At 40.6% G+C, this 144,179-nt stretch overlaps 3 protein-coding genes across 3 annotated transcripts; 1 reads left to right on the top strand and 2 right to left on the bottom strand.

Annotated features, from left to right (window-relative positions):
* Window positions 1–8,597: 8,597 nt before the first annotated feature.
* NAT8L (N-acetyltransferase 8 like) lies at window positions 8,598–31,555 on the top strand. Its single transcript, XM_065735878.1, is given in 4 exon segments — window positions 8,598–8,711; window positions 8,714–9,155; window positions 10,203–10,367; window positions 31,112–31,555. Coding segments are annotated over 4 exon segments (1,089 nt in total). The 3' UTR covers window positions 31,480–31,555.
* A 21,498-nt stretch (window positions 31,556–53,053) lies between these two features.
* On the bottom strand, window positions 53,054–131,480 carry POLN (DNA polymerase nu). The gene is made up of 24 exons (XM_065735857.1): window positions 131,351–131,480; window positions 128,859–128,920; window positions 126,577–127,047; window positions 125,909–126,099; window positions 124,356–124,468; window positions 122,524–122,678; window positions 121,147–121,215; window positions 119,961–120,021; window positions 119,700–119,764; window positions 119,376–119,459; window positions 118,899–118,988; window positions 117,823–117,879; window positions 116,626–116,679; window positions 116,306–116,371; window positions 103,502–103,559; window positions 101,882–101,959; window positions 101,374–101,488; window positions 81,389–81,471; window positions 79,517–79,648; window positions 76,993–77,103; window positions 72,968–73,046; window positions 62,873–62,940; window positions 55,813–55,874; window positions 53,054–53,440 (listed from the first exon to the last, which is right to left on the bottom strand). Exons 1-24 carry the CDS (start codon window positions 131,478–131,480, stop codon window positions 53,372–53,374), a joined length of 2,523 nt encoding a protein of 840 aa, XP_065591929.1. The 3' UTR covers window positions 53,054–53,371.
* A 1,850-nt stretch (window positions 131,481–133,330) lies between these two features.
* Window positions 133,331–140,233, bottom strand: HAUS3 (HAUS augmin like complex subunit 3). Its single transcript, XM_065735850.1, has 4 exons — window positions 139,243–140,233; window positions 137,745–138,181; window positions 135,871–136,096; window positions 133,331–134,656 (listed from the first exon to the last, which is right to left on the bottom strand). The coding sequence occupies exons 1-4, from the start codon at window positions 140,152–140,154 to the stop codon at window positions 134,390–134,392; spliced, it is 1,842 nt and encodes a 613-aa protein (XP_065591922.1). The 5' UTR covers window positions 140,155–140,233; the 3' UTR covers window positions 133,331–134,389.
* Between the last annotated feature and the right edge of the window lie 3,946 nt (window positions 140,234–144,179).

Here is a 144,179-nt window from a genome sequence, read left to right as displayed (position 1 = left end):
CTACAGAAAGGAAAGGAAACCCTTTGGGGAAAAGCCCACGAGAGCAGATTTCCATCCAGGTTGTGTCTCCTCCTGGGAATCCTCCTGGAAATGTTGAGCAGTGGCAATGGTTGTGGAAACCAAGGCAGAATGCAAACCACCATGGCTGCAACAAAGGGAGGAACCTCACAGTCTCTGCTCAAAAACTCTTGCAGAAGGGCTGTGCTGTCTCTTCTTCATGGGAAAGCACCAGCAAAACACTCTATCATGTACAGAGTGCATTTGCTTTGATCACTTTTCCAGCAAAACTGAAGCGAGGGAGCTTTCTGCCTGTGGTCTTAACTTGGGCACATTGGCCAAGACTTATGTTCTAAATTAAGCACAGGTGTCTGGAAAAAAATAGTTCTTGGCTAAAGTTGAAGGAATTAGACTTGCTTTGTCTACAAAAGGAGGTGAAAAAGCCATAAGATAATAGGTTTCCAATGTGCAAAAGGTTGCTGTAAATCAGGTGTTCAGTTGTGGTCCCTCATCTCCTGGCAGGAGGACAGGATGTAATTGGAGTAATGCACAACAAAAGTGACTTAGGTTACACATGAGAAGTAATGAGATTTAAATGCTAGGCAATAAAACTAGAGATTACATTACTGAAGGAAGCTGAAGAACTCCCCATATCTGTGGGGTTTTAAGGACAAATGACACTAACTTTAACTGGGAATTGTCTGTGAATACTCATTCCTTCCTCGCTGAAGGAAATCTGGATAACTTCAGAACTGCACCTCAATTTCAACTGCACCTCAATGGAGATTCAGCTTCAGGGTGTGAATGCTGAGAACTAGATGAGTAAAAATAAAGGAAATAAAGCTCATTTGAGAAATCATTGCCTACAAGAACACATTCCTCTAGATTTTATTCTTTCCTTACTTCCCACCTCCCGCATTTCATTTATGTGCATCGGTCAGACTCACGCCCTGCCTTCCTGTCCTCTCCCCTTCCCCAAGCCCCAGGCATGCTTTCCCTGTAAGCAGGGCTGCCAAATGGTATTTCAGAAGTATTTTTAGCACGTGCATCACCATGGCATCTCCTCCTGCCTTGGAAAGCTGAAGGCAGAACCAGGTCCTGCTGTGATTTGAACTTACGATTCCTACAAGCTGGGGCACGAGTGGCTGAGCTGCACGTTCCAGGTTACAGAGTTTACTGAAACTTTGGGGCCAGACTGATTTATTGATGCTGCAGACACAGTGGTGGCCTTATGTAAGGGCCAGCTGATCCTCCAAGGTGCTTCTGCTCAGAACAGGTGGGTGAAATGCCTCTTCACCCCAACAGGATGGACGTGAGCCTTGAACCTCTGTCAGCCTCACATCTGATGACCTCTGGTAGCCACGTGCTGAACAAGCTGAAAAGGTCAATCAGCATATCAGCCCGAACAGCTGGATCTAATAGAAAATGAGTCAACATGATACATAGTTGGCATTATAGGAATAACAGATGTAGCCAGAGTTGGCTGCAGCAGCGTGTTGATGTGCTGAAGCAACTGAAGAGACTCATATGACGGCAACCTATCAATCCCATCCTGTCCACTGAAATTGAGATGGCCAACAGATGTTAGGCACAGATTATCTGATGGCCAGCTTTCTGTATGTAGCTGATAGACAGCAGACTGCAAAGCAAAATGCCCTATGGGAAGGGCCACTTGCAATGGGTTGTGCAGACGCTGCAAGGTAACAAATACAACATACTTTTTCAATTGGAGCAAGGACTCCTCACCTTCCAGCAAATCAACCATCAGCTGTCACTATTCCTGGAGGCTTTTGAGAAATGTGCAAATGTGGCACTCAGGGTCATGGTCAGTGGGCATGGTGGGGATGGGTTAATGGCTGGACTAGGTGACCTTAGTGGTCTTTTCCAACCATAATGGTTTTGTGATCACTGCTGCCACCATGGACCAGGCATGCCTAAAAGTCCAGATTTACCTTTTTGCCTTCTCTGCTGTCACAAGTGAAATAAATAAGTAAATAAGCAAACAAACAAACAAATAAATAAATAAATCAGCTATTTTGCCCAAAGCATCTATTATTGCTCACTTAAAGGTAATAGCTGGGGTAAGGTGAGGCTTGTGTGGAGCAGTGTGACGTTGCACCTTTGTTCTCACTGTAGAAAAATGAATTAAAGTGAGAAATGTAAAAAGAAAAGGAAGGCTAAAATGGGAGTCTAAAATAAGAAGCAGAATCCCTCTGGTAAGTTGCTGAGTTTGCTCCCTGCCGTGAAGAGCCAGCCCTGTGGGGAGGAGGGGGGTGGTAAGCTATTTTCTGGAGATGTGCTGGAAATAGCACGGGGTAGCAACAGCGAGTGACCGTGTGGTCCCCCAGAAGCTCTGTACTGATTCAGGTTTCCCAGCTGTGTTCTCAGCAAAACCACCCCAGTATTTGGGGCAGGACAACTGTCCCAGCCCCGTCACTGTCAGTGGTGAGCAGCCAGTCCTCCAACAAAGCAATTACCTCCAGCCCCAACGTGCCACCGCCAGTGCAGAAATTGAATTTCGAAGCAGTAGGCAGCAATTCCCCAGAGAGAACTGCTGGGAGGATGGGGGATGGCAGCAAGGAGCTTTTCCTCGTCAGGTTTCAAGCCTCCCTTCGACAGGCTGAAATGAGATGCTAAGCCTGGAACTCAAATCCTCTGATCTTCCCTTTTGCATTCAGCACTGCTGCTGGCTTTCCCCTACAAAACCCATTAATCAGAGCCACACCAAGCACCTCCTTGGGAGCTGGGCTCCAATCGCTGCTTCCAGCCCAGTGCCAGCAACCCCCTTAGCTATGTTACATGCATGGATGTTTTGGGGGACCATGTTCTGAATGCTGTATTTCTAATAGCAGGGCAACGTGGAGGGATGAAATCCTGGCCCAGGCATAGCACAGAGCCCCCAACTGAACAAGCTGGTGCAACCGTCATGAGGATGGATGGCTGTGCAGATGTCCCAGGCAGCAAGCACGGGGCTGGGAGTTAGCACAACAAATGGTTTTTCATCATGCATTAGCCCGAGTGGTCCAGACCGAGGCAAATAGGACAATAGCTAGGAAGTCACTGGGAATAAAAATCACCCAAAATGCATTTTATTTTGCTAGGTTTTAGTAGTAATAGTAGTAGTAGTATGACAATTTTCCCCCAGGAGCAGCACATTTAGAGCACTACTTTGTGAGCAACTCGCCATTTCTAACAGAGGCACCTGTAGGACTGCTGGTTGTTGGAAGGCTTTCAGTTGGATGGTGTGAAGGTAGAAGATGGATTCACACTTTGTCTGTTTAGGGGAGGGCACCAGGAGGGACGGCCAGGCAGGAAAACCCCAAAGGGTCACAGAGAGGGTGGGAGGTGACAGGTTTTCCTTCCTGCTTGCTTTCCTGGGGGAAGCAGGTTGGAGAAGAAAGCCTGCACCAAACTTGTGCTCTTCTGCAGATCTCCTCGCTGTGCACCTGAGCGTTGGTAGTGGGGATAAGGTGCCCAACGCGGGGCAGCGCAGTGCAGTGCAGTACTGGGGAGCGCTGCTGGTGGTCTGTATGTTGCCTTTCTCCTGTTCTGCCCAGAGATGGGATGGCTCTTCCTGCTCACTTCTTCCAGGCTCGGCTGGCTGTGGTGATTGCCATGTGGCCTTTCTCCCACCAGGACTGAAGGATGGCATCTCCCTGTGCAGGGCACCAGGATGTGCCCATTATTGGGGTGGGATATTACCAGGCTTCTGTATTTTGTTTTTTAATTTGACCAGAGCCATGACTAAATCAACTTTACTGTTAACAAAAAGTGCCACTGGAGCTTTCTATCCTCACAAACTGCTACGACTTTGATTTTAAAGAAAATATGGCAGCCCAGAAATACACAGAATCACAGGGGTTGGAAGGGACCTCAAGAGATCATTGAGTTCAACTCCCTGCTAAAGAAGGTCTCCTACAATAGACTGCAGAGGTAGGCATCCAGATGGGTCTTGAATATCTCCATAGAAGGAGACTCCACAACCTCTCTGGGCAGCCTGTCCCAGTGCTCTGTCACCCTCAGCATAAAGAAGTTCTTCCACATGTTTTTATTGCACTTCCAGTGTTCAAGTTTTAGGCCACCACTCCTTGTCCCATAGCTACACATAACCAAGAAGATCCTGGCCTCATCCATTTGCCTCCCACCTCCCTTTAGACCTTTATAAACATTTACCACATGGCAGCCATTGCTGTGTTGTGACACTCATCAGAGGGGGAAATCACTGAGTCATAGAATTACAGAATCATTAAGGTTGGGAAAGACCTCTAACTAAGTCCTCTACTCAGAGAACCTTCTTTCCATTTGAAAACACTCCTATAAAAATCTCATGCCTCTGCCCAGCTGGTGCCCCCAATGGCAGCCCATTGCTTTACAGCTCTCACAATTTTTGGTGTCTTTCTCAAAGTTATGGTTTCTGGAACCAAGTGCCTACCACTAAATGCCACTTAAAAATAAAAATAACAGTTAAAACAAACAAACAAATAAGAAAAACAGAAACAACAAAAGGAGACTCTTCCCACAGTGTAGGTGTGGTGGGGATGGACTGATGGTTGGATCCTAGTGGTTATCCAATCTGATGATTCTCTCTGAGGAAAAGGGGAGCAAGCATAAGTCAGCTGTGGGGAGTGTGACTTAAGATCCTGATGCCCCTAGGGGATGGGCAGATGTGTCTCCATGCTATTGGTTTTGCTTCTGCACCTGGAGCAATTGCTGTCCCCATGTGCAGATGGAAAGGGACCCAGGCCATGAGCACAGAGCCCAGAGGCATCACTGAACAGCAAAACTGGAAATACTGGAAAATTTCCCTCTGCTTCTTGCTGCAAGGCAGCATGCAAAGGCAGGAAAACCCCAGCCCACTACAGCTGTGCTTCAGCCACCAGTTAAAATCACTGCTGTTAAAAATGCCAGCAAAATAGCTGTTGGCTGAAAGTACAATCATTAACCTTAGGTTCTTCTTTCCTTCCTTAGCAAAGACAGATACTCATTGACAGAGCTGTTCATGATACAGCACATTTCCTAGCGCTGTTACCTTGCTGACCCAGCAAATAACCAAAATCTGGGTGGCTGCGGGTTAATCATAGCAAGAGGAAAAACTGATTGCAGAGACAGGTACTTTTCCAGGAGAGGGAAAAAAAAAAAAAGAAATGAGCATTCCCTGGCCTGCACCACCTGTGGCATTCCTACATGCACCTGGCTTAAAGCCCCGGTGCTTCTCCAGCCATGTGTGGTCTTTGTTCCCACCTTTTCAGTGGTGTCTCCTTCACGCCCCATTCAAACACTTCCCAAGTTGTGAAGGAGACAGCAGATTCTAATTAATCACCCTTTAGGAAGCTATTTATTAGGCAAATGCTTCACATTCATATGCACATCTGCAGCCAACAGAGAGTCTTTCACTTCGTCCTGCAGCCCAGCAAAGTAGAGGCTGCTGTGGATGAAGCCGTGGTGCTGGGCTGCTCCTCGGGTTGAGCAGATTTCTGTCCCCAAGGCATGGCAAAGCTACTTGTAACGGAGGCAGATAAGAACAACAGCTTGAAATCTCAGCACCTGCCTTGGTCACTCACTGATGGAGATATTGCAGAGAACGGGGTCGGAGCCACCAGACTACACAGGGAAGAGCCCTTCTGGCACCACCACACCAACAGAACCTGGGCAGCTTTTGCCATCAACTTGTTAATTGCTGGGGTATATTGATAACTCCCAGTGAGGGAAGGATTGTGGCTGCTTGTGGCTGTTCCAGGAGAAAAGCAGAGCAAACACTACGGTGCACCCATGCATGGTCCCTTCCCGAGGCACACCTCCTTGCCCAGCACATCATGAGCTGGTGGAAGTTCAAGGATGCTGGTGGGGTCCTGCCTGGGTGCCCACCACCCCTTTAGAACAGATGCTCTTACAGATCATCCAAGTCGTTTGGTTGTTTGGAATCACCTCTAGGGATCATTGCTTCAAGAGTTACAGCAAAATTCACTTTGGCTTGGGGTGTTCAAACCCCAGGGATGGATACAAACCTCCAGTTCTAGAGTGAGAACAGAGCATGAGCTTCCTGTGAGGCAGTGGCTCTGTTCATGTGTAAAGGACCAATATGTGACATCACATCTGTTGGGTGCATCCTTCAACCATGCCATGGCTTACTGGCTTGTTGTGCTACTCAAAAGCAAAGCCAGTCCAGAGCAGACCTGCTGAAGGCAAAGCAATTTACAATTTCCAAAAAATAAATCAAATTTTAAAGCATGCAATATTTCCTGCCAAAGATTATTCCAAGTTCCTCAGCCCTCAGAGCCACACAGCTTGCCCCCATTCATTCTATGCAAACAGATTGAGCATCCATGCCCTTCTTTATGCTACAGAGAGAGCTGCCAGGAGCACTGGCATGAAATGCAGACTCTGAAACGTCAGTCTTCATTACATTATTTCTTTCCGTGAGGTTCAGCAGTGGGTCATGGCATGTGGGTGACTTCCCCCCAGGTCCTGGAGGAGTAAAATCCTTAGTGACTTGGGATGACAACTGCACTTTTACAGACTGAAAGCTCCGGGCAGTGCAGTTGCCTTGACAGGAAGCTTTGCTAACAATATTCTTTTTATTCCGGGGGCCCAAATCTGCTGTCTGGGAACCTGCCTGCCTTGTGCAATCGATTGCAGCAAGGCCCTTGATTTTCACTGACATTTGCTTCCATCCGTCACGGCTGCCTGCTCCGTCCCCATCCCTCCTTGCTTTTCTGCCAGAGCCCTGGAGAAACCTGAAAACCTGGCTTGGCAATGAGGAAAGGTGAAGTCTGGCATTCAGACAGGGCTCAGGAAAGCTGGTGCCGCGCCCGTGGCTCCTCTGAGTCGTTGCATGATGGTGCACAAAGCTCCTCCATGCCTCAGTTTCTCCACTGCAGCAGCATGCCCTCACCTCAGGCAAAGGGAGGATGTTCATTATTGCTTTCGAGATGCAGCATAAGTAGTAAACAAGTGTTTGGAGTCTTTCTAAAAATAATCCATCCGCCAACACTCTGGCCCATGGAGCGGGACTGGAATTGGGAGCTTTCCTGGCTGTTACATAACTGCAGCAGTATTTTTTTAAGGAATGAGTTGTTTTGATTACTCTCGTTATTTCATAAATAAGCAGCGTAGAAAGGACGGAATAAAAATAAATGCCTGCTTCACCCAGGCATATGGAGCTGAGTGCTACTTGAATTATATTTTTATAACAGCAGCCTCCTATCTTTGGCCTGAGGCTCTCACAAGCCTAAAATGAATGCTACCCTATTTGTGCATCTGTTTTCCCCATCCACTGCCTCTTTGCCTTCACCTTGGCAAATCCTGCTGAGGGCGAGATGTGCCAGGGACATGGGGACACAGGGACATCTTCCTCTCACAGGAGCCTCCTGGCTCGGGGACACTGCTCCTTGGCACCGTGACCGACGCGCCGAGCTGCCATCAGTGCCGCTTCTCATCACCACAGCTCTGCGAGCCGATGGGACGCTCTGGCTCTGATGCTTTGGAGAAAGGATCGCTCTGTGGCCGCCTCCCCCAGCTCCCCGCGACGCTGCGGCTGCAGGCGGCACTCAGCGGGTGGGAGGGCTTCCAAGCCCCGGCCTCATCTTTCCCCCTCCGCGGTATCACTTTGGAACGGTTTTTTATCATAAAGCGAAGAAACAAAATCATCACGGCGGCACCAAGCTTGGAGCAAAGCCCCAGCTGCCCGCACACCGTCCTGGGGACCTCACCCTGGACGCGAGCCCGCAGGGTGCCAGCGACCCCAAGGGGGGACGAACTGAAACCCGCAGAGGGATGCGGGATGCACCGGGAGGGAGGACGAGCAGGTGCACCCCGCGGGAGGATGGGACTTCCACGGGCACATCCCACGGGGGGGCTCACACGGAGCTCCGGGGGTGCGGCTGGCGGGAGGGGCACGGCCACCGCTGTGGGTATCCGCGTCCGCCGCTCCGCATCCCCGCACCTCCTCCCCGGCCCCGCACCGTCCGCGCACGGCGCATGCCTGGGGCAGATGCCGGCCGGTTCCAACCGGGAGAGAGCGAAGCTTTTCGGGTCCCGCGAAGAGGAGGAGCCCGCCTTCCTCCTCCTCTTCTTCCTCCTCGCTGCGCATCCCCCCACCTTCTTTCTCCCTCGGGAAAAGTTACAGAGCGGGGAACGGGGCACGGAGCCCGCGTGAGGGACGGACGTGTGGCCGCGCGGGCTCGATGCGTGGATGGGGCGAGGTGGGGGGGGACATGAGTCACCGCGGAGCGCCCACGCCGCGCCGCAGCCCGTCGGGACGCGCACCCCGTCGCACCCACCCGCGATCGCGTCCGCCCGTGGAGCTCCGCGCACCCGCAGCGACTATTCTAGAAGGGAAAGAAAGAATGAAAGAAAGAATGAAAGAAAGAATGAAAGAAAGCGGCGTCCCCGTGCGCGGACGCGGACGAGAGATGCGCGGCCCGCAGGAAGAACCCACCCCCCGCGCAGGGACGCGCCGTAGTAATTTGCAAAGGGGCGGTGCGGGTGAGGGGGGGGGGGGTAGGCAGGCGGCCCGCCCCCCCCGATCACATGGCGACCCCGCGCAGCCAATGCGGGGGGCTTTCGGACCCCGAGGACCCGCGGCCCCCCCCGCCCTATAAATGCCTCTCCAAAATGCAGCGCAGCTCCTTTCTCCCGTCCCGCCCGGCCGCGCTGCTCCGCGCCCCGCGCAGCTGCCCGCGGGTCTCCGGCCCTGCTCCGCGCTCCGCTCCTCCCCCCCTTCCCCCCCCCCTTTTTTTTTCTTTTTTTTTTTTCCTTTTCTTCCCCCCCTCCCCTTTCCCCTCTCCCCGTTTTTCTCCTCCTTCCCTCCTCGCGCCCCGTTTGCATGCATTGTCTGTCTCCCAAGATGGTTTGTGAGACCAAGATCGTGGCGGAAGACCATGACTCAATCCCGGGAGCCAAAAAAGACACCATCATTGTTTCTTCCTCCCAAATGTGGCCCACCCTTTCGGGCTCCCCCTCCTCACCCCCCGCTCCCCTCGGTACCCCCAAAGAAGAACCCAAACGCGACAACGTCTACATCCGCGAATTCCACCCCTCCGAGCAGGAGGTGGTGCGCCGCATTTTCTACGAAGGTATCATGGAGCGGATCCCCAACACGGCCTTCAGGGGGTTAAAGCAGCAGCCCCTCACCCAGCTGCTCTACGCGCTGCTGGCGGGTGAGTAGCGGCTCCGCTCGGTGTCCCTGCGGGGATGCGCGGAGCCGGGAGAGCCGCGGCCACGCGGAGCCGCAGCGATGCGGAGAGCGCAGCGCATCGCGGCGGAGGGAGAGGGGTGGTTTGTGATGCGGGGGTTTGGAGGGCGGTGAGGGGCTCCCCGCGGAGGTTACGCGTCCTTGCGGCTGTTCCGTGCCTGGGGTTGGGGTGGGGGGGTGGGATGGGAGCGGTGCGCGCATCGCAGCGCGCAGCCCTGCGTACCGCCGTTGCTTGGAGACGGCCGGGCCCCCCTCCATCTATGTGTGTGTGTGTGTGTTGGGGTTCGCCTCTTGTGTTTGCAATCCCAAAATAATCCCTTCAGGGTGCTCCCACCCCCCGCAAATAACACAACCTTCGCAACCCCCATCTAAAATAATAACGTGTGCCCAAGCCCCCTCTTCCTGGAAGTAATGATTTGAGCTCTGCTTCTGTGCGAGTAATAATGTAATAACGCGTGTTCCTCCCTCTGAAAATGCACCCTCCACCCCAAGGCTCGGTTCTCAAGCCCTTGGTGGTTGCAGCTGCCCCCTCAAGCTCTGAATAGGAGAGGGACCCCCGGCAGCAGCAGGGTGCTGGGGAGCAACTACAAAAGGGTCCCCCCAGAAGCCCCACAGGCTTTGCAAGGACCCCCGGCCCCAAGACTGAGCCCCTCCCCAGCAGCCGGTGCTTCCTAGGCTGGAAATAGTAATGCCGCAGTGCCAAACACATGGCTGCGGAGCGGCGTGCCCGCAGCACAGACCCCCCTCCATCCCCCCCTAGCTGACAGCGGGGTGCAAGGGGTGCTCCCAGTAGCCCCTCTCCCCCCGCTGGGCACTGCGGGAGCACTGAGATGCACTGTCACTTAGCAGCACTCAGTGAGAGCTGCACCATTCTCGTGTATGCGCTGCAAATGTCTGTTTTGCTCTGTGTTCTTTTTAAATTTTATTTTATTAAATGAGTTTGTATTCTGAAATCAACACTAAATTCTCTTTTCTGACAGGTGTCGTTTATTTCTCTTCCTTATCTCCATAGTAATGTGCTTTGTTGTGACCAAGTCCTTCCTGCTGACCTGCTGCTTGCCCATCTTTCTGATGGGCATGAGGTACTACTTCAGCAGAAAAGTTATCCTCCACTATCTTGATTATGCGCTGCATACGGACATGTCTGATATCGAGCAATATTACATGAAACCTCCAGGTGAGTGTGAGTGCCCGTGGGGGCCTTCCCCCAATGGGGACTGTGGCTGCCCTGTGCTGTTGGCACCTTGTCCTCTTTGCAGCAGCACTGAGCACAGCACTAAAGTTGCCAGAATGCAGCTTTTAGGGCACGCCAAGCACAAATACATTCTATTTTTTTTATCCCCCTCCCCCTAAGATGTTTAGTCATCCATGTCTGCAGCCAGGCTCTGGGGGCCTTGTTCTCCATGCTCAATGGTGGTGCAGGGAGCTGGGTGCACCTCATGTTCCCTGAGCTGGGGGTTTCTCTTCCTCCTGTGTGTATCAGGGAGTGGGAGTGGAATGGTGTAAGCCCTTGTAACCTTGGTGCCCAGAACAGTGTTAGTGGCTGTGAATGTTTTGTGGTATTCTAGAAGAACCTTCCTTAATGCAAGTGTTTTGGAAGAGGCATAGATCAGGTATGTAAAGGGATGTTGCTGGCGTTTGACATATGCCTTCATCTGCTTGCTATGTGAGTGCATGTAATTAAAAGCATAACATCATAATGTTTTACTGTTTAGCTGCAAATAGCTCCTACGTGATTAATAATGATAAAAAGAAGTCCCTTTGATGTTTGTTGAGGGGGGGGAAGCTGCCATTCCCGTTCAGTAGGCTTACATCCATGCTGAGAGCAATGGGGGCTCTCTGGGCTCCCAGAGGGCTGTCCGTGGGTTCAGAGGTTTGTGCTGTGGTCTTATCATGCTCGTGGAGAGCAGGCAGGGCAAGGTCTGCCATTAATCATCTGCTCTCTCAGGGTACCACTCATGGGTTTCTCTGTGTGATGGTTTTCGCTGCATCACTGCTGTTCCCATTGTGGCAGACCTGTTCCTAGGGCTCTCCTCATTGGTAGTAAGAGCCACAAGCTTTTGTTCTCCTCATTCCTAATGTTGTGTCCATCTAAAATGCTGCTCACCCTGTAATAAAAGTCTCAAAATGCCTTAACAGCGCTTCCTTTGGATGATGCATCCCATTGTTGTGTCCATCTACATGGTTATATTTAATTTCCAGTGCCCGTTCTTATGACAACAAAAGTGATGTGTAACTTGTACATGTCCTTAAAAAGCTCAATATTATTAAAGCTGTTGTCACAAAAATAAATGGGCTGTGACTTGACATTTCTGAACCTGTGCGGTGAGGTCCGACAGTGCTCAGTGCTGGGAAGGAGAGTTGCAGGAGAGCAGGAGCAGCGAGTGTGGGCTTGGTAGGTGCCCAAGCCTCGTCTGTCCCTGCAGCCTGAGATGTGCACAGCCACAGTTTGGGGTGTGCTTACACTGGTATTTGTAGGAAAGGCTCAAATGAAGAGTCAGGAGTGCCCCCACTTATGTAGGGTCAGCAGCATTGTGTTGACAGCATGCATTTGAGCCATCAGCATTGCTGCTACTTGATATCTAGCAGGGTTGATTTCAATTTCAGAGCAATGTGTGGGCTTTCATTTTTGACAGAGTCTAATTGTGTGTAATTAGGCTTCTGCCATGCTGTATAAAGCAGATTTATGGGGCTGCTGGTGCTTGTGAAGGGTGCCCAGTGATGGTAGCATGAAGCAGGTTGGAGTCGTAATTCAGTAAAGGCCAAGAGGAGGCAGCCAGGACTGCTTCATCCATGATGCCAGTGCCTGTCCACGTGCTCTGAAGCTGCATGGTGCTACCTGCGTGAGACACAAACCCAGCATTCTGCTCATTTCCCCCTAAAATGCAGCCATCAGATTTCTGCCCTAAAAGACAGCAGCATAAATGAACATGTCTCTGAAAGCTTTGGGTTTCCTGCCTTCCCAGGGCTGATTTCACTGTCTGTTGAAATACACTAAGAGCAGGTAGTATTGTGCCACATCAGCTCCCCACCCCTGCGCAGGGGACAGAAATGACAGTAGAACGGTTTCCAGCCCCAGGTTTTTCTATTATTGTGATTGCTGACAAAAACTGCAATGGGAACAAGAAGGGCTCTTTCTTGTAAGTAGTGCCTGTTGTTAAAACTCAGTGAAAGCTTTCTCCATCGAGTATTACAGAAGAATCATAGAATATCCCAAGTTGGAAAGGGACCCATAAGAATAATAGAGTCCAACTCCTAATGCTGGAACGAGAGCCCAGCAGGCTGTAGGTACTTGGCTGGATGAGCCACAGCAAGCTGCCTGGTGCAACTTGTGGCCAAACAGACAGACAGGTAGAGCTGGGATGTGGTCTTGAGGTCTTGGTTTGGGGTGTTGGTTTTGGCTTTATTTAGGTATTGCTCTTGGCATTTGTGGCACAAAGAGCTGGTTGTGGTACCCAGGTCAAGGCTGTGCTGTGCAGAGCATCAGCTGCAAACAGCCCTCTGCTTAGGGGCAGAAATATTTTTAACTCCTGAAACAAATTGTTCCTGGTGGTTCTGCCAAAGCATTCAGCTTAAGAGCAAAGACCAGGAGGACAGTTTATAGTGGGATACTGGAAGTGCCACACTTCATGATTGTCGTCATGAGTGTCATGAGTTTTACTTGCCTCAGAGTATCTTTATTTCTGCTGTCTGTTAGTTACTGTCTTGAATTTCTCCCACTGAGTTTTGTATGAACTGAAAAGCATGTGCTGACAGCAATTTCGAAGTACACAAGCCAAAATTTAAATCTTTGTTTGCTCTTGTCCTCCTACACTTGCACCAAGGATCTGAAAGAACATTTGGGCCAGAGTTTAGGGTGGTTGATTGACTTGAAATTGCTGTTGGCTTCAAAGGAATTGTTGGTGTTGAGTTCTGTGCTGGGTTGGGATCTTAAAACAGAAAGAGTGAATAGACCAACATTCCCCAGCTCTTTGTTAGCTTGCTTTTCTCATTTTGAAGTAGCACTTACTGGAATTTATCTTTTTTTCTGCATAAACTATGAAAAAAGGCATGGGAGTGGTAGAAAAGGAAGGAATTGGATAATGGGCTTAATTGTCAACCAGAGTGACTTGGGTTCTAGTAAACAAAAAAAAAAAGTTAATTTTAAATAGAGAAATGCAGGAGGCAGGGCTCTACACAAATAAAGGGAGCACAGCTGGAGCTTCTTTTATGGTCTGATGCTTTTGACAACTAATCAGTTTTACAGCATCTCTTCAAGCTTCTGTTGCTGTGATTTTGTGTATTTTTGCAGTGGTTTGTATGTTGCAAAGATTCTTGTGAGGTTGAGGTCTCCACCAGAGAGCTGATGGAAACCAGAGCTCCACGCTTCTGGTGCAAAACTGCTGCTCCCCTGAAGGAGCAGAGCTTGGCTTAGATGAACCAGCACATTTTTCTGGGGTGGTTTCAGCCCTTATTTCCTGGGGCTTTCTGTCTTGCCCTTCTCCTGGGTGTCTCTGCAGAGGGATGTGTATATGCATGCAGAGCCCAAGTAGGAGGAGCAGGCAGCATGAGCAGGTGACCTGGAGAGCTGTGGCTGCCACACCTGCTGGAGAGCTGAGGGCATCTGCCCTGCATAAGATAGCAGGTTAATCCTGCAGGATGGCTGCAGGAGATACCAGGTTGCATTAAACACGCCAGTCTGGTGACTGTGGTTTTTGTTGTGGTGTGAGCAGGACTGGAGGGAACAGTTTGGCTGTCTTCAGTGAATCCTCATCTTGGGCTTTCTCCTTGAAAACTGGGTACAGAGAACCAGCCAGCCCAATGGGCATGCCAGACAGAGTCTTGGGTGTGTTGAATGGGGAGGGGTGCCTCTGTTCACCTAGTCCAGGCTGGTGGTGAGCAGAGCATCTCTGTTTCCATTGTCCTCCAGGTACATGATGGATAGATTAATCTTGAGGGACAGTATTGGACTGTGCCCTGGAAGAAGGATGGCTTATGAGGATGGCAGTCCAGGCTGCTCTTGGGTGGTGCATTCAGGTTGGATATTAGGAAAAATTTCTTCTCTGAAAGAGTGGTGATGCATTGGAACAGGCTGCTCAGGGAGGTGGTGGAGTCACTGTCCCTGTGGGGGTTCACGAAAAGAGTAGAGGTGGCACTGAGGCACGTGGCTAGTGGGTGTGGTGGGATGGGTGATGGTTGGACTAGATGATCTTAGTGGTGTTTTCCAACCTTAATGGTTCTATGGTTTCTCAGCTGAACCCACACGGTGCGTGTCTTGTCCTTGGCAGAGACTTTGGCTTTGTGTCCTTAACCCAGGATTCTAGTTGGGGTGGGGGTAGGAGGTGTCAAGTCCTGCTTGTTTCTTTTTCATCCTCAGTGAGGTGTCCAGGTGAAGAGCAGCAGGTGTTTTAGTTGTGCTCTTGGACCGAGCTTGCTCATTGGGTTTCCATGCTGGAGAAACAGAACTGACACCAGATGGGTTGAACCCAGGAGCACATGAGGAGATGTGCACCTGGTTCTGAAATCATGCAATTTCAAATCTAGGGGGGTACTGTTAGGATGAGTCCCGTTCAGCTGGAGCTTCTTCCAGCCATGATAGCTTGTGCCTGGCCATTATTTGGCAGGCCACCATTGTGGGTTGCTGGGCTGGTGTGGGAATCATGAAGAGAATATAGGAACCACCTTGAGAAGAGCTGTTGCTCTGGGAGCTGTGGGTTGCTCGGCCTTACAAGGCAGAGGTTGCTCCCCATGGAAGGACAATGGCCTGGGCAGGGAGATGGAGGCAGGCCCCAGATGGCTGATCCCCATAGTGGGGATAGAGGCTGGGAACTGGATGTACATCCCCAGGCACAGGGTGGGTTGTGCTGCCCAGTTCTTCCACATTCTGGGTAAGGCAAGCAACTGAGCCACCAGATAAGCAGGAGGGACACTGCCCACTGATAACATTGTTTTGAAAGAATAGAGCAGCTCAAGCTTTGCAAAGCCAGGGCTTAGTTACCTGACCCCAGGATATGGCTCAGAGCTGCTGCTTCCCAGTGCAGGAATGTGTTTTCAGAGAGCCCTGCCCAAAAGGCAGCTGGATTCTAAGGCATCCCTATCTCCATCATTTCTTGCTGGATAGTACAGCACCCTGACCTCAGGCATCTGTCAACCCCCCTGCACTGATGTTTGCAGGTTGGGATTTGTAGGGATTTTCTCAGGCGTGCTTCTCCTCATGGAGAGCCGGGGAGTGCAGCCTGGGGCGTGGAGTGGGGGCAGGAAACCCAGGGGAGAGGCAGTGTCCTGAGACGTGGTGTTTCCCAGCTCTGCTCCCAGCAGTGCTGGAAACAGAGATCGGGTCTTGTATTTTGGAGAAGGACCTTGCTTTTCTGTATGTTGTGTGGCAGCACCTCTGCCTGCCAGTGGAGATAACTTCGAGGGTGAGATATGCATGTTGGATAGATCCTGCAAGATTAGGATGAGAGATCTTCAATGTATTTTAGAATGGAAAGCATTGTGTCTGAAGATATCTTGGACTGACCTGCTGTGAGAGGACTGCTGAGCAATTCTCAGTGGTGCTTTTTGGTTACTTATGCCTTAGCTGAGTGGAACTGCCTGCTTTGACATTTCTCACATTTAGTGCCTGTATTGAGCTGAACTTGTTGGAAAGCAATAAACAGCAACTGGTGCTCTCAAGTGTTAGAGATGTGTGTTGTCCCGAACTGGTAATTGACCAAAATATTTCATTATTAGAATTTTTTAAAATGTCATTAAACTTAGAATCATAGAATCACCAAGGCTGGGAAAGACCTCCAAGGTCATCCAGTTCAGCTGTCCACCTGCCACCAGTATTTCCTCACTAACCGTGTCCCTCAGTGCCACCTCTACCCTTTTTCCATCCCATGCTCTCATATCCATTCTCTGCTCCTGCAGACAGCAGGACTTGCCCTTCAGGATGGACTTAGCACCTCACCATGCCACTTTTCTGGGGCTAAGGGTCTCCAGGGTTTCCTCTAGCATGTGACCAAGCACGGACAAACCTAAGGCTGTCTCTGCTCAGCCCCAGCTGACATCACGGCCAGTCCCAGCCCAGCCCTGTGCTTGTACTGATAAGCACTTGGTGGGACTGAATGGGGGGGGGGGAGATGACACCTGAATGGAGTTTTTTCCAATTTTAGGGGTGCTCAGGCAATTTTCTTATCTTGAAGAGCAATGCTGTAAGCCAAAAGTTTACAGTGGAAAAGTTGTAATGGTGTGATCAATAGGGCAGCCTGAGGGTTCAGGCTTCTTCAGGGCTGTCATATGGACCCAAATGGGATAAGTACATTAATGGGGAAGCCACTGCAGCCTTGCTTCTTTTATTTATTTTATTACTGGAGCAGAAACATATGTACAAACCTGTTCCTCAACATGCAGATCCATGAGGAAAAAACACTTCACTTCAGGTCCAGCTTTAGCACATTCCCATGTCAAAATGAGATGGAATTACGTTTTCTAGTAAATTTTTCAGTGCTATAACCTGTGTATATATTTACCTTGCATTCAAAAACTCTCTCTTGAGGTATCTCTAATTGACATAGCTGTCAGTTCATGCAGCAGTGTTGAGCTGGTAGCCGTGCCACGTTGGGTATGGCCCTGCTGGAAACAAGCTCCACATACACAAGTTTAAAAACCCCAGTATGTGCAAGTGCTCTTAATTACTCTGTGATGTGAGGAGTAATAAGTTGTGCAAATTGCACATCAGCAGTTTATAGGCACAGCTAACTCCTCAAGAGCATTAAACGTGAGCTGCACAGGGACTTGTGAGGATGCATAGAGTAGCAACATCAGGTGCTCTGATTTTGTCTGGCTTAAAGTAATTTTTTTCTGTGTTCTCCCATGTTGGATGGTTGCATACAGCTTCTTGTGACCACCTCAGTGAATAAACATAAGGAGGAATACAGAGTTTTCAGTGTGAGTTCAGCTGCTAAGTAATGAGTCTCATACAGGGTGCTCTTCTTTTCCTTCTCTCACTTCCTTCAGAGTGGCTGAGATTTAAAACAATTACCTAAAGGTGTGTTTCAGCTTAAGGCTTTCAAAAAGGTTTAAACTTGAGCTCCACATTGGGTACCTAAGTAGCAGTGACATGGAAAAGTCCAGAGCTTTTGAGCCGCTCTGATGCTGAATTTTGGATATAGGAGCATGAACTGAAATCTTACTGTGGTTGTACTAGATGATCTTAAAGACCTTTTCCAACCTCATGAGCCTATTCCTAAGTGCCAGAGGCACTGTATAAAGAGGCTACTTAGGGTTTTTCAGGAGTATGATCCCCGTGTGCACAACCAGGTGCCCAGATAATTTAGGAATGATCAGTATGCATTGCTCTGTATCTTAAGGAGTCTATGCTTGTTTGTTTTTGAAAGAAGAAAATACCAAATAGGTTTCTGTGTGAAAGCCTAAATACACAGCTTGATTGTCTGAAAGACAGAACCCTCCACATTTCAGAGTAGGTTTCTGAAAATGGGGACATTTCTTCTTGCAGGCTTAAGTCTCCGAGTTGTGAGACTGGTTTTCCCTTTCCCAGCTCTTGCGAGGCTGGAGGCCTGGCTCCAGCTGGCCCAGCTGCTGCTACTGGAGTGGGGGGATCATGCCTTGGGGTGCTCACTGCTATGGATGGGCATTCAGAACCCACACCTCACCTTGGTGGCACGGTGCTGAAGATCTCTTACAAATACCAGCACATTTTCCTTCTAAAGGAGTGACTTCACCGAGCGCTTTGCCGGTGTGTGGTTCTGCAGTGCACTGAGGGATGCGTGGCCTTTGTTGTTTCTGCATCAGTGAAATGTGGAATTTCAAAGTGTTGTTTTAGATTGTTTATTATTATTGTTACTTTTTACTCCCTCTCCCCCCAATGAAGCTGGGGAATCATTTTTTTCTTTTCCCCCTGACAGCTGGCTAATGAAAGCAGCCTTCACGGGAATCCAGAGACAGCAGAGTGCCTTGCGTAGCTTCTGTTCACAAATCTATCATTTGTAACTGGTGCCAGTAAGAGGATTTATTCATTTCTTTTGACAAAGGCAAAGTGGAATCACCAAGAAATCTCTGCCGTGCCTTTTATTAAGGCATCACAGCTGGTTTGTGCTGGTCTGGTTGGAGACAGGTGTGAGCCACGGTGTCTGTTACGGATGGCTTTGAGCCCTGCATTTAAGTAGTCTATTGACCTGCTGGACCCCAGCAATCGATTAACTATTTATAAGAGCACGTACTGTATCATTTCTTGCCTTCGGTAATTGCTCGGAGGGTGTTTCTTTACACAGCTGAAGGTGTCGTTTCTTACAGGATAATACCAAAACGTTGACCTGGAACTGCCACCGCTTGATGCCAAGCGGGGGTTGTGTTTTAAGAAAGAGATTCTGAGAATCAAAGATGACTTTTCAAAACAGCTACTAAGGAACGTGTGTTGCAGGTGTATTTTTTAAATGGTGATGTGAGATAGTACTACTTAAAGCTGAATTTGAAACAGTGTAAAAGTAAATATACAAATGCAGCGTGTGTCTGGTGGTAGGGTGTGCTGCTTGAAATGATATCTTGCAAATAATACTTATGTCGCTTGGCATTTGCTTGCTGTTTGTAGGATTTATTTAAGTGATAAAGCTGAAAACGAGTTTTTATGAGGAAATGATTTTTGTAGTGAATGTTTTGAAGTGAATTTATTGCTTTCCTTATCAGTCAAAAGTGCTGGTTTTCATGAGTTGTGATGCGTTGTGAGCAGGATTAGTGCCAGTCTGGGTTGACAGTGCATTTGCTTTCTTGACCTTTGGTGAATTCAAAATTAAAACCTGTGTTTTTAAGGGTTTATTCTGCCAGGATTTGTTCTCCAGTGCTAGTAACTGCAATAAAGACTGCTCCTGTGCTCCCTTTCTAACATGCTTGAATCCCGACTTGGAAACCAATATCAGAGGTGTGGATTGATTTGTTATTCTTCTGGTTGGGTTGGGCTCTTGGGCCAGCTGGCCAGGCACAGCTCCTTGGTGTGCCCATCACCCAGCAGTCACATACAGTGCTACCAGATCATAATAGTGCTATGGGGAACTGACAGTGGCTCCTTGATTTATTTTTTTTTCTGTCCCCTGCCACTGCCATTCTGCATCCCACTTCTCCAGCTCTTGTGTCAAACTTCAGTGCTTGTGTTTTTTCTTCTTTGATTCCCACTCAGCTCTCTCATCCATCCCTGTGCTGAACTCTCCAGTCGCTTTGTGTAGGCCAGTTCTTGCTTCATTTGTCTCTTGTGGCAGTTCTCCAGAGCAGTGGTGTGCATCTTCCATCCTCTTCCCATTGTGTTTTTAAATGTTGTGCTTATGTCCCTTTGCTTAATTTCATTCCATGGATCCTCCCTATTCTTTCTTAACGTGCCATTCAGATATCTGCATGGTGAGCACAAGCATTTATTTTTGTTGGTAGAATGCTCAGAATAACAGAAATGAGAAAGCAAACACAAGTCAGCAGCACAAGGATATTGTGTCTGCTAAGCTGCAAACACGGTGCGTCAGTGCAGAAACCCACGTGGCAGTGGGGAGAGAACATTTTGCCTGAAGGCAAATCTACAGTCAACAGCAGGATTTCTTACACCTTCTTTAAATCCTCTGACCCACATCACCCTGATCCATATCTGGATATGTCCTATTGATCTTTTCCACTCTGACTCTTTCCTTAAAACCCATTCTGACTATTTCAATAGGATATATAAAATCATTATTGCAGGCAGAGTACAGAGAAAAGTTGTTTCGCCTGCTGAGATCAGGGCTTTTGGTTCTTTTTTTGGAGGTGCCAAATCTGTTCATCCTCCCTGGAACTAGCTAACAGCATCAGAACCCTGTGTAACACTTCCAGTGGGAATCCAGGGAAGACCTAAATATGCCATCTTTCAATTTAAAATAATGCAAGTAGTAGAACAGCAAAGAGAAGCTTTTGAAATGGGGCTCTTTTGGAGCACTTGCTGTTTCCAGCACTAAGCAACTGTAGATGGTGTTTAGTCAGAGGCAGAGCAATGAAAGCACGCTGGGTGCTCGGCTGCTGTCTGCCTGGCAGCAGTTTGGTGCCTCAGCCCTGGGAGTGCATTGCTAAAGTCACTGCTATTGTAACAGTGATGGTGGTGCTGCAATTGGTTTAAAAGAGAGAGGATACAAATAGGAGCAGTTGATGGTAGAAAGGGATGATTGTGAACGTTTGGGTGGATTTTTTTTATGAAGCAATCTGAACTTTCTGAAAGGAGTGCTCTCGAAACACCTTTTCAAACTAGTGCTGCCTGTAAAATATATTAGGTTCGCTTAGGAGCTGTGGAAATACATGTCTGATCTGATTTTAGAACCTGCAGATGTTCAGAAGATAACATCTAGCTGTGCAGAGATCTCCATTCAGGAATAAGCCATCACTGGGTTTTGCAGTGTTTTGGTTTTTGGGTTTTTTTTTTTTTGATCCCTTAGTTGTCTGAAAAGTGTCCAAGTACCTGCAAGGCTTCTTAAGAAGTGGGAGTGTTTTTCATGAATAACTCAAACAGCTAGGGGGATTTCAGTGAAATTATTAAATAAAGGGAGGTGGTAGAGTCGCTGACCCTTGTGGCATTCAAGGAACATTTAGACCTTGTGTTGAGAATGTGGTTTGGAGAGAACTATTGGTGATAAGTGGATGGTTGGACTGGATGATCTCACAGGTCTTTTCCAACCTTGGTGTCTCTGTGATTCTATGAAAGAAAAAATCACAACAAAGAAACCCCTAACACCCCACATTTACTGAGGCAGAATTCAGAGAGCTTATCTCAGAGATTCAGTGGGGGCATTTGCTTTGAGTCAGTCACATGCTGCTATCCCTGGTCTTTTGCTGGGAGTCAGGAGCACACTGAAGGGCATCCTTCACCACAGGTCCATGTGTTGTTTTGATCTTAAGGGGAAGCCTGTGTAGATGGAAAGTGTGGTGGCATGGCGTAAACCTGCCTCCAGCTTTGTGTGTGTGCCTATCAATTGGCTGAGGAATAGAGTGATACTTTTGGGGAAGTTTTTATATGTCATGGAATCATAGAATGTCTTGGATTGGAAGGGACCTCAGAGATCATGTATGTCAGTAGAGGAGATACTAGACTAGATATTAGGAAGAAATTGTTTACTGTGTGGATGGTGAGACACTGGAACAAGTTGCCTAGTGAGGTTGTGGATGCCCTCAAAATGGAAGCATTCAAGGTCAGGCTGGATGGGGCTGTGAGCAACTTGGTCTTGAAGGAGGAGTCCCTGTCTATAGAGGGGATGATCAAACCTAGATGAAGGCTGACCACTGTATGATTCTGTGAAGGAGTTCTTCCAGCCAGGATCCTGTTCTTAGTTCATTTGTTCTGCTCTGTCTTAGCACTGAGGTTTAATATATATTTTAACGTTGCCTTGATAGATGCAAAAATCTACCCGGATCCTCAAAATACATATTTCTTCCCTGATTGTATGGATTTGCACCTCTGCTGGCCATGGTTGCTGTGTGTGCCTCTCATGTGTAAAAGGGACTGGTCAGTGTGGTCATTGTCTGGAAATCTGAGCATGTGGCAAAGATGGCTTTTTTTTTTCATTTCATTTTTGAGATGCAGACATTCACGTGTGTAATTTTCATTTTATGTTAATGCATCACTCATAACACGTTCATTGTCTGTGCCCAACCTGACAGATGCTCATGTGTTTACGAATGCAAAATTTTCCTTTGGTGCCGCATTCAGCAAATGTTCTCATTTCAGTCTGGATGTAGTGGAGTTTGGTGTAATTAAACCCAAGCCATCCTGGCCTTGATGAGGCACAGAATGTTGTTTTTAACCAGTGCTTGATTTCTGCACCTTGACAGTGCTGTGACTTTACACAGTGAATGGTTTGTTAAGAGTTGAAAACACAAGCAGTGTGCGATGGTTGGGTGCTCATGGTGCTCCACTGTGGAGTCTGCAGCATGGTGGGATAAAAGGAGAATTGCTGAGGCTTTTTGTTTTCATTTCTCACATGCTGGAAAGAAATGTTGTCTACCCACGTTTTGGTGTCTGGCCTTGATGTGTAGTACTTCTAACAGGATGTAACAGAGGAAAGAAGAGCTCTTCACATTGGCATAAGCAGGTAGAATGCAACCGAGCAACCTTACCCCAGGGCTGTACTTGGTTGTGTTAAGTATAAATAAAACAGTCCTCCAGAGATTAAATATTTATGGTAAATCTAGAAAAATAGAAGATCCACAAGCAAGAAAGGTGTTAGCTGTCATAAATATTTGTTGCTTGCAATAGGCTTGAGGAGATCAAGCCATGTACTAGCTGCCATCAGCCTGTGGTTTGTACCAAATCTGTACCTTGAACATACTCTTTTTTTCTGTCTTCATCTACTCTCTACTTCAAGCATTAGATCCACATCTTCAGTGTGGTTTCAGAGAAAACATAACTGCTTATGATGGCCATTTCACTCCAGCAGATCATTAATGCAGTGGTTGGGGAGGTTTGGATCATTGTGTTAGCAACCTGACAGGATTCTTGTGAAACTAGAGTCATCTGCAGAAAGAAAGGCTTTTGGAGGAGTGGAGTTGTATATTTATTGTTAGGTTTTGGAGAACACAGTGTTTTGGGTTTTTTTTTTTTCATTTAATTTTTTTATTTATTTATTTTTGCCCATTTTGTTTTAAATATACATCTGCTTTTATTTTCATCTTCTTACATACAGCTAGGTGGTCTCCCTGTTGAGTAGAGGCCCCATTCAGCCTTGCACTCTGATTTAAAGAACTTGCCTGTGCAGGTAGGTTATTCTGCCCTAATACATCATTGTAACGTAGCCCACATTTGTATCTGTATCTGAGGGGTAGTTCACCCCACTGCCCTTGTGATTGTAGAATGATTTGGGTTGGAAAGGATCTTTAAGGTCATCTAGTTCCAACTCCCCTGCTATAGGCAGGGGCATGTCCCTCTGGACCAGGTTGCTCAAATTCCCATCCAGCTTGGCCTTGAATGCTTCCAGGGTGGCTTCCAGGGAACCTTACTAATACTTCCCTGGAAGCGTTTGAGTGTTTGCAGAATGCTTGGTAGGCTTTGCTACTGCTGTAGGAGGGCTTCTCCTGGAGGGTGAGTCACCATGAAGTTTGTTGACCTCTTCTGGAATGGCATAAAACTTCTCAGAAGTCCTTGTAGAGATCAGGATTGCTTTTATTGTTTAACCTTAAGTAAATGGAGTGTTGGTTTTTCCCTTTGCTTTGAAGCATTTGGTGCAATTCCTGTGTAGGTACATGCACTTCTATTCAACTGAAGGGAGGCTTGGCTAAATTTAGACCAGACGAGTAATGATAGATGGCTAAAATAAGATCAATTCCACCCATTTTCCCCTTATGATTTATGTCTAGGCCAACTGCTAAGCTAAAAAGAAGTCTTGATATTGCTCAGTGCCTTTTTACAGTAATGCACATGAGGTAGAAGCCAGCCAGCAAATAATGACTACTAAAACATCCAATAATTCTAGATTTTCCAGGGTTTTTTTCAACATTTGAAAGTGGAATGTGCTGCAGTGTAACTCCCAGTACCTTTCAGAAAGCAATAAAGCTGCACAGTGAAAGACTGATGAGAAGATGGAGAGTGAGTGTTAACGATGCCCTTTTAAGAAGCTGGCATAAAGTGCAATGAACAGCACGTTTTATTTTGTAAACTAATTTAACTAACAGGGAGCTCATTGTCACAGCTGTCATTTGAAGCAGTGATAGGGAGGATGCAGGCTAGCAAGGCTGGCCTTCTTACTTTTGATTTAAAATACCCTAAATATTGAAGCATTGGCTTACCTGAGATCTGACTCCACAATTTCTAGGCTTAGTGAGGATTTTGGATGCATAGGGAGCATCTGCTCTCAAATTGCTTTAAGTATTCTTTTCTTGCTGCTTAATGCAGACCAGTCTGTTCTGCTTAGCCAAGGTGTGTCATGCTCAGCAAAAAGAGCTGTGCAGAGGATTCAAATCCTGCTATTGCACTTGTTAATATAGCAGCCTCTGAGATGTGCTGGAAGTGCTACCTGTGTCCTGTAAGTGGTTTTGGGTTGATCAGAAATGCCTACTGGGTTTCATAGGTGGAGAGCCAAACCTGGCCACTTTCTGAAGTCTGTTTTCTGCAGAATGTTTGTTCTCTTCTTTTTAATTCTGCAGTCAAGAAAGTTGTGTGAAAGTGAAGTGTAGTTGCCACACTAGTTGCCAGCGTTTTAGGATTTTCTGAGGGACTTTGACACCTCAAAATATAATACCTATCACATAGCAGGAAGATGCTTTATGCTTTTGAGGTCAGGCCAGCTCCATCAGGAAACGTGGAACAGGCACTGGTCAAATTTGGTTTTCCTGTTCTTACTCAAAATTCCAACCTCACCATTTTTCCCATCCTCATCTGAAGGTATTAGTCTAGCATGACTGCTGTTCTGGATTTGGTGGTGGCATGTTATAACACAGACATTTGGGTCTGAACCCAAAAGTGCTTTTGAGTTTGCAGAGATACTTAGGTTGACTTGTAGTCTATAGAACCCCAAGCTGGAAGGGACCCACGAGGATCATTAGATCCAGCTCCTGAATCCAGAAAGTAAGGATGAAAAAGAAGGCGGACGGAGAAGCACTGGGTTGGTCGGTGGTGGCAGCTCATCCATCTCTCCTGGAGCTGTGTACACGTCGGTGATCTCATTACCTGCCCCTTGGATGCCCCGTGAATCAATGAGTATAACCCACTCTCAGCATGCGGCCACGTGACCTCCAGCAGGGAGCTATTTGTGATGGGGCAATGAATCCTGCTGTGGTAGGTTGTATGAAGTTATTTATGTGGAGGAAAGGGTCCCATAGCATTTCTAATTTCATGCATGGATAATCCTTCTGTGCCCCTGACATTTTTTGCTCCCCCACACCTGTGTCAGCTGTACAGGGATGCTCATGAGTGTCAGTAGTGTCAAGGCAGAGCTCTCACATCTCATCCAGTTTCCACCACCGTAAGCTACTCTGAAATGCCATTATTTTTAACTTTTAATGCCTTTTAACTGTAACATAGAGTTATCTGTAGAAGTTGCTGGAGCTGTTACTTGGCCCTGCTTGAAGTCAACAGGAACTGGAATGGTGAAAGGGAGAGGAAATAAAAGGCCTGGAAAGGATAGAGGTAAGAGAGGCGATGCACTGAGCTCTGGGGCTTTTTAGCCAGCTATCTGCAAATAAATCAGAGTAGCACAACTAGTGTTCAGTGCAGCACGGCCCTGCCAGGCTCCCCCTGCACTGCCCTGCTTGTGCTGCCCAAAGCCACCCTGGAGATCCCAGGGCAAGTGACTCCAAGGGCAAATACGTAATGCTTGCAATGCAGCAGTGTGCTGTGATCTATCTGCCCTGGTATTCCTGTGCAGTGGTATTGCATTGGGACACAGGATGTCAGTGGCTCATAGCAAGGAGTCTGGGGAATCCAGGTTTTGCAGCTGGCATTATCAAGCCTGTCAGTTTTGGCAAGTTTCTGTGTATGATATATGAGTGAGGGGCATGGGGAATTGCAAGACCTGTTCTGTGGGAAATGCTGGGCTGTTTTTTCTTTTGTTTTCTTCCTTTTTTCCCCAGTGTAATGATCTAAGGAAAGATGTAAGATGGAGGATGGCCCTGTACAGGATGCTGCAATGTGAGATGAGGCCCTCACTCCTCCCAGTGAGCCCTGAAAACACATGAACCTTCATCCCCTCCCACAGTGTTCACACCTGCACATCAGTTTTCTCCCAGCAATGCAGGTTTGCGATGTTTAATTCTGGGGAGGCTGGACAGAATTCTGTAGGTGTCGGCTTCCTTCTCTCAGTGGCCAGCCCTGGGATCACCTCCCTGGTTGGAGGATGCTCTGAGGACATTGCCCACAACAGCTCTGAGCCAGGAGGAAAACTGCTCACATATGTGTGACAGCAACGTGCTAAATCGGCACTGAAAACCACTGTCAGAAATGTGCTTGTAGAGATATTATGTCTGTCTAGAAGTGAGGTTCAGTGAGTAGTTGTGAACATCATTGCCTCTGAAAGAGGGTGAATTTCTCTCATTTTGATTGTGGTTTGAGCTAGTAGCATCACTTCTCTGGGCGTCATCTCCTTAATGGAGCTGCTGGAAAAAAAAGAAAGCTGGAAACCAGTGTGCCTACACCTAACTTGCACAGAGCAGCAGGAGTGAACCCACAAGGATCATTGAGTACAGCTCCTTGTGCTGCACGGGACCACCCAAATGCTGAGTCTAAGAATGCTGTCCAAATGCTCCTTGAGCTCCAGCAGCTCAGGGACGTGCCCACTGCTCTGGGCAGCCCATTCTGTGCCCGCTGCCCTCTGGTGCAGACCTTGTCCCTATGCCCCAGCTGCCCCTTCCCTGACACAGCTCCATGCCACTGTCCATGCCCCTGCCACTGTCACAGAGAGCAGAGCTCAGTGCTGCCTCTGCTCCCCGTGAGGAGCTGAAGCCACCATGAGGTCTCCCCTCAGCTCCTCTGCTCTGGGCTGAACAAACTGAGGGGTGTCAACTGCCATCATCAAATTCATCTTACCCTACAGAGCCTTCCCCATCTTCACAGTTCTCCTTTGGATGCTCTCTAGTAGTTTCTTGTCCTTCTCATGTTGTGGCCCTCAGAGCTGAGTTTAATTGCCCATCCTTGTGCCACCTGTATGTGAAAATGAGAGCTTGACCTTCTGGAAGCAGAAATGCCAGCAGTGAAAAAGAGGGAGAAGTCTGATCTGCTTCAGGAGTGGAGTTCTCAGAAGTGTCCAGTGTTGAGCTCCCAATGAAAATGCTGTCACAAGGTTGCAGAACCTACACAGACTGGCACCAGCAGTTGGCAGCAGCTGATCTCCAGCCCTGCGGCGCGATGGGATTGCTGATCTGGCTCTGAGCCCTGAGTATCAGCACAGAGGAGGCAGTTCTGGCGTTGATAGAGCTTTGCTCCTGTGGAAATCAGAACAATCTCTTTTGGTCCTCAGAAGCTGGGAATTTTCTTTAAATTTAGAGCTGTGCCTTCAGCCGAGGAGTCTAACTTTCCTAGGTGGATCTTGCCACCAGCTCATCGCTGTGCATTTTTTTAGAGCAATTTCAGTATTACCGTAGCTCTTTTTGGGTACTGTAAATAAAATGCATATTAAGTGGCCATCAGTTCACCATGGTGGTGTCCAAGTTGGCAGCCAGCTACATGGTTTAGGTTTCTTGCTGATAATTTGGTCCAGCTTGTTGCCAAGGCAAAGGAGAGATGCTGCTACTTGAAAGACAGACAGTGGGAGAGCATGGGAAGATGAAACAGAACTGCTGGCCTCTTGCCATCCCAGGTATTTCATGTAGTTTTATGGAGGTAGGGTGTATTTTGTAGATCTTCTACCGTGGCATCTCTCCTCTACAGGCTTGTAAAAGCAAAGCTTTTGGAAGAGGCTGCCCTGTGTGTCACTAGTGGGGACGTGAGGCAGAAAGGCCAAGCTTCAAGGGGGAATGCGGTAGGACTACCAAGATGGGAGACGAGGACATGGCTTGGAGATGGCTTGCAGTGAGACTGCATTCAGATGGGAAGCCTGGGTTTAATGGTGTGAGATGAAGTGTATTTGGAGATGCTTGAGGTGCTGACAGCATGGAGATAGAGCAGCTGAAGTCAAATGCAAGACATCTGTACAGAGTAGCCCTCGGAGTGAGTTCTCTTGCAGGATCAAAAATCAAGAGAGCAGTTTTGGGCAGCATGATTTGAAAAGACTTTGGATGTCTGCACCAATGGGCGATGAGGGGACCCCAGAAGGTGGAGGCAGGTGAGAGTAAAGGCAAATGCTGACTGAGATGAGCATCTGAAGGACAGGGTGAGCTGCACCATCAGGGTGTGTGTTTATCTTTGCAGCCATGATTATTTTCAGATCACAGTTCAAGAGAGTAAAACATCAGCGCCTGCTATTAATAGCATTGCTGGCAGTGAGGCTCTTGCTTATTGCTGACAGGTGAGAGGAAGATAATTGTTTCACCCTAGGTAAGAAAAAGTACAAAAATGAGACGGGCTCTGATTCAATCCTCTCAATCCTGAAGAGATTGAAAGGAGATCCCCCATAGACCTTAAAGGTGAGGATGTGTCTCATTTTCCCTGGGCACTTCCCTCCTGCTCCAGATGTGCTGTGCATGTATTGCTGGAGGTGGAATTGGGTGTGTAGTTGCAGCTGACTATAGGATCAGTGAGGAATGGTGAGTCCAGGCAAAGAGCAATCCAAAGAATTTCAGTTTCTTCTCACAAAGAGTGGTGATGCATTGGAACAGACTGCCCAGGGGGGTGGTGGAGTCACTGTCCCTGGAAAGGTTCAGGAAAAGGGTAGAGGCAGCACTGAGGCCCATGGTCAGTGGGTGTGGTGGGGATGGGTGATGGTTGGACTAGATTGATCTTAGTGATGTTTTCCAACCTTAATGATTCTATGATCTAATTTCTCTGAAACCTGAGGGGCTTGCTCAGAGGAGAGAAGCACCAACCTGAGATTGGCAGCAATGCATGGAGATCCCCAGAATGACTTCTGGTATCAAATCCCTGTTTGCAGGAAGCACAGCTCCCCGAGGAAGGGATTTAACCACCCCAAAGTGAACCAGGCAGTGGTGGGCTTGCAGCTTCAGGATCCAGGCATTTTCTGCAGTGCTGGGGGTTGATCACGGTGGTGCAAAAGGGAGCCAAATACAACTTGCATTGTTTGAGCAGATGTGTCCTGTCTGGCACTAATTACAAGCATTTCATGCAAAACACACACCGGGAGATGTGCCAGATAGTATTTCTTTTCATGTTGAACTTAAAATCATTATAATTAAGCTCTAAAGTTGTAAGTTAAAGCTAACAAGATGTGTGTGTTTGCCTTGGTTCTTCTTGTGGTGGAGCTGGTGTTTGGTGCGGGGCTGGGCACGTCAGAGGAGCACATAGAGTTTCTGTGCCCTGCTTTGGCAGTTATGTCCAGTTTTGTTTTTAAAATAGGCAGTAAACCTAAAAATATTGGGAAACGCGCGATTTTACAAACTTAGGGAAGTATTTTGTTGAATAAGCTTTGCTGGCTCATTGGGCACATGAGCTGTTCGTTAAGAAAGAAGCAGCATTAATAATATGCAGGTAGCAATGGAGAAGGAAGCACAGATGAGTGCCTGTTCTGGAGAAGATGAGCCAAGCATGCTGAAGAGCCATTCCCAGGAGCAGCTGCTGTGCACAGGGCTGGGTGGCAGAGACTTGCTGCTATATGGCACTTTTCTGGGGCTGTAGCAAGTGGGATGCGTCCCTGATAGTCGTTCTTGTCACCTCTGCTCCTCAAATGCAGGGAAAATCCCTAAACCCCATTTCTGGGCTATGCCACCAGAGTTGAAATTGGTGGCAGTGTACATAGGGATGATGAGCACCACATTACCCAGTTCAGTGGTCCAGCAAGTGTGCTAGAGAGGCACAGGATGAGTGATGGAGGGCTGGCAGGGTATTGTCAGGTCGTGCACATGTTGTACATTTGTAAAAATAAAGTTGAAGAGCAAAGAGCCATGAGCCAGCAGAGCCACTTGATTTGTGTGCAGAGGAAAAGCAGCTGCTGGTCCTCAGCACTCCTGAGTCTCGTCTGGGGTCTTGTCTGAATAAATTACAGTGAGCTATGGGCAAATTCAATGGGATGAGTGGCAATGTCGTGGCGGTGGCAGTGAGGAGATGCTTTAACTGCTTGCGATAAGTGGGTCAAGATGGGTCCCAGCGTGTTAAAAATTAGCTGTTGACCTAGATAGCAACAGTGCAATGATGGCTCGCAGCGGGAGCAAAAGAGAGTGTTGCTGCTGGTACTGTGCGTGCCTGAGTGCAGTGGCAGGGCTTGGAGCTGATTTATCCTGGGTGTTTTGTTTCTACCCCTCCACTCCTCGGCTGTTGAGCCGTGGATTGTAGCCATCTCCTTCTGATGGGCTACCTGAGTCCTAAAGTCACAGCACACCGAGGTGTGTCAGTCTTCTTCTGGTAAGGCCATATGCATCCTATGCAGCAGAAGTCCATGTTTTCCTTTAAGCAGGAGATTTGTCATAGTATCCCTCATTAGCTGATGTAATTGAGTAATGGCTTTCTTGGCTGTTAATTAAGCAGCATCCAAGCTGAAATCACTTTTGCCCTGCAATGAAAGCATTAATCTTCTCAGATCAATTCAAGGCACTTCTTTACATGTTATACATACATCACATGTTATGTTAAGACTTCAGATTTAAGACCCATTCATTTAACTACTTGTTCTTCCTAACCTGCCTGGGTGCCTACCTGTGTGACCTGGTGTAGAGAGCTGCTTTGGCAGGGGGGTTGGACTTGATCTCTAGAGGTCCCTTCCAACCGCTGTGATTCTGTGATTCCAAGTTGCCTTGCTAGTGGAGCCAGACGGTGCTGCAGTGCTCTGGAGTTGCAGTAGTTTCTAATTTCATTGGCTCCCGTGTTAATTGGCCGCCCTTAGCAGCTGGTGGGGATGGTGCTGGTGACTCTTGGTGAGGTCCATACCACACATGAGCTACTGAGTTGGACAGCCAAGCGAACACATGGCTTCCTGTGCTGTGGTTGGATCTAAGGGGGCGCAGCGAGGAACCAAGGGTCTGTCCTGCTGGGGGCCAGGACTCAGTGTGGTGAAGTTGCTGGTATGACAGGAGAACATGACTGCGTGCAAGTTGGGAGTTGCACATCATGCCCCCCACAGCTGAGGATCACCCTCACTATTGTGCCAGTGGCTGAGGCTGGCAGGGGACCAGTGCAGGGGCACCCAGAGAAGGGTACCCAGTTCCATCTCTAAGCAGCCTTTGTAGATCCTCCATGGCAGCATATATCCATACTTGAGAACTTCACAATTGTTGATGTCTACAGTTTGTTTTTTAGCCTCTGGAAAGCAACATTTCTCTAGCATTGCCAAGGGGAAAAGCAAATTGGGTCCGTGCTTTCAGAGCACGTTAACCCCCAGGCAGCTACATGTCATGCTTTGTTTCCCACAGGCTCCTGCTTCTGGGTGGCTGTCCTGGATGGCAACGTGGTGGGGATCGTGGCAGCGCGGGGCAATGAGGAGGACAACACGGTAGAGCTGCGCCGCATGTCGGTCGATTCCAACTACCGTGGCAAGGGGATTGCCAAGGCCCTGGGCCGCAAGGTGCTGGAGTTTGCCATGCTCAACAACTACTCCTCCGTCGTACTGGGGACCACAGCCGTGAAGATGGCGGCCCACAAGCTCTACGAGTCCTTGGGCTTCAAGCACGTGGGTGTGGTTGAACATTACGCGCTCCCGGGGATGACGCACTCCTTGCTGGAGAGAATGTTCTTCCAGCTTCGCTACCACCGCTACCGCCTGCAGCTCCGTGAAGAATAAAACCCAACCACCGAGCAAAAAAAGCTATTTTTCTCCTCCCCCTTCCAAAAAAAAAAAAAGAAAAATAATAATAAATTACCCTTCTCTTTCTTGTCACCGTTTATTTGCCAATTTTGTCCCCCCTTGCTTCTTCATCTCATCTTGGCTTGCTCCGTGCAGCCTGGTGGCCCGGCCTCATGTGCTGGAGGCGGTTGGGCTGGAAGTCAGTGTCCTGCAGCCTGCCCTCCAGGGACCGACAGAAAGCACAGAACCTTCCCTGCAGCATCGCTCCGGTGCTCCCGGTGTTCTCCTTTTCCAAGTGTAAGATAACACAGCGGTGCATTCATCATAGTGCAGAGAAAATTACTTGAATGCAGTTTTCAGTATTTCACGCACCAGTAAGTAGAGAATATGCATCCGTCCTACCGTTATTTACTGGTCAGTAGTTTCCAAGGAAAATGTGGGGGGCAGCCCCCAGCCCAACCCGCTTGCTGCAATGCATGAAGAGGAAGCGTGTGCACGCACTCCAACGCATCGCACTGCCACCGCAGCACTGGCGTTGCACTTTCTTTGGATGTGCCTCATCCTGCCAAATGTCTGAGAGCCCCTCGGCGTGTCGGAACCACAGCTCCATCCTCATCTCCTTCCTAAGCCAGCAACCAGACTCGATCCGTCCGAACTCTGAGCCCCGTTGTAACATAGCCGAAGTGAAGACCGGCCCCATCTATCTCCTGCTCTCCCGTCGTAACCCGCAGTCCTGGGCCAGGCTCCGCATGTGACTTTCTCTCTGCTGCCTTTTGGGGTGGGTGTTCTCTTTCTGTTTGTTTGTTTGGTTTGTTTTTGTTATTTTTAATTTTTTGTTGGTGTTCATCTTTAGTTCTGGCTTTTGCTGAATGGTGTCATTGAGGCATAATGGAGGCTGCAGTTCCTATGGCAACACATTTGCACATTAATGCGTGCACCAACTCTGAGCACTTCAGAGAAGCAATGTGACAGATAATAGCATTTTGGGGAGCTCTGGGGGGTGGGGGGCACGTACTTATCTTAACCAGCTGCTTGTTTGATCCATGTAGATGGCCTCACTGCAGCCTGCCATAAAAGGTAATTAACCGCTTTAATGATGTCAGATTTGTGAATTGTACAATGCAAAAAGCAATGCAAAGCAGATCCGGCATGTGTCTGTACCCGGTATGTATGTACAGTGCCTGCCAACTAAGAGTAACCAAGGCTACAGCTTCTCCTAGCCTGAAATATCAACTTTTATAACTTATTTAAACAAATAGCAACTTTGCATGAATTACGTCTTGGGGGGAGGGTGGGGAAAGAAGATCCGTAGGCTTTACTTTTAAAAACGTATCAGAAATATAAAGAAAACCACTTCTGGCTGCACTTAATTTGGGGTGGGTGGAGGGGTTCAGCTCTGTCGCCACGTTTAAAGGGAAGAGCCCTTTCACTTAGTTCCTGGGGGGGGAAAGAAGAAGTTGCTGTTTTATGAAGTATTATGGTTGGGGGGTGGGGTGGGGGGGGGAATGTTCACGATCCACTCGGTGAGAAGATAGGGGAGGTATTAACGGCGATGAAAGCATCGCAGTGTGGGAGGGGCAGTGGGGGTGGGCAGGGTGGGTCCCATCCCCAGACAGCAGCAGGGACGGCCCCTTCCCCATACGTGGTGCCAGCAATAAGGGGGGAAGGGGCGGAGGAGGGCTGCTGCAGCACGAGGTTAATTAACGCCATTTCTGTATGGGGCACTCTTATTTTTAAAAGTCTTACTATGCTGTACATTTCTCCTGAAGCTGAAATAATGTACTTGTTGGTTGGGGGGTTTTGTATAGTGTACAGAAATGGGCAGAATATTTTCTTGCTGCTTTCAGTGATTTATTAACCTAAGGAAAATAGACAACTATAAAGTATTAGCGAAAGGGAAAGGAAAAAAAAAAACCACACACAAAACAGTTTGTGCCTTTTTTAGTTTATTTTTCTGTTGCTATATAATCACTGCACTAAAATCTTTCCAGAGGGAAAAAAAACCCACACACACACAAACACGCAATTAGTCTCTTAATAAGGGAGGAATACATAAAGCCTGAATTGAGCATAAGTATTTTTATTGGGGTACTTAATTAAAAGAATGTTGCTGGTTTTATTTCATATCTGTGCCTTTGTAATGAAACCACCGCATCGTCCTATCAGAAAAGCCAAACCTGGAATCAGTAGCACCAGATCCCACAGACACAGAAGTACCATCAGGACTTTTAAGATGTGCAAACTGAAGCTGGTGATGGCAGAACCTGCTGGTGATACCTGCTGGGTGCTGGGGATGTGCTGAATCTTTGACACTTGACTGCCAGTTGCCCAGTGAATTTCATCCCACGATGCTCTTTTTTGCTCTGTGACCTGTGGCTTTTTGGAAGAAATCCATCCCTTGCTGCCAGTGCCATCCATCCTGGGCAGCTGGTTCTGGGAGGAAGGGGCTGGCTGTCATGTGTGCTGCTTTGTGTTTGCCACAGAAGATGGAGAGGGCTCACGCTGTTTTTCGCTGGGCAGCCCTTAGCTCCAGTGCCAGTGTGGCACCCAAGGTGCAGCAGTGGGGAGGAGCGCTCCCACTGTGAAGTTTAGATGCTGACCTGGCAGATCCATCCGTGTGCTGTGCCCTGCTCAGGGTGCGCCCATTCAAGTGGTGCCAACGAGGAGAAGTTGGAGCCTGCAGTTCTCTGCATGTGCCCTCAGTAGCAGCTCTGTAGCCCCAGTAATGAGCTCCTTGCTCCTGCGTGATGCAGTCCTGCAGCAGAACAAGCCCTGTGTTCCTTTTCCTGGCTTGAGTATTACCTTGCTCCCAGTTCAGCATCAGGGTGGCACAGAGCAACGCAGAGTGGTTTTGGGCTTGGTCCTGACTGGAAGATCTGGACCCACTGCCTGGAACTCCTTGAAAACCTCTTGCCAGTTGTCATCTAATCCCAGCAGCAACTCTCAGCAGGGGCTGCTCCTAACTAATGGTGGTGGTTTCTCCCCAGGCACATCTCTAGCAGGAGCGAAGGGAAGAGCAGTACATCCCTTGTAAAGTTTGGCTTGAATTTTAGCCTCGCTTGGTGAATATGAATGCTAATAGGACCACTTCAGGGCCAGGCAGAGCAGCTGGATGACTGCAGGGATGCCCTCCAGCTGTGCCAGGCACCTGCACTTTGCTGTTCCCAGGGGCTGCATCTGCTGCCATTACATTGCACAGTGACACTGTCTTCCCTTTAGCACCACAGCTGTTCTGCTCATCCCCACACAGTGAGCTCACATGTCCTCAGCTCAAAGCCAGAGATCAACTGAGAAAGCAACTAGGGGTGGTGCAGAAGACTCTTCCTTAAAAGATAGTAGGAAATTTTGCATTGTAGTGGCTCAGGAATTGCTCTGAGAGATGAGTTCCCTTGGAGATGAGCAGGGACGTATCTCAAGCAAACAGCATCCCAAGCATACATCATGTTTGGCAGTAAGGTCTATGGGGAGCTCAGCCCCTAGATGCAGATGGGCCACTAATGAAGAATGTGGTTTCCAATCTTGCAACCCCTGCACTACTATTTGCTGTCAGATCGTGCCATGTCCTCGCTTGAGTGAAGGCAGCAGCTCCTGGAGATGCTCAGAGCTGTGCAGTGCTCCTGCCTGCAGGGACATTGCTGCTTCTCCCTTGTGCTGCTGTCACTGCATCCATGGTCAGGGCAGCACCGAAGAAGTCAGTGGGAATCCCAAGGTGAGATTCCCCATGGAAAGTGGGATTTTAGGAATCCCTGTCAGGAGTGTCCAGTGCTCCCTGAGTCTTTTCCATCCTCCAAACAAGCCTTTTAATTTGGCACATTTCCTGGCTGAGGTGCAAATGGATAGAGAGTGACTGCAGGGATCCCAGAGCTGCCAAATACACGAGGCTACGAACCAGCTCCGGTTACTTCTGAATTAACAGCCTAATTTTAAATTTGCTGGGAGCCTGTGTTTCATTAGCACTGGTATAATGCTGTTGGTATGCACTCTATTTAAAGCTTAATAAAGGCATTTTAATTCCAAGCTAACTGGAGTCTTGCGGTGGAATGTACTGTACCGCATAAAGAAGACGAATGGATGCAAGCTATTAAATAAGCTTTAATGTGCAAAAGGATCTTTTTTTTTTCCCTTTTTTTTTTCTCCCTGAAAAAATCCTGAGCAAAAGTGTGCTCTTGCACTCCTCAGTAACACAGACTACGCACAGAGATTAGTTCTTATCTCCTGCTGAAAAGCTGCTGCCTGCAATCTCCTTGTGAGTACCTTTCATTCAGAATCAAAGGAGACAGAGAATCCTTTGAATGAGTTGGTTAGAACACTGTGTGGCTTAAAGCAGGAGCTGTTGGGCAGCTTAAGGAAGAGGACAGATGCTTTAGCAGGGTCTGCTGTGATAGGACAAGGGGAAATGGATTCAAACTAGAGCAGGGGAGATTTAGATTGGATATAAGGAAGAAGTTTTTACAATAGTGGTGGTGAGGCACCGGAACAGGTTGCCACATGTGGTGAAGCCCCATCCCTGGAGGCAACCAAGGCCAAGTTGGATGGGACTCTGAGCACCTACCGGAGCTGTAGGTGTCCCTGTTCATCACAGGGCAGTTGGACTAGATGACCTTTATGGGTCCCTTCCAACTCAAACAATTTGATGAGTCTATGATTTGGATGTGATGGCTAACATTGCTGTTCTTTGTGTCACATGATGGCCAGCTAGAGGAGAGAGCGTGCTTTTAACATCAAGGAAGCTGGAGATGGGCTTACTGAGACCAAGAGCGTAGCAAATACCTAACGCAACTGTAAATCCATTCACAAATAACACGTTTGGATGCAGAAGCAGCTACTGCTATGTAAGCGTAATGAGCAAATAGCTAACATAGATTTCAGTTTCTTTGCCTTCAAAGCTTAGTCTTTTGACTTGTAATATGTATATTTGCTTTTTTTTAATTAATAAAAAACTATTATTAGGTTTAACAAAGCACTCTTTGCTTTGTGAGTTGTACTTATAATTGTGCTGGGCCGTTAGCTTTAAGCTGTTTGTGTGCTTGTGTTATTTTATCAAAGCAGAAGTCTTCTCGAGACAAATGCAGTAATGGTTACAAAGATAATAATAATTATTGATTTTTTTTTATAGCGTTAAGCAGATGTGTGGTATGCATTTGGAAAATGTCCAATGTCAGCTGGGGCTCCATGGCTCTCCGTGCCCATGGCGGTGGTGTTGGTTCACGGGGCTGCCTCTGCACCTCCCCTCTGTTGTATGAGACCGACGTGAAATTAGTCTTATGTTCTCTATGTCCAGCCTCCTATGTACTGTATTTGTAACAGGAAGTGGCTACAAGTCCTCAAAGAAATACGAACCTTTTTAAAACAGCAATAATTACACTGTAGAGCAGGTGGGGGCGAGCGGGCCGGGCCCTACAGGGCCAGGGGGCCTCGTGGTTGGGCTGTGAGTTGCAGGGCCTATACATACAGGATCGGGCCCCAGATGTGTCAGCACCACTAGGCCTCGTGTGGGGTGGACTTTGAGCGCTGGTTTTACAGAAAGCTATTGGAAATGCCATTTGTGGTGGGAGACAGGGAGCCTGTGGGCAGGCAGGAGGCAAACCCAGCACTGTCACGCAAAGGAGGGCCAACGTCTCATAGCCCGGTGTGCTCTGCCCTGCCCTATGGCAGAATGCAGGAGGAAGGAGCACACAGGACACATGGACACATATGTGTCCATGTTTCCACGTGTCCACGTGCCCGTGTGCACATGGCAGGGTGGAGCAGGGAGAGCGAGGCGTAGGCACTCGTGTTGTGTTCCCGATGGCCGCTGTAACTGTGAAAATTAACCAGACCTGCTGTGATAAATTTGGTTATATAAGGTTTATTTGGTTAATTTTTTATAAGTGAAAACTGAAAAGATGAAAGAGAATTGTAATATGAAAGCAACTGCTGTAAATAATGTATGAATGAATAAAATCTAAAACTTATGTCAGTTTTTTCCTAAACTGTATTGCTGTCGAGTTACTGACTACTGCAGAAGCATCCCGTGTTTTTCCCAGCTCCGAGCCCAGCGCGGGCACACACCACTTGTTCCTGTTTCCACTGATAAATAGGACTATTCCTATGTGTGTGTCATGTCCTTGGATTGTATTTCCACACTCTCCCGGCTCACTGACTAATGCTGTCAGAAGTGTCAGTGTTCCTGGAGCTGCACGGAGTCAATCCTCACGCCTGCAGCCTGCTGCTGCTACTTTCAGAAAGTGCCCCACAAGGGCTGTGCAACCCAAATCCCAGCCAGGATGAGCACTTCCCTGCAGCCAGGGGTGGTCCTTATCCTGGAAAATGTCTTATCCGAGGAAAGGGTGAACAAAACTATGCAATGTCTTTCATATTTTTTATCAGCAAGGACGGGGAACGGGAATTCAAGCTCCATCCTTCAGACTCATTGGCTTCAGTTGGGATAAATGGATCACTGCTGGAACAGCTTCTGGGGCTGCTTATTTCTAGGAGGTGTTTTCTGGGGACCCCTCAGCACATACAGGGATCACTAGCTGAACAGCCAGGTAGCAACATAGAGTACAAAGTCAGTGCATTCACAGTAAGGATTCAGTCCCTGTAATTTGTCTGTTTTCTCTAGACACGCAGACATCTGATAGCAGCAGCTCACTTGGAGGATGGGTATATCCCTGGCCTGGCCTCCCCCTTTGTGTTGGCTTGTTTGGCATAAAAAAATTAAATTTCCTAGGACAAGGACCTCAGCCCAATATTCTGCATTGCCAGGCATGTGCCTTATGTTCTGAGATACACGAGGTGGGACGTCATCCCTTTCCCTGCTGCAGGCTCCCCCGTGTTCCAACCAACTACATATACCTCAATGTCTCCTAAAATGCCCTAGCAAACCAATCCAAGCTTTTCCATCCGCATAGCTACAGCCTCCCCTCAGCAGCTTGATTTTCTTACGAGATAAAATATGAGGCTGGATTGGAGCTGACTAGGGACATCCATGGGTTTACTAGAGTTCTTCTGCTCACAAAACTGCTGTTTTCAGGCTGGTCAAACAGCCATCAAGGTGCTCCATCTACCTACCTATCTAGCCACTTATCTTTCATCCATCCATACATCCACCCATCCATTTATCCACCATTCAATCCACCTACCCACTAATTTATCCACAATTCAATCCATCTATCTATCCATCCAAGCTGGTCCACCTTTTTCCAAGAGATAAAGCTGTCAGGTCTCCACTTACAGGTGCCCAGCCATGCACCACAATCTCACTGCCCACCCAAGCATCCCCTTACCACCAGCCGTGTTTTGGCTGAGCAAATGGGATGTGGCAACAAGTGTTGGCAGACTTTTACTTTCCTTCAGCCCTCTCCTAGTAGGATTTAGCTGAGATGTGATGAGCATGCAGCAGTCAGTATGATCCCTAGGTGGGACTTATGGTCTGATAACGTTAGGACATCCAGTATCACTGCTTCACATTGTGTTTCTTCTCCAAATGGATCATGGTACTTTACAAGTCGTCCCACCAGTGTCCACTCATCTCACAAAAAGCTCCCATATGTTTACCTAGCTTTGGCCGAAGAAACAATTGCTACTTCTAGCAGTAGCCAGGGTCTTTCAGCTGGAGTGCTCCTGAGGTTGTGTGGGATTCAACCTCAATATTCATTCACCCACTTGGTGACTCTCACTGAGTTTGCTGCTACATATCCATCAAGCTGGGGAATTCGCCAGTTCACAACAACAGCCACTCCTCTGTTATAGAAATGTAAGCGTCATGATGGCCTCCTCAATAAACTTGAAGAACAGGTGTTGTCCAGTGGCAGTGAAAGTCTACTTTCCCAAAGCTTTGTTGTTTTGTTTTAGTATTGCAGTTATTTACAACAGAAGTGGGCAAAAGCAAGCAAAGCAAAATAGTTTTCTATTTACTTTCCCATCTTCTCAAGATATGGCCATGCTCCTCTGGGAAGCAAAGTCCTAGGAGGCAATTTCCTTTGGAAATGAATTCCTCAGGGAGCCACTGCAGGATGTTTGCTTGTCTCCCTGAAGTCCTCAGCCCACAGTTTGGCATTGCACATGTGTATTATTGCCAGCATACATTCAGACTGTCCGGTCCTCTTAGAGTTACTCTTCTTTTCCGGTGATTTGACTGCATTTGCTACTGCAATAAAGTAAATACGGCACCTCAAGGTGGTTATAGAAGGAGAGGAATGAGAGTCTTTTCCATCTGGAGAGCTCAGGCAGGGTCAGATGAATCATGCCCATTTCTCTCTGTTAATGAGTAGTCCAACATGAGTCTAGACCAGCCCAGCAGTGGATGTCTGTGCTATAAACACCTGAGGTGTGACAAATCCTAACATAGCGTCTGGCTAGAAGTACTTAATTGGACCGGAGAACCCAGGGAAACTGAAGGACAAAAGCGTCTGCTTTATCAGCAAATATTCACAGGGGCTTTAGATGTAACCGATTGCATTCAGCCACTGTAACTTCAAGCTCTAACAGTCAGGTATGCTTCCAAAAAGAATCAGAAATGGTATTTGAAAATGAAAGGCTTGGTGATGTGGTGAGGACAAATTCCCTGCAAAAACTCACCTGGTTTGTAATCTGGTTCGACTCTCACTGCATTGTGGTGAGAGTTCCATCCCATTTAGCACTCTCACATGCTAAATGGAAATGTGAAAATCAATTGATCACTCCTAATATTTATATTATGATCTCATTGATCTGTTGGATTCTTTTTTTCCAAAACAGGAAAGATCTGATAGGGTAGGAGAAGAAGAATAAAGAGCTTGCTGCTTTGTGTTTTTTGGTAAGAGGTTGGTGGTATACAGGAAAGGAAGATTACAGAAAATTTAATTTGATCCTCTTTATTTGTTATCACTCATATTTTTTATTGCAGCAACTGAATATGTAGCAACCACAAAAATTAGGATGTTCAGATGTGATTCTTTAGGGAAAAATCAAATATACGTCTCATGGTTATAACAGCTTCTACAACTCTCTAAGCTGCAGAATCCTCGTTTCTCAAACACAGGACACGATTGTCTGTATGATGAACAGGGCTTCCAAGATAAATCTTTTGTGCTCTCTTCTTTGTGGAAATGTAAAGGAAATAAAAAATATGAGGACAAGAAGAAAAAAAAAGAAAATATTTAGTCTTTCAGGCTCTGACTTCTTGAGGCACTTCTAAATAGAATAGAAGATTAGGAAGGAAGTCAGAGGACAGAAAAAGGGGAAGGGAAGGGAAGGGAAGGGAAGGGAAGGGAAGGGAAGGGAAGGGAAGGGAAGGGAAGGGAAGGGAAGGGAAGGGAAGGGAAGGGAAGGGAAGGGAAGGGAAGGGAAGGGAAGGGAAGGGAAGGGAAGGGAAGGGAAGGGAAGGGAAGGGAAGGGAAGGGAAGGGAAGGGAAGGGAAGGGAAGGGAAGGGAAGGGAAGGGAAGGGAAGGGAAGGGAAGGGAAGGGAAGGGAAAGGGTCACATTGAAAACTAATTTCCAAAAACGTAATAGTCTGAAAACTTTTCAGTATCTGTCATGCTGCATTCAGCTTCCAGACAGCAAAAACTTGTATGGATGGCCCTTGGAGAAATTACCTGCAGAAAAAATGTCCTTGAGATGTTATTGATTTTTAGAATGCATAACAGTTTCTCACTGATGCTAGATCAGACCTTCATCACTGCAGTATCACACCTATGATTACCGCATGCAACGTCTGGCCGTTGGGAAGAAGACTCCATTTCACACTTAAGTTCTGTGCAGTGTTCAGAACCACAGTTTGAGATTTTGGGCACCGTGGCAAGATTCCCTCCTTGTGACTTGCAGAAATACTGCATTCAGTGAAAACAGAGACTGGTTCTTCACTCTTATTCTAATACAAACATGTATTTTTGATATGTGAAGTAGTGCTCTCTGTGAATATGAAGGATATGATTCCGTTGGCTACACATAAGAATATCATGTCATTTGAGACACTCTATATTTATAGAACTTGGACTGAGCCCAACCAGAGTATGCATGACTTTGGGGAAGCTAGTAAGCTGGAGATGCAAGGAATATTGTCTCCTCCCTTATACACAGTCATTTATTATATGTTTGCATAGCTCACATGAATATGTCACTCAGATGGTTTAAGCATTTGTGAACTGTGCAGTCTAAAAAAACCAAATATTCTTTCCACAGAAGGATTGTCTTCCTGGAGTCTGAACATGTCTGAGAAGTACAACTCAAATCACACAGTTATCTACTGCTTCTACAGTAGTCTTTTAATTAACAGTGTCGTGGTGTCAGCAGTAGGCCCTGTCCACGCATAATTAAAAATAAAGATACATTTCAATAGGACAAATAGTAGTGAAATGAGTGGAGTACATGATAAAACAGTTCACTTGTCATTAATTTAAGCAAAATTAATCAAAACACTTCCATATGCTAATAAACTGCAAAATTATTCACTGAGATGGTTTGTTCCTTCATCATGTCACAGTGTCAAGGATTTGTCACCAGAGCTTCCGCACAGATTTTCAGTATTTTTTGCATATGTAAAGAAGTCTAAAGGGAAAACAGCACAGAAGCTCAAGTCCTACAGAAAGCCACGTCAGATAGAGAAGAGCTGTGAATTTACCATGATTTGAATATGCTACCATTGATTATATCTCAGTATAGCTGTCTGATTTTCCTCCCTGTACACTAAAACTCATTGTTAGAAACCTATTCCTAAAAATCTTGTTTTTAAGCTGTGTGCAATAGCCTAATGCCATTATATGTAAACCACCACATTAATTGCAGGCTGTGAAGCCAATTCTGTGGGCATTACTGTGACCAGCCAGAGGCTGCAGAACTGCTGGTTCAGTGCTGTGTATTACTGTACGAAAGATGTGTATGTGAAGAATGAGGTCAAAGCAAACGCTCAGGATTGTGTCTGTTCCTTCCACTAGATCAGAGAATGTTTACACTCACTTTACCACTAGTGAGTTTAATAAAGGTTGTGTGATTTGCACACTTTCAGAATGGAAAGGACGAGTTTAATCATAGAATCATAGAACCAGGGAATCCTTTGAATTGGAAGGGATCCTTAAAGGTCATCTAATCCAACTCCCCTGCCATGAGCAGGGACACCTACAGCTCCATCAGGTGCTCAGAGCCCCTCCAGCCTGACCTTGAATATCTCCACAGAGCATCCATCGATATCTCTGTGCCAATGCCAGTGCCTCACTATTGCAATTAGCAGAGAAATCCCTGAGCTCCTGAATCTGTACAACAAATGAATTCTTTCTATGGGACATGAAGTTCTTTGAGGGACATACTTATCTCTGTGTTATTTTCCTAGTGAAATGTTTTAATTAAAGAAAGATATTTAGTTCCTACTTCATTGTTTCTGGGAGTGCTACCAGGGTTAGACATTTGACTTGTAAAAGCTATGTATTTTGTCAATCCTGCTCAGTCTAACAAAGCCTATTTATTACTTATACCCAGAAACTGTTCCAATTATGGTAAGTCCAATGCTTCAAGTGGCTCGTTTTGATTTCCAACTATCACTTATTTTAAAAACCAAGAGATGAAGAATCTATTGGCTCCAGCAGTGGAGTCTTTTGGGGTGGGCTGTCGCTTACAGTGCAAGCAACTTCAAAGTGGTCTCCAGAGAGAACGGACAGCAGCCTAAGGAAAGAAGAACACTCCTCACAAAATCCACCTGATGCAGTTGCCTTGGAAATAGCCTCATGCATATTTCCATGGCTGCTGTCCAGGGGCTGCCCTTTTGCCATCCTGTGCCGTGCACCAATGGAGTGAGAGGACCACAAGGAATTGGTCCAGAACCCTTTGTTCTACCCCAGTGTACGTTCAGGGTGAGGAGGAATGCCCAAGCCCCCAGACAATGTGGTGTCTGGAAGAGGATGGGCACACCAATTTCAAACTTCAGGTAAGAACTTGTGCTGCACTCTCAGATGTGCTCTGACAGGGATACTGCCAGTAATCCCATTACTCTGTGGTGTCCTAATCTTCTTGCTGATGCCAAAGCTACAAATTATGCTTAAGGGCTTTGGATCCTTGCACTGCAGTTTCCTTTAGCCTTTGGGGAAGAGAATGCATATGTTTTTTCAACTGTATGTCAAAAAAGGTCTTCATAATTGACTTCTAATGCCATAGATTTATCAAAAAGGCAACGTGGTTTGCTTCCTCATTTCTTCAAGGCTGGGAAGGAAAATATCTGGAGATTAAAGACAAGTTTCATGAAGGCAGTGAAAGGATTTAGATTCCACAATTTCCCCACTACTGCAAATGTGTTTAGCTGCATCACAAACAGGACAATACTTAACACTGGCAGATTTGGAAAAGAACATTGTGTATGAAGAGACTTTGCTGTTGCTGGGAAAAGAATGTCCTTAGGCTAAGAAACCAAAACCAGTCGTTGGCAGCTGATAGGCACTGAAGTATCAATGAGCAAAAAGGAGCAGGAGGTGGAGGAGGGAGTGAATAATACCTACTGCAAAAATTATCTATTTAAAGGACTGAAATATAGCAAAACTAGAAATGAATTTTATGGTGTAGAGTTCAAATTGGAGAAGGCTCAGGGGAGACCTGACAGAGGCCTTCCAATACTTTTAGGAAACCTGCAAACAGGAGGGGAAATCAACCATTTACATGGGTAGATTGTGACAGAACAAGGGGGAACGGTTTTAAATTCTGAAAAGAGAGATTTAGGTTTGAAGTTGGAGAAATTCTTTACTGAAAGGACATTGAGACCCTGGCACAGGCTGCCCAGAGAAGCTGTGGATGCCCCATTCCTGGAGGTGCTCAAGGCCAGGCTGGGCAGTGCTGGGCAGCCTGATCTGGTGGGTGAAAACCAGCCCACGACAGGGGGTGTGAATTGCATCATTGCTGAGGTCCCTTCTGACCCAAGCCTTTCTATGATTCTGTGAGATCCCACCAAAATAGCAGAAATGATTTGAGTGAAAAGACAATGAGGGGAAGCTAGTTTCTGTACCATAAGTATGGAGCACAAAGAAGGACACAGAGAGTAGTGCAGAAGTGATGCCAAAAGGAAAAGGCCTTCCAGCTCAGAGGCAAAAGATGTGCATTTCACTCAGTTGTACTCAGGGAAGTTACAGAGCAGAGTTAATTCTGATTTACATACAGTGACATTTAAAACAGTGAAGCACTCCCTGGACAGGCACCTGGAACCAAAGTCTGGGATATGGTTGTATTCTTCTTTCGAACTCTTTGTCACAGCAAGTATTGATCGGTTCATACTCTGTGGCCAGACCCTAAGGGAGCACAGAAAGCTCCTGGGCAGAACATCCTGTAATCCTGTGGTGCGTGCATTCCTGTAGCTGATGGACTCTGAAAGCTTTTCAGGGAGAAAAGTTTCCTACACTGTGTAGCTAGAAAGCCAGGAGCAGCAGCAGCAGCCATTGCTCTCATTGCCTTCTGCATGAAGGAATTACCTCAGTGTCAGAAGGAAAAGCCATAAATATTAAACGTCAGGAGGCGAATCCTGGAAGAATGCACTTAAATCCCAGGGGCACGGAGTCACTCACACTTCCTGTCCACGGATTATTTTTTTTTTCACAGTCTACTTAAGCATTCAGAGGGCTGGCAAACATGGGGTTGTTCTTAGGTATTTTATGGAGTGCTAAGTGTATACTTGATCCTAAAACTGCTATGTGACACTAACAGCCTGCCAACTCCTGCTGCTCCTGCCAGGCTGAGTAATGCCGAGTAATCCTGATATTAACAGCTGATGAAAAGAGGACTGACGAGTTCATTTGACCCAAGCTGGACTTGCAGATAAGGGAAGATAAATTGCCCAGCTCAATGGGTCATTTACAAGTTGAAACAGCTCCCTGTGTAGCATGGATATATATACTAAACATGTGAAAAGGAAATGGACTGCCAGGGTGGGGATACACAGAACAGTGTATGGACAGCTAGAAGCATCTGATGCACATATTGCATGCAGAGGTATGAGAATATAACACATTTGGCATTCTACCTACCTGGCCCAGCTGGTTTTCATAGCTTCTGTCCTGTTGCTCACCTTAGAGTAAGTAACAGGTGTGTGGTTTTGCAATTTCCATACTCCCAAATAAAGTGACAGCAATAGTTCTGCCATTGAATAGAGTCTTTATATATGAAACGGGCAGGGCTTCTGGCTGGGAGAACAATCAACACACATATGGCTCATAGGGACGTTAGGAGTTTGACTAGAGAGTTAGACACCATACACAGTGCTGAGTACCATGACATTTTCAGTCTTAGTTGTGATTCAATCTCATATATTGCATAGGCATATGTTTTTGTTTTTTTTCTAAAGTGAAGCAAGAAAGTCTAGAATATTCTTATTTTGTACCTTAGGCATGTTAAGATACACAAAAATAGTATTTTAAGAGATGTAAGTGTTGCCCAAAATTTAAAGAAACACAACACTTTCTAATAGAAGAGTGATGATCACAAACCTTACCTCCTCCTCAGCCTTAAGGAACGGCCTACAGACAAACCTGGGAGTGGGATTTTATGTCATCAATACCTACCTACCTTGTCACTTGTTTCTAGAGAAAAGACCCTAATGCGTACGTTGCTGTGTTTAAGCAAACACATAGGTTCTGGTGTTACATATTAAAGGGGTAACTACAGGCAAAGGAATGCATGGCAGAAGTGCTAAGTCACAGTCAGGTGATGGAGCACCTGCTGGGAAGGCAGGGCCAACTCAGGAGAGCTCAGGTGTATGCAATGTACCTGAGTAACCAGAAGGAGTGGAGCCTAGATCCACCCCTTCCCAGATCTCATTTAAGGGTTGGCAGTGATGGCAGGAGCATCTTACTGGAGATCCTTGCCTGCTGGAGGCCTTCTCAAGGTGGGCAGTTTTTCTTCCTTTGTTTCTAGTTGTGCTACTCTGCTACTATTGCTGTACTTTGCATCACATTACAACGCTACAAAACATGTTAGAGCTGTGGCCAACTGAACACCATTGCATTCAAAGCACATCAGGAGCTTTGTCTGCACGTTGCTGTGGACATTCCTGTAACGCATTAGTGACAAGGAGCTAGCAATGAACGATCAGCAGCAGGTAGGGCCATGTGCAGAGAGAAGGGAAACTGAGAGTTTGGATACTACTTTTTTGCTTGGTTAAAGGGATATGACCCTTTAAAGATGAAACAATGAGGCAGAATAAAAACCCTCAATCATTTTTTTTATCTATATGATGTAAAATCTGCCTGCACTGAGTAAGCGAGAATCCATCAGAAAACTCCAGACTTTCCGTCCTAATACACCAGTGATTTAAAAATATTGTGGACTCCTTTGCTGGTGTAGATTTGAAGCAGGCACTGTTGTCCAGCTGGATGCAGAACTGAGCTGAGTGAGACTATCTGGAGACAGCTCAGTAGGAAAACAGGGTGCTTAATGTCTGTTGCTGGTAGCTCCTTAAACTCAGAATAACTCCTTTGGGCAAGGATCTTTGATGGTCATCTGCTTCTGCCCCAGCTCTAATCAGAGCCAACTTCAATTATACATATGGCAAGGAGTTTTATTTATTTTTAATTAGCACAGAGTCTGCCCGGAACTAGCAGCACACACTGCAAATATTAGTTTTGTTGTGAAGTTATGTCTGGGAACAATAAGTTACTGAGACCAAAGGCATAAGATGAATTAAAGAGATGACTGCCAACCTGATTACTGGGGGGGGGGGAAGGGTGCTAAGAGATATGGAGAAGGCTAGGGAAAGGTTAAGGCTTAGATCACATACAAGATCAAGTGGAAGAACTAAAAGAAGTCAGCTGCAAAAGAACAACCAACTCTGTCACAAACCACGGTACCAGAAACAGCACAATGCGGAGGGACTAACCAAAACACCACATTTACAACATTTTTTGAACCTCATCTGTGACCCACAGAGACTCCAAGGGAAAGCGTTGACTTCCCCTTGCTCAAGTGTTACAAAAGCTCATTATATTTAAAGGAAAAACTCCCTGGGAGGCTTATTTAATTTAACATCATAGTTTGAATGAATGGGAAGATAAACAGAGATTGGGATTGCTGGCAGGCAAGTAGGGTGGCCCAGCTTTCAAACTGCTACAGAGTTTATTCAATGCAAAGAAACGAAGTTCTTATAGGTGTTCTTCTGGCACAGTTTAGAGCCAATCATGAATTTGAGCTGGCACTGAGGCACAGCTGGGAGTTAAGAAGAGAAGGGAAAAAAAACTTTTGGCAGAAATCCTGAAGGTGCCTGTGCTCTTCACCTAGCCAGATACCAGTAAGACATTTACGGTCACTCAGCAATGAACTGACTGCCCACCAAATGGAGGTGGACAAATGGATCAGTGCAAGGAGGCTAAGGTAATCCAGGAAGGTATTTAATTTTGCTTCGTTCCTTCAGTAATCCCATGCAGGAATGCAATGTGAGAAGCAGCAGTCACTTGAGGGGAGGGTGGAGGATAACTACCAGGAGCCTGTAAGCACACTTCTCTGCTTAGTACACAGATTGGAAAATAGGATTGTAATCTGATGCATGACACTTCTGAGTAATTAGGAAGTGAGAAATTCAGTACAGATAACGAATGCCAAGAAACAAAGAGAGACAATGAGAACTTCTTCAGGCAATTTTTGATGCCATAGATAAACTGATCATGAAGCAAATGACAACAGTAAAATAAACTAGTTAGCCAGAAAAGGGTCTCCTAAATGCCTAAGTACATGAATGCCATTACAAATGGATGTCCACAGCAAGGTAAGGGCACAGAGACTAGAAGTAGGAATATGCGTGACTTTGAAAAGATTTTCAGACCATTACTAGTGGAGTTTAACTCTCATTACTGGGGAAGGGTAAGAAGTGGATTAAGCTATCAGTGAAAATAGAAAAGGGGCCTTTAAAGGTCCCTCCCAGCTCAAATGATCCTATATTCCGTGGTTCTATGGAAAAGGTAATGATTGAAGAACCTATACGTTAACCATGTGATCCTTCTTGAATGGAGAAGGTGACAAGGATGAACATACCAAAACCTGGAAATGTTCAGCTGGAATGTGGAGCTCCAGAATTCAAAGCACTGTATGACTGAGAGGGCAGACAGGATAACAGATTGCTTGGTCATACAGAGAATAATAACTGACAACAATTGATACAAAAATGGCCAGTACAAATGTACTTCTAAGACATCTTGAGAGAACAAGCTGATTGTAGGATGTTGTTTTCAGTAGCAATGAGCCAATCAGGCTGTGTAATTTTCCCAGGAAAGTAAAGACTGGATATAATTGGAACTTATTCTTAATTCCAGACATGCTCTACCTACTAAAACTACTGCAGAATGGTAGAAATGAGAACGGATTCTTTTTCACTCTCCGAATGTTTCTGACAACCTGTTAATAGCAAAAGGAAGTATGCCAACCAGAAGTGAGTGTGCGAGCCAGGAAATATTCTGTGCCAGCATTTACTATAAGGCAACACAGGTGGGAAGGATGAATGAAATCCCCAGACATTTCTGGGGCTTCTTCAGGTACAGCTCTGTATACATTAATGAGGTACAGGAGAAATGTGTGAAGGGAATTTCTGTTTTGCCTTTCGAGCAGAAGACTGCTGCTGTTCAGCTGAAGAGTGACAGAATCATGGGCAAGCTCAAATTTTCTCACTCCACCTTCTGTTCTACATGGGGTCAGTGATGAGGACAAGACCAGATTACCGAGGGCTTCATCTACTCTGGTCTTCAATGGGAAAGAAAGAGGATACCTGTTAGGACACTGAGGAAATATATCCCAGGAAGGCATAATTCAAATTATGGGTGGTGATTAATGGTTCTACGTCCAGGTGAAGGTTGGTAATGAGTGGTGTCCCCCAGGGGTATGTCTTGGGACCAGTGCTCTTTAACATCTTCATCAATGACATCGATGATGGAATCGAGTGCTGGCTGACACAGTGGAAGGAAGGGATGCCATTCAGAGGGACCTCAACAGACTTGAAAGGTGAACCTAATGAGGTTCAACACAGCAAAGTGCAAGGTTTTGCACTTGGGCCAGAGGAATCTCAGAGCAGTCCTAGAGAGCAGCGCTGCAGAGAAGGACCTGGGGGTCCTGATGGATGAAAAACTTTGCATGAGTCAGCAGTGTGCTCTTGCAGCTCAGAAAGCAAATGGTATCCTGGGCTCCATCAGGAGAGGGGTGGCTGGCAGGAACAGGGAGGTGGTTGTCCCTCTCTAACTCAGCACTTGTGAGGCCCCATCTGGAGTACTGCATCCAGGCCTGGAGCCCCCAGTACAAGAAAGACAGACAGCTGTCCGAGAGGGTCTGGAGGAGGGCCACAAAGATGTTCAGAGGGCTGGAGAACCTCCCCTACGAAGACAGGCTGAGGGAGCTGGACTTTTTCAGCCTGGAGAAAAGAAGGCTGTGGGGTGACCTCACTGCAGCCTTTCAGTACCTCAAGGGAGCCTATAAACAGGAGGGGAGTAAACTCTTTGAAAGGGTAGATAACAGCAGGACAAGCAGAAATGGTTTTAAGTTGAGGGAGGAAAGATTTTAGCTTGGATGTTGAGGGAAGCTCTTTACTATGAGAGTGGTGAGGTGCTGGAACGGGCTGCCCAGAGGCTTTGGATGCCCCATCCCTATAGGTGTTCAAGGTCAGATTGAATGGGGCCCTGGGCAACCTGGTCTAGTATTAAATGGGGAGGTTAGTGGCCTTGCCTGTGGCAGGGGGTTGGAGATTCATGATTCTTGAGGTCCCTTCCAACCCAGGCCACTCTGTGAAATTTCAACTCATTCTTTGGCCTTGTTTTCAGATCAGATTAAAGATATCAGGTCTGTGGACTCCTGTATAGGAAAGGAATTCATTTTGTAAGGGATTACTCTTAATCACTGACGAGAATAAATAATGTTCTGGATACTCCAGCAGATTCACCTTCTTAACCTACTCTTAACTTTCAAAAGAACGCCCCATGTCAGTGTGAGCTGTTTGCTTTTCCCAAATGTCTTGCTCAATAAGATCAGTTCTTGAACTATGGCTGTTATGATTTTCACTGTGGTTGTCTTGGACCAGCACTCAAGATCAGAGCATTGCTGTTTCACAGTGGTTTGTGGGCATAAAAAAAAATAATTCAAATCCTCAGCAGGTTTGTATTGGACGTGCCACAGCTGTGTAAATACCAGCAAATGGTTGTGCTATTTCATTTCTCACAGAAAATGCGTTAAAGGATTTTCAAGTAGCATTCCTTCATCACTACGTGACAAACAAGAACTTAGGCCAAAGATATAAAACAGTTTAAACAGGATTCTTACTGTGTTCAGATATTTGGTTAGGAAAATTTCCACTCAGTAAAGCTATGAAAAGCCAGCTATTTCCACCTTCCTTTTTTTCTTCTGCAGCCTGTTTCCCAATATTTCTTAAGCCCTACTGCTGTGGAGTTCCCTGTACTTCAAACAGAAGTTTTGCTTGTTGCACTTCCAGTACCACTTCATATGTTTTGAGAAAGAAGGGATCATTGTAGAGGTCAAACTGAGAGTTTTAGGGATTGAAAAGGACTCTTATGATTACTCCTCCTCCAGCCTACCCATGTTTTGAGGTCCCCTTCATGCCTAACCAAAATAACATGAAAAAGTTGCTGCCAATAATAAGATTCTTCAATTCAGTGGTGTGAAATTATTGTGTCACCCAAAAGGAATTCCTGGCAATCATCAAATACAGTATGTTTTCACCTGTATTGGGAGGAAAGCTGTGGTCAGGAGAAGTCCTGCATCTCTATAATGTCTCTTTAAATTCAGGCATGCTGCAGGGTCTCTTGCCAAGGGTTTAGAAAATTTATAGTAATGGATAGGTTTGTACACAAGTGAGGTGAAACTGATGCCTTGTTCAGCAATCCTTATTGGGAAACTGATCGCAAACACTACCCTATCTCAAGCAGCTTGTTTAAGGAAACAATTGCTACAGTAAAGGAGAAATAATTCTGCTATTCCACAATTTGAAATATAAGTGTGCTTCCAAAGCCTATTTTGCAGTATAGGATGGAAAGCAGAAAGAATAGAATGCAAAATAAAAGCAATTGTCCCAGAGAGTGAGCACTCTTCTCAGTATGTGGGATTTCATGAGCTAAAAACTGATCCAGAGAGGAGCTTTGAGGTTCACTTCAGTGAGTTCTGACAAGTCTAATAATCCACAAAACTGATACCTTAACACAGTAGAATAGGCCAAGCAGTGAAGATTACATTTTCATCTGGCTATCCATAGAGAAGGGAAAGACTGAAGAACACATCCAGGATCTATAATGTTTTGTAGCACATCTGATGATTATTGCATGTATGACATCAAAGAGGTCTGGTCCCCCCACAATAAATATATATATGTAATTTCACTCACAGCCTACAACTGGAAGAAAACACTGTTTCTTTACTAGTGAATTTGGAGTACTAGAAGATATCTTGAGTTCCTGGTACACATACTTCAAGTTGTGGGGACACAAATTGCACCAAGACTTGAGATTCTGGGTTTGAACAATGTTCCAGACTTGAACCAGTTTGACTTTTTGCCCTTGCACCAGCCTATGCAAAATAAATCCTCAGATGTATGATAAAGCAGTGCCCTTGCTCTTTGATTGTCTTCTTTTTTGGGAGATTTAAAAACAGGAAGGAAAGTTGCAAAAGCAAAAAAGGGCAAACCTGGTGCCCAGAGGAGACCACAGACTCTGTGATCAATCTCTCTGCCTCCTGCCCAAAGAGATCCACAATTAATAAGTAAAATGTTCTGACTTTGCTTTCATGACCACTGCTAATCTTACAGCAATACAAGTTTTTAGAAATAACTGACTCACTTTATCTGACAGGCTATGTACAATTCATATGCAGTAGTTAATAGCTAATGCCTTAAAGGATAATGCAAAATTGTTTAAGGATACAAATTAAAACTGCTGCAAAATCTTTGTAGGTAAACATTTAAAATTTAAATTATATTACTTTAATCAATTGGGGTCTAATGCAGAAAGATATTGAACACCTCCCTCATACAAATTTTTTGTTTGACTTCAGTTTCCAAATAATTAGTAGATATTGAGGATAGGTTCATCTTCCACAAGCACAGAGACAGAATTTGGTAACCAGTAAAAATTTATACAACAAACTTACTTACTTATAGAATAAACTCTACATAACAGCAAAATATCAATAACAAATCCAAACACTGACGAAGACTGAATCCTTAGAAGTATAAATGTCAGAATCTCAAAGTTTATCTAAGCTGTATTTAGCATTTTATCAATAATAAAAATAATAGATTAGGCAAAACTGAAATACCTTCTCTAAAACTACAGTGCACAATCTGAGTTTGAAATTAATAGTATTTACTTTTTTTTTTAATACATTTAATGTAGTTTTTGTTTACTTGTTTCACTCTAAAATTCTAACCACAAAGTAAAGTGAAAGTGAGAACTCTTCAATCCTAAGGAACTCTGTTCTAAGTTTCTGGAAAAAGACATTCAGCATGCTAGCAGCTGCAATCTACTCACAAATTATAGAATAAGCTGAATGCAACAGTTAAGCAGCTGCTGGTACAGTTCAAACAGCACCTTTCCAATTCCAGATTTCATGTATTTTTACAAAAGCACTTCACAAAATAGTTGTTAATATTAAAATCTAAACATCCATCGAACTCAAGTACATTTATCATGTTCCCAAAGGGTTAATACGGCCTTGCTTCATTTCTTGCATGTAGCAATTTAGCTCTGAACAAAAGCAGCTCCCTGCTGGTTACCTTGGCTAAAGGAAACACAATGAACTGGTAAAATCCAGTTTTATCTCACTGCTGTTGCCTAGGGCTACAGACAAAATGAAGTAAAAAAATTCACATGCAGAGTATTAGGTGCTTATGAAAGATCCAGCAGCGCTGTTGCCTAGCGATTCAGTGAGGAATCAGCACGGGCCAATGAGGTGTACGGGTACTGAATAACATCCCCAATGACTGCTTCACATCTCCTGCACTTCTGTCATACACCCCCATGATTTCCCAGTGGTAAGAAGCACTTTCAAGGGAACCTGTCAACAACAACAACAACAACAAATTAAACAAACACATCACTTACAGCAAGATTGTTAGTTTTGCTTTTCCTTTTGGATATTGATAATGCTTTACATTACGCACACCTATCAATGTGAAACATTCTTCTCATCTAGTAATATTTAATTGCAATTACAGTTTTGATTAAAATACTGCTTTTTAAAAATCATCCACTTTCACAGTCCCGGGGTATATTCGTTGCCTTGACTTTATTTCAGTTTGTTTTGCAGTTACTGGTGTAGTACAGTGGATGTTTTGACATGAAAGCTGCCTCATTAGTAAGGACTACATTTTGGAAAAGAAGCTACTTCAAAGATAAAGAATCCTATTCCTCAAAGAAGAAATCTCTGTACGATGACATGTGTGCTCTACTTCAATGACATCTTTCTTCCACATTAAAATATAACATTCATATTAATAGAGCACATAACACAAAGGTGAGGCAAATGTACTGAAGGAAAGCAAAACAGGAGCAAAAATCTTTTCATCTTCAACATCTCTAATCTTAAAATATGTATTTACTGTGCAGAAAGATAACGTGAACAAAAATACAGACTTTTTAAAAAAGATCAGTCTCAAATTGTTCACTGGGATCAAACTGTTTACACCTTATGGTTTGTATGTGGTCTCTGCCATTGATCCATCTGGGATGTTTCAGAAGAATACGAAGTATCTCCATGATGTGCAAAGCCTAACATGCAGTAAGAGTAAAAATATCTCATGACTCCTACGGTAACTGACTTGGGAAAAGGAGACCAAGACAAGAAAACACAAATCTCCAAATACTTCTACTGCTTATAACAATGTCCAAACCTTTCAAAACCCCAGGCAACTACCTACTGTCCAAGGGTGTTTCTTTTTTTACAGTTAGTTGAACTTCTGCCAGTGGCTGGTCTGCAATATGTAACATTAAGATAGCATTTACCCTGCATAACTGTGAACATTCTCATTATGTGCAAACTTTTGTCTTTCTCACACACCTATTATATTGTTCATATTTTATTTCATGTCAATGACTTTCTCAGAAGTAATATACTTTGAAATACAGGCTTGGTCTTTTTGTTTTGGCTTTATTTTGTTTTGATTTGTTTTTAAGGAAGATGTACCAAAGGTGCTTACATTGCAGGCTCTACAATGTATGAGCAACCTATTCCTCAACAGAGCCTGCAATGTAAGCAACCAATAGAAATGTTGATTATAAACTTTGAGAGTGTCAGTGTAATAATGCCTAATCCTAGGATAGTCAAAAGGTGTAAGAGAATCCAGTAAGTGCAAGTTTTTACAAGAGTTAAGTGAAAAAGGAGGTGGAGGTGATTCCAGTGTGGAGAAGGAGAAAGTGTAATTAAGATTTCAGACTCTCCTCATTCTTCTCTCACAGCTTTTATGGGGAAGATGAGCTCCATTGGGACCCAGAAATATGTAACTATAAGACCTCAAGGGAAGGCCAGCCTCACAAATGCTGAAATAGAAGACCTGGAGAAAGGAATATAAGCTAGAATTTATCTAGTAATATTCTTCAACTGCTGCCATTAATGCAAATCTGTATGCTGTAAATATTTCTGAAATAAATGGAATAAATTTGTTTCTGTCCCTAGACTTCATTCAGTGATACTGGAGAATGAGTTATCTGGCAACACCAAGCGCTCAGTTCTCAGGCAAAAGGAAACCCTTAGACTATTGCTCTCTTACTCAGTTTAGGGATTCCAGAGTCTGAAATCCCTTATCAAGCAACAAAAGCTGAGCAGTGAGCTAGCAGAGAAGGAAATCAATCTTGTAGAAAGAAAAATACAGTTACGCTATATAAGAATAACAATTAGATACAGCAGCTGTTTAGCTATCTACTGAGCTGTTATAGATGCTGTTCAAGTAGACAATGCCCTGTACTTCAAATTGAACAAGTGATTTTGTGTTACGCATCCACTCAGAAATGTTGAAAAGATCAGTTTTCTAAGTGAAAATTACTGAAAAAAGATCTTTTACAATGTTATTTCAGCAGTAATGAATGCCTGGCACATTTCAGAATGCTTATTAAGGCATTATTTCTCATTCCACCACACCTATTATAAATTTCATGGCAATAAATGAAATGGATTTTGAAGGAACTGTACTGTATAGCTAAGACAAGGAGTATACTACAGTCATTCTTCCTGAAATAGAGGTTGAGTTTCTTTCAATTATTTTTCCTTTGGAATTTTTACGATAATTCTAAAAAGCTGCTACCTGCAAATATGAACATGAAACTGTTGAAGTGAAAGTCAAAGTAATTGTCTCTAGATTCTTAATATGATGACAGTAACACACAAAACTACATACGCTTGAGACAGTAGTGGAAATTCAGAATTGTTCCTACCTTCAGTGGCACTTCCAAGGCTGTGGTTTGCTGAAGGGATTCCATTGTTCTTTTCACCAGTGCTGTAAGGCCAAAAAAGTCAAAAATTTACAGCTTTATTTTCCAGAAATAAAAGATGTACAAAAGAGAAGTATGCTTTCATTCTACTGTAAAAAAAACTCCATTTACACACACAAAAAAAGGAAGGGAAGGTGAAAGCTGGAGAATTATTTAACACACATATGCTATAAACACAAAATAAAGCACTGTTATATTTCACAGAGACAGCATACCTAGCTGCTGTATCTCTCAGCTTTCAAATTCTGTACAGTTACTTGATTATTTTGTTCACTTATTTTAATTTTCTTGTGCAGGCATAAAATTTTCTCCAAAACAAAAAGCTAGGAAAAGCAATACTGGGACTCTATCTAAAATACTTTTTTTTCTTTAAAGTTAAAGAAATCTTCCCTGTGCAATATTTGAGCTCTGAAGAGTTGAAACAACTGAACTACAGCATGATTTACCTAACTTAAGAACTCATCATGTCACAACACTATGCACACCATCAATGTGAAAAATGGTTCTGTAATTATTCCAAATCAATCATTTGGGACCAGATCTGTCATCCTTGGTCATGCCAATTACTGTTCTGTTTGACAAAGATTTCTGCTGCAACAAAATAGGGTTCCAACAAAATTTTATTAGATAAATGGCTTTAAAAAGGATGTAACTTTTGGCTACTGAAAGTGAAAAAGGAATACAGCCTCAGAGAGAAAGCCATTGAGCAACCACCACTACTTTGACAGGACAGCTGATTATATGTCAGCATGTGCCTCACGGAACTGAGAAACAACAGATTATGCAGTATGTGGTGAGAACTACTAGGCTGAAAACCACGCGATTACTGAGAAGTATCCTTTGAAGTTATTCCTTGATGCACATCACGGCTCTTTTGCAGCTGAGGTTAGGTGCAAAGAAGCAATGAGAACTCTAAGAAGCAGCATATGGTTGTTGTCTGTCTGGCTGCTGCCAATACCTTTTTTAACGATGCCAGCACTGAAAAAAAGTACGCAATATTTTGTGTCACATCTGTGACACTGAGGCTGGCTTGATAATAATGAGGAAAATAACCAGCTTCTGACCTGCACACAAGTGGGGTGCTTAGACTGTGCTGGCTCACTCAGGCTTGCATGTTAATAACCTGTCATAAGACTTTCCACGAAGACCAAATTATGCAGTAGCTTATAAGATCAGTGGCTGAAGTACCATAGATGAGAAAATAAGACTTATGTTGAAATATGTTGACACACAATGACACCTATGCCCATAAGTCACTCTGAAAGTAATGCCTCCTGTTTGTTTCCATGGAAATGATAACAAAGAGACCAATAAGACTGTTCAATAGAGCAAATTCTCAGCAATAAAACACTATTTTTCAACACAGACACTGGTATTAGCTATCCATTTTCACCAGTGATGAACAAGAGCCTGAATGACATGCTTGTAAATATCTGCACAAGCAGATGCGACCCATTGTCACCACTGCTGAAACACACCACCCACTGCTTCACCATGCTCACATCCCTGTTTGGTCTCCATAAGCATTCAGTAAGCACTGATGAATGTTAGTGGGTGCCATTCTTTCCACATGGAGGAATTCAATCCCACACCTTTGCTTCCTACAGACTTCCATGACAGATACCAATTTGTCTGACTGCCCCTCTGCTGTCATCTGTTACATGGGAAGAAAATGTAACAGAATATTGGTAGGAAGGTTCAGCTTCTACTGTCATATCACCAACATCTGCCTCTGGTGTTGTGGGTCAACGCCGTAAAATAGGAGGCATTACTTTCGGAGCAGCCTCATATTTGCTTCATGTTGGATTTGAGGTAGTTTGTGGTTCTGTGCAGGACAGCATTGTGTTTGGAGAGCAGAAACAAACATTCTGAACACTAATTGTGAGAGCATAGGAAAGTGTTGGTCTGAATAATTATCTACTTCAAATTCACTCCAAGTCAAGATGCCTTAAGAAGCCCAGTCTGAATTTAAACAAGCTGCCAGCCCTGGGAGATCAGCAATGTGGCAAACATCAGGACACTGACCAGGTAGCATGCCTTCAAAAGGCTAAAATGATTGCCAAGCAGTCTATGGGTAAATAATTCGTCATAGGTATGACTGCACAAAGCTTTAGTGAGACCATAGCATCTGGATCCCGCATTTGTACAGCGTCACTCAGTGCTGTAATATTCCACCCAAGTACTTATGAAAAAGCTAAGGGCACACTCAGCTCTGTGCAGCTTACAATATTTTGTGTCGTTAGAGAAATAAAGAGCAACAGACCATCAGGACAATGGGAGGAATAGGTCTTCTAGATAGAAAGAGCCCCAGTGCACAACAAAAGAGGGAGCATGAGTCAGCAGCACTGATTCATGAGTTGAGAAATGTGAGCAGTATGACAAAAGGTGCCCTCTCTGTGTGCACTGAATTACATCCATTTCCCCTCTAAATTTGACAAATTCTCTCCTATATAACTGTTATCCCCAAAAGGGGTTTCACAGTGACAGTGCTGATTGCAACATCTTTCTCTGTTGGTTCACACAGTTTTTGCTTTAAGGCACCTGGAACGATCAGAATTCTGCTGTATCCCTAACTGCCTTTAATTTTAAAAAAGCACAGATTAAAATGGCCACATCAACATGAGCAGACCTAATGGTTCCTCATTTGCTTTGACAACCCATTAAAAACCTCTCCATGGGTTTGTTCTATTTTCTTCTTTGTTTTTTTTGTGTGTGTCAGTTTGACTCCCTGTTGACTTCTCTGTTTCTTTCCAGAGATTAGTGGGTGGCATGATAAAACTATTCACTTCAAATAATCCTAAGATGTTTTGCCTGCATTTCAGCCTTTTGAAATTATATCTTTGGAAGGTTCCAAAAGATTTGCCTACATCTATTTTACAACAGATTTTAAATTATATATAATTTATATTTGTATATTTTATATCTATAAATCATATATATATATATATATATCAGAAATATAAAGAAAAAAGTGGCTGGATTACCATTCCTGTTCAGTAGTCTGTGAAGGAGGAAGCATTTAAATTAATTGACAGTTTTTGCATGAAAAGAAATAGGTAAACTGGCTGAATACATTTAGGCTGGAAATTAAAGGTTCCAGAGTTTAATCTCTCCAAAATCTAGAACAGTCTCCCAGTGGGAGTAATTTTTCATATGGAGATGATAATTTATAAAAGAGACCATATGGCATGGTGGTGCATAATTACATGAGAGGTCCCCTTTAGTCCTATGTATATAATGTCTGATTCTCCCTCTCTCGGATCTCCTGGAAAACTCCTCTCTAAGTGCTCAAAATAAACAGTCCAGGCACAGGCAAATGTATGTTCTTTATCTCATATACATTTAAGAATAATGACACAATGTGTAAATAGATCTGACTCTATGTCTCTATCATTCTTTTTTTTGTTTTTGTTTCTTTTCTAAAATTTAGATTGGAAGCTTTTGGGTGAATAATTATTTATGTTCTGTCAAGCACCTAGCATATCTAGGGCACATTAATTATTAATTTTAAAATGTTCCTTTGCAGTCAGCCATATACTGCAGTGGCATCTGTTAAATGCTGTTCTCCCAGCCTTTGCAACTTCCCTCTCAAAACTCACAGTCAGCAATTATGAGATTTGTTGATTATGCTCATTCTGGAATGTTTTGTATGTCACGTTAAAAAAAATTACATATTTCATCTTTACTCTCCCAAAATTGAAGACAGCAAAGTAAAGGCAAGCTGAAATTGTAACCCATATTAGATTTTCTAGATACTGGCCGGAAAAAATGTGCTTATTCAAAGAGTTGTGAATAGGAGCAAAGAAATGGCACTGGTGTGGAACAAAAGCTTGTTTGTCCCTATCAAACTGAAGACATTTTTCAAGCTCATTCACCTATGAAATTATGACTTCAGAAACAAGCCAAAGCTGATCAGACATATGATCTGAAGAATAAGGATTTTTACGAATTAAAGGCTACCTGGAGACATTTCTGTTTTAAGCACCTATGTCCTTCCAGTTAGAAAGAGGCAGCTCAGAGAACACAAAGTGTCACTACCCTGCAATGACCAGTTCGTTCTTCTGTTCTGTTACTTGAATCACCTTTTGAAGATGCATGCTGTTTTATGCAGCTGCCTCAACACTCGTTAATTTCAAAGCTGTAGTAGAGTAGAAGGAAACTTCATGGAAATTCAACAAAACAAAATTTTCTGCTGACAGATTTTTTTTTTAAATTAAGCTATTTTTTTACATCATGGTAATCCTAACTAATCTTAATATCAAAATACATAGGCTTAGGTTACTTTATTTTTTTTTCTGAGACTTGTTTTTGCATTGTAAGTAAATAGACAGACAAATTGATAGATAACTAAATCAACTTTCCTCCACTCCTAAGGTGTATCTGCCCTTTCAATATTCAAGTATTCAGACGAATCCAGGTGTAAACAGGCATTTCTAGCAGAGCAAGAAGAGGTAGTCTCAGCAACTGATAGTCTCCACAAAATGAAAAATGTGGTCCCGCAATTCCTGAACACTTTTCTGGGGTTCCTATGAAGACTCACAGTCTGATTTGGGCACAGTCTGTGTACCTGATTGCATAGACTTCAAATCTTGGAGATGCCAAGCCCTCCCAGATGCAGAAACCATTTTTTGCTGCTCCCAAAATACCATCTCTTTTTCTGCTTCCTGGGTTCCTTGAGAGCTCAGGCTGTGAGGATGCCAGGTAGACAAGCTGCCTAGGAATCAGGCATATTACTGATGGTAGAGGTGACAGTCTTCTGTCAAAAACAAATTTCCACCAAATGTTAAGATTTCATCTTCCCAGGCATCCTTCAATAGAAAGTGAAGATTATAAACAAAAATTAAATATTTTTGATATTTTTCTTTCTTGCCCTAAATAGAGAATTGAGTTGAACAGTAACAGATGACATTTTGACTTGTTCAGGCTGAACAATATGGCTGCTATGAAACTGAGTGTTGGAGTCTGCCTGGGGAAAGTATCCTCCCAGCATACAGGTAAAAGCTAGTAAACTTACATGTAGTATTTTGTGCAAAAAAATAGATGTTAGAAAAAAGAATAGCCTCTTGCTTGTCACTTATTTATAGAATTAAAAAGATTCAATATCTTCTGCTGGAGATAATTTATAAGGTGCATCATAAACTGAACTTCTGTATACTGAATAGTAATGAGAAATCTTCTTGTGGCCTATGAAGTCCTAAGCAGGGAGAGAGCACTGGCAGTATGACAGACCTGTGGCAACTCTCAGCTTTCACTCAGGAGAGTTCCAAAAGCAAACAGACATGCTCCTGTTGTAAAGCAGTGCAAAAGAGATACTTCCATAGGGGAAATTCTGCAGAAAAAAGCTTATGTTCTGCATTATCATTTAACTGAAATCGTATGATCTGCCTTTATGTTCTTCATTTATAAATCTTAGAAGTGTCTTAAGATTTCACATCCATTCTGCAAATAAGAAAACCGAGACATATGTTTGCTGTTGCATTCCTTAAAATGTAGATCAGAAGCATGACTGGAATCAGAATGCAAATACTCTGAATACTAGGCCACTGCTTTCTTGGATCACAGTGAATGCAAGAGAACAATACAGCACTGAGCTGTACTCAATTAAAGCCATCGCACACTGCTCTTTAGCTTTACTCATCTTAGTGACTGTACAATTGAGATTTCTGTCTGGGTCATTAAGCCTCAGTCTGGGTTCTGCAAGTCAGCAGATTCTATAATTTAAGGTTTCTGAATGGATAAAAAGATTCATTAGATAGGAAAAGATGAAGCCAACACCTAAAGAATATCAGCAAATAAAAATAAGAAGATATGGAGAGAGAGAAAACTTGGGGTAATGGGATGAAAATCCTATCTGGGCTTTCAAAACACTGAAGTGATTTAGAAGCCCACATCCTTTTGACACTGCTTCTTCTCTTTAAAACTTGCACACCCAATTTGTTACCTCAGTTAACAACTTCTGAACTAATTGGAAAAGTTTGGGAGAAAAGAGTCTTCCTGTTTTCATCTGATGGGAATCTGGGTCAACCGCTCTCAGATTGCAAATAAACCAAAACTGTTCACATCATGAACTGGGGACAATAGGGAAATCTGCTTCATACTCCTACCCCTGACTGGAAGTTAAATGCTATTTCAGATGCACCCTTCCTCTGCCTGTTTAGTTATAAAGCAATATATTTCTTGTTTCAGTTAGTCTTAAATATTGGATCTTGTAATACTTATTTTAGCCAAAGTCACCATTCAGCTTCAGACTAGACCTAAGTCTGTGCACTAACATTCAGCCCTTGCAGTAATGTCTCCAGTACTCACTGGAGAAAAGACCTGACAGCCTCATCTTTGATGTCATTTGCTACCTAAACTTTTACCAGATCCAGGGACAAACTCTAGCTTAGGAAATAACATCAGTAAGTAAGCTAAATGAGAAGATAAAAGTGCAGAAGCTTTTACTAACACTCAACCTTGGAAGATCCATCATAAAGTTCTCTTAATATAAAAAAAAATGCACTACAGTAAATTAACTTACAATTTACAGCACCCTGCATTCTTACACTAAGAATTTTACACTTCTTTATGTAACAGACCCCAACCATATGTATTTAGGAAGTTACTTTCCAAGGCATTTGTCTTAATCTAGTTTATTTCCTTCTACAACCCTTAAAAACTTGGTGAAAATATTCTCTGTGGGATTCTTGTACTAAATGAGGGAATCTTGGTGAGGAAACTAAGTACAAATAAGCAGTTTAACAAACTTCAGATAAGGAGTATATCACATTTTGTCAACATAAGAACCAGTGAGGGAAAACATTCAGAAAAATCTGCATAGCATATATTTCCTTAATCACAAGAATCAATGTACTTCCTGTTACAGTAATTCTTCATTATCTGGGCAGTTGGACTAGACGATCCTTGAAGGTCCCTTCTAACTGAGCTATTGCATTTTATGTTATTCAAAAAAATGACAGGTTATTGGGAAATGGGGAGGGAGAAAGAAGAAGAATATATTTACCTGAAAACTCCCGAATTTGGGAATCTTCTACTTCAAACAACAACTCATCATGAATCTGAGCAATTAACCTGAAAAAAGTCAGACTTTAGATAAAACATGCATGACATTTCTAACAGTGCTTTCTTTCTACTCATATCAACACATTTTCACATAAATCATGCATACACTGAAGAGAAAATAAAAATCCTAAGAAAGTGAAAGAACATCATTAATGGAGTTAAAATGATTGCCATTCAACATACTCTGAAAGCATAAAGGTACAAAGTACTACTTAAAACTGTTGTAAACTGCAGAAAACCATAAGAAATCAGAGAGATGGGTTTTGCTTTGTTAATATAGCTTGTTTTTCTCAAGCTGAGCTGGAATAAATGTGGTTGCAAATATGCTGCTGTAGTAATCCAAATTAGGTCAGCAGCAAGAGTACTTGGCTCTATGGTATGCAATTGTAACTCCTAGTGTAGAATTGGCCAGTGACTTTAACCTTTCTCTTTTCACTTAAAAGCAAATTCAGTCTCCTCATTCTGTGGGTTGAAGAATGAAAATGTAGGCCTGATTTGTTGCCTCTGTTATGAGGACAGTTGCCTTCATAAGAGCAGAATGTATGGCTGAAAGTAGTGACATCTTAAAACCTGTGCAACAACATTCACCTGAGCTCCTCAGCTGGAGTTGTTTTGTAATAAAGTTCTACTGATGCTTTGTTTTTTCTTTGTCCATATCATTAGGCCTATATCAATAGGCCTCCCACATATGGGCTGTGTCTTAATTGCACCCTAAATTATTGGTTTGCGTACAAAAATAAGATCACAGTGGAAAAAATAAACGTGTTTGACTGAATCACATTGGAGAAAGAACAGATATAGTCTAGCACATATAATCTTTGAGTGCAGTTCTCACCTAGAAAGAAAAAATATTGCACGTCTGATTAAACTGCTTTGAACTAGGTTTATTTCATGACTTCCTTAATTATTGTACCTGGCAGTCTAAGTCACGAAACTGTAACATCTATTTCTGAATTTCTTTGCATTTTATATATAACATTTAAATTAAATGCTTGCAATAGACTTCTTTAATACCTCACAGTTATCCATTCTTTAGAAATGGCTGAAACATTGATATGGTTATGACTTATAACTTTCACAGCTTTCAGGAGAATATCCTGAGATACTTTCACACTGCCTTAAATTACAATGTGACATTGAGTAACAGTGTGGTGAGCTCTAATAATAGGTCTTCAATTATTAGTCACTTACACCACAGTGGAAAGCAGAGTGAAACAGATTAACATATTTCTAATGGGAAATTGGGACACAGGATACAAAAAGAAACAGATGAAAAGACCAGGATAATCTATAGCAAGAGAATACAGTTTACATGAAAAGCTATAATTTCCAGTGTAAGTAAATTAATTAAAGCAAGAGATTCTTCATTATCACTGGAGTGACATGTAAGAAGGTATAGATCAGAAAGAGCTGTGAACATTAAAACCTCTGAATATACTTTGAATCAATTGAATAAGTAAAAATAAATGCATTGATGAAACTGGTGAAATAGTGATAGACTGCTGTGATAGACCAGTTAATACTTGTACCAGACTAGTGACTCATGATGTCAGTCAGAATTAGAGCCCAATTTTCTAAATGTTTGGTAAGGAACTGTCCTTCCTATGAAGAATGTACAATATAAATCAAACATTTTCATCATAGAGTCATAGAATGTATTGGGTTGAAAGGGATCTTGAAGATCATCCAGTTTCAACCCCCCTGTAGTAGTGCTGCAGGGTCACCAACCACTAGAGCAGGCTGCCCAGAGCCACATCCAGCCTGGCCTTGAGTGCCTCCACAACATGGGGCATCCACAACCTCTCTGGGCAACCTGTTCCAGTGTGTCACCACCCTGAGTGAAAAACCTCCTCCCAACATCTAAACTAAATCTCCTGTCTTAGTTTAAAACCATTCCCCTTGTCCTATTGCTATCAACCTGTGTAAGCAGTCATTCCCCCTCCTGTTGATACGCTCCCTTCAAGTATTGGAAGGCCACAGTGAGGTCCCCCTGGAGCTGTACCAGGAGCTCTGCATCTTCCTTGTGCTGGGGGCCCCAGGCCTGGACACAGTACTCCAGATGGGGCCTCACAAGAGCTGAGTAGAGAAGGACAATCACCTCCCTGCTGGTCACCCCTATTTTAATGCGGCCCAGGATAGAGTTGGGCCCTCAGGCTGCAAGCGCACGCTGCTGGCTCATGTCCAGCTTCTGTCCACCAGGACCCTGACGTCCTTCCACATCCTTCTCCACAGGACTGCTCTCCAGGAGCATTTCCCCCATTTTATCATCCATATGTCAGCTTTTAGGAATGGAGGAAGAAGCGGATTTTTAAAAACACTCAGCACTGGATCAGTAGATCATCTCATGCTAGAACTAAAAATGATTTTGGGGTTCTTAAAGTAGTGACATTATCCTATTTAACTTCAGTAAAGATGAAAGAAAAATCAAAATAATTTTTCCATTCAAAATTCACAGCTTTTACGATTCCAGTGCATAAATATACCTTTCATACACCTTAAGTAAAAAATTGTGAAAAAACCTACTTAAATAGCTTAATAGAGATCACCACTTTGACAGAATATTGAAATAGCAAGTTCCTCCCATTACTGCTTGCTAACGTGCAGTAAACTGGATTACACTCAACTCAGATCTTCAACAGATCCTCTTAGTTATCAGTACCATATGACAATCACAGAAACACAGAATTGTAGGGGTTGGAAGAGACCTCCAGAGATCAAGTACAGCCTCCCAGTCATATAATCATGTAATTGATCCCATGTATGACAAAACAAAGTGAAGTGTCAAGAGATTATTTTCATAATCTTCTACTGATGAGGCCATATTGCCTCTCTGTAGCTTAGTTTTTTGTATTACCCAGTTAGTTTTGTTTTTGTTTTTGTTTTCTAATATAAGAACAGATGAGGATTTTGTTAGTTACTCTAAGTCAATATGTTCTAAATCTGAACCTCTCTGATATAAATTACAGAATTTCAAGTTTTTCCAGGACTACTTAAAATCTGTTGTCTAGAAATGAGCATGATGCTAAACTGAATCAGCAAAACAGCTCTTATATCACTAGGGAGCAATTGTATTTCTTCACCATTAAAGGAAACATTTTTTCTAAACTGCAAACAAGACTTCTGTGGTGTAACATGCTGCAGATGCTACTGTAGGAATATCCTGTAGAAGATGGCAGTGGTAGAAAAAAAGACAAGATCTTTCTAGAAGTCTTTTTGGAAGCTGTTTTCTAACAGTTAGGTGCTCTTTTTCAGGTCAAGATATGCTCAAAATAGTTAAATTAATGCTCATTTTACAGACAAGTGACTAAGACAGGCTCTCACTTGCTCTGAACTGATATCTGGAAAAACCCATCTCCAAACAGTGACTTTGTAGGGCTATCATGCCTTACCTAAAATCAGACAGGGAGAACAGTCCTCTATACAACTTTGTTACACATTTCTGTTATTATGAGGAGAACCTTTAGTGCTGCTAACAACAAATTCTAAGTATAATATTGTCTAGCTTTCCAGACTTGTCTTAATAAATACAAAAACTAAAGCACCAATGAGTTCCTACAGACTAACTGCAGGTTCATTTACTCCATAATCAATTTAGACCCATCATGAGCCAATTCCAGACCACTTAAAACCCAACTCAGTTACATTAGTTGACCCTATTTATATCCCCCAGTGGAGCCCCTGCACTCCTGTGGGAGCTCCCACTAATGAAGGAGGAGAATATAACAGACTAAGCCATAGGAGTAAGGTGCTAAGTAGCTGCTTAAGGAATACCTGAGAGGAGGTCACATACTGCACTGAGCTGACTGGTTTAACAATTTGAACAAAAAATAAAATGAAATGAGGGTTAAAATTTGGTAAGTGGGAAAGTCTTAAATGAGATGGTCCAATTGTCATGTACAACGAGGGATAAAAGGCACCTTATTATGACTAAGAAGAAGGCTGAGAAACCCAGGTTTCATCACTTCATAGTTTCATTTATTTTAAATAGTTACTTAATCTTTGTTTACTTTAAATAGACACATACCTATGTCCTGGTGCTTAATGCTTTCTATTGGTTAGCTCTACATCTTCAACAGAAAATGCCGTGGCACCATCAGGTTGTTTGATTCTGAGCTGGAGTACTCCAGCATAACATCTCTATGGAAAATTACACATTCTATTTCTATTTTGAAGGCATGCTGAGAATTGAATTGTAACTGAAGAACAGATTTCCTAAAACCAAAGATTTATCTTCGGGGAAGGGACATAAAAAAGAGAACAGGTTTGACATCTATCATAGCTTTTTGTCTCAGCAAAAATCTAGCTAAATTTTAACAAATTTTCATAATGCTTTACTTAAGAACATAAAACATTAATAACTAAGATTTTATAGATGTAAAAATGTAGAATGTTAAATGTTAGAAGTTACTAAAAGCACACTACTTCAGAAAAGGCATTAGTGATCACTCAGCAGCACAACATGCATTTTGAAATACTTAAGAGAATCAGAACCTTTTCTAGCCCCAGAGTTTTCTTATAAAACACTATTTCCCTGAACACTGAATTTCATACCATTTTCTGAGACAACAGTATCATATTCTATGTTCCACAGATTACTAGGTGTGTCAGTGACTCTGTTCTGTTTAATAAATAAAATAATCATTGAAATTATAAAACTGTATTTTTTTCCTTTTGAATTTGAAATTCCTAAGTACACAAAGGAACACTATAAGACTGTCATTGGTATATGTTTAAAAGTCTTGTTTAAAAAGTAATTCAAAAGAGTACAAAAGATGTTAAGTGGTTAGAAAAAGAATGTTAAGAAGACTAAAAAGAAAAGAAATAATAAAAAGACTGCTTATGGAATAAAAAACTTCCATGTCTTCAAGAACATTTAGAATTGATGAAATCCAAGGACTTTGGGGGGAACACTTTTAAATCTTTCATTCCAGACTTTAGATATCCCCATAATCACAGAAAGATGAGAAGTTGCAGATGGACTATCCCTAGTAAAAAATCTTGCACCTTCCTCCTGAAGCATTGGCTACTGGCCACACTCAGTGGACCAGATGAATGCTGGATTCAATTCTTCTTAAAATCTCTGTGTTCTCTAAAATAAATATTTTTTATTTTTTTATATACTAGAAATACTACTTGGTATTTAATAGCTGCAGTTTCCCCATAAACATGGGTTTATCTGGAAAGAATGTCTATTAAATTATCGTGTAAATAAGGAACAAGGTTAAGATAATTTCGTATTATTTTGTAGATTTTTCAGGTTTTTCATGATGCTGCATCTAATAGGATTTCTAATACAGTAATATAAAAGGGGAAGATTTAGATTAGACCTGAGGAAGCATTTCTTTTCTGAAAGAGTGGTCAGGCACTGGAATGGCCTGCCTAGGGAGGTGGTTGAGGCACCATCCCTAGCGCTGTTCAAGAAGCGTTTAGATGAGGTGCTAAGGGATTTAATTTAGTAGTTGGGTAGAGATAGTGATAGGAGGATGGTTGGACTAGATGATCTTATAGGTCCTTTCCAACCTTATGAACTTATGAACTTATGAAAAGATAAAGCTCAAAATATATCATGCCTACAGAGGTGTTACTTCAAGTAACTTTGTGTTACTTCTCTTTCAGTGTTTTCCTATTCAATACCAAGCCATGCTGACATTCAAACATTTTAACTACAAAAATTCAGCTAACTTGTGAAATTTCTCAGAAGTTACATCAAGAAGAGCAGGATGCTGAACAGATGGTGAATTAAGAGAATAGAATTTTCACGTGTACCAAAAGTGTTTTAAAACACACCAATCTAAAAGGTGACCTACGAAAGGTTTTTATAAACTAGAAGTATTTATTCATGTGAATGACCCACAAAAAAGGTACATTTAAAGTGTCTGCTACATGGTGAAGGTTCTTTTTACCTATGATATTTAAGAATATTAACTATATTAAGCTTTTTTTCTATGAAGAATAAATCATTTTTACTTTTTCTGGCTCACTACATTAAGTGTTCAAGTAACAGCTCGCCATCTTTGTGGATACATGCAAAATACTGCTGTGAAATATTGAGGAAAGCAATGATTTTGCTGGGTAACAGCACACCTAGAAACACAAAAATATTTGTGCAGTTGGGAAGTGAAGAGCTACAAACTGGATGGGGACAGCAGCTATGGAGAGCTCCCAATGATTTCTTCAACACCACATGATATAGGATGTTTCTTTCTGCTACTGAAACAAAAGCATATTGTCTGAGAAATAAAAATCTTATTCTCCTCAAGCATAATCAAAATGTTTCCTCTTTTTCTTGTGATTCTGTTTCTCCAGTACTAGGTTTAGAATGATAATCTTGCAAGAATTAATGCTCAGAACAGAACATATACAGGTAAGGAAACAATGGGGCAGAGAACAAGACCAGTATTTAGTTGAAAATCTTGGGTAACTCCTATAGAAGAAACATCGGTAAAATCAATTCTTCAATCCTTTAAAAAATAGGCAGAGGGACAACACATTTATACTCAGAGCTAAAGAAAATCCTACACAGCAGCAGCGTTATGTATTTCACAGAATGCATACTGATCTAACCAAGAAATCCTTTTATTACTATGCGTTTTCGTATGAATCCAAGAGAGCATAACCAGTTAATAAAGTACTAGTGCTGGAATCCTTGTACATCTCAGAGTTTGTCTCCTATTTCTTTGCTGTAATTAAACTAAAGCCAATTCCAGCAAATAGGTTATTTGAGTTTTACCATGGTTTGTATCAGAAAAAATTCCAGGTCACATAACACAGCACTTGTTCCTGGGACAGTTAGGGTTCTCTTTTACTAATTTAGTGATATGTGTGGAAGCAAGCTGAATTTTTAGTTCATCAGCTTGAAAAAATCATTGTGTTGATTAAAGTGTTTGTTCATTACAGAAGACTTAGAAAAGCTCCAATATCCACTGCTATGGAAGAGCAGTTGGGACCAAGAAAACAGGTTTCTGTCTTTTCCTCTGATTTATGTGGCTTCTACTTTTCAAATCATTCACTTGTGTCTGGCCTGTTGCTGAACCTTTCACTTCAGCCGTGCTCTGGACACACTGAGAAGTAAAGCTGTGTGTTTGAGGCACTAGATCCAGTGCTATAGGAATGATACATTGGTAAGAAAGCAAAATTGCTGGATTCAAGCAAAATTACTCAATAGTTCTTTGGAAGTGTTATATTTAATTTGCACGTTGTTAGGATATTATGATCTTTAATGACTAAAAGCTTTCTGAGCATTTCATACAGTGCCAGATAGACTCTGGATAGCATCAGTCTATCTTCAGCTTACAGAGCGATGATTTTTTACAGAAATTGGTAGAGGCAATCATTCTTCAGTTGCCAACATCCTTCCTCCATATCACATTCCCAAGTATATGCCACTGTAATGACATTTTAAATAACTACAATTGTCAATCTAAGTTCACCGAGTATTTTTCTACTCTCACAAATTCCACAAATCTTTCTTTCAGCTGCTAATATATGCCTTGATCTGACTTCAGAAGTTTCTTTGTTATCATCTGCCTGCAGGAGACATTATGTGGGGGTTCTGTGAATTGCATCAGTCAGGTAAAAGCTAGCACTTGAATAATTGATGTCAGCAGCATATTTTCAGTAAGCAACTTGGCCATGAGCTACAGAACAGCGTCTCAACAAAAATGTAGATAATATGGAAGAAGTTCAAAGACATCATTTTGATTACTCATCAGTGCCACACAAAATGCACACATTAACATCAATGGCAGTAGCTAACACATACTAGTATCGACTTCTATCGTACAGATTACATATTGAATGTAATGCTCATTTGTGTAAAATTATTTTCAGGTAACAGACTGATTTTTTATTGACAACAGTATGAGTTGCTGAGCTGGCATTTGAATTAAAAGATGCCCAATGCAAAGAGAAAAACGAGACTGTTAGTTGCCAGAACTGCCACTGATCGGCCACAGGGGATTGCACTGCTCCTTCACAAGGGCCTTGCTGATTCAGCTTCATGAAAATGTAATTGGTTACCTTCCACTGACTTCCTAACACAATGTCACATGGGCAGAGAATAACTGAAAATATGTCATGATTACTAGTCGTAAAAACTGAAGCTACATACTGCTGGGTCAGAACTTGTTCACATACGATTATAATATATGTGAATGCAGCACTGTTGATGATGAAGATTGTAAACATGACTGCCAACTAACATCAGAAACTGTTAAGACCTTGTCTAAAATGCAAATTTGAATATTTTTTTTTTATTTCCAACGTAGGGAAGACAAAATGTAAGGTGTTAGCCACTACTTGGCTATGCCTTACAGGATATATTGTATCACAGTGTAAATAAGGGGCTCGTAATTCCTTCTAAAGTTTATGTAAATGATATTTCTCTTTGATTTGTTGTTCAAAGTGAAAACCTGTTTCTAAAATTATAAATTCTAATGGAGGGGAAAAAAACCTTGCAAGGGGGTAGAGATAGAAGAAAAGATAGTAGTGAATCTTTTGAATTAGTATGATCTGATCTAATGATAATAGGAGACTGATTATATTTCTCATTTTGGAAAAGCTACTGTGCATTCCTACTGTTGCAATAACATCATCGCTTCCTTTTAAAATATTTTTCAAAGAGCTTTACAAAGAATGTTAGGATCATTATCTTGACTGTACTGAAAAGTAAATCAAGAAACAGGCCACTGAATAAATAATAGCTGAATGTCACTTGGCAGACAAGTGACTGAGTGCAAACACAAATTTTCAGGTTCCAGTACCTTAATCTGTTGACAAGACCACAGTGATGCTTTCAAATGCCTGAGCTACCTTCTAACCAGGTGAGCATTTGCAGAATTTACAAAGGCATTGACTGTGCTTTTCTGACAAGCCTAGCTGCTAAGTACCTAATAAATATTACAGCAAGGAGCCATTTGTAAATATTAAAAGGCTCTCCTTTAGCAAAGCCATCCAGTTGTTAATGGCTGGCAGGAGTTCAAAATTCCAGTTTAAAACAGTCTGTCTCTTTTAATTGACCTTGCAATCTTAGTCTTTCCCAGCTGTGGTATTTATGGTAAGAATGAGAAGCATAGGCAGCAATTCTTCTGGTCTAGCACTTTCCCTATGATTTCACATCATAAGGAAACCCTGTTAAACTTCAGTACTTCCCCATGTCTTTTAAGTCCTTAGCCATTTGATAGCATTACATTTTTAAAATAGTTTTGGGAGATGACAACTCAAAAGCAAACTTCTCTGTTGAGAGAAGAAAACATTCACCAGATATGGCATTAAATGCAAAAACCTTTGGTTTTCTCATAATTACAATAAACAGCCAGTCACTGACCCTAAAGATGCGTGTGTTAGGTAGTTACAGAAGGAGAGAATGTATTTCTTACCCTTTCACCATCTCTGCTTGTGTCCACTAGAGTCTGTTGGCTGTTCTATTACTTATCTAACCCAAAGTTACACTTGACAAAGAAAAACTCAACCAGACCACAGCTGCCTGACTGTGGCCTCTTCATACAACACTGTCTAGATGTGCATCCACCGAAGAACAATTTCCCATTTCAGATCTGTAGTATAGGACCACTTATTTCTTTCCTTTGTGTTTTTTTGTTTGTTTGTTGGTTGGTTCTAGCAAAAGAAAGCCATCTACACAAGGATTAGAAACTGTTTGCTAATTTTGTTTGAGCACTGATTTCCTGATTCTTGTTTTTTCCCAGCCCGTTCGATGTTCAATTGCCATTGTATAATATACTCAAAATACAGGAAGGATATGATCAGTGGGCTCGATTTCAAAGACTTGGAACCACCACTACTCTAGATCTGATTTAAATGGGCCCAGGGCACTTCATTGCCTTGGGATAGCTTTACAGAACCAACTGTTTAAGCACAAAGATATCACTTCTGGATGTAAAAACACATCCCACAAATCGTTGCTTGTTAAAAGGTACAGAGGTATACACAGTATTTCTACAGCTGCTTAAAATGCTGGAAACCCATTCGACTATTTTTGTTTTAAAATTAAACACTTTTGCAGTCATTCATTACTAACCTGGCTGTTAAAGTTGGAGAAACGACAACAGAAGTAAAAATCTCAACCATAGCCATTTTGCAAAGATCAGCTGCAGATCCTATGAAAGAAAGTGATCTGCTTTCAGTTTAAAGCATGCAAAAGGAAAGTTGTTTTATGGCACAGGAATGAAAAACATCTGCAGATTGTGAATTATAAGAATTTGCAAAACTAGCAGATTGATGCAATATGTGAAACTGATAGTAAGATTAATAAATAGCAAACCACTACATGTTAATTAGAAGTGGAAAATGGTATTAAATTATATACTAGTTTAAGGTGAATTTGTTACTCATTAGAACTACTTTTCTGTAAAAAAAAAAAAAAGTCTGAAATGACCTAACTCTAAATTGGAATTAAAATTACCTATAAATCAATTCAAATGTAATGTAAAAGGCAGAATTTTATTTTAGAGCCATATTTTCATTCAGTAATTTATGATTTTTCTTAACTCAGTGGGTATGTAATGCATATTCATTAGGTTACAGGGCTAAGAGTAGTGGTGCAGAAACAGTGCCATGTTGTGTGATGGACTAGGCATTTCTAGTGATTAAGAGACAGAGTTTTCCTCCAGACTTGCAGTTAGGTGAAACAGCCTGTTCTGAACCATGCAACACTGTTTTAGTGAGCTTTATGTAAGTATTTATCAGGAAAAGTACGGAAATAATCCTTTAACTAAGGACCAGAAGCCATAATTCTCACTCCATCAGATACCTTAGAAGTACCAAACCATACACATTTTCATTTTTGAACCCTCTAAATCAGTGAATCTTGAACTCTTTCTTCCAAATAGTCCAACATCAAGAGATAAAGATTAGCCAGTTAGGCAAATAGCAAGGGTACTCTCCTGGGAGGTAAAAGAATATCTAAGAGATGGAGGAGATTATTATGTCTCAATAATCCAACAGGGGAAAGACTTAATACTTCTTCATAGTTTTCTATAACAAAATACCTCCCTCTGAATCTCATGCTGAGACTCTCTTTTATTCATTAACTATATCAAGTGCAGATTCTCAGCGGGTTTTTGAGATGTCTACGCCTAATGGAAAACTTAGTCCCAAATATATTTCTTGTTTTTCTGGTCAAATTTTATCTCACACTGATTAAATACATCACAAAACAGGACACATTGATACAGTAACTAAGAAAAGATGTTTCTACAAAAGCCAAGTAGTCAGTGAGATTTTGAGAATAAATTTATGTAACTATTTAATTCCTCACAATACATATGTGCAAAGTGCAGTCGTAGCAAGTTACAGCTGGAACCCTGCACATTCCTCTTAATATTGCAGTGCAACAAAAGAACATCTGCTATCTGTTTCTGCTACCATTTTCAAACTGCAAACTGCTTATATTATTAGACTATTATCACAGAATCATAAAAGTTGGAAAAGACCTCCACGATCATTTAGTCCAACCATGCACCAGTATTTTCCCACTGAACCACGTCCCTTAGTACCACATCTCAACATCTCTTGAACACCTTCAGGGGTGTTGAACCTCCTCCCTGGGTGACCTATGCCAGTGCCTGACCACTCCTTTGGAGAAATTTTTTTTTCTAATATCCAACCTGAACCTCCCTTGGTGCAACTGAAGGCCATTCCCTTATTCTCCATTTACAGGAGAGAAGAGGCCAACCCTTGCCTTGCCACAGCCTCCTTTCAGGGAGTTGTGGAGAGCTATAAAAGTCACCCCTGAGCCTCCGCTTCTCCAGACTGAACAATCACAGTTCCTTCAGCTGCTCCTCCTAAGAGTTGTGCTCCACCTCACCAGCTTCGCTGCCCTTCTCTGGACACACTCTAGGGCTTTGATATCTTCCTTGTACTGAAGGCACAAAACTGAACACAGTTATTAAGGTGCACCCTCACCAGAACTGTATACAGAGGGACAATAACTTCCTTGCTCCTGCTGGCAACACTATTTCTGATACAAGCCAGGATGCCATTGGCCTTTTTGGTCACCTGGGCACACTGCTGGCTCATGTTCAGCCAAGCATCAACCAGTACCCTCAGGTCCATCTCTTCTTCAGTCTTCCAGCCACTCTGCCCCAAGCCTGTAGCATTGCCTGAGGTTGTTGTGGACAAAGCATAGGACCTGGCACTTGGTCTTGTTGAACCTCATCCCAATGGCCTCAGCCCAGCAATCCAGTCTGTCCAGATCCAGATCTGCCTCACTACCCCCAGGCAGATTGACACTTAATCCCAAATTGATGTCACCTGCAAACTTACTGAGGATGCACTCAATGCCTTTTCCAGGTCATCACCAGAGATATTGAAGAGGACAGGCCCCAGTACCGACCCTTGCGGAACACCAGTTGTGACTGGTCGCCAGCTGGATTTAACTCCATTCACCACCACTCTCTGGGCCCAGCCCTCCAGCCAGTTCTTTACCCAGCAAAGACTGTACCTGTCCCAGCCACAGACTGTCAGCTTCTGCAGGAGAATATTGTGGGAGAAAGTGCCAAAGACTTTGCTGAAGTATAGGTAGACTAACTCAACAGCCTTTCCCTCATCCACTAGGTGGGTCACTCGATCATAGTAGGAGATCAAGTTTGGCAAGAAGGACCTGCTTTTCATGAACCCATTCCAGGCCTGATTCACTGGACAATTAATGTAGGAGAATTTCACAAGCAGTCTTGTGCCAGTGTTGCAGGCAATATTGATCATGGGTCAACAGGTGGACTAGATGATCTCAGTGGTCTTTTCCAACTTAATGATTCTATGATTCTATTCTATGATTCAGCCTTGCCTCAGCTCCAAGTTCTTTTGACAGATGGACACAAGCAAACAGTGCTCAAAGGGCCATGTAGCTTTATTAATGCGACACCACCCTCAGCAGAACCCACTGTATTAGCTCAAGCATTGTGTCTTTTGACAGGGCTGATGTTCAGCTGGATGGAAACTGAGGTGAAATGAACACAAGTCTCTAGAGAAGCTTGTGCAAGTAATCCCAGATGTACAAACATGCCAGCTTTGCTGCAGATGTTATAAGGATATTTTAAATTTCTGCATTTGAGAGCCTCATACAGCAAGGCAGCTATCACTTGAGCACAACTGTTACTCGAGCTGTACAGTATATATTAGAATTCTAGATCTGTATGTGTTCTTGTAGAGATAGTACTAAATTCAGTTACTAATTATAAGGAATGTCAAACACAACATAATTACTGAAGTCATTTTTTTTAAGTTAAACATTAACATGAATAATATTTGAAGAGAAAAAAAAGAAAAAACAAATGATCCTTTCAAAAAGAAATTCAAATCACTCTACAAAAAGTCCTCCATCCCCATATTTAGAAAGCAGTTTTTACTTGCCTATAAATTGTACATGTCCGATATGACTTAATAAAAACCCTGTCAGTATCTTCCAAAAAAAAAAAAAAAAACGCTTCCAAGGTTTGGTAGGAGGGATCTTAGCTACGGACTGCCAACTCAGTTTCAATTTGTTCCTTAGGTAGCTATTTTCTATACAAGAGTGGGGTCCAAGCAACTCTTATACAGAAATGTATTAATACATCCGTTAACTAATATTTCAGTATTTTTGTGCTGATTTTTACATTTCAAATTTATATGGCAATTTTCCAATGTTGTTATCAAAAGAAAGTTGTCTCAAAATATATATAAGGTTTTTGTAATATTGCATATTTCTTAAACTAAAGCTACATGACAAAGTAAAAGCTACAAAACTGTAAGCATAAAATTACAGAATCACTTTGGAATAAACTTTCAAATAAACCAGAAAGGTTTGAGCCTTGGAATCTATATTTTCTCTATATGTAGTTAGTACCTATACCTATATTTAACAATCTACTGTATTAGTACATTGTGTTTAGTTGAAGTTTATAAGGAACATAGAATAAATATTTACATCTTTTCTATAATAAAACTCACACCTCAGTAGCTTACTTACTACAAAAATATTCTTTTTTTTTTTTTGAGAGCAAAAGATGTTTTCTGTTAGAGATAAGAGAGAGAGATAGGTAGGTAGGTAGATAGGTGAGTTTTTACCTTGAACAACAAAATTGACAGCTTGCCTCTCTGCTTGAGTGCGTAGTTTGTAATCCTGTGAATTGATGTTAGCAAGCAGTCTTTTGCGTCCCATGATGGAAACCACATAACCTTGTAAGATTTAAGTAGAAATCAGTATTTCTAGAGCAATTAAAATTTCAAAAATTCTTTTTTAAGATAATCCAGATTTTAGTAATTATGCACTGCTTGAGATAATTTGGTATTTTGCCCTCTGAAAGTATTCATAGCTTACTGTATTGTTAGCCTGAGAATTATTTTATTCAGAGAATTGATACATAGTACACAATAAAAACTTCTGTTCATTAAAGCTCTATTTTCATTAGGATTATCTGCTAATATGCTGGTAGAACAGCAAACTCTCTGTGGGAGATGAAACTATAAATACCTAGCAGAATTAGCTATCTATTAGCAGCCATAATTAGAGCTTTCCATGGAATGAATAGTTTACTTGGGAATAGCAAAAAAAATCAATTTGTGCAGCAATTAAATCATTAATGAATCTTTCCCAAAATTATCAAATAGTTTTTGGGAAAATAGTTTTTTTTCCTCCATTTTCATAATGTGATAGTTTCATGTGCCTTCCACAACCAAACTTTCTAAACTCCAGTTAAGAGTTTAAAAGAAACACATAAAAATAGTATACATTTATTTTTAGCTTAATGACATATCTTGTCAGCATCGCTAGATTTTTTGGAGGGCAAGTAAGAGAAACTGAGAGTGAAAGAAAGTTTCCATGATCCCCTTGTCCAGAAAACATCTCGAAAGCCTTGCCTCAGTTTATCTCCCAAAACTAAGCCTTTCCCTTTTTTCAAAGAAGTGCAAAATATTTTTGTTACACCTCTGATCACCCTGACTACTCATAAGCCATCACTGGATACCACCAAAGGTCAGACTGCACAACACAATTACATCTGAAGTGCAATAAAACCTCTCTAAACATAATGTTCTGACTTTACTATGGACAGCACAAACCCAATATTATATGCATGGAATGAAGATAGTTCTGCTGAATTAATACAGCTTTCTGTGAATTTCTATATTATCAATAGCACTGTCATGAAATGTTTAATTTTTAGCACAAGGAACAGTCTGAAGGCTGGGATTTTCTCTGGCAAATCAGTCTTCCCAATTTAACTAAGATTTTCTGTGAAGAACAGTAAGAAGCCAGAATTTTTAAAACACTGGACACTCAGTGAGAAATAGATTTAATGTAATAATCCTGTATGGTATGTGGTATGGTATTTATACTTTAATAAAATTAGTTGGTCAGATGTCGTTCATCTTTGAACTGCAAATAAGTTGGAAGGGTTTTCTATCTGAGATGGATGAACAAGAAAAGTACTGAACAGTGTTTACCTGCTGCAAAATATTTGAGCTTGTATAACTGAAATAAACAGTTAGGAGTGAGAGGAGTACTAATGAGACAATTGTGTATCAGGTTTTAACCACAATCAGGGACATAAGTTATGATACTCTTGTCTACTAAGCACAGTACAACATTCCTGAGCACAGAAGATTATAGAAATTCATTTATTTTTAAGAGAAAAAAAATGCTATTTTAAGTAAACCAAGACAAATATATCATGTGTAATATTTTACAATACGTATATTATTGAGCTTCATTATAGCTAAAGGGAAGCTCCTGAACACTTATTTTAAATTCAGTAATATTAATGAATAAAGGAATGTAATTCCTATAAACTACAAAGAAGAAATACTATCATTTTCATGACCAGAAGTCAGAATCAGTTATTTGTTTCTACCATGACGTTCACCTGAGCAATTATGGGCAATATTACATACCAAATGTACTATTTATTTCTACAGTGTATCTTAGTACACTATGCCATACTGTATAGTGTACTAAAAGATCAATTTTGACAGTTCTTCTAATAAACTTTTAAAACATTTCAAGCTGCTATTCTTTCTCTTCTCTAATTGCTGCACTCCTAGGATTCTCTAAATATAAATGAATATGTAGACTAACAACAACTTTGATGCTAGAAGAGTTTACAGCTGCTGGCTCCATGTAGCACTCTGCACACATCTTTTCATCACAGATACCACCTAAGCTTCAAGAAGAGAAATTCTGACTAGTGCAAGGAAGAAACGTATTTAAAAAATCTTTCTGTAAACTGGTTCTTTGATTAAATGGTTGAACTTTTACAGTTCAGCAGCGATGTAACATGTTTATTAAGTAAAATATTCCCTGGATTTGTATTGAAGCATGTTATATTTTAAAATGATGCAGTGTAGCTTGACATTAAGTAGAGTTCAGTCTGAGAGAAGAAATATTACTCTGTTAGCATCTTTGTCAGGATAGGCAGAGAAGCTTAATCAATTCATCTTAGGAATAAAAGAGAAAAAAACAGATTCAGCAACAGACAATATGTAATATTATCTCTTCCCTGTAACTATTCAAATTTAGGTTAAGCTGAATCTCTGTCTTCATCATTCTGACACAATTATCAATTAAAAAAAAATGCTTGTCGGTTTGGATTACCTTTATTTTGGCATTGTCCAATGGTTTCCTTCGTGAATTCATGTACTTTCTTGTATTTTTGCATAAAACTCTCAATAAAGCGACCAGCTTCAAGAGGAGTAATTCCCAGGCATTCAGCAAGACATTCTTTACCTGTTACATTGAAAAAAACAACAATCAGAAATCCATTACAGACAATAACACTGTTACATTCACAATTTGTGAAATTAGCAGATGTGCTCATCTCTAAGAAAGAGGATAGATCTGATATACCACAGTCATATTACAATGATGCAAATGTTATCCTGGAGCTTAAATGTTTCACTGAAGTTGAAATCTGCAGACTCTAAGGAGAAGATGTAGAACCTACAAATTACATGAGAAAGAAATGAAGATAGGGCTAGTTAAGTTTAGCCAGAAGCTTTGGATATGGTGTAGAAGTCACAAAAAACCATCTAACAGAAGTAATCAGACCACGAGGCCTGATTTTAAAAGTACATTTAGGAGCATGAGTCCTACAGATTTCAAACAGCACTGGGCTCCTCAATGTCTGCAAAAATCTCAGTCCAAGTTATGAGATGAAAGGGCTAGAAAAGAAATGCAGAATTGAAGAGTTTCAGCAGAGATAGAAAGGAGTAATACATTTTGGATAAGATACAGAGGCACAATATATATTGTTATATATATTTTATACATATAATATTATACCAAAGACAGTTTTTCAGAGTGTAAAAATATTATCTAAGAGCTACAGTTTAAATAATTTATAAATTAAATACTTCCATTAAAAATAACACACATATCAACTTTATTCATATGAGGTTTGAAATATGGATACATTTGTCTGCACAGCAGCACAAAACCAACACTGTGTCTGCAAACAACATGGGCTGACAGGCAAAGTCACAAGGCACTAAAAGCTCGGAATAGTTATCGTCACAGTAATACTGTCAAGAAAAATTATCCAGCATTTTTGGAAGAGAAAGAATTTCAGCCACCTAAACACCTCCCTGTCAGTCTGATGTGCATTTCAGACTTCCAAATGCAGAATTATGTGGCATTTTGCTCTGTCATGCTGGGATCTGCAATGAGCTATAGAACACTAGTCTAGACAAAGAACTAGAACAAGAAATTCATATCTTGGATGACTCCTAGCTGAGTTGTTGCAGGCTTGTGAACCTATTTACATCTAAATAACTTGTTTTTAATTTCTTGGTTAGAGAATGACAAATATATCTGCAAAAGCACATGTTGTTAATAGCCAGGAGACTGCTGTGGCTTCCTTAGAGAACTGCAACATCTATATTTGTTCATGTTGCCCTTCTAAAGAGCTACAGTTATACAGAACAAAGTATTACATACAAGAGAAGGAAAATAAAACCACAATAACAATAAGAAAGTCTGAGAAGTTCCAGGAAAATGCAATTCCTGGAAAGCAAAAAGAGAAGACTATAGCCATATAAGCCGTGTTTCACCACATGGGAGCACAGGCCATGCTGAGCAATTCCCAGGAGTGGGCTAAAGCTCCTTTGAGCACTCCCCTTGAGTTATCTGTGCCAGGGGAACTGTTAGCAATAGTATGTGCATTCTAGCATTTTCCATTCCATATCATATTTCAAAACTGAAAAAAAACACTTCTAACCAGCTTCTCTGCTTTCATTTAAACACTTCAACATGCCTCTGTGTACTGTATAATTCAAGACTTGAACACTGGACTTGTGCCATTGAAGAGAATTGATTCTTTCACAGATGTATAAGTTGTCTTTTCTGCAGTTTCACAGGATGATTGAGGCATGAGCAGATGAATATAATTGCACCACATTAAGCAAATATAATATTCACACATATAAGGTGTGAATATACTGTAGCAATTTATTTTCTAGGAATGCCTACCTGCTCCATAAACCACTGAGTAAACGATACGCTTTGCTTGCTCTCTATCAGCTTGTTTCACTTGTTCACTCGGAATCCCCTTCCTAAACAAACAAACAAAAATAACATTTTCAGTTAAAATCAATTTACTTCTTTATCCTCACAGAAAACATATTTAACTACAGATTAATAAGACATAAGCAAAAGCACTTAGGAGCTTTTATCTTAGGAACAATGAACAAACACATTCTTTACAAATTTTGGAGGTGATAGTCCTCAGAAAATGTAACCCTTTAAATCTTCACCTTGTTTTTTGTTTGCTTTTTAATTAAATCCTTAACTAGAAAAATTCCTTCTACTATATTATTAGATCCTTATAGGATGAAGAGGTTCCAGTACTGACCTGTGAGAAAAGTTAAATCTTCCCAGCATCAGCATTACTTCAAGACACAAAGTATACAGAAACACCAAGCAATAGTCTGACCTCAAGCTCATTTAAATAAATGTTATACAAATGCTTCATTAATAAGAATATTTGACCATTTATCGAGAAAAATTGCTGATAAAAGCATGCACTGAATCTCTTATGTATTTTACAGAGCTTTGAAATGGAGACATGCCATAACACAGCACAGAATCACAGAATCATAGGGGTTGGAAGGGACCTCTAGAGATCACCAAGTCCAACCCCCAAAACAGCAGCAGGAGCAGAGGCTGTAGCTAGTTTACTTGCAACAAGTACTCTCCTTCCTGCATTCCATTCACACACCAAAGATGCAGACAATCCTATATAAGGGTAATGGACTTAGTAATTTGTAAATTAAAAGCTAGGCCTCTGCAAACACCAAATATATGCTATCTATGGTTCTCTTATCTAAACGTAGCTTTAGGAAGACGCTGTAATTACTGAACATTTATAGCACTGAAGAGTACTGGTAACCTGCTTTAAATGGAAGCTTATTGGAGGAAATCTCTATCTAATCTGCTCACACTCTGAATATAAATATCTACACAAACTGTTTTGGGAAGTTAGAGATGGAGTGCCACCAGAGATGCTTGATGCCACATGAACAGCTTGTGAATAAGTTTTCTGATGAGTCCATTCATGATGATTCAGTTGAATTTTAAGAATCAGTTTTGTATAGTTTGTCATTAAAGCTTTTTGTTATGGATATCCTTTATCATAAAAGTTTCATGTGACAAGCTTAGAAAAAAATGTCATATTTCCATATATATCCACAGAATCTTTTACCATTATTATAACACTTAACACTTAGAAAATCAACAGAGCCACAGATTTGTGCATCATTGACTCAGTGTCAGCCTAGCCTATGAAAAGTGCTTGTATAATTAGACAGTGAAAGATAGACAAGAAGACCTTGGATGCAGTCAATGTTAGGAGAGTCCTGCTCAAAATACATATTTTTTGAAGAGGAAAATCAGAAGTTATTTCAGATCTTCCTAGGGTAAACAGTCTGGTTTTGCAAAAGTTCACAGTCACTTGAAACATAACAATTGCTTCAAGGATAAAATGGATTTTTCTCTGCTTAGTTTTAAGTTGAAAGACATGAAGAGCTGGATAATCCAAGAGACAGTGTCTTTAATCTGAAGATTATTCCCAAATAAGTCAATCATCCTTATACTTAGATGCTCTTAATAATTTACTTTCTCAGTTGTGCCAAAAGGTCAAGAGGTCATCATGGCTCCTATGAATGAAATGGGGTGAAATTCCCAAAAGTACCTGATTAAGATTACAGAGTGGCAGTTGGAACTAATATGTGCAGAATTAGGAAACCAGACATCATCAAAGATTTCCTGAAGCAACTCCTGCCAGAAAGCCTGCAGGAATTTCCTGAAGGACCTGGCAGAAAGCCACACATATTCTTGAGAAAACACCTATTGAGAGCAAGGAGAGGAGAGATAATCTGATAGAGTTTCCCAGAGAACAAAGTAGATCTCACCCTAGGGCACCGTACTGAAACTTGGGAAACAGTACAAAATCTCATTCTGTTCTCCTAACACTGCATAACTCATACTAGATGCCTCATGAAGGATAGGATTACAGCAATAGAAGGTACTTGCAGATTTGATTAACCTTAGGCTAGAGACAACTGAGAGCCAAGGGGTGAGCAGAGGGTAGGTTAGCTGCTGACCTCTCTGAAAAAGAAGAGCTTTGACTGAAAGAACATAGAAGGCAAAAAAGTTACCGAGATCTGCAGAAGCAGTTACAGACTGCTCAGGTCATGGTACTGAGGAAGCCAGTCATAGGCTGTCTTACTGAAAAGCCTTGCTAGGTGGGACTGGAAGGTCTAGAGAAGATTTAAGTGCAAGACACAAGAATGTGATAATGCGTGAGATGCAATTATAGGATTATAAAGGTTGATTTTGCATTATACAAGCTTCACCTTGAAGGGGCTGACCCAGAAAACATTGCTATAATAATAATAGGCAGCATCAGAAGGATCCAATGCTTTAGCTGTAAGCAATAATAACAAATACTTGTCTAAGACAGTTACTGGTGCAGATGTAAATGCATCACGTGATTACAACAACTGCAACAGCCACTTTGCATTTCACTATCTTCAGTTATTCAAAAAATATATGAGAAGCAACTAATAGTTTAGAAGTTTGTCAAATATTTCTTTTACTGTACTGCTAAAACCAAAATGATTGGACAACACATCCAAATGTATCAGTGGAAGAGGCGAGTACTCAGCAGAGGCACTAAACATAGCATCCTGTATGTATCTCATTCAAGACTCCTGAATGACAAAAGATGATAAAAGAAATTGCCTTATAAATCACAAGTGCCTGAGCAAATAGAAGTCGTTAATCAAAACTATACACGTTTATTCTAATAACAAAAATGCTATTCTCTGTTTATATCAGTAATAATCAATTTATATCTAGGATGCTCGATTCCCTTTGCATTGTAGTGCCATTCCTGCAGCTTGAGGTGGAGGTTACTTTTTTCAGTAATGAAATGGCACGGGGTGAGGGGCAATTTCCCATAAATTCAGCCATGCTAGAAATTGTAACAGGGCTTTCTTCTTCAGATTGCTTCCTCTACAAATAAACTATTCGCAATAATTAAATTGTGAAAAAGGCTTCAGTCAAAACAAAGTTACAACTTTTATTTTGGTTTTAGAGCCGTCATGCAATACCACAGTACTGAGAAAAAAACATTAGCATCTCCTTATTTATAGAAATGTCAAAGCTAACAAAGCTATCTAATCCATGAAAACAGTGCTGAACTGTGGTGTGATGTAAAATAGGCATCTACTGGAGGGTGCACTGTTTGCAAATAAACATGAATCCAGAAAAGGAAGCTGAATAGGCATAAAAACATCTTTATCCTAAACAGTAATGTAGAGGCAGACTTCAGCTCGCTAAGTACTAAACGTACATCAGGAGGAGCAAGTGAAATGTTAATAAATATGAGTGCAATAGAAGTTGATGCAGAAAAAAAATACAATGACTTTGTTAAAGGTTTTGTTATGAAAACAGAAGTTTCTGAAATCCTCTAGAAAGGTATGTACAGTTAATAGTTCCAGAATGAAATCTTTTTTGACTTCATGATACCTTTCTTATTATTCTTTCTCTCAGATAGACTATTTGATCAAATTAATAAAACTCATTACTGTCCTTGCCTGCATACCTGTCTCAACCTACTTCCACAGCTCTGATTTGGTTGTCCTTTTCCTTCCTTTGTTTAGTAGTGCCTTGCAAATACTTTGTTTTATGATGTTCCATTTGATACGCATCTACTGGGTGAAATAAAGGAATTCTGTGCTGGAAAAGGTTTATCAAGTTGAGATTAACATTTCTTTATTCCTGGCTAAACGACCTGGGAAGTCGGAAAGGACAGCAAAATAACTTGCAGACTGTAGGAAATCTGTCAAATGTGGTCAGAGAAGAGATACACCAACTCTTTAAAAAGATTGCTTCAATATGAACTAGGTTACGTGCCAAAAAGAGAATAGCTGCCTGAGGGGGGGAGGGAAGAGGAAAAACCTAGAGAAATAATGAAAAAGGATAGCACTAAATTGTTAGTAAGAAATATATATTATAGATATGAATCTTAAAACAAGACACGTAATATGTTACAGTATGGGACTTATCAGGTCACAGCCTTAACCAGTGATTGAGCATCTGGTGAAGAGGTGTGGCTAACCCTGGGAGCACAAGTGTGAGTAATTCACTTGTGCAACATGAAGGGGTAGGGTTTAAAACCTCATTTAAGGGCTAGTAGCCAAGAGGGCAGCATCTCCAGTCAGAGACTGTTTCCTTCTGGGAGGTTTCCAGTGAACTCTGGCCTTTGGAATAGGGTGTGCTACTCTTTTTCTTATTAACAACTTCTGACTAACACCTGTTATGGGTCATCCTAAAACTTATCAGAAGCAATTCATACTTCTCTGTGCACCTGATACAATTAACTTTTCAGATACCTCGAATATTTTCTGTCATTTCTTTGAAATTTCTTACATATTTTCATATCTCAATAAGGTCTCAAGGACACCCCAACAAGTTTCTGCTGAATTGCATCTTAAAACTTTCGAACATCAAATTTCTTTTTACCCAAGAAAAATATGGCACTCATTAAAAAAAAAGCTTAGCTACAATCTAGAAAAACATACTTCATAGAGAAAAGAAACTTAGATGGATTTATTTTCTTTTGTACAGATTAGTATGAAAAATAAATGCTTATTTTAGTATCCAGAAATTAGGACACACAGCCCAAAGCAGTTGAACACATATAAGAAAAAAAAATTAAGAAAGAAATCAAAGGAGGACACAGTGCATTAAAATTGAGCAATACCAGAATAAAACTTTGAGAACAAGTAGACATGGAAGGAAATAAGTCTTAAAGAATGTGATAAAATGTTTCAGTACTTCTGGGAAACATTTCATGGTGACGAAGTTGTCTGTTTATGTACAGGAAAAGGCAGAACAAACTTTTCAAACACAATATCTGGCAGGCATGCATTGCTTGATCTGCATTACCTTGCAGTCATAATAGCCACAAGGCTCTTGGCTGCTGTCCCACATCTGCCAACGAATTCAAGTCCTAACTGGGAGCGGTTGATGTGAGAAATGAGATGGAGTGCCATTAAATTCATTCTATACACAGTCATTAACATCCAATATGTGAGCAAATATATAAGTGAACACATCTTCATTCATCTGGACTGGTCTTCTATATTTCCTTGGGTATTTTCTTTTTTTTGTTTAACTCTTCAGTGAAGTACATAAATCTGCCATTCTTAATCACCTGTTACTATTAAATAGGGTTATATATTTTGTAAGATGATGCCTGGAGCTCTGTCTTGGCATATGAAACCAGTGCAGACAACTTATGTAATTAGTGACAAGTGCAAGATTTAGAAAGGCTCAGTTTTACAGTGGAATCACCACTGGATATATTACATGGGAGGTTAATTGTGAGATCTTAGTTTTTAGGTGACAGTGGCATTATAAAGCAAGCAGAGTACATAGCACAACATACCTGAGTATTCTAAACACATAGTGTATCAGTCTCTTCTCTAACTAGTCAGCTCACTGATAAGGTAACATGCAAGAATACACCATCTTTTTAAAAGCTACAGTTTCATGACTAATGGGAAAACAGAGAAGGCTCAGGCACCTTACCTCAAACATTTTGAAAGTAAAGTGATCTTAGAATAACTATTATGTAGCTAAGCTCCTTTATGTTATATGTGCTTTTGGAGCAGCCCTTGTCCATAACCCATCCTATTTTACATCAGCCTGCACTGTCAGAGGCAGATGGTGGTGGTGTGGCAGTAGAAGCTTCCCATCAATATCCTATTACACGTTGTTGCCATGTGACAGATGGCAGCAGAGGGTGGCCTGATAAAATGACAGCTCACATGGAAGGACGGATGATGCAAAGGTGCAGATCTGAATTCCTCCATATGTAGAAACTGCACTCACTGACATTCATTGACTCTTGATGTGCACTGTCTTTTAGGATAGGAAAGGGTTAAGCTTTCTGGATTTCAACCCTGATCACTAAATCATGATACTGACTAAGCTGAAGGCTTGAACTTGCACAAGATGACAGTCTTTCTCTTGCTACACAGTAACACCAGGCACCATACCAGTTTGAAGATAATGGAGCACATTGCCAGTCTTGGCTGGACTGTCCTACCACACCGTCTATATAGTCTGGATTTGGTACCTTCCAACTTCTAAGCTATTCAAGCCAGTAAGAGATGAAAAGGTAATATACTTCCTAAAATAGGAAAGAAGCACCTAACAAGGACTGAAACAGTACTCCATCTTTTCAGAAGGGAAACAAACAGGAAACAAAGGAAAACCTTTTTGGTATAACCTAAGTTTATGTTGATTAAAAGAAACTGATTAATTCCTGTATGTCTGTCATTTTCCAACACTTTGTATTCTATTTCACTCAGATTTTTTTATAAACCTATTGGCTAATTGTGTTCAACATCTCTACAGCACAGTCAGCTCGATACCATCTTTTCCATACCACATCTTTCCATTATATCTATTTTCCTCTTTGTATGCCACTCCATCAAAATGCATCTCAATTTTACACCCCTCGAGCATCAGGAAAAGATTTACAACTCCAATAAAACTCTTTTTCAAGATTTCAAAAGCACTTTGCAATTTTTAAAATAATTCCAGTGGATCATTATAAAATACTTTTTCTGAGTAGCCTCTATAGACTACTGCATGAAGATTTATTTCATTCATCCTAAACCTTATGCAAAAGAAGATATCTAGCTTTCAAGCACATTGCAGATGATAAAGATACATCTTTGAAGTTTTCTTCATGGCCTAGGAGTCTTCTGCTGCTGCATTCTGAAGTGCCAGAGACCCAGATATAGAGACTGCAACAAGACCATATCATGTTATACCTGTCATCAGCAACAATTTATTGAAGGATTCACCTTCAAGTAAAATGATCCAGTATCTTTACCAAGATATTTATCTCTATACTGATCTCCCAAATACTTGATATTGAGGACATAAATTGGATACCAGTTGCTTTCAGTGTCTTGACAAAAAAATATCCTAAAAAGTAACTGTTTATAAACTGCGTAAAAATGTGCTGCAGCACCTCAAAACATTTTGAAAATGGTGTGGATTTGCTATACCTAAATTTACAGTCTTAATTGATATATATCAATTAATATCAATAACTCTGATATTGAGATCAATATATCAATAAATCTGATATTGAGACTCAAGCTCAAGTTAATTGAGTTAAATGAAATAAACATTTCATGACGGAGATTACTACTTGAAGGTAACTCTTCATACACAAGAAATTCTCTTCACAAAATTAGAAAAGCCAAGCATTGTCAAACACTGGAACAACTGGGAACTGTACAACACTACAGGGCTTGTTTCTCACTAGTTGATGTGCTAGCTGTGATGATAAAAATTCTAAAAGTTCATTTTTAGTTATTTTAGAATGCTAAGAAAACATCTGAGTTGCAATAATAATAATAAGCTTCCAATCTGATATAAAACTAAGCAGTCTGGTTAAGCTTGTGGTTAACAATCTTGTTTATTTAAAGTAATTATTTAACTCTAAATTCAAAAGTCATTATGCTTCCTAAAGACAACTGCCTCTGCCTTATTAATTGTTAGACTAAACAAACATCACAGCTGCACTTCTATAAGGAATTGTATACTATAAGGTGAAATAAGCTACCATACGGGCAGTCTGTCAGAGTGTAAAGCAGTGTTAAATTTCATTCATAGTAAATATTGCAAGTCGGCTTTCAAAACATAAATACTTTGCTGCAAAACTGTTAAAATATTCAAAATCAACACCCATGAGGTGTTTAACTCAGAGCCTACCATGTTTTAGAACTTTTATTTGAGAAGGCAAACTGAACCTCTTCCCTTTTACGGAATTTCAAGGTGAAGGGGTGGTGGGTGGAAAGAATGGGACACAGGAGTGGGTGAAGAAGAGTGACAGCAAATTAAACCACTGCATCAATGCTTTTTGAAAAACAATTTACTGCAGTAATTGAGCACCAGAAGCCAAAATCTAGATCCAGCTCCTATATCTCAACAGAATACATATATGTTTTTGCCTTAATTTATGGAGGCTGCTCTGCCTAATTCAAAGGCAAAACAAACATTACAGCTATTGTGAACATCACATTTGCAAATGCCACAACTGCAAGAGTTTCCTGTCCAAATCATTTCAGTAGGATATTTTATTTCATAAAAAATAATCAGTTGCTACAATTATTCATTAATAAACATTAATTTATTATGGATGTCGGTTGTAAGAAGAAAGAAAATCTTGATCTAGAACTAATGATTTTTGCCTAATGCAAACAAGCTTGATTTTAAATGATGACAATTATTTAGAACAATGATTTAATCTGTTACTCTCACAGAAATTTAGGGGAAAGCAATGAACTTTATTATAAATGATATTCCTGCCTCCTATGCCAAAACTGGAGACACAAATTGAGGATTCAATTACTGCTAATATCACAATGTTTTAAAGTAGACATGAGAGACTAATCCCAAACAAAGAATAACATTAGCACAGAAAAGAGAAAATGAAATGAAGTATACAGAGAGCTTGAAGTTTGCCTTTCAAGCTACTCTACACTAAACTGACACAACCATATAGGAACCAAATTAGATAAAACACTGACTCCATTTCACCCACTCTAGATTTTAGTAACCACAATGCTATTCCTACAGTGAGAAATTAAACCTTTCAAGGAGTCCAAAGAAGAAAAGATTCAGCTCCATAAGCAGTGTGGTTAACTAGAAAACATTGCACATCCATACTCTAAAACCCATTTACCACTTACACATGGCACTGCAGGTCAGCAGCATGGAAATATTCCCTGGCCCACACTAAGTCAATAATTGTGTCCAGAAACTTTGGTGCAGAGCTACAGTCATGACAGTATCTGCACTGCTGAATTGGCTACTGAGTGACAACCAAGAACATTTGCTGACACTAGATTTATTTATATAAAGGCAGCCTCTCATGTCATGATTTCTTTGATTAATTCACCATAATGTTAGCCCTATTTCACAACCAAAATTAACTTATTTCTTGACCATTATACCAATATACCTCAGACTATGCCGTGCCACAGAGATTTCAGAGCTAGCTTAACTGATGAAAACAAAAAACTAGCTTTGCTAACTAAAACTGTTTAGTGAAACAGTAACACTGATGCTTGTTTTCCTTGCCAAGACTAAACAGATTAGCTTGCATGAAACTTCACGTAGCTGTAACTACTTGCTCCTAATGGTAGTTCATGAAGATATTTTGATGAGAAATACCATAATAAAGCCTGCCTTGTTTCCTTAAAGAATGAGGGTTGAGAAAAATATTGTCTTCCTGAAGTATTTGTGTAAAGCAAACACTAGGGGGGAGGAGAGCTAATAAAGCTAATGAACAATGTTGGCAACAATTATTCCTGTGGTTTACGTAATCTAATTAAGAAGATAGAAAGTAAAAGTTTTCAAGATAGAATAAGAATGGCAAGTTCAGGAGCTTCCAGTTGAAGTATTCTAAGCTGCAATCCCATCAATCTACAGAAGAGAGTTTATGACATTATTATTCTGAACCACTTTATGACCAAAAAAGTTCCTTCCAGTTTTATACTGCTGGGCAATGTAAAGCATATTCTTACGAAGTGTAAAGCAATAACCAGCAGCGTGAGACACTGTTCCACTTTATCCTACAGCTTCTCTTCTAAATGCTTCTTTATTTCTTAATTATCACTGCCACCACGTTAACATCTTTTCCCATCCTTACATTACATTTTCTATCATAGGAATTCAAGCTTCTGCTATCATACATCATAGATTCTAAAAATTTCATAAGAACAATCCTAAGAAATCTGCAGTAGTACAGCTGCAGGAGCTGCAAACAGTGCAGCCTGTACAGTAACTGTTTTAAAATCTAAGTTACTATTAAACACCAATTTCATAATAGAATCTCAACACGTAGAAACTGAGACATAGCACATCTGATCCTGAATGCTGATCCTGAATGTGATTTGATTTGCAAGAGCATGCCTTCCCATTCAAATGGAACTTGTGCCTGTCTCTGAATTGCACATACGAAGCAAATTCTTAACTCCTCTCTCTTTATCAGTAATATACTGCATAAGAAAATAAAAAATAAGATACAAAATGAGATATTTTGGATATTCGTAAGAAGTTAAACAAAAAGACGATGAATGATAATTATTCAGTTAAAAATACTGCAACAATTGTTTCTTCAGAATATTTCAACAAAAGGAGTCAGAACAGAAGCCCTGAAACTAACTAAAAATAATAACAGTTACAAAACTGACTAATCCAAAGCTAATGGAAGAAATTAACACAGTCATCCAGAAGGTAGCACTGACCTCCACACTGGCAGTAAATCAGTACTGGCCAAGCTTCAGAGCTGAAACACCACAACAGTCTTCCATTTCTGAATGGAGACTTCAGCAGAGACATTCGGTGACATGCAGTTAAGGTGACTATGCTACAATACACATAAATTGTCTCCACTTTCTTCAAAAGCAGGATTCTAGAAGCTTCCCTTAAGTACTTCATGGTAAAGAATAAGTATGTTCATAATTTGTTTTAATATCACAAACCACAATCTTATACGGGCACAATACCATGGAATGTGATGAACCTTCAAATCCTCAAAACAAAAACTTGACTTCTAACACAGGAAGTAAAATAAATGAATCCAAATTCATTTTATGTAGATTTAATGTTAATTTCAAAGAACCGGAGAAAGGAATCAAAAAACTGCAAATCCTAATTTCTGATGAGAAGAGTATGAAATAATATGGACCACACAAAAAATCTTTAGACAAAGATGAAGCCTTAGGAGTCCTAAACTGGTATATCTCATTATTTAGACAATGAACAAAAGCTAAGAGAACCCTAACAACAGGAACAACTGCAGAACCCCGTGGCTAGTGGGGATAAGAGGAGTGATTCTTCCTATTTCCTTGGTATAAGTTCACCTTGATAAACATAATCAATTTCATTGTTCTTTAACAACCTGACAAAAACCCAGCTGACACATCTTTGATTAAGAACAACTTTTTCAAAAGTTTGCTGATAATAATTGCATAAAAAAATAGAACTATAAGTAAGAAGCATTTGGACAACGCTGTCAGACTTATGGTGTAATTTTTAGGTAGTCCTGTGTGGAGCCAGGACTTAGAACTGATCGTTATTGTGGGGTATTCTATGACTTTAATCATAAATGCTTAAAAGGAATTTAGCTACAGATGTTGGTTTTACCTCTGATAAATCTATTTATCTCGTTCACATTTTACTGTCTTTTCTTGTCACTTGACATTAGCCTTGAATTAAGTCCTAGAATTAATACTAATCTTTTAAGTTTCTTCATTTCAAGCCCGATGTCTGTGGTTGTAAGTAATAGTAATCTAAGAGAGTAGGCAGCTCAACTGAATTAGTGTTTGCTACACCATATATTTATATGCAGTAACCTAAACGTGACAGTGCTTTGCTAACAATAAATGTCTAATCTATGTGATTCAAAAGATGCATTTTAAACAAGATTGTATGAAATGGGCACAGGCAAGTGCATATATATTAGTTGGTCTACCACCAAGTACTTGTGCACGCTCATGCTTATCTTTTTCAAACAGATCCAGCACACTATCTTTTTGTACGTTTCAGCCTACAATGACTTATTTTGATTTATTTCAGAAATGCCCTAAATTCCTTTGCTTATTTCCTGTGTTCCCCACAACTCAGCAGGGCATCAACAGATAGAGCTATTGTCAGTAAGTGTCTTGAATTTCCAAGTGGCTGGAAAAACAAGAGTCCCTATTTTACTATAGTTCCTGATGGACCAAATGCAAATGCACTGAAGTTTGACTCACCTTAACATTATTTGATATAATCAGTTACTTGAGTTCCCTGCTTGGCAGGCTGTAATTCAATAAAACTTCCCTGTCTTCCTGGAGGTAGACAGTCTCTAAAGAACAAAACAAACCTTCCTGTACAGTGTTCTTTTTATTTAAATCTGGTTGATCTGCCCTTAAAAAAAAAAAAAAAATAATATATATATATATATATGTATATATATATATACATATATATATACATATATATATACACACATATACACTTTTGTTTCTCCAATACAGTAATCCCAAATAATCCTGTGGTTTGCTTCTCTCTAGGCTTTTTCTTGAGTTATTTCCAAAATTAGCATGTCCCTCTTCTACCAAACCAGTTTGCTATATATTACCATCATCCCACACACACATCAGCTGAGGCAATGGACTTTTATATTCAGTACATTTTGTTAACAGCCTGTAGTTCCCAAGATTACTTGAAATTTAGTGTTCAAGTTCCTCTGATTCTGACATGACGATATAACGTAAGTGAAAAATTCTTCAAGTGTCAGCCAAGACTACACAATAACAATGAAATGTTTTTTCAGAATTATTAGTGGTAAATAATTTTATAAATCCCTTGGCATTCTATGATAGATACACACACATTTTAGGTATTAGCTGCCTTTGCTACAAAGAAATAATGAGATAATGTCCTCTTATTCTGCACCAATTTTCTGAACTCTCTGCAAGCCACATAGAGCAATTATTATGTCTATTACTTACTAGGAGAGCAAACCCGTATCTGGAAGGAGAACTATTCATGCTGTTTCTTGTTTTATATACTAACATTGTTAATAGAGATCACAAATTAGTTGGCAACATCCATACCTGAATTTCTGGATATGAAAGTGTGGCTTCACATGAATACATTGGTAACATTGGTAACTACCCTACTTAGACTCACCTTCTTTGAACCTCATGGTTTAAGAGGATATATACTCCAGGTATTGTAACATCTCAGTCCATAGTTACAATCTAGATAGGGCAAACTATTTTCCTAAATCTGTTAGGACTTTTATGACAAACTTATCTAAGTATAAACAAAGACAAATGATTGCAAACATATCTGTAATATCTTGCCTGCCAGCGTGTCCCTTAGGAATAACTCACTAGATAAAAAGCATGAACCAATAAAGACTTTCTAGAGGCCCGAACATAAAGCAGTGAACTGATCACTAAGATGATGCTCATCTCAGAAAAGTAACCCCACATTTTCTCCAGCTCTTTTTTTGAAAGACCAACTCTTACAAATCTATACTGGCAATTCCGTAAGGAACTGTGTGATCCAGATTAAATTCAAGAAGTGGATGTGGATGCCTTTGCCCAAACCTATGAACCAACCCATTTTCCCACCATGAAGTAATCTGAATGTTCAGCAGGCTTCTGCAGCCTTCTATTGTGTACATGTTCACCACAGAACACTTCTGAGCACACCTGATCTACAATCTAGGAGATGTAATGTAATTACTTCATTGCTCACATGCTGTTTCTGGCTCTCACATGTAGCTTTTTTGCTTTTTGTTTTGTCAGTATGAGGTGGAAGGGGTACCTCTTTGAAACACTCAGGTACTGAGGCCAGCAACTCAGCTTTCTCTTCACTTAAGGGTTTTCATAGACAACTGTTTCTCAACAGAATTCTCTAAGCAATCCACTCAGGTATTGAATCACAGGGTCATGAAATCATGCTTTTGAGGGAGACTTAAAAGTCACCTGCTATTCTTCAAAATACCTGTCTGATTGACTCATTCCTCCTTGAGATGAATATTCCACAACTTTCATAGGTAATTTTTCTCCATATTTATTTACCTTTACTATGATAAATAATGCTTTTGAATAAACATCTCTTAAAAAAGCAGATACTCATTCATTATGCTTTGTTCACTCTCCAGCCAACACTGCTACAAGCTTTTATATATTTAGAAAAGCTTTTTCATGGTTGGTTTTTTTTTTTTTTTTTCTCTAAATCATATCCTCTCTCAGCTAAACAAATCTAAAAAATTCAGCCTTACAATCTTGGTGAACAGCATCACAACTGCAACAAGAGAGGGTTGTGGTTTGGAGAAGTTTTCTTACACAGTATAACCATACTCTGCAACTTCCTGGAAGTAAGCATACTCTAAGGTTAAAAAAAGTTTATCTGAGGTCTCCAAAAATCTAGCCATTAAGTAAAAGCTAGGCACTGTAGCCACTTGAAAAGAATCCTATCTATCTGGAAGGTATCTTCAGGTATTTGTTCAGACCACTTGTGACTGGTTGTCCTTGTCATTCAGTTCCAGCTTTTTAATAGAAGTTTGAGCATACTACAATGACTAGAACTTCTCATTAGCTTCTCTTAGGTGACTTTGTGGTCTCATACAGCCTTATTTTTACTCTTTGTGAAATTTTTGGCACTGTACAGTGAACTTGGCAACCCAATACTGGTTCAGAAACCTAAAACATAGGAAGTAAGTCTGATTTCCAGATAACAGAGATGTCCATATTAAACACTGGAACACAGTGATGAGACTTTCACTCTAAGTGACTAAGCTAGTTCTAAAGCCATAAGTAATGTAGTTGCATTTGATGAAGTAGCAATATCCACAGATAAACGCAGCTCTGAGGAATCTCCAGTTCTCTAAGGTAAACTGTAAAGCAGCAGGAGAAAAGACTTACCCACATAATTGGAAACAGCTAGAAGCAGACAAGAATTTGTTTGAGTCCTAGGAACTCTAAAACAGTATCATCTCTAGTTAAAAAACAATCAGGCAACAAAGCAGGACAAAAAACACGTATTTATGCAGTATGTTCTTAGCTAAAATCAAGATACTCTTCCTGGATTTTGATACAGTATGGTCAATATCAGTATATATTATGACAGAGGAACATCAGTCTACTGAGAAGAGTGACAAATGAACAATTTGAAAGAAATAGGCAGAATCATAAAGCCATTTAGATTCAAGAAGACCTTCAAGATCATACAAATCCACCACTACATCCCATAGTGCCACACTCACACGTCTTTAAGTACCTACTGGGATGGTATACTTGCCACCTCTCTGGACAGTCCGTTCCAGAGGCTAACCACTCTTCCCATGAAGAAACTCTTTCTGATATCCAATCTAAACTTCCCCCGACACATCTTAAAGCTACCAATTCACATTCTATCACTTAGAATCTGAGAATAAGGACTGACATCCTCCTTGTTACAACCTCCTTTTCGGTAGTTTGACAAAGCAATAAGGTTCTAAGGTTCTCCCCCACCTCCCCACTCAGCATCCTCTTCTCCATACTAAACAGCCTCAGTTCCTTCAGCTGCACCTCACAAGTCTTGTCCCTTCACCATCTTCATTGTAGTTCTTTTATCTCTGATTAAAAAATAAAAAATAAAATCACAGAAACTACACAAAAAAATTGATTTTTTTCTTTTCAGCTTCCATCTTTGAAATTGATTTTAAGATACGCCCATTAACAGCATTATAAACATATATATATATTTGTATATTTTGAAAATGCTAGATTAAAGAAGTGAGAAATTCTATTAAGGAATTTTTTCTCATTTGGACAGCTTATGGCGGTTAGTCTTGGGTGGTCAGACAGCTGCCAAGACAAATCTTATCATCTTCAGCACTATGGTATTCATTTGACATTTGCAAAGGACTATAACTGTCAGAGGACATCATCACAATACGACACCAGGTGATCTTGTAGACAGCTGGAATTACTTATGTCAAGAGTTTACAAAAGTAGAGGCAAGCTTTGAAACTTTTCTCTGTTCAGGAGCAAATAGATTGTTAACATAAAGCACTCCTGTGTTCTTGTACTAGATGGTGTTGGAACCAACGTTTAAGACTTACTTTTATGCCACAACATAGTACTCTGCCATAAGATAATGTATATTCCAGTTGTTACAGACAGGATAAGAATAGGAAGAGTACTTAGCATATACAGAATATTAAATCTAGTAATATCAGCTTAGGTCTAGCTGAGGCATCTCCCTGCTGGACGACCAGAAAACATACAGGATGTACAAAGGCAGAGGTTAAGTTCAGGCTCTGTGCTGACAAAAGCAACTAATAGAAGCAAACCTATTTGAAAAGAGACCAGCAGACAATCTTTATTTTACTCCTTGGTTTCTGTGGAATTAAATTCTATGAATTTTATTTCTATGTCTAAAAAGCAATTTAAAGACAAAACAAGACTATGCAACGGATGACCCAGAAACTCACAAAAGTAAGCAGTTAACACCAACTTCTGAAATTATTTTTATCTCAATATCAATTTCCAAACAGTTCTATCAAATAGAACACAATACTTAAAAAAAAAACCAATAACAACAGGAAGAAAAAAAACAACAACTACCTAGAGCAAACAACATCTACAGCAAACTTGAGCACACTGCAGGGAATTCCTAACTAGTTGCATTACCTCTGAAATGAGCTCCCTTGGTAAGTTAGCCACAGGAATACAAGATTACATTCTTCTGAGAAGATTGCTTCTCAGCTTGGTTTATTGCACATCACACTGAACTTCAGACTCAGAGCTAGTACGTTCATCCAACCTTTTACTGTGATGCATTGACATAATTTGGGTTGACACATGCTTCTGCATCTCTAGACTGCAGTGTCAACAAGTGTAAAGATGGCATAAGAATATATGTTTAACAGAAACATCAATCCAACAGACAGATGCATCTCTAAGGTCCCAGACACAGATGGAACCCTGGTAGATCATGCTTAACAAAATTAAGAAAGGAAAGCTTTTATACATAAGAGATCTTAATTAAATTGTAAACTCTTACAGCTAACCTCTTTACAGAAACTGCCCACCCTCATTGCAGAAACTGCCCACCCTCATTGCCAAACGCTATTAAAAGCCTGTATAAGATTTCTAAAAGATTGGATTTCAGACAATGCTTTATTGTGAAGGACAGCTAAGGAATGAGAGGAAGATTTAGGTGCAGAAGTCACAGAATCACAGAATCATAGGGGTTGGAAGGGACCTCAACAGATCGAGTCCAACCTCCCTGCCAAAGCAGGTTCCCTACACCAGGTAAATCACAAAGCTTAAAATACACAGAAGTGAAAAGAAAATGGCATAGATCTTTGTATGACTCTGGGATGTGGCATGGGTTTTATAAATATATATTATAAATATTTACTACTTATATTTGCCTATTTATGAAATATATTTATTATCTTCATATTTATGAACCTCTGGAGGTTGGTGGCCCTCCCTGTAGCAGTGGGGTCGGACCTGGATGATCCTAGGGGTCCCTTCCAACCCAAGCCATTCTATGAATCTATGATTAGTGTAAGGATTTTTAGATGCAGGAAACATTAAGAGATAACAGCTGATACACATTCAGAAGCTGGAACGCTGTCAGGCAATGACATTAACTATAGCCTCTTCTTCTGAGAGGAAACTTCAAAAACTAATTCATTCTTTAGACGTTTCTTTTAGAAAAAGAATTTGTCAAGTTTTTTCAGTGATCTAAAATGCGTCAGAAAATATTTACAAATAGTAACAATGCCAAATTCCTTCAAAGAATTTGCATATCCCTTGCAAAGATTTTAAAGCCTAAGGATCAAGTTCTAGTACAAAGCAGGTGACCAAGAGGAGTTAAAAGGTTTCTCATTTATTTTACTTTCTTCACATAACTTGTTTTAAAAGGCAATGGGAGGGGTGTTGGGGAGTAGGAGGCTGGTATTTCATGCAAACTACACAAGAATGTTCTTTTTCTTTTTTCTTTTATAAAATGCATTTGAATGTCATTTACATTTTTAAAGCAATATACATATTAGACAAGGATAGAAAGTCATTTCTCTGAACTGTTCTTGTCTTTGTAGTTAAATCTACAGTTATTTGACATGGATTGAATAAATACAGGGAATGTATACCTACAGAGGCAAATTAGGTATTAAAGGGTCTCTATATGTATTCAGTTGCTCAGTCCGTATGTGCAAAGTACTGAAAGATTAGAAAATAAATTATAACATTTTAAACAATAAAAATATATATTGTTTTAACCATAAATTTCTCTGAAATTTTAATTTGCTATACCATAACTTCCCTAGCAACTAGTCATACTTCACTAACTTAAAATTTGCATTATGAAAGATGAAGAAGCAGCCAGAATGGGAAGGTATCAGTGAAGCTTCTGATTTTTTGTCTTCTCCTTGGTGCTAAATAAATGAAGGACAAACCTCCAAAACTGAGAAGTGAGTTCAGTAGGAAGTGATAAAAGAAACACAGAATTGAAGAGGCTGGAAGGGACCTCTAGAAATCATCTAGTCCAATCCCCCTGCCAAAGCAGGCTCCCTGGACCAGGTTGCACAGGAACGCATTCAGGCAGGTCTTGAACAAAATTAGAGGAATTGATCCAATAAGAGGAACTGAATTTGTCAGAACAAATGAACATCTACATGGAAGCTGGCCACCACAGACCTACTTTGAGCTCAATAGTGAGAAATCAACACACCAGGTATATAATAGACATCCAAGGCTAGAACAGATGAAACTCAACTTTCATATTCCTGTAATCAATAAAAGCCACATATTAGATTCAATAGTTCAAGTATTAGCCTTTCTGAACTTTACAGGAGGAGTCAGCAAATTTATTATATAATAATTTTGTAGACACATCATGACACTTCTGCCTGATAAAAATATTTGCCTGTAATATTTCATTAAATGTAAAGTTACTGTGTAGCAACTATAAGAGGTTGATGGCTGCCAAAAGCTGTGAGGTTGTTGAATAGAATAGCATTTCTGGAGCCATGCCCAGAGTTGAGACAAAATTTGACTCATCTTCATGCACACACTTGCAATGTATCTCTAAACTAAAATAAGGATTTAACTCCATCACGAGGTTCTAGAGATATCATGTCAGAGCTAGGAACTGATAATAATATCAATAGAAGCTAAGTGACTCCAGAGAATTAGGCAATCCTTCCATAACTATATTCACTGAGACATCTGTGACCTTGAGTTGTGCTCTCCTAGACTGTACATGCATGTTTGCAGGTTAATTATAATTTGATCACTGCTTTGTTTTATTTTTACTACCTCAGAGTATATTATCAAATACAACAGTGAGGAAAAATTTAGAAACTGTAGAACATGGATTGATCTAAATCGGTACTGATTAATTCATATCTATTTTTGCTTTCATGTTTTTCAGCTAACAATCTTCCAACAAAAACGGCAAAAAAAAAGTGAGAAGCAAAGAAAATATGGAAATTGCATGATATTTACAGCACAATTCTGTTCAGTCTGCTTACATTTTAATTAATATACATTCACTGGATCTTCACCTGTCTTGTATGTTCAAACTGTGTCTTCAGATCTACCCTGACACTTATTGAACACATGTACTTTTGAGTACAGTGAGAACCCCAGTCTCAACAAAGATTTTTAGGCATCATTATGATAAAAAAAATAAGAAATACATTCATAAAGATGAGTAAACTAATATTCTACTGCTTGGGTAGTTAATGTTTTGGTTTGTATGATGAAGAGATCAGTAAATAATCTGGAAATTACGTTTTTTTTTCTTTTTTTAGAATATTGGATTACCACTTTTTCCAAGTACCACATAAGTCATCAGAAGAGCTTCAAGCAAGCCCATGAGCTCTACGGTCTGCTTAATGCATACATGTAACTTGATGCCAAATACTGCTCTTTTAAACAACCAGGTTTCAAAAAATGCTATTCTACTGAGAAAATATGTTCCATAATTTTTCAGAGAGTTACCCCTGTTTAAACACGACTCTGGTAATTTTAAAAAGCATTAATGAACAATAATACAGTGAGAAATTTACCATCATATGCTCTTCACAAAGTTATTGTACCAGCTATAGTCACAAGGCTTAAACTAGGCAGCTGAATTGCAGTATTGTGGCATATACTGAGAAAGCAATGGAGGAAAAAAAAGCTTGGAAAGACAGAAGGAAGCTTATAGTTTCCAGTATTAAAACAGCATTAGAGTAACAATAGGTATTGTGGCAAAATATTATATTTTATTATCACTACACAGGAAAACAACAGTTCAAAGGGTTCTTTTTTTTGGCCAACAAATATCTCAAAATGCAAATTTACTCTTACCACTGAGAAGCCAGTGAGGTAAATATATCAGTGGTTTCGGGCTCCTGGAATAGTTTCAGCAGTTCTGGTTCAGCTGATAAGTCAGCAAGAATCCTTAATTCAATTTGGGAAAAATCTAGAAAAAGTGTCAAAATAAATTGATTGCTTTAAAATGTGTCTGTATTTAAACCAAACTATAGCAAAACACAAATCATTTTTTCTTGCTTAAAAACAAAGCCACATAAAAGTGCATCCTTAGAAAGTTACAGTCCAGCTACAGATCACAAGGTGTCTGATTCCATTATCTTCAGGTGTCAATTCATTTTATTAGCTCTTTGTTGTTACTGACAAGCATTACAAACAACCTTCTTCCAAACCACACCAAGTAGTATACAATAAATAACAATATTAATTGGTGCTAAAGGATTCACAGCCCTGTGAAATATAATGTAATGCAAAGAAGATGGGAAAAAAATCATAGAATAGAGAATATTGATATGCATGAGAATAATAATACATATTGTCTTACCTGCTGCTAAAAATGTACATCCTTTCTTTGAAACAAATAGTGCTCTTGGGGAAATGGTTAGCATTTCCTCTTCTTTTCCTAGAGAGGAAGCAGACAAACGAACCAGATCCCAATCCAAAAATAGTGTTGCAAACCATAGCAGGTTGTAAATGCCTCACCCAACACACAACTTAAAATACACAAATGACAGTATAAATATCCTAGCAGAGCACCAACTTTCCTGAACTCATCATTCACATACAGCATCTTTAACTCTACCATCATTGCATTACCACTCGTTTCCCTTTTTTTTCCTCCACAACCAAACCCTTCCCAGAATTCTAGCTAACAAGCAACTGCAATAAATAACATAATTCAGAGATCACTTAATAAAAGAGGCATGCAAGCAAGAAAGGGTCTATAGAGATGATCTACTTATAAAAAGTGTTTTATCTTTGAATATGCCACTTCAATGTGTTAGCAATCAAATTCAGTTAGAGAAGGTACAGTACAATATTTGGAACATACAGCTGATTTAGGCATCCAAGTGCTAATGAATTAACCTCACTACAATTGAGCAAAGTAGTCATGTACATTGACAAGGTATAGAAACTCAGCATATTCTCTGAATACCACTTATCTTCTTGCAAAAAAGCAATTCTTTTATTTCAAACAACCATTATTAATCTGATCAGAGATTATTGACAGCAGATAGTATAAAAGTGGAGGAAATAAGTGTCTCAATATAGGAATGAAACACACAAACGTTTTTGAGAAGCTCATATAAGACCACTAACAAATTTGATTGAATTGTTTCCAAAAAAGTCAGTGCACCACATGCACTTTTGTGCATAAAACTGTGGCACTATGCCACAAATTTACAGAGCTACTGGTCACATTTTCTTCAACTCAACATCTAAAAATTAGTCAGGGAGATAAAATAGAAGTACTGTTGAAGTTTTACACTGTTTTAAACACTCTCCTGTCATACGATTTGTATTATAATGACTGGAGGGACTGACCAGCTATGAAAAGGAGAGCCTGTTCTTATCTATGCAAGAAACAACATTTCCCAGCTATGACTGTTGGTGTTCAAGAAAGCTTATCTGGAAAATCTCTCCTATTAGAGTCTACTTACATGACTTTTTGACTTGATCACTTGGGTCATATATTTCCAGACTCTGAATATTTCTGAACCATCTCCCTTAAATGCAATTCCATTACTGAAACTAACATATATGACAAACTATTGGTGATTAGTTGTGAGCTTGATTAAATTACCCAAGCTTTAGCATGTCCTTGGGGAAAGCTTTATGAGCTGAATGCAAGCAAAATCACCCCTAGAATCTTTAATGTACTTAAGATGTACCATTTTCACCTGGAAAAGAAGGAATAGTGAGACTGTCCAGGAAAACAAAACTCTAAATGTTTAAGACTATTTAGATCAGTGCTGAAACAGCAAACTTTTCTCAAGCACAACAAGTAAAAAGGTTTTAGGTTTAAATGTTAAGGTACAACTGTCCATCAATAATCTCTCCTACTGTTCTGTGTTGGAGCTTTTGGTCTGACTCAAAATAAAATGTAGCTCGGTAAGATAAGGAGATGAAATTAACTTTTCATGTTTATATTAACATGGTTTACCTTTTATGTACTGTTTCTTTCTAATTCTCACTGGATGTTTAGAGATACCTTGAATGTTCTACAAATAATAAAGATTGCTTAGTAGGTGAAAATTTATAACAACATTTATGAACTATTTATAAGAAGCATAAAAACATTAGTATAATAATGGCAACAAGTTTGTCATAAGATTAAACATCTTGTCTTTCAAAAGGAATCTTCCCCATTCTGTAACAGGTTCATTTGAATATCCAGCCTTCCTTGACAACTTGACAAATAAGAACTATTTCTCATCAGCAAACTTCACAAATGCTGATTTCTGGGTGCACAATAGCCCATAATCAGTAACCCAATTTTTACTTTTATTCCATTTTACCCTGCATTTTTCAATATGGAGCATTACTTTCAAGAACAGAATGCATACAAACTCTGTCTTAAGCTCAGGGAAGGTATTCTCCTCCAGCCCTTCGAAATTTTTGTTATCTCTATTCCCGCTGTTTAGAAACACTTAATATAAGAAGCAGCTGTTTATTAAGTACCACATATCAGTCAAAGGTAAAAATGAGCACTATGTTTATCAAGAGGTATAAACTCAGGACAGAAGATAACTAGACTTTACTTTAAAGATTCAGGCTATACATCTACAGTAAAGTATGAAAGATGTCACATGACAACTTCCTTCTATTATGTTATTCCGCTTCCTTGTCTAGAAAGGTGACATACAACAGGAGATAATGTGTATGAATATCAATTTTCCTAATTCCAAGCAATTAATTTGCAAGTGGTTCAGGAAGTAGATGAATATAAGCTGTAACTTCAGTAGAAGGGAATAGCACTATATAATTTCCCAATGAGCAAACTACATTTGCTATGTAATTTTTAACTCAAAATCATTATACAGCACTAAGAGGGAGATAATCAAACTGCAAAAGTTATTAAAATTTGAAGTGTAAAAGAACAAAGCCCCAAACTGGAAGAAGATCATTTCTAGTCTTACTATTGCCCTTAAAGAACCACAGTCAATATATTGAAGCTGAACCTCTGCCATAACACCATACACAGAGACAAAACTACTACATAATTTACATGATATTTTCATAGTGCAGCACTAAACACAGCTCTAAACCCATTAATATCAAGTCTAAATCAGAATAAATACTTGCTATCTTTAATATTCTTCAGTTACAGTTCTGTTAATGCTTGCAATGCAAAATTACATTTTGAAAGAAAGCATAACACCAACATTTATACTAATGATTACTGATTTCCAACAAAAAGTTGAGGAGGATCAGTGCTTGCTTGTATGAATAAAATGAATGGCCATGAAAGCTAGTGGATCCTCAGGAATTTAGAAAATTAAGTCTTTCTTAGCACACAGACTTCAAAATGGGAGCCTCAATTTTTAAAACAAACAAAAACACTAAAGTTACAAAAGTTTAATTCTGACTTCAATCACTTTAATGGTAGAGAACATGTTATGGAGTTCTCATCAGGGTTTATACAAGTAATAACATTTACATAAGATAACTGAAGAGCTGTTTATGGTTATCCTCACTGATTATTTTCTTTAACTCATCAGATTCAAAATTCTCAACAAGGTGAAGAGAGGATTTATTTCAAAATCTTGTAATGGTAAAATAAACCACTGTACTGCCATCTTGATTTCACTGAAAGCATATGCAGGAAATCTGCTTTTAAAGCACTTTCAGAAGCGTTACAAATAATTCTGAAAAATATAAGTAATTGCAAGTGCAAAATGTACTTTCACTTGAAAATTAGTTAACAACTCTTAATTGGAATAAATCTTCAGAGAAAAGTAAGTAGCTCATGAAATGCGGAAGAGGCAATGCTCACCTTTAAGATACTGCGACAGCCTAATAGATTCCTCTCACCTAACTTTAAACATTTAAAGATTTAATAAACATTTTAAGATACTGCGACAGCCTAATAGATTCCTCTCACCTAACTTTAAACAAGGGTCCCTTGGGACTTGCTCCTGAAGGGTAAAGGGGTCCAGGAAGCCTGGATGCTCTTCAAGATGGAAATCTTAAAGGCACAGGAGCAGGCAGTCCCGGAGTCCTGTAAGTCAAGCCGGAGGAGCAAAAGACCAGTGTGGATGAACCGGGATCTTTTGTTGAGACTCCGAGAGAAAAGGAGAGTCTATGTCCTCTGGAAGATGGGTCAGGCTACTTGGGGTGACTACAGAGAACTGGCCAAGATCTGCAGGCAGAAAATTAGAAATGCTAAAGCCCAGCTTGAAATTAGGCTGGCTACTGCTGTAAAGGAGAACAGGAAACCCTTTTACAAATATATTAACAGCAGGAGAAAAACTAAGGAAAATTTCCCTCCTTTACTCAACGAGGCAGGCAATATAACCACAGATGATAAGGAAAAGGCTGAGGTTCTCAACGCCTTCTTCACATCTGTCTTTAATAAACAGGACAGTTATCCAAATGGTACTTGCCCTGACCTGGAAGTCTGGGACGGGGTGCATAATGCACCCCCTGTGATTCAAGCAGAGACGGTCAGAGATCTTCTCCTCCATCTGAACTCCCACAAGTCCATGGGGCCAGATGGGATCCACCCAAGGGTGCTGAGGGAGCTAGCAGAGGTGATTGCCAAGCCACTTTCTGCCATCTATCAGCATTCCTGGTTATCTGGAGAGGTCCCACAAGATTGGAGGCTTGCCGATGTGACTCCCATCTTCAAGAAAGGCCGTAAGGAAGACCCGGGGAACTACAGGCCTGTCAGCCTGACCTCGGTATCAGGGAAAGTTATGGAACAGATGTTATTGAGGGAGATCACACGACACGTGCATGGCAATAAAGGGATCAGACCCAGCCAGCACGGGTTCACCAGGGGCAGGTCGTGCTTGTCCAACCTCATCTCCTTCTATGACTGGGTGACCAGACAGGTAGATGAGGGAAAGGCTGTTGATGTAGTCTACCTGGACTTCAGCAAGGCCTTTGACACGGTCTCCCACAGTATTCTCCTAAGGAAACTGGCAGCCCGTGGTGTGGACAGGTTCACTCTTCTCTGGGTGGAGAACTGGCTGGAGGGCCGTGCCCAGAGGGTAGTGGTTAATGGAGTTAAGTCCAGCTGGCGTCCTGTTACGAGTGGTGTCCCCCAAGGGTCAGTTTTGGGGCCCATCTTGTTTAATATCTTTATTGATGACCTAGACGAGGGAATTGAGTGTACCCTCAGTAAGTTTGCAGATGACACAAAGCTGGGAGGATGTGTCAAACTGCCTGAGGGTAGGGAGGCCCTTCAGAGGGATTTGGATAGGCTGAACAGCTGGGCTGAGCAAAATGGGATGAGGTTCAATAAGACCAAGTGCCGGGTCCTGCACTTTGGCCACAATAACCCCATGCAATGCTATAGGCTTGGGGCAGAATGGCTTGAAGAATGTAGAGAGGAAAAGGACCTGGGGGTGTTGGTTGATGCTCGGCTCAACATGAGCCGGCAGTGTGCCCAGGTGGCTAAGAAGGCCAACAGCATCCTGGCCTGTATTAGAAATAGTGTAGCCAGCAGGAGCAGGGAGGTGATCATCCCCCTGTACTCAGCTCTGGTACGGCCGCACCTCGAGTACTGTGTTCAGTTTTGGGCCCCTCACTACAAGAAGGACATTGAGGCCCTGGAGCGTGTTCAGAGAAGGGCAACAAAACTGGTGAGGGGCCTGGAGCACAAGTCTTATGAGGAGCGGCTGAGGGAGCTGGGATTGTTTAGTCTGGAGAAGAGGAGGCTCAGAGGAGACCTTATTGCACTCTACCACTTCCTGAAGGGGGGTTGTGGTGAGGAGGGGGTAGGCCTCTTCTCCCTGATAAGTAATGACAGGACGAGAGGGAATGGCCACAAGTTGCGCCAGGGAAGATTTAGATTAGACCTCAGGAAGCATTTCTTTTCTGAAAGAGTGGTCAGGCACTGGAATGGCCTGCCTAGGGAGGTGGTTGAGGCACCATCCCTAGCGCTGTTCAAGAAGCGTTTAGATGAGGTGCTGAAGGACTTAATTTAGTAGTTGGGTAGAGATAGTGATAGGAGGATGGTTGGACTAGATGATCTTATAGGTCCTTTCCAACCTTATGAACTTATGAACTTATGAACTTATGAACATCTTTAGCTTAGTCTTTGCTTTAAACTAGCTGTCTAGAATCCCTCAATGGTCAGTAGACAAATACAGGAAATTCCAGTGGTTGATTTAATATACCTGTATGAAACATTTACTACAACTTGACCTAAGACTTGCCTGAAAGTGATTTTTTCTAACATTTTAGATTATCAAGTTTCACAAAACACATTTATTATAGATATTTTAAATGGTGGTCTAACAAGGAGATAGTCTTCCAAAAAGAAAACTTTGAGAGCATAATTGGATGACTGTAGTTTATAATCAAAAGCAGAAAACTGATGTGGCTTTGGTAAATGATGCTACCACTCTGGACTACATAACAAAACCTGTAATTATGCTTTATATATTTACTTCAAGTATATTCCTGATAAACTTCACAGACTCAATCTGAGATGTGACTGCTAGCCCTGTTAGAAAAGAAATGACCATGCATATTGTTAAAAGTTGCACAGAAACAAAACTGTCCTCTCAGAATGATAATGCTCCATGGAGAAGAAATGTACTTGAAAGAGTGGTAGAAAGCTGTCTGTGAAAGTTAACTATTAATACTTCATTATCTGGGTGAGTAAAAAATAAAAATAAAAATCAAGCTATTCCAATAGCTGATTAACAAGGGACCCCCTAGCAATAGTTAAAAATAAATAATAAAATAAATATTAATAAAATAGAATAAAATAATATAAATAAATGATTCTCTTGACTCAGTTTTGTTGATAAAAATCCTTCCATATATATAAAAAAAAAATCTAAAAATAACTTGAGGTTCCAGTAGACAGAAAGATAGATGGGACTAAGATTATAGATGCACAGGAGCACAGAACAGGTTGAATCAGAAAGGACCTTAAAGAATATCTAGTTCTAACCCCCTTGCTGTGGGCAGGGTTGCCAAGGTTTGAAGGACCTCGGTGACCAAAAGACATTTCTGAATATTGAAAGGAAGCAAGTTCCACACCCACCTTCCAGGAGGCCAAAAAGGAAGATGCAGAAAACTACAGGCCAGACAGCCCCTCCTCAAGTACTCAAATTAATCCTGGAAACTATTTGTGAACACATTAAAGTCAAGAAGATGATCTGGAGCAGTCAGCACGAGGGAAATCATGCTCAAGCAGTGATAACCTCTGTGATGAAATGACTAACTTGGTGGATGAAGGGAGAGCAGCAGATGTTGTTTACCTTGATGTTAGCACAGCTTTCAAAACAGTCTCTCATAAAAGCCTCAAAGACACACAGATGAAGTACAAGCTAGATAAGCAGACAGAGAGGTGGACTGAAAACTGGCTGAAGTGCCAGGCTCAAAGGGTTGTGACAGGCAGCACAAAGTCCAGCTGGAGGCCAGGCATTAATAACTGGGTGCCCCAGTAGCCAGTACTGCTCAACACCTCTCTCAATGACCTAGATAACAGGATAGCAAGCAGTCTCAGCAAGACAGTAGACAATACAAAACAGAGGTGCGGTTGATGCAGCAAATGCCTGCACTGCCATTCAGAGGAACCTCAACAGCCTGAAGAAATGGGCCACCAGTACAACGAAATTCAACAGAACACAAATTCCTGCATGCAGGGAGGAATAACACCACATGCCAGTATGCTTTGGGAGCTGACAGCCTGAAAAACAACATCAGAGAAGAGGACCAGAGGATTCTGGTGAAAAAAACAAGTTAAACGTGAGCCAGCAGCAAGCCTCTGTGCCTAGGAAAGCCAGCAGTATCCTGGACTGCATAAGGAAAAACATCACCGGCAGGCCAAGACAGGCAATCCTGCCCTCTGCTCAGCACTAGAAAGATATATCCGGATTACTGAGCTCAGTTCTGGGCTCCTCAGTAGAAGAGAAACATTGACTGGACTCTCTTCAATATGTCCAAGTGTCACTAATATAATTCAGGGCTTGGAGCATACGTCCCATGAACAAAGGCTGAGAGAGAGTTATTCATCCTTGAGAAGGCTCAGCAGAGGACATCATCCATAAGACTGCCTGCCCAGTGGGAAGGTGTAAAGAAGATGGAGCCAGATTCTCCTCACTGGTGTCATGCAGTGAGGGAACAAGAGGCTGTGGGAACAAAAAAACAGGAAACACCATTTCAACACAATTAAAACTTTTATCCTGTGACAGTGCTCAAACACCTGTATAGACTTGACTTTTTCCTCAGGTTAAAAAAAACAGTAAGTCATTTCAGTTCTTTCATAAGATTACAGTATAAAGATTCATACTGGCTACAATAACTTTCAAGTCAGAGAGGTCAGAACACAATTCACAGAGGCCAGTGGTATGCTTTAATTATTTTATACTCTTTGTCAAGTAAGGTTATTTCTAACTATGTTCTATCAGTTATTTCTATCAGTGCAGTTAGTCTCTATCATACATATTTATAGCAGCATAAATCATTGTGCTTTTTTCTTTTTTAAATAAGCAAGTAACCTTAGACAACACTGCTAACTCCCTAGAAATAGATGTGTATATGTATACAGTGGCATCTATATCCATATGTATATTCTTTTTTACTAGAAAATTGCTAGTCATCTACTAGAGTTCATCTATACTAACTGCTCAAATCTTCATCCTTTTAAGTATGCAATATGCAACAGAAAAAAAGCTAGTAAGTTATTGAAATAAATGGGAATGCACAGAAATGGCTGTAGAATACAGACATTTGATTCTGATTAATTTCTGCTTAATTAAAAACAAGTCCTTAGATTAATGAACAGAGACCAAACTTACTCAGTGAGATAAGATTATCAATTCATAAATTAATACGGTGTGGTTGCACCATGAGTGAAGATAGAAAGCTGCCAAGGAGTCAGATGGAGCATAGAATAGCATCACAGAGTCACCAAAGTTGGAAAAGATGTACAAGATCATCCAGTCCAAACAGTCACCTGTCACCAGTGGTTCTCCCTAAACCATGTTCCTCAACACAATGTTTAAATGTTCCTTGAATACCCCCAGGGTCAGTGACTCTACCACCTCCCTGGGCAGCCCAGTCCAGTGCCTGACCAGTTTGAATCTCCCTGGCACAACTTGAAACCATTCCCTCTACTCCTATCCCTAGTTACAGGAGAGAAGAGGCCGACCCCCAGCTCACTACAAACTCCCTTCAGGGAGTTGTGGACAGCTATAAAAGTCACCCCTGAGCCTCCGCTTCTCCAGACTGAACAATCACAGATTCCTCAGCCATTCCTCATAAGGCTTGTGCTCCAGACCCCTCACAGCTTGGTTCCCCTTCTCTGGACACGCTCCAGGGCCTTGATATCTTTCTCGCAGTGAGGGGCACAAAACTGAACAAAGTAATTAAGGTGTGCCCTCACCATTGCTGAGTACAGAGAGACAGTAACTTCCTTGCTCCTGCTGGCAACACTATTTCTGATACAAGCCAGGATGCCATTGGCCTTTTTGGCCACCTGGGCACACTGCTGGCTCATGTTCAGCATCAACCAGTACCCTCAGGTCCATCTCTTCTTCAGTCTTCCAGCCACTCTGCCCCAAGCCTGTAGCATTGCCTGAGGTTGTTGTGGACAAAGCATAGGACCTGACACTTGGTCTTGTTGAACCTCATCCCAATGGCCTCAGCCCAGCAATCCAGTCTGTCCAGATCCAGATCTGCCTCACTACCCACAGGCAGATTGACACTTCCTCCCACATTGATGTCATCTGCAAACTTACTGAGGATGCATTCAATGCCTTTGTCCAGGTCATCACCAGAGATATTGAAGAGGACAGGCCCCAGTACCGACCCTTGGGGAACACCACTTGTGGCTGGTCGCCAGCTGGATTTAACTCCATTCACCACCACTCTCTGGGCCCAGCCCTCCAGCCAGTTCTTTACCCAGCAAAGACTGTACCTGTCCCAGCCACGGGCTGCAGGAGAACACTGTGGGAGACAGTGTTAAAGGCTTTGCTGAAGTCAAGGTAGACTACATCAGCAGCCTTTCCCTCATCCACCAGATGGGTCACTAGATCGTAGAAGGAGATCCACAGGATCCACTCCATGAACCCATGCTGGCTGGGCTTGATCCCCAGTTGTCCCACTCATTCCATGTGATCTCCTTCAAGACAACCTGCTCCCTAAGAGCAGATCTACGGAAGCAACCTTTAGCCAACCTGACTGACAAATGAGAGAAAAGTTATAAGCTGCAATGCAGAACCAACAAGACTGAGTCCTGAGCACATTCACAAACTCAGTTCACCAAAACTGTCTGATAAGTGACTCACTGAGAAGTTATACAGCAGAAAAATTACCATACTTAATTGTTGCCCACAGAAGTAGTTATTTTTCTGTAACTTGTATGAGACACTTTTAAGACACTCTGAAAAATCTAATTTTTAAAATACACTACATATCTGAATGAGTAGAGAAAATATGAAAATGAAGAAGGCCACGATAGCAATATAATTCTGGTACACATTTGTATATACATTCCTAAGCAAGTCTTGACTTATCTGAAATTGCCACCTAGTGGCTAGTTAAAAATCAGACATTCATTTTCCTGATTAAAAAACACTGATTCATGCAAGTTTCTAGCAAAGGACTTCTTAACTTCTGTTACTAGTTACTGTTCTTCACTGACTTTTCACTTTATTGAGCTGACTATAAGAAAATATTGAATTTGAAACCTAGATAACCATTGACTCTTTCCTCATAATGAGGAAAATACATTTGATTTGGTAGAAGAGGTACTTCACTATGAGGGAAATTTCTTGACACTGCATGGAAGGATGCTGAGAACTAGCAAGTTTGAGGATGCCAACAGATGCCAATAACCAGAAAGCATACCATGCCCATTCAGGAGTTGAAGCATGTATGGGTAAACTGGAAAAATGATGCAACTGAATCGCACAATTTTGTCTCTTGCAGTCAAAATACCGTGCTAACATTGCTCTTAAGTTACTATAAAACTGTTTGGAATAACACTTCTGAGTTCCAAGAGGCACAACATAGAAAAAAAAATACAGAAACTACACAGCTGGAGAAACCAATCAAAGGTGCTGCTGTCACCTACAACCTACTGCCATATTTACTTTAGACAAAAAACAGAGGCAGTTGTACGACTGTATTCCAACACAGACTGTAAAGAGGCAATCAGTGCATAGCTCTGGAACCTGCAGCAGTTCTAAATCATCACTGGCAAAGGCCATTCAAAGGCTAAAAATGATTCAGCACACATCCAACTGCTTGAACAAAACCCAGTCAACACCAGCAGGCATTTAAGAGTTGACAATTTTTACCCAGTATAATTGAAATCTAGCATCTTCAAAATGTAGCAGAACAAATGGATGTATGCAATGCCATAATCTCCCAAGCAAAGAGACACTTAACAGGAGCATTATTGTCTAAGCTTCTCAGAGGGTTTTATTTTTTTGCCAGAAACTAAAGAAGAGTGAAGGAGGAATTAGGCCTCTCAGTCAATTTTTCACAGTGTGCTGAAAATATTTTAGCTGATATTACTTTGACTTGTATAGAATTCTACATTTTCTTGCTCTTAGTTTTAATGCTATTTCTATGTTTATATTTAGCTTGCAGAAGAAATAATGACTGACTCTTTCCCTGCATTTTTAAAATAGAAGCATTTTTCACATGTATTACTGTACAGAAACAGATTTATACTGGCTACACATTATCGTTCTTTAAATACCACACAAAACATAATTATACACAAAGATAATCCCCCCAGAAGAGACAAGTTATCTACATGATAGCTTCTGGTACTGCAGAATTATAGCCCAGATGATACCCATGCTTTATTGAGCCAGATGGGAAACATTACCGTATCAAATGTTATCTATGTCTCAGATACACTACATCCACCATGATATGCACACACAAATCAGAAGCCTTTCTACAGAGATCACCAAAGACATGAATATACTGTGGAAGATGATACTGGAAGTACATGGGATGCTAGGAGAACAAAGGTTTATGATGCAGAACCCTTATTTCTATAGTTTGATATTGAATCAGCGTTATCATCCAGAACATCAGACATCAGTGCTATAGTACTGCTATCAGTGACTTCATGCTGTAGTTGTTGCACTCATAACTAAGAGCATCTTATTGCAGGGTTAACATAATGTAAATTCTTATTACAAAAGCGATCGAACTAAAGTCTTTACACCACACTTACTCAAGTATATTTCTGTCAAAACAAACAAAAAAACAACTGAGGAGTAAGAAAGAGCAAATTGAGAACCGTCTCCAATGCTGTAAATGCAGCTTATTTAAATGCTGAAGCCTAGACTAAAACACATTTCTAAAGACAAAGTAGCAATAAGATTGTAAAAGCTCTAAACACATAAAACGAGATACTATTTTAGTACTATTAGTGCAGTCATAACCAGCATGGAACTCAAGAGCATTGAAACAACTATACTGAAAATAAACATGACAAAAGGAAAATGTATTCAGAATGCCAGAGAAATGTAAGAAATGGCATGCGTGCTCTGACTTTATCAGCATATCAGCACACTCGAGTGATGTTTGTACCTAGTAGAAACTATTACACTAAATTCCTTTGATGCAAAGGTCCAAGAAAATGCATACACTGTCACCTCAAAATGACATTTCTTTTCGATGAAGCCAACGTCAGAGCAGAATTAGCTAAACATGACTTTTTTAGCTTAAATGGCACTAAAATAAACTTTTGGAAAGATGTTTTATATGAACCTTGAACGTGTCTAACTTCCCTCTACCTTCAAGGCACTGCAATAAACATACATCTAAAAAAATAAAAGGTGACAAAACACATTCAAGACAGACCAACACAAATGAAGATCCACACTATCTGCCCATTTGAAGAAATCACTCATGTCACTAGGTCAGTATATGAAAACATGCTTACAAAATTGAATTCATAACAGTGCAATTTCTAAAGTAGCCAAAGACTTCACATTTGACTCAGCATCAGCTCTGTCAGAACCTTCAATGAACTGTGGAGGAAGGAGATAGAAGAAGAAGGATGCCCTAGTAGAGGTGAGCTGCTATACAAATCTGAAGTACCTAGCTGAATTTCTGGTTGTGATGGAATCTAAACTTTCAGAAAAAAATAAATTAAACTGGTAGCGTCACAGATTAAACTGTAACATAACAAGACCTGGAATGAAATGCCTGACAGTCAGGAGCTTCACAACAGTTTTGATTGCCTGATTCTCAGCCTGCCTTGCTCAGTGTGCACGTGTGGGTATGCTAAGGATGTAAAACCTACCGGAACTATGTTAAGGGATGTAAGTATGTAGCATCCCGTCTACACTGCCCATAAGCCACAAAGTAGCCCAAAACTACACTTGAGTTTTAAATAACTCAGTTTGTTCCTTCACTCCAGAATACAGCCCAGAAGAAATACACTCAGTGTGGATTCACATATAAAATCTCTCCAAGTAGAGACGCTATATATTATTGGAACTAAAACCAGACAGGTTATTCAAATTGCAGAACTGATAGTAACACACAGCTTCTAATAAACAACCATGCAATCCTCTATCGTGCATTCAATATCAGAAGACACTGACAGACTTAAATATACTCAATATTTTAAGTTTCCTATGGCTCTTCTTTGAACACATTAACATTCAACATACCCACGTTAGTTTCTTTTTCTAATAACATTTCTGCTTTCCAAACTAAAGGCTACCATGCACTTTGATAAGTTGAATTACTTTATTTCTTTGCTTGTTTGGACAAGCTGGTAAAATTATTTTTCCTAGAGAGAAATAGGAATGCTTATTTTTTTTCTCTCTCAGCTGCTCTAAGGAGATAAAGAATTTTACTCATCTCCAGCATAACTATTTGATACTCAAAGGAAGGAAATATCCCCGAAGCCCATTGCTTTATACTTTTTAGTTTAAAGATATAAACATGTTCTGAAGTATAGAAGTGTAAATTCATTAGTAACAGTTCTCTTTGATGCAGAAGACCGGAGGGAAAAATCTTAATACAGAATATCTAACACTAGTACTGAAGTTCACATCTCAAACCAAATCAGGGCATACAGTTATATCCAATCTTTAGAGTTATGATGCCTCTCTCTTTCTAAAAGAGCTTTGTGCCTTCCAAACTCTGTCAAGACTTGCTCTTCCTTTAAAAGGTGAGAGGCTGACCAGGTATTTTAAGGGAGGCTTGAAATCAGAAATGTGTTTTTATGAATGCAATAAATATATTTAATATGAAAACTTTTGATTAGCAACATAATAAAAGAGTATCCCAATGTGGACAGGACTAATATATTTATTAAAAGTATTCAAGTCATAAAGCTAAATAACTTTTCTATGTAGCCACAAGACCATCAGACAACAGGAAAAAATAGCTAGTCTATGGATTAATTACAAAGCAATTTGGATGAAGAATTAACTGTTAATACTTATATTGTCAGACACTCAGGTTCTCATACAGTAGCAAATGGACACATTCAATGTTTCAGCAGGCAACTACAGTATCAAATGCATCCCTCTTCAGTGAGGTACTACATTACATGATACATATATTACATAACACTTATTTGTGACAAAGGTTTTAGTTATGCAACACATTGAAGAGGGAGGAATCAAATGAGGAAGAAGTGCACAGGTTTTTTTTCTGTCTTCATTTACATGCAGCATGGCAACTGCTAGACTTATGAGAAAACTAGAACACTTCATCAGTTAAAATACGTAGTATGGTATGTAAATGACACTAATCTTAAAATTTTAATTTAAATTTGAAAAGGCTGACTTACTGGATGCTTGGATGAAAGCCTGCCAGTCACAGTTCCTGTCTGATTCCATGTAGGACAAATAAATCCCTGTAGTCAAATAAAAATAACCACCCCCACCAGCCCCAAGAAAGAGAGTGATTACATACATCGAAAAAAGACATTCCTCTAGTTTAGTTAATGTAAACTTCATAAAAACTCAAATTAGGATTACAAATTTAAAGATACTTCATAATTATATGCCCATTAATGTTGCTGAACTGGAAATACTGCAATCATTTCACAACTTTATGATTTATTTTAAATACCATGTTTTACATTTGTATTTTAATATATATTATTACCTTTCTCATGCACGTTTGTAGTCCATCCACATAGGTTGATTTTATCTTACGGACCTAAATCACACAAGTGTTAGATTAATGCTCATTCATAAGAGCTCCTGGAGAGCAGCCCTGCAGAGAGGGACGTGGGGGTCCTGCACACTTGCAGCCCAAAGTGCCAACTATATCCTGGGCTGCATTAAAAAAGGGGTGGCCAGCAGGGAGAGGGAGGGGATTGTCCTCCTCTGCTCAGCTCTTGTGAGGCCACATTTGGTGTACTGCATCCAGGCCTGGGGCCCCTAGCACAAGAAAGATGCAGAGCTCTTGGAATGGGTCCAGAGGAGGTACACTAAAATGATCAGAAGGCTGGAGCACCTCTCTTATAATGTTGAGGGAACTGGGCTTGTTGAGCTTGGAGAAGGCTCCAGGGAGACCTCACCGTGGGCTTCCAATACTTGAAGGGAGCGTATCAACAGGAGAGGGAACAACTCTTTACACAGGTCGATATGATTTTAAAATGAAACTGGAGATTTAGGTTAGACGTTGGGAGGAAATTTTTCACTCAGAGTGGTGACACACTGGAACAGGTTGCTCAGAGAGGTGGTGGATGCCCCATCTCTGGAGGCATTCAAGGCAAGGCTGGATGTGGCTCTGGGCAGCCTGCTCTAGTGGTTGTCAGCTCTGCCCACGGCAGGGGGTTGAAATTAGATGATCGTTGAGGTCCATTTCAACCCAACACATTCTATGATTCTATGATGAAAATAAGATTTGCACATCAAAAACCTTAATCTCAACTGCATGACTCTATTTTGTAGACCTTTTTAAAAGACAGTTTTACCCCAGGAAATAATGGAAATATACTCACTATAGACCTACTAAAATAAGTTTGCAAAGTGCTAAGTTATACACTAAAGCCAGGTCTATGAAGATACTAGTGAAAGAGCTACTGGAATTTGTTCCTTTACACCTTACACCTCTCAATTAATAGACTACACAAAAAATGCCTACAAAAATATAAGGGGTTTGGGTTTTTTTTTTTTTTTAATTTATCTACCTTGGAAACTGATGTACTGAATACCCAAACACTAAGCATAAGAACTAATTAGGTAATTCTTGATTTTCAGGAGGTTCTTGTCACCTTGTTTATTCAGCTGCTAATAAGTTACATTTCTTGCTAATTTTGCTTCAGAATTACATCACATGAAAACATCAGCTCACCTGACGGTATTCTAACATAATCTTAGGCAAAGGATGAAGATCTTGCAACTTACTTAGCTGTAAAATAAAGAATCTGAATTACCATTACATTTCTCTGTTAAGTGCTATTATTTAACCATTTTAACTTCACCATTAGGACAATGATTAGTACTTCATATTTAACTGTTATTAAGTAAAATACAGCATGAGTTCTGCTGGAAGAAATTCCCTTGCTAAGATTAAAGAAGATGAAATGTTTCCTGAACTGTTATGTCCTTCAAACAATCATCCCTTTGCATTTCATTTCCCTTCCCATTTCAGAGACAACAAGATATGTAAGACAGGAAACTTTTCCACAAGAACACAGAAAACAAGATATGTGGAGAGATGGGATTGTCTACAGTCCTTTGTCTATGGTTCTGGACAGCATCTAAGAAAAAAAAGAACATGGAAAAGTGCACAATACATATTTATACATGTATAAATGAGTGGATAATAAACGTATTTGTAAGTGTATATTCATATAGCCAAAATGGAACAGCAGAATTCCCATTTGTCCCATAACACAAGTTCCAGGAGACTTCAAGATTAGATTGTAAATTGAAAAAAATAAATAAATAAAAAGAATCAAAGGAGATTGCATACATAGAAATGCAACAAAAAAATTCTTTAATTACACAGTTCATGAAAAAAAATGCAATTCTATCACAATGGAGATTTTCAATTTTTTTTTCTTACTGTCAGGGACAGATTATTTAACAAACTGTCTGTAGTTACGCTGATTTGACATTAGATCCACGTGGAGCCAATACAAGGTACTACAAGATACCATGAATTTCAGATCAGTAAACAACAAAATATTTCCTTTGTACTGAAAGCATACTTGCCAGAAACAAAGTTTTTTCTGACTTAAGCAGTAGAATTCTTGCCTTTCTTGTTCCCTCTTTGTCATTTCTGGCATAAGTAAATCAAGTGTGATTATTGCAACATAAAAATAAATGAAGATTGTAAGTGAAACTGTTATTTGTCCAGTTTCCCTGACATACAACTTAAAAGCTTTTCTAAATAATGCACATCATTTAAAAACCTGATCTCACCACAACTTCTGAGGTGGATGCAACTTGCTGTCTTTCAGTTCTGGGAATTTTCTCACACAGTTTATGCAGTTTTAACTTTTCAAACAGTACCTATGTTAAAACAAACATTTCAGTTTTTCAAGTGTGAAGAAGAACAAAGTTATTAGATTTCTGAACCCCAATCTATAAAAGAGATTCCAAGGAAAATAAATATACTGCAGAAAAGAGAAAAATAACTATAGGAAAGGACTAAAAAGATGTAATCATTACTTTTAACATATTATTTGTAAAAACAGAGCAGTTACTAAAAAAAATGCATTAAATTCATTCAAATATGGATTACCCAAATTGTCAGATTTGGGAAAGATCATTAGAATCTAGGAAAACACTGAAGAATCAGAAGTTGAAAGAACAAATTTATATCCTTTTTAATTCCTCTGCATCATTAACAGTTTACAGAACAAATAGCTCAAATAATAACAGTAGCATAAACATTACTTCTCTGAGTTGACTACTGCTGGTCAAAAGGAATCGTTCTCCAGCAACTTGATGGGCTTCCTCTTCAAGTTCTTTGAGTCTCAACTATAAATTAGTACATCAGAATTATTCCTTCCACATTATTTTCTTCAATATTCTGTTACTTCCTTGATTAATAAGTATACTGGACTACTACTTCAAAAGGGATACCTCACTGTTGGCTATCGACTGGTTTAATGGATTGCCTGCATACCTTCAATCAACACTTCTTTGCAAACTAGGGAGGGAATCTACTGTAGAAAACACCACTAACATTTGTGGGGAAAAAAAATAAAAACAATTTACCCCCAGAATCTCTGATGTTTTTTTCAGTTCTTGTTTGTTCACATGTATTTTGTGAGTTTCCATCACTGCAAATAAAATTATATACTGAGAACATTTACAATTGACAACTTTCATCTTACGTGATACAAAGTGGAAATTCTAACTCACAGAGATGATCACAGGCATGACAAGGATAACAATAGCTACTATAACATTTTACTTTAATATAACAAGCAGCTTCATGAAAATGGTAGAGTCATATTTTGGGCTGAACTGTCATACCTGCCAGAACTTTGATTAATGGAAGCTCTAATGAGCAAAATAATTTCCACAAACCTTGAACCTGTGAAGATATAAATCAACACCAGTATTAGCAAATATTATTCTAAAAACCATATAATAGCATCATTATGTAGATCTGTTTTTCCATTAAGCAGTATTTCACTTACTGTACCATTTATTTTTATAACAACAAGGTTGAATGAAGAATGAAATATTAGTTACTGTGAATTAAAGCATCTAAACACTACATTCAATTATCACATTGTTTCATAAGGAAAGTACAGGAATGGTAATAAAGAAATGTACACACCATTTTTCTACATTATTTTTAGAGTAAAGTCCATTAAAATAAACATTTCCCTTGCACTATATTTTAAACTAGCTTCAAGGAAAAGCTCTAGTATCTCATTACGCAGAGCAGGTTTGGATGAGATGTTAGGAAGAAATTCTCTGCCATGAGCATGGCAGGGGTCTGGAAGAGGATGGCCCACGTCTGGAAATGTTCAAGGCCAGGGTAGATGGGGCCCTCAGCAACCTCATCTAGTGGGAGGTTTCCCTGTCACAGCAGGGATGTTGAAATTAAGTGATTTTTAAGGTCTCTTCCCAACAAAACCTTTCTATGAATCTATACAACTTCCACCAGAACACGAGCATATCCCTAAAGTGATACATTTTCAGACATAATTACAAGGAGAAAACAAAGAAGAACAAAAAAAGTAATCCCAAAATTTCTTGAGATGCATTCTGACTTCACTGAGCACTAATACAACATACAGTAATAGACACGCTTAGTTTCTGAGCTCAATTTCTAAACGTGACTATCAAGATAAATCAGCTATGTTATTTCACCCCATAACTGTTTTTAGATCGTTTATATGGCTTTCAAAAAGTTGTGCTTTTTTAATTTTATCTTTGAATTTTTCCTATTCTTAGAATCTTCACCTAAATATTTAACTCCTGCAGAGGAAACTTCTTCAGCATTTGCTCTGAAGTAAACATTTCAGTCTTCTGAAAACAATGGTAAATTTGATGGATAACATCTTACATAAGGTCCAGCACATATAAATAGGAAAGTTTGACACCTTCTATTTTATTTTCATAAGAAATTCAGATTTGAATGAGAAGCACACCACTTTGTGATAATGCCTCAGAAGTTACAGCTGAGTAACTACTTTTCAACTCTTACCTGTAAGTCATGAGCAAGGCCCATCATTATACTATAAAGTTTTTGCAAATTCACAACCAAGCTTTGGTGCTAATAAAAAAAATAGGAAGACTTAATATTAGTATTAAAATACTCAGAACACTATTTTTAAAGTGATTAAGCTATTAAAATGGAACTTAAGATCTCTAATGGTCGCAACCCAACTCTGAGCTACCAAAAACAAAAATTACAAGCATAGGAGTAAAGATAATAAGCATTCAAGATTCTACTTGTTCCTACTTGTCCATTTTGTACAGACAGTTTGTGATGCTGAACTCAGAATTCTATTATTACTTCAAAAATTGCAAAGAATTTAACTTCTGCTACCAGTACAGTACTGCCCTTCTTCTGTGCCAAATTATTCACTTCCTTCTTCTGCAGGCGTGTTCCACACAGAGTCATACTATCTTATTTGGATGACTACAAGATGATTTTGACGTGCACACAGAAAATACAACCAAAAGTCACATGTTGAACCAACAGAAAACTATTTAAATTATTTTAAGATCTTTCTAAGATACGTTACTTTCAATGTAACTACATGGAAGTTCATTTGCCCAGGCCAACCAAGATGGTGAAAGATCTAGAGGGGAAGACACAGAGTGTCCTCATCACAGACTGCAGCCTCCTCATGAGGAGAGCAGAGGGGCAGATATCGATAATCTCCTCCCTCTGGAGACCAGCTATCCAGAAAGGTAGATGTGAAAATTATTTGCCATAAGGCATTAATAATCCAGGAAGGAACAGCCAGCCTGAGAAAAGTCAGAAAGGGAATATCTACATTATACTCCGTGTGACTACAGAATTTCAGGCAAGCACAGAAATCCAAAATGCAAGATAATTATATTAGACACAGCGCAGTACTGACTGCAGATTCCTGTCAATAACTGGAAAAAAATGACTACAATGCATATCAGATGGAAGACTCAGAGCAGAAAGGAATCTTGGGACTGCTACAATTCTTTAGAAGATAATCAGATCACGTTCAGTGCTTCCTCCTCAATGTCTACATAGTTAGAGACTGACCTAGATTTGGTGAATTTTTGGTGAGCAAACTATTCCAAGATTATTTCTACTAAATTAATACACAGTCAGGGTTCCAAATAAATTTAATATCCATCTCCAAAGTGAGAGCAAGACATCTTTCTGTCAAGAACAGTAGGTAGACTGATTGACAAGACACCAGTAGCTATGAAATCATTTGATGGCTTCTCACTTAAAAAAGCACTGACAGAGCTCCTTGGGCATTTTGCAAGTAATATATACTCAGGTATATCATTCATCCTATGTGTATATTACAAGAGTCTCAATTACTCAGTGCTCATCCAACCATAAAAAAATTTAAAACAAACTACTTACCAAGGAGTTTCTCAAAGCACCTGTATCTGTATTTACTGCTTCCAGTGAATAAGATTTTTCAAAATCCTGTATTAGACATTCAAAAGAGGGAATTGTGTCGCTGGAGTTTATCAGCCACGCTGCAATCCTTGGATCTAACAGGACACTATCAGCAACTACAAAAATAAGTTATTTCTGACAATTAAAGTATTTAAATTACCCCCCAGATAAATACTTCTACAGGGGAGATGGACAGAATTTTAGACACACATCATAAATAGACCTAAAATGATAAAACACCTCCCAGCAACTACTTTTGAGAAAAAGTAACTTACTGTAACTTACACATATATGAATTCACATGAGTACATAATGCTTTGATCTCAAAAATCAGACTCTGCCCTGTAGAACCTTAAGAGTTTATGATGCATTTTCTCTTAAATCCATATAAATACATAGGACTGAATAAACCTAGTGCTGTTTGGTGTCAGATGCACTGTAGTACTACAAAGAAGAGGGGGATGAAGCTAAGAACTAGAATTTTTTGAGATATATCCAAAGATAAATGTATGCACCCTCTTAAGGAACTTCTACATAATTAAGTTCAAACATCAACCCATAGGTACATACTTACATAAATTAAACATCTTCCAGCTATACAATCTTAACAGACTCAATTAGCTGAAAGAAGGCAGCTGATGGCTGTCAGAAAGATATCCAGAGGTTGCAGGAAGGCTGTGTGCAATGAGATGCTGGGCATTCATAAGTTCATGTGAGAACTGCTTAAAACATGCACTGATATTTCTGATAAAATCTGATTTCTACCCAGAACACATGGAAAAAAAAGAATCCAGCTCACAAACACTGTGTGGTAGCAATCAGAGATCCTCTACTAATATATCTATTTATAACGTGCACAGGAGTTTCCAGCTGAATAATGACTAAGAATCAAACACCCCAACCACACACTCTTTCTCAAATAAGATTTTCACTAACAGTCAGCTCAGTAGTAGAGTTACAACCAACAACTCAGTCCTTGGAAGAGCATGACACCCGCAACATTAGGGGGAGTAAGACATGTAACTAAGAGGACAGAAGCAGCCTGAAGGGATGGCAGCAAAACCAGAGTGAGGCTGAGATAAAGTGAACAGAAAAGTTGGTGCAGATAAAAGCAAGCTATTTCCAGATTGTGAAACAGCAGTCAAGATTCAAGTCCTGCATACCTCCTCCACAAACCTCAATGAATCCCAATGTCAAAGCATGCTGTATTTTACTGGCTGAATTAAAGTAATTATGGGTAGTACACGGTAATTTAAGTTTCTCTGGGGAACATGAAACTCCAGGCAATTTAACGTTCTCAGCTATAGACAGGACTGTGTTGAAAGCTCTTGTTTGCACTGGAAGCTATCAGACTTCTCAGTGTTTCAGCAAGTCCTGCTCTAAGAAGAAGTGCGTCACCTCAACATGCTAAGTATCTCTTCAGAAATTCTCCAAGAAGGATATTCTTCTCCATTGTATTGAATTCTATTATTTAACTAACCACTCATGTAGTTGCTTCCACACAGGTTCATAGGTTCATAAGGTTGGAAAGGACCTGCAAGATCATCTAAGTCCAACCATCCTCCTATCACTATCCCTACCCAACTACTAAATCAAATCCCTTAGCACTTCATCTAAACGCTTCTTGAACAGCGCTAGGGATGGTGCCTCAACCACCTCCCTAGGCAGGCCATTCCAGTGCCTGACCATTCTTTCAGAAAAAAAATGTTTCCTCAGGTCTACACACCTCGCAATTTTAAGAGAACACCACAGGCAGGAAGACTATAGGATTAAATCACAGATTAGACAGTTACCTTGTTTCCAGCTAATTTCATTACCATAAACTTGAAGTACTGTCTTCAGGAAATCTTTTGCATTGAAGCAGACAACTGGAACTTTGCAACATAGTACTTGAAACAACACTTGCCTGCACAGAGAAAGTTTATGAACATGCACTATACTTCTATTAGATTTAGTTAATTCATTTAATTTATAGTTTTAATTAGCAACTAATAGTAAACTGAATAACTAATACAAAGCTGTTATTTATTCTAATAAGAATGTAGTATTGCATTTGAATATTAAATCTTCAATTCAGTACCTGAGTCTTCATTCTATACTTAAGCACACTAACAGATGGTTTATCATGCATGCATAAAGAAATATTTGACACTTAAAGTCTTAATCCAAAACAGCAACTTGCATCCCTGTAATACTTTAACGTACCTAAATGAGATCACAGAAGCTTCTGAAGTTACAATTTAAATTGCCTTAACTGCCTACTGTTCACATGCTGCCTAAATCCAGTAAACTACATCACTCTTTTCCACATTTTTTCATTCTTTTCTGAAAGCATCTATAGTTCCTGTATCCATGGCATTTGAAATAGAAGTAGATATAGACTTTACTAAGCAGGTGTGTCATTTTTAGTAAGATTTACTTAAGACAATATAAAAAGATAATTCCTTATAGAGATTTCATGTTGATTTACTTTTTCTTGAAATGAAACCACAGTTCTTAGATGGGTTTAAAATCTTATTTGAATTTTTTTTTTTTTTTTTGTATTTCTGAAGTTAGTGTAGATCCAGTACTGAACAACCTCATTGTTCTTAGAAGGCATAAGCATTTAGAAAATGTCTATAGCTACAGTGCTTATTTAACTACTTTATTCTTGATTTATTTTTACTGTTCAGAGGTATTTCATTAATACTTTAACTCCTAAAATTCAGTTCATTTATTACAATCAATTATTATTGAAAATTATAAAGCATTCTGAAAAAGTTTTATCACATGGCTATTATTGCAGCACATCAGTCTCATTCCTCCCATGATGGGATACTATTTCAAAGTCAGTAAGGAATAAAAACAGATTTTAGTTATGCTGAGTGGAAAACTAAAACGCAACTTGAAAAATGTAGTCCAACTAGAAAAAATGCTTTTGTAATTCGGATGTTACAGTTACTGGACCATAAGAAAATCTCATTCAACATCTCCACAGTCATTTAAAAGTCTACTGGTCACTGTGCTCTGAAATTAAGAAATATTACCAGATGTTAAACAGGATATTTACAATAACCATGTCCTAAGATTACTATGTAAGAAATGAAGTGCAGGAAATAAAGATTAGATACAAAAAAAGAAAAACCATGTGGGAACTTTTTTTGGTACATACTCTGAGCTGTATCACTGTAGGGTGTTCATAAAGCATTTCTAGTTGAATACATGAATATTATATATTCAAATAATACTTAAAAATTGTATTAATACTACTGCAATCCCACCTCATTCTGCAAAGAAACCTCATCATCAATATCATTATTGCCAAAAAAACAAAGCAAAACGGTGCTTTATTCTTACATACTCTTACCGGACAAATTTGTTGTGATCCTTTCCTCCTTGTTCCCAAAGTGAAGAGCATTCAGTTTTCCAGTAAATGAGTTTATCGCTTTGACTAGCAGCACTCCAAGCACAGTCAGTTGAAGAGAAACTGAGAGAGCAACGGTGTTCTGCTCGACTCTTCACTAACACAACAATTCCCTTTACTGACGAGGTTAAGGTCTGTTAAGTATAATTACAGCAGTGTTTCCTCTGATAGATTTTATGCAATACCGTAAAGAAAATTTCCCAAGTATTTTACAATATGAAAACTATTATTTACACCACTGACCCAATAGAGTGCAAATGCTTCATCCTTAAAAAAAAATAAAGAAATAGCATACTGTGACAGTCACAGGAGGAAGAAGAAAAAACATTTAAAGTCTTACTTGATATATGCTAATGAGTGCTTAGCCCAAGTGGCTCCAATTACTTTAGATTTTACTTGCTAACTAATAAAAGGCAGTCAGAAGTATGAAGATGTATCTCATTTTATATCATATTTTGGTAAGCAAGAATACCCAAAACTGTTACAGATTCCATCCTCCCAATGAACATGGGTTTATGTTAACCAGTCAAATGCACAGTTCAAACAGTTCTGCAGAGCTATCCCTAAAAAAAAAAAAACAACAAAAAAACAACACTCCACAATTCACTAACCTGCTCTGAGTTGAGCTGTGATGAACCATCCATAAATACCATAGTAGTTACAAAAGCCACTGCTTCTTTTATATTTGCAATCAGTTCTCTTTTTTCTTCATATCCTAAACTACTGATATCACAAAAATCATTTTCAGAAGATTCTGGTTGCTTGTTAATCCTTTCACGTGAAATGTGGTTCTTAACAAACAACCTTTTTCTCTCTGAACAGTGCGCAGACACCTCTTGCTTTCTTTTAAGGGGAGTAGCTAAATTCCTTTCACCATCCACTATGTTTCTTGCTTCTACTGTAAGGTTTTTTTCTCTACATCCCCATTTAGGAGAGTCTAATTCCTGGTAGAAGTTCAGTATTTTGGTATCTTGACAGCAAAGCATTTCATTGATATGTACCATCCTGACTACCTCACCAGCAGTACTCTTTTCAGAGCCAGCAGATGATTTTAATAAGGCAGCTGTGGAATCACTGATCTCCTGGAAATATCAGAAAATGTTTAGTGAACCAACTATTCAACTTATTAGGAGACACAGAAAGAAACATACATGAGTTAATTCAGATATGCTTTCCAGGAAGTGATGCTCTATAGAAAAAATGTTAGTGATAACATCAAAACAGAGCCAGTTTAAGGGAACTATTATCACATGGGCCAAAAGCACATATATAATTATATATAAATGATTTTATGCTTGTATCCTTAAGTGGAAAAAATACTAGCACAGAAGGACTGAATGTGTAAGAACTATAGACAGACAGCTAATATACTCAAGTGTATTCTCCAGTCAAACTGCAAGAAGTTTTTATTGTCTAACACATAGCAGAATTTGAATGAGGACACTGAAGTAATTAAAAAAACAGAATTAGCAAAAAGTAATTATCTTTTAAAACTTCAAAAATAGGAACAAAACATTTAATTATCAAGTCAGAATAATAGAGTTGAACTATGATTAACCACAAAGCAGCAGCAGCTCCTGGGAAGAACCATCACCTATTAGAAATAATGACAGAGCTGAAAGTAAATAACAGGCTTTCAAAGCCAGAAGATGTAGTTCCTTAATTTATGTAGAATAATCTAGCTAGATGTGGGTGAGTCAAAATTTATCTCTTCAGCATTAAACAAAGGGGTTCCACCATTATATACATTCATCTAGGGGTTAAACCACTCTCATCGTGCCCATTTAGGAGCCAATTAATTTTGCAGTAAACTACCCATCACCAAAAGCCCTGGATGGACTTGCCAAAGTGTGCAATACGTACTATTTAGAGTAAAGAAGGCTGTGAGATTTGCAGCTGGGATAGGGCTTCAGTTTTAATACCTGGAACTCATTTGATCAGCTCAATGAACCTCAACCACAGCCCAAATTGGGACTGTCCCAGTTAGCCAATTTCACTGTTGGACTAGCACATAGAATTGTAAGAGTTAGAAGGGACATCTAAAGGTCATCTCATCCAACTCCCCTGCGATGAGCAGGGACATCCACAGCTAGATCAGGATGCCTAGAGCCTGGCCCAGCCAGGCTTTGAAAGTCTACAGAGACAGGACATCCACCATATCTCTGAGCAACCTGTGACAGTGCCTCACCACCCTCACTGTAAATGACTTCTTTATTGTATGCACTTGCATGCATGTTAAATAGTCAGGGAGATGATTCAACCCAAAATTAAACTTCCTAACTTGAAGACATTTTTCGTGTGAACCAGCTCTCACTTAATGAAATACCTAGCACCCTACAGAAGCATCAGAGATGGGTAGTAAAATAATGTTTTAATCTTCACCCACACAGCTGCTCTAAGGGCATTTAGCATACAGAACGATGTGTTAATTTAGAATAGCTTATGGTGAGGATATAATATCTAATGGTTCTGTTGTAGACCACATGGGAATTATATGGGCCACGCTAGTTATGGATGATGAGAGGATAATAAGCAAAACATAAGCCACTTCACTGCTATGAAAAGCTTTTGCTAGTATTTTGCAAGATATTTTCACATACTAGTGACTATTTGGTCACAGAGGTTTGAGAACATTTTTACACTATATTAACTACCTCAGTTTGGCAACCACATTTATTTCTGATCAACCTGTCAGCAGAGACTGTATAAACAGAGCAAGAGGGGACCAAGACTCTAAGTGCAAAATAAGACTAAAGAGGAAAGTTAACTAAACCACAAGTGTATGCAACGTACTGCAATGCAGTATGTTATGGAAGAATCAGTCAATAACAACTTCAAGTCTTCTATAAAACCAGTGGCTTTTTTTAGTGTATTTATCTTACAACATGCTTGCCTTTTCATTTTCCAGATCTGCATCCTTATCAGCTAGTTTATTTTCCTTTATCTTCTCTTTACCTTTAAAAAGAAAAACTTTTAGAATACAAGTGAATCTGATCAGTGTATATAACTCAGCTTACAGTACATTACCAACTCTGCTCCTGAAGTTAAAATAATTGCTACCACGTTTTCTGTGGCAACTGTTTTCCTCAGACTAACACAATTCACATTTTAAATGGCCTTCCAAGTTCTGAAATATGTACACACAGAAGTATGCTCTGTCTCCCTTAAAAAAAAATGGGTTGGGGAGGGATATTCAACATAGAAAACATTTTCTAGGACATTCAGAAGGCACTTTACTATAATATTAAAAGCATGCACACTGCCATCTTCCAAAACACATTCAATTTTTGTCAAAGTAAAGCTAGGGACATGGACAAGAAAAACCAATAGAGAACGCACCATGCAGCACACAGTTCACACAAAATAACAGAGCTGGAAGGGACCTCCAAGGAATCATCAGCTTCAAACCCCTGCTAAAGCACGTTACTCTGGTAGACATCCAGGTGGGTCTTGAATATCTACAGACAAGGAGACTCCACAACCTCTCTGGACAGCATGTTTGAATGCTCTATCACTCTCACGGTGAAGAAATTCCCCGTATTTGTATGGAACTTCCTGCATTACAGCTTTTGCCTGTTGCCCCTTATCCTGTTGCTTAATGCCTCTGAAAAGAGCCCAGCCCCAAACATTTGACTTCCACACTTAATACTTAGAAACAACGATATTTATACACGGTTTAATGTGTTGTTAGATAGTATTATTCTCAAAACATTTATCTGTTGCATAACATGTCCTAGAAAAAGACTGACCATGCTCCACTGAAAAGCTTTTCTTTTAATCACAGTGCTCAAGCTTGCAAGAGAATGGGTATTTTAAGACCAGACAAGAAGAGAGAGCAAGGAAAACTCAAGACTTAGGAAACTGACAGAAAAGTGAGTCATGACCAGCGTAACAACATAAACCCAGCACTGACAGCCATCCTGTTCTAAGACAGATTCCCAAGTCACAGTAGTTACCAGCCTGGGCTCACCTCTGAACTACCAGTGATACTTCAGCCTAGAGTTCTGAGAGCTTAAGGAAGGCTTTGTAATGTCAGGACTTTGCACAGTGCTGAATGAAAAGGTTAAGATATGCCTTCTTTTCTTCCCTCAACACCACCCAGGAGCCCAAGAAGAGAAGTAGTAAAAAAAACCACTGAAATAAGAGAACAAAGGGTAACAGGAAAGTAGTACTTAAAAATTCAGTGAGCACAGTAAGAGAACTTTCCTGAAATCCGTTGCCTCTGTACTCTGCAACTAGAACTCTTATCTCTAGATCCTTCTACTGCCTAGCAAATCCAAACAAAAAAACAGTCATGAACTAAGTACGTATTCCTTCCCCTTTTAGCTCCAAGTCCATGCAGAATATACTCTGCTGCTGACTTCTGCTACAAAACTTGCATTACAAGCAGTAAGACATTCTGAATCTAACATGCTGCTGTCCAATAACAAAGCATAAAGAAATCGACTTCCTCTCACTGAAACTGTTTGGGTTTTTTTAATTATTAATAACATTTTGTCTAGGCAAACCAGGATCCTGCATTTAAAAGACTAAAAACGCATTTTAAAAGACACCTTCCCCAGAAGAAACTAAACATTCCTTTACAATATTATAGGCATCGTACATGGTATATAATCAGTTATTTATCTCCAGTTAAGTCCCCTAACTGGTACTGGTGGGAAATATCAAGAAAACCAAACGTAAATCTCACTCTTCCACAATAATAATAATTTAACAGTGATAGTAGTGCGACTTTGCATTCAGCGCTCTTAATTGCTTAAAATATCTAGATATTTTTTCTTAACAAGTTCACCCTCCAGAGAAAATGAGGATTATTTTCTCTACTTCAGCACGCAGCATTCAGTGACACACGTAAGCAGCTACACAAGTTTGAATTTCTGCTTTATGTTAGGAATTATCACCAGATGGCAGTAGAAAGCCATCCCAGTCTTCAAATTCCACAAAGCTTGAGTCTAAAAGTACTGATGCACTACTAACATTATCTACCTCGCTCTACCTCTGGAACTTATGTTCACTTCTCCCCCTAGAATTGCAAGGAGTGAGTTGGTAATGGGCATGTTTTGAAGAAAAGACACTAGCCTGGAGAGCTCACAGGGCTTCTTGCAATTCTCACCTCCATTGATCTTCAAGTATCTAGTCCACATTCAAGTTAATGCATACGTTTACAGCATTAGTTAGGAAGTAAATCCAGCAAAATTTAGGCTACCAGCAACCTCCCAGTTCCCTGCACTCACATAGCAATATTTAATCAGGAAAGATGCATCAAATGCTACAGTTAATTCTTTTTCCAAACCAGGAAACCTATACTTCACAGGACCTGAGGTTCAGTGTTGTGTACATGCATTTCAGGAAAAGAGACACTTGAGAAAGCCAAAACTTACTCACTCTGATTATTTTTTCTGCTATGCTGAACTCCTGTAGGAATAGACTGCAAAGCTGACATAATCCTCTGAGCAGTATCAGATAAAGGCACTTCAGAAACCTCACATCCTATGTAAGATGCGTAATGTTCCATTTTTATGATTAAACCTAAACACAGAATACACATATGAATTATGTGTTATATCAGAGTCAGAAACCAATCTGCACTTCAACTCTGTAGAAGTTAAGAGACAAAATGTAACAAATACATTTAGGCATCCGTTTCCCTTAATAGATACCATTTCCTCCCTGACATGCCTAAGCATCACAAATAGAAACTAGCAAAACTCTAATCATTTACAAAACCTACAAAGGGGAACTCCTTAGACATAGTGTTTTAGTACACTGCTAAAAACTACTTAGTTTAAGTATAGCTAACTTCTAAGAGAATAACAAACAAGGATTCTTCGTCATGTCAGAAATATCTCCCCATCCTCAACATCTTTAAACTAGCTTAAAATGTCTAGTGTATGCACACCTTTACTCTTGTTAGTACTCAAGTTTTAAATCAAGGAAAACATTCACAAGTTAACTGTCAAAATAGCACCAACACGTGATGATAGGAGTGCTACTATCAACATACACAATGATCAATAATGTATCATTCTAGAAAACAAAGTCTATAAAAGATCTATTCCATCAGTTTTGTATAATTCGTATAAAGATCATAATACTAAAATGACTACATTTGTCAATGTAAAGTCAGTAATGCCTGAAGTCTCTACAAGTTTTAATGACAGCTACTGACACTCTCAATTTTACCCCTTATTTTGCCCCTCTCTAAAAGCAGCTGCCTTTCCACTTCTCCTGAAGCCATATTCTACAATACGCACAAAATTCTTGGAACCACTAGATAAAATGCATCTGAGAGAATTAGAAAGACAAGGCATCCATACTGACAGACGGCTTGACTTTATACAAGCTAGATCAGAACAAAGCATAGAACTTATCACAAACATTAGGAATGTATGCAATATTTTCAAAGGATTCAAACTATGCAAGTACATTCTCCACCAAGAATGGCAGTTAAGTAATTTAATTCCTATACAAGTCTGTTATTCTGATCTTCTTTTACTAAATCCTGTGCATAAACAGCCTTTCAAGTAGAGCCCAACCATCAATAATACTCCCTTATCTTTACACAGAAATATTTTTTCTTAGTTTAAGATCACAAGCAGATTGCTTTTGGTCTTTCTTGTACAAACTTACAAATACAAAACACTGTATCAAAGCAGAATAGCCATCAAGCTGCATTAAGTTTTGACACGTAGCTGTCTAGCTCAAAAGAGGTAATCCTGTTACAATCTGTGTATGCAATAATCTAGAGCTTTCCTAATAGCCTGAATTGCAGAAGTTGTGTAAGACAAGGAGCACCTCTAAACTCATGTTTGTGAGCAGAATTTACCCCCAAAGAAAAAAACACCACATGACTAACCTCCAGCACAGTGCTCAAGAACCTTAAGCAAAGTAAAACAACGAGGTGTTTTTTGATTCATAGGATATTTACAGACATAACCCTCACAAGTTAAGTAGTGCATGACAATGTCACAAAAAAAAACAAACAACTAACCTACTTACATGGGACCTCTCCAAAGATGCCAGGAAAAAAAACAAACACTTTTGTCAAAATAACGCATGACTGAGTAAAAGCTGGTTTGCAATTTAATATTAAGCAAGCAGATAGTACAAAAACTTCCCTTTTCCTGACATTCCACAGGTTAGAAACATAGTCTTCTCCTAACTTTTAAAATTAGTATTATCAGTAGTAGTATCATTGTTTTTGTACAGGAGGGGAAAAAAATTCAACTTCCCATAGTGGGAAGCACTAGTCTTCAGATTCAAACTCTGGAACCTATCAAAATGAGAACCTAGAAGATTAAAAATAAACAAGACACCATTCATGAACGTATACCTAAAACTAACATACAGATATACTATAGATATTGACAGCACTGCGCTGAATTTAGTGTTTGGCATTTAATAGCAAACAACAAATAGAACTAAACAACATGAAAAGTAGACATAAAAACAACAAAACAATAAGCTAAAATTATATATTTAAGTTTCATAAACGTAGAAGTTAAAAGCATGCAGTGAAAACATTTTTACAAATACCATTACCTCATTTGAAGCTAGTTTACTAGCCTTCATCAGTATGTACAACACTCGAAAGCAAGTACAGCTGATCAAATCAGAAAACAGAAGTCTGGAATTTTTATACCATAAAAGCATATTCAGAGCCACTGGCCCATTAGGAAGCCTATACAAAAATTTGATAAGCAGTCTTAATACCAGTCTATGGAGGAATATGAAAACATCATTCAAATTGAAAACATCATTCAAATGCCTGGCACCACAAATCAGAGTAAATACACTGTAGAAATCCCAGAAATGTCCAAATCCAAAGTTTAATTAGGAATTCTCTCTTTGAAAAGTTTGCTGTAAGTATGAACTAATTTCAATAGAGAAAACATAAATTAAGCAATGACATGATGGTCAAGAAACAGATGGTCTTGTTACTTCAAACAGATTCTGGTACACATTCCAATACACTTCCATGTAATAAAAACAAATCTGAAGAGGAAACACAAAGCAGAATCATTTCTGCCCAGGAGAACTTTCCTCGACAGAAGAAAGCACATTACATTCATGTTCCAAAATCCAGAATCCCTCTTCACATATTGAAAGTTTCAAGAAAACTAATCTCAAGGTGATGAAGCTCTCCTCTGTGCTGTGCTGTATGCAGTGGAAATCAATGTGCAGGCTAGTAAAAGGTAGTCTGTATACAAGTCATTCAAGCAATCAAGACTTTAATTAGTAGTGAAGAACTTAAACTGAACGGCCAAATGCCAAAGTCATGAAGCAGCATATAGTCCAAACATGGTAACTGTGGCAGCTAAACATACATTGCAATGACAGATAAACGTTCACCTTGATAATACTTATTCCATTACTTGAATACAGTTTACATTAACATGTTCTATCTTAAGAATATACTGAAGGTTAAATATTAAGGAATTCACTGGTGGTGAGATTCTCATCTTCCAGACCACTGGCTTTAGCCTCTGATTGCTGTTCAAGTTTCTCTACCAGCTCTTTCAAGTAGTTCTCATCTTTGAAAAAATAGATGTACAAGTTTCTTTCCATCTGATGCAGCTTATTGGACGCCAAAAAATTTCTCTTTGACTTCAAATCAGCAACAAGATCCACAATTAGCTGATTTAGTTTATTCAAATCATCTTCCAGTTGATGAAACTGCTCGGTCAGTTCCTAATAAAAAATATTCAACACAAAAATGTTATTTTTGTATCGTTAATACACCAGCTGAACTAGAAATATAAGTCTTTTGCTTTTGAAAGCTGTTTTTTTTAATGAGTGAAAAATCATTAAAAGCAAAAACACACATGATAAATCCTGTATATGTAGCTCCCAAGGTGCATGCATCTGCATCAGGTTATGAAAATGTAATTTAATTTTCTTCTTTACTAAAACAGATGAGTTAAGACTGTAAGAACCTGGCCTCCAGTTATACAGACAGTTGAACATTTTTTATCAAGTCTTCATTGCTAGTCAAAAAAAGAACAAAATCGAACAGAAAACCAATCCAGTTTTAAAATGAAATAACTGCAAACTACAGTTCTTCTAGCTGTCATTCCTACAATAGTTCAGTGTAGGCAGGCTGATGTTCAAGTAGGTAAGTATTTCCTTATAAGAATTAAATTATTTTTCCTGAGAAACAGTACCAATAGAAAAATCTCAGTGTTTTAAGTAACTTGAATCGATAGAGTATACCAATGGAAGCAATAACCTTTAAACCCTAAGAAGATATTGCTCTAATTACAAAGAGAGTTGAATATTATTATATATCATTAAATATATTTTCTAATACATGTAAGTGAGAATTATGCAACAGAAGCCTTCACTTGTTCCATTTTTCAGATATCTATAGTTGCTTACCATAATAAAGTTATATTTAACCATATTCCCCTTCAAAAGTGGCTGTAAAAGCCACCCAGAAGCTGTGTCGTAGAATCGTCCTACCAAAACTGTCCTTAGAAATTCTGATATTTCCTATAAATGAGCCAACCACAACCAGGCCATTTTAAAGGATCAAATCATACTATTCAGGTGCTACAGAAAAAATAAAAATCTGCCTGAAAAAATGAGAAATCTGTATGATTTTTCCTGCGACATCATAGCCAGAAGACATTTTCCACACCATAAATCTATACTACTGTATCTACCTTTGAAAGAAATTAAGCATTAGTTTTGAACAAATAGTGGCATCTAACAAATGATTACCCATCAACACATGCAAATTCAACACTTGCTATGAACAATGGAATTACTTGCCCATCATCATTATGCTGGTACGTTTGTGGACAACACTGCAGCCTCTTTGCATCTACAGCCCTTACATCTGTCTCAGTAAAATAACACAACAGGAATGGATATAACCATTGAATAACTACATAAGTACATACCCGACTACTGAGTAGTAACTGATTTCCTCCACAATACAGATCATCACGAAGAGCATTTACATCACTGAATAGTTTGGACAACAAGAGAGACTGCTCTTGAGAAGATGCTTCTAGCTGTTCCTGTGCTTTCACACAACTCTGATGTAACGCCTGAGCCATCTGTTGCAGGCTTTTGTATGTTTTAAACGGTTGCTTTTTGTTTTCTCCTTCCAAAAGTTCGTAGAGCCTGGAACAAATGAAGTTAGGCACGTAAGCATTTTTAAGTTAACTAAGCATTCCCAGCATTATTAGTCAAGAGAAAATCATGTTGTGAAGTTCAAGAAATACGTAGATATGGTACTAAGGAATATGTTTTAGTGGACAGTATTGGTGGCAGGTGGACAGTTGGATTGGATGATCTTAGAGGTCTTTTCCAACCTTAATGATTTTATGATTCTAAATTAGACTGCGGACCAGCAAAGTACAGTCATAGTAAGGGTACTGCTGATAAAATGCTGCATCTCCCACTGATTCCATAATTCTATACATATATAGGTCATGAGTGATTCATATGGCTTCAAAATGTTCCAAACAACAAGCAACAGCACAGAAATATTAAGGCTGTGGTTAATAAGAACACAGACACCAATTAATTCAAGAGGTTGACAACACATGCTTTTGCAAACTACTTTCCTACACTTTAAGGACAGCAACACTGAGAATTAACATAGAAATTCCACAGCCAGTGAGAAATACAAAGAAACCTCACCTCTTTATGACACTTTCAAGCTTACTGTTTTCTATCTTCTATCTACAGAAAGACTGCCAAGGTTATGAGTTATGAGTCATGAAAATGACAACTATTCTGCTGTAACTACACAGTGCCATACCTTAACTCTACATCAGGAACAGTCTAATTACTGATCTAACTGCTGCTAACTTAATCAGTTGCTACTGCCACCTCTGCATATTAAATCATTGAGCCCCAATTAGGAATCAGAGTGGTTTTAGGAAGAGGAGAAGCTGTATTAAAAGGTAACTGAGTTTCTTCTAAGTGTCTACTGCTCATAAACCACGCAGGGTTTACAGCTCTGTCATGAATAATAAGGCCTGCCTTTTTAAAGAATAAGAGTGAAGAAGCAGTCAGTCAACACTTATTTAATTGCAAAGAGACTCAATAATAAACCTGAAATAAAAAGTTAGTTTTTCAACACAGACACAACTCAGGTAAAATGAATCCTACCTGATCCTGTCATTCATTGCTCAAGACTAAATTATCACTTAAAGTAACAGATATTAAAAAAAAAAAACACTTCAATGGTTTAAAGAAGGGGTAAAAGCCTAACATGACCTATTATTAAAGAATACACCTAATGAAAAAGCTTAGTATCTAGAAGCGACCACAGCACAGCACACAGTCTGCTGCATCACCTGGGATACAGAAGGACCCAATCACTTAGTGAAAAAAAATCCTATATGGGCAACAGGATGCAGAAGGTAGGTGGCAAGTCAAGCAGTGGCAATGAGCTAAATGCATTTCTTACATTCCAGGAGTTGTTCCTCTATCACACAAGGGGTTTTGTAGGCTAAGCAGATGAGGCCATGGATATTGTCCGGGATTACTGCTACTAACAGCTCTCAGCATCTACACTTCAGGAAAAGTTCTCAAGATATCTGATTTTGCTATAAATATTCATTATATTCACAATATTGCTCAGGAATGCTTTGGCAATGTTAACATCTCATACTTTAAAAGCTTCAGTTCTGGGGAATTTAAAATGTTAACTAGCTATGAGAACTAATAACAACTGAGAAGGCTTAGCTTACCTACACCTTTATCTTCCCAACCTTATTTCAAAAAAAAGTCAAAGTTCAGTAGTGACTTTAACACTTACCTAAAAGAGAAATCGTCCTCTGAACTAATAGTGTTCCTTGGCTTTGCAGGTTCAGTTTCTTTAGATAACACCTCTAGTCTCTGTTGCATCCCATTAGTGCTCTGTTTCAGAGATTCTATCAAATTCTCAAGTTGACAGTGGATGTCTTTGTGTTTCTTCCACTCCATTTCATAGGCCAGCTGAATAAGTTCAAATGATGCTTTCTGTCTTATCAGATGGCTGCAGACTTCATCCTGTTTAGAAGCATAATGGTCTTGCAAAGCAATCTCATGATCCAGGTCTGCCATTACCACTGGCACAGTGAACAGCTGCACATGCTTTTTCAAAAGGGATGGCAGATCTTCATTGTTTATTTGAGCTATCTGTTGCTTAATTGTTGAGATTTCATTATTTAAACTAGATATTTTGGCCTCAAGGTTTTCTTGTTTTCCAGAACCCTGCATAAAGCAAAACATATCAATCTTTTCATGGTTCCCTCAGATTTTTGTTCACCTTTCTTCATAATGCTTCCCTAACACACTTCTTCAGCTCACAGAAGTCACGACTTACATGAAAATCAAAGCATCATCAAAATTAAATGATAACCCTGCAAGCAGCTTTACAGAACTTCACAATATACAAGGCAAATACATATTTAAGATGGTAGGCAGCAAATACACTTCAAGAAATAATTAAATCTGCTCTATTGCAGAGCCATGAAACAGTTTATTACAGAAAAATTAAAAGAGCTGCATTTTAGTTCACACCTAGATTTCAAACAGATCTAACTGAAATCTCACATACACAAAGCAGTTTACGTTCAGCTAGATGACCATCAATAGTGCCCGAGAACTAACCTTTTTCAATTGACTTTAATCAATCAAGCACTACATGCTCATCACACAGATGACAATATAACAACATAATGCCTCAAGTCAGTCCACAACTGCAGCATAAGCTAATTTTCTTCTGTAACAAATCCCTCGCATTCTTAAACACCACTAGTCACATCTGCCCATCACCCGATAAGCAATCCATGGAATTTCAACTACACAATTTGTTGTTTTGGAATCTAAAACACATCGCCATTATGTCTCCATATTAGAAATTCCTGAGTCGTTGAATTAAAATCTGAAGGTTTTTTTTTTTTAATAGGAATATTAACAAGAATACATACATCACGTTAGTCCCCATATGCAAAATTTAATTAAAGTCAGGGTTTAGATTGTTGTACAAACAATGGAGACAGTTATAATTTGAAATCTCGGAGTTTGACAAGATTAGAAAGGTACTACTAAGAATTAGTTTTTGGAGGTAATGAACTCTAGAATGCAAAATTCAAGGTACTCTTAACATATGGAAAGGACTTCTAGCTATAGTCACTGAAACTACTTCACAAGAGCAGGACTAAATCTTCAAAAGTGCAACTCCACTATACAAAAATAGTGGAACTAGTCACTCAGAACATGCCTGTGCCTGTTTAAAACTCCACTGTCTTATAAAACCATTTGCCACTTACCTTGCTCTTTAAGGATTGCAGCATGCTCTCTGCACATTTTATAGCTGAAATCAAGCTCTGTTCTTCAGCTTGCAATTCAATCAGCTGATGCTGAGCACAAGCGTATGCTGTCTGGAGGCTGGCAATCTCCTGACTCTTTCCACAACCTTCAGTAGTCCCATCACAGGTGACACGTGTGCTGATGTCTGCATGCTGAACGCTGCCTTCATGCAAATCCTCAGCCAGTTCTGACATACCCTGATAGAAATGTTTTTTTGCATACGAGGCGAGTGCTGCAGTGCAATGATCCTCCTGAGACAAATACTTGTCCAAGGAAACCTGAGAAAAAAACACTGGATGCACACCCGATCCTTGTTCTGAAGCTGAAGCAGTGAAGAAAGAGGCCAATTTCTTAACCCTGTCCACAAGAGACAGTAGTTCATTATTAAGACGATCATTCGCTGCAGTGAACACTTCCAGACCTTTTCTCAAATCTTTCTGCACTTCCTCCTCTTTGATTTTTAGTGTCTGTAGCATACTGCTGTTCTCAGAAATCAACATCTGAAGCTTATTATGCCGAAAGATCGTAAGATTTTTCATCTTCTGAAGAGTTTGAAGCTCATCCTCTGATTTCTCAAGTTCCTCCTCCGCTTGGCTGCTGCTCCCTGAATCCACTGGCTCACAAGTTTTAAGGACTTCATCCAGTGCATTGCCTTCTAAAATGGGCTTTCCTGACTCAAGAAGATGATTAAAATCTTGCAGTTCTTGTTCAGATAACACATGCTGCTCATTTACATTTCCACAGAACCACTCCAGAAACGATTTCTCTTCCGAATACTCAAAGAGCCAGTCAAAATCTTCTCCATTAAGCTCATTGGCTTTCGGATACCCAATTTTCTTAAGAACTTCCACGAAGTCCTTTCCACAGTTCATGATTGGAATATTTTTGAAAGCAGAAAAGATCCAAATACACAGAAAAACTCTAGGAGATTATTCTACTGCGGGTTGGGTTTTTTTTTTGGTCATTTTAAATGACTACTCAGTACTGTAACAAAAAGCATCTGCACAGGAAAGTGAAAGTAGATCACACCAGAAAACTGAACGCTACTACGGGACAGTTGTTAGTGAGACAAGAAAGCGATTTTTATTTCGGGGATATCTTAAACATCTCCGCCCTGATTTGATTACCAAAACGTCTTCAGACAACAATCAAATTCCAGATTCTTGTGAAAATACATCTTGTGCAGTGGATGTAACGAGCACTAAATTAGAACTCAAAACTAACAGACACAAGCAGCTCATTACACTGCTACGGTGCTTTACTCCGATAGCTTTGTGCACCTGAAACTAAAGGAGAACCAAACAAACCTTTTTAACTTCCAGAACGAGAAAAGTTCTCAGTCTGCCCTGAAAATAAAGCTAGAAGGCGTCACACAGAAACCGGAGCTCGTGTTCATGTCTTTTACTTCAGCAGCAAATCGAATCTCGTCTTCGTTTTCTATGCCCCTTTGAAGACAGAGCGAGAAAAACACCAGATCATAAAGAGAAACTGACACCGAGGAAGCGCTCGGCAGCGCCAGCACTCAAACAGCAACGGCAGCAGCACCGAGCAGCGCATGCGCAGTGCCCCGAGGAGGCACCGCGAACCCCGACCCACGCAGCCGGCCACGACGGGTCGCCGCTGGCCTCCCCCACTCACGGCGAGGATCAGGCAGCTCACTCACCGCGGTGCCCAGCGGCGGGCAGGACGGGCCGACCTCCGCGAGCTGAGGGAACAGCGGCGGGCAATGAGGGGGAGAAGAAGAAGCAGGGGCGGGCGGACGTCACGGTCAAAACGCCCGCCACGCGCCGCTCTCGCGCAGCCGCAATTCGCTAAAGCCCACTACGCACGCGCGCCGCTCCCCCCTCCCCGCCTTCCCGTCAGAAAGGCGCGTGCGCAATGCGCGCTGCGGGCGTCTGTCTGCCCCGGTGTCGTTCCCGCGCATGGCCGGTGGGTGTTCTGCAAAGGGCCGGATTCCAAAACTTGCAGCCGTGTGCTTGCTGCAGTTGTCCCTTTTTGCGCCTTTCACGTTGTTGCTGTATGTTTCTTCGTAGGATCACAGCGTGCCTTGGGTTGGAAGGGACCTCAGAGCTCACCCTGCCCCAACCCCCGCCGTGGGATGCGTGACCCCACCACATCAGGCTGCAGGGGGCCCATGCAACGCGGCCTTGAGCACCCACAGCTTCTCTGGGCAGTGTGTGCGGGGGTAGCACTGCCCTCTGAGCAAAACTCTTCCTATAGCACCATAGAATAGAATCACCAAGGTTGGAAAAGACCCAAAAGATCATCCAGTCCAATCACCAATAGCTCCACTAAACCATGCCCCTCGACACAGCATCCAAACAACGTTCCTTGAACACCCCCAGGGTCTATGACTCCACCACCTCCCTGAGCAGTCCATTCCAGTGCCTGACCACCATTTCAGAGAAGTAGTATTCCCTAACGTCCAGCCTGAATCTCCCTTGGCGCAGTTTGAAGCCATTCCCTCTCGTCCTATCCCTAGTTACAAGAGAGAAGAGGCCGACCCCCAGATCACCACAACCCCCCTTCAGGAACTTATAGAGAGCAATGAGGTCTCCCCTGAGCCTCCTCTTCTCCAAGGCTGAACATTCCCAGCTCCTTCAGCCTCTCCCCATCAGGCCTTTGCTGCAGACCCCTCACCAGCCTTGTTGCCCTTCTTTGAACACGTTCCAGGGCCTCAATGTCTTTCCTGACATGCATTCTAAATCTCTTTTAGTTTAAAACCATTCCCCCTTGTCCTGTCACTACATACCTGTGTAAAAAGAGGATTTCCCTCTGCAGATGTTGATTTCCCCCCTTGCCTCTTGAGATGGAGAGTCGAGATGCACACAGGCCTCAGGGCGTGCATGCACTATGGTTTTCTGGAGCGGCAAAACGCAACCTGCCATGCTTCTAGTGCACTTCCTTATGATGCGTGCTGTTATTTTGGCTTTTTGGTTGCCACTGCCGACAAACAGCTCTCAGCATTGATTGCATGACCTCTTGTGAGGGCTCTTTCTGAGCTGAGAATCAAAGTTTGCTTTTACTAACAATTGGAGCACCTTTTGTTACACACTCCTTAAATTTAGCTGCCTTTATTTCCTGTTTATGTTTCACATGCCACATTTTTCTGGTCTTTCCTATTTGCCTCACTGTAGCCTCCTTAACTCTCTCACTGAGTCATGCGAGAGGGTTTGAAACAGCATTTTCTATTTGTGTCAGACATTTAACCTGGGCTTCTAGTGCAACATTTTTAAGCCTTCTTGGTGCCTTTTGGATACTTGCTTTTGAACTGCTTTTTAGGTGGTTGCAGGGTTGTTTGTTTGTTTGTTTGGCAGTGTCATCCCCATTTTTACACAGTTTGTTTTCTTAAAATTCAGTATTTGTTTGCTTTATTTGTCTTGTTTTCTCTTGTTACACCATGCAGCTTAATTATGTTGCGGTTGCCATCAGAGAGCACCTCTCCCACTAATAGCTCTCAAATCAGATCCTCTGCGCTTCTGAAGACTAAATTCAGAGCTGTTCCTTGTGGCTTTTAGGGCCAGTTATTCTAGAAATAAGTCGCTTGGTGCATCCAGGAATTCTATCTGTGCCTTTCATCCTGGTGAGGCACTGACCCAGTCTGTATGTGGGTGGCTGAGCCCTCCCACTACATGTCCTAAATGTGCAGCTCCTCTAATCTCACTTAATGCAGCTGTTGAAATGAATCAACACCGGGAAACGAGCAACCTCTCAGCACAGCTAAGGCTGGTTTGCATGAGGTTTTTGAGATCAAAATCAGCACCTCAGTTGCCTGCAGTATGGTGATTTGTAGCCTAGCGTGGCCTACGCGAGGCACACTTGTACATTAAACCCTGACCTGGCAGTGAAAAGAGCTGTGGTGTTGAATTCCTTACCATCAGCTAACAGCTTGATGCGCCTCATGGAACAGTTAGGAGCTCAGCTGTGCCAGCCTTCGAGCACAGGATGTGATTTGGTTCTTTATCTACCCAGACATGAAATTTTCATGGAAGTTTTCCCCACTGATTATCATTGCAGCCTCCATCTTATGTCTGCTTTGTCAAATGTGGTCAGAATTAGCCTGAAGGTTCAAAAGTTATCAAGGAAAGAGGAGGGGAACAGATGGATGAAAGAGGAATTGACAGACAACATGATCTCATAATCCCTGCTGGCATAGGAATTCAGGCTAGAATTGAAATATTTTAGGTCAGAACACTGTGCACTTAAACTTCTCATTTTGAAAGAACAAGCCTCTAATGTGAAACAAATTTTCGTTTGTTAGACCGTAGACCAACTTCCAGGGGCAGAGATTAAACAACAGCCTTCCCCTACAAACATGTTACAGTCATGTATTTGACATTTCATAGTCCTTTTTCCCATCCAGCCGCAGCCCCATATGCTTCAGTGTTTCCTTCTGCAGCTCCTTATGGGTCAAGAATGTTTTTCTCTGATTCATTTTTTTCTTGGTTGTGTTCAGTCAAAACATAATTAAAGGCTTACCTTACCCTTTTTTTCCATTCCAGGAGCAGTTGTTTTGCATCTGTGTCCGAGCACCAGCGAGGCTGCTTAGATAGCTTGTTGCATTTATGAGCCATTTTATGGTGGATTCCAACAGATTAAGACAGAGACTTTTCTGGAAGGATGTCTGCAAGCTCTGTGCTATCCCACCCATGCCATGTCGCACTTGTTTCACTGCAAAACATGATGAAGTTGTGTCTGGTGCTCAGTGCGAAGCTATCAATTACCCATTGCCCAGGCTGTCAAACACATCGTATAGGCACTGCAGCTGGTGAATATAAACCCTCCCACTGAGATACGCCTGTCCTGAAGAACTCGTATAAAAGTACTTCACGTATTACAGTTTTAGGTTTGGGGTTTTGTTTTGTTAAATAACAGATGGAAATAAGTTTTTAGCTGG

The sequence above is a fragment of the Cyrtonyx montezumae genome, unplaced genomic scaffold (assembly GCF_038088225.1).
Source record: "Cyrtonyx montezumae isolate F1298 unplaced genomic scaffold, pur_monq_1.0 scaffold_2, whole genome shotgun sequence".
NCBI lineage: Eukaryota > Metazoa > Chordata > Aves > Galliformes > Odontophoridae > Cyrtonyx > Cyrtonyx montezumae.
The sequence above is the reverse complement of the archived record's forward strand: the minus strand, read 5'-3'. Positions and strand labels throughout refer to the sequence as shown.

What these genes read in the sequence shown, in the direction of transcription:
- POLN (XM_065735857.1), bottom strand. Translation starts at nt 131,480, where the DNA reads ATGGAACATTACGCATCTTACATAGGATGTGAGGTTTCTGAAGTGCCT. An exon ending in GCAGTAGTCAACTCAGAGAA is followed by an intron (nt 118,989 to 119,375) that starts GTAATGTTTATG and finishes GTTTTAACATAG; the next exon opens with GTACTGTTTGAAAAGTTAAA. An exon ending in CATCCACCTCAGAAGTTGTG is followed by an intron (nt 117,880 to 118,898) that starts GTGAGATCAGGT and finishes TTTATTTTACAG; the next exon opens with CTAAGTAAGTTGCAAGATCT.
- HAUS3 (XM_065735850.1), bottom strand. Translation starts at nt 140,154, where the DNA reads ATGAACTGTGGAAAGGACTTCGTGGAAGTTCTTAAGAAAATTGGGTAT. An exon ending in TGCAATCCTTAAAGAGCAAG is followed by an intron (nt 138,182 to 139,242) that starts GTAAGTGGCAAA and finishes TGCTTTATGCAG; the next exon opens with GGTTCTGGAAAACAAGAAAA. An exon ending in AGTTACTACTCAGTAGTCGG is followed by an intron (nt 134,657 to 135,870) that starts GTATGTACTTAT and finishes ATTTTTTATTAG; the next exon opens with GAACTGACCGAGCAGTTTCA.